At 37.4% G+C, this 144,179-nt stretch overlaps 1 protein-coding gene across 3 annotated transcripts; it reads right to left on the bottom strand.

The window, feature by feature from the left end:
* Positions 1-35,820: 35,820 nt before the first annotated feature.
* LOC129887434 (uncharacterized) lies at positions 35,821-96,431 on the bottom strand. Of its 3 annotated transcripts, none has more exons than XR_008766372.1 (11): positions 96,141-96,431; positions 93,714-93,927; positions 93,463-93,620; positions 93,211-93,356; positions 83,075-83,137; positions 82,890-82,982; positions 53,968-54,129; positions 50,125-50,216; positions 45,201-45,756; positions 45,022-45,122; positions 39,969-40,104 (listed from the first exon to the last, which is right to left on the bottom strand). XR_008766372.1 is itself a non-coding variant. In XM_055962535.1 (10 exons), the coding sequence occupies exons 1-10, from the start codon at positions 96,238-96,240 to the stop codon at positions 36,149-36,151; spliced, it is 1,500 nt and encodes a 499-aa protein (XP_055818510.1). In that variant the 5' UTR covers positions 96,241-96,419; the 3' UTR covers positions 35,821-36,148. The 3 variants fall into 3 exon arrangements, 1 of the variants encoding a protein (XP_055818510.1); XR_008766371.1 differs by having other exon boundaries at positions 45,022-45,080; XM_055962535.1 differs by lacking the exons at positions 45,022-45,122; positions 45,201-45,756 and adding an exon at positions 35,821-36,453 and having other exon boundaries at positions 39,938-40,104; positions 96,141-96,419.
* Positions 96,432-144,179: the final 47,748 nt, after the last annotated feature.

The raw sequence follows: 144,179 nt of genomic DNA, 5'->3' as shown, positions 1-144,179 counted from the left end.
CATGGGTATTGTTGATGTTGTAAATAGACAGAATTGAAGTTGTTCTAGTTGGATTAAAGTTTGATAAGTGTTCTCATTATTATGGTATTGTATTTGAAGGTAATTTGTGTATGTTGAAGGGATGGAAATGTAGTTATAGATGAGTATAAGTGTTGTTGTTCACATCCACGTTATGCTCCTTTCCGTGTGGTTGTGATTTTGTGAAGTAAAGATCAAAAATTATATTTTGATGTCGTGGTTTTGGGTGGGTTGTTTAGAACTTGTATTGAATAATATTAAAGTAGTTTTATTGTATGTGGATGGTGGTCATTGTTGATGGTGTTGCTGTGCTAATTGGAGATTAATTTAAAGTTTAGGTTAGGCGAGTTATATAGGAGAAATGTTGCCCGATTTCTATTAAATTCTTAACTAATTGAAAAGTGTGAACGAAGAAATGATTCCTATAAGTGATTGGTTTTAGATTTATAAGTTGGAAAGTCGAAGTTTATTGATAATAGTGTTACTTTCATATTAAATAGGTTAAAGGGGTAACGAATCAAGCTTGGATACGGTGGATCTGTAACAGGTATGTAAAGGTATTCATTCTTTTCTTTTGGCATGTCTTAGACATAAGTGATATTTGATATGAGCTTTGAGGGTAATTCCATTCATAAGCTCCGAGTGTGATTCATGACTCTTATTCACTTCTTGATGGTAAAACTCTTAAAGTAGTTGAGTTATTGCCCTTGAGCCTTCTATATGCTGATTAGTAATTGGATGTATAAGCTCCTATTCCTAAATACCCTACGATGACAAATGTCTCTAATTCCATATGTTGTTTCGCATTATCTTGATACATGTCTATGATTCTTGAGGCTCTATTTGATATGGTCCATAGTGACATTCACAGGGTATTTAATATGATTATCGCCTTTAATACTCAAGTGCGAGTTTATTCTACTTATTCTATTGAGTCTCAGATGATGATTTAATTTGTATATGGTTACTCACTACTCTACTCATGCATGTTGTTATTACTTCTTTCACTGAGTCTCGGGCCGGGTATGTTATCATGCACAGCTTTACTATATCTTCACTAAGTCCCTTACTAGAGGGTCGGGTATGGTATAATATATGTATATGATAATATGATGATGCAATGATATGGTTATGGCACCGAGTTCCATAATGGGCTGGGTACGATATAAGTGTACACTACTCTACTCACCGAGTCCCTTACTAGAGGAAAGGGTCGGTATATATATACATATGATGATATAATTATATAATTGTAACACCGAGTCCCAAAATAGGTCGGGTACGATATACGATGGTGATATGCATGACTTCATTTCATAAGATGCAGGTACAGTGATTTATTAATTATTATACTTGTCTCCTGACCCCTTCTTTTAGATGTGATCTCCTTTGTGGTATTTTATGCTTTATATACTCAGTACATATTCCGTGCTGACCCCCCTCTCTTCGGGGGGCTGCATTTCATGCCCACAGGTAAAGATACGCATTGGGGATCCACCAGCTTAGGATTTTCACTCGGCTATTTTGGAGTGCTCCATTGTACCGGAGCTTAGATTTTTGGTATTGATCTTTTTAACGTATATATTCATTTATTCAGGGATACGGTGGGGGCCCTGTCCCGCCATAAGATACTGTTGACACTCTTAGAGGTCTGTAGACACTTGTGTGTGGGTTTTGTGTAAGTTTATTTATTTGCATCTATACAAAGTATTGTGAATATTAATATGAAATGGTAGCCTTGTAAGCTTGTGTGTCCTTTCATGATATGATTAGTGGTGACTCCTCGGGAGACAAATGATAGGTATATATTTATATGAAGACATTATGACCCATTGAAGTTTTTATGTAAGTTATCATATTATTTGCAGTTCTGCTTGACTACATCTGATAGGTATGTATACGGGTGTCCAGGTCGGACCCCAGTCACAGACTACGGGGTTGGGTCGTGACAAAAGTGGTATTAGAGCAATTCATCCTCGGAGTGCCTACAGACCGTGTCTAGTAGAGTTTTATTTATCGGTGTGTTATGCACCACATCTATAAATAGGAGGCTATAGAACATTTAGGATGTTATCTTTCCATTTTATTTTAACTCGTGCAATAGAGCTGTATTATCAGGACAATTCCTTCCTAATGGATTATTATGTGTACAGCGATGCCTCCAAGGAAAGCAACAACTATCCTGAAGGGCAAGTTAATAGCGAGAGAAACTAATCAGACCCTGAGAGTTACTAGGGCCCGTACCCAGTCTATGCCGGGGATTGTGCTCTAGTTGGCAAGCTCTACTATGCCGCCACCTCCAGAGAAGCTTAGAGCAGTAGCAATTGTAGATCCTGAGGCTCTAGTACACGAGCCTCCAACCCCACAAACAGGGGTGAAGGATAGGGATATGAGAGATGCAGTTCAGTTGCTAACTAGATTAATGGCAGGGCAAGCTCGAAGGCATGGGCTAGAAGTAGATGATGCAAATAGACATAATAGTTTGAGGGTTCGTGACTTCTTGACTTGTAACCCCCTAGAGTTTTATGGGTCGAGACCTACTAATGACCACAGGAGTTTATTAGACTGATGCAACATACGTTGAGAATAATTAAGGCCTCTAAGATTGAGTCTATTTAGTTGGCTTCATATCGGCTGCGTGATGTAGCCGTTAATTAGTATGAGTCCTGGGAATTATCAAAGGGCAAGGATGCTCCTCTAGCAGTATAGGATTAGTTTGTGGAAGCCTTCCTTGTCTAGTTTCTACCTCCGGAGATGAGACGAGCCAGAGTTGATAGATTCTTACAATTAAGGTAGAATGGCAGGAGCATTAGAGATTATAGCCTTGAGTTTGACTAGTTGGCGAGACATGCGCCCACTATTGTAGTTGATATGGCTGATAGAGTACATCATTATGTGATGCGGTTGGATCGTTATATGGTTGATAACTGTATGGCCATGGCTTCTCAACCAGGTATAGATATTGCTTGGGTATATACATACGCATAAGGGGTAGAGGATCGACACAGAGGGCATCAACCCGATAAAAATTATGACAGAGGCCAGCATAAAAGAGCTAGGTTGACTGGTTATTTGGGGGAATTTTAAGGTGGGAGCCTCAGCAATATAGTAGATATCCTTCCCATCCAGCCCGGAGTGCACCCCCACAGTTCACAGGTAGGAGACTCGATAGTATAAGGTATCCAGGAGCCAGTCAAAGCTCCAGGGTTTCAAATTCACAGATGAATAAGGGTTCGCGTCAGTCGAGGCTACCTTTGCCTCAGTGTCCTCATTGTGGTAGGACTCATTTTATGGAATGCCATTTTTCTATCGGTGTTTGTTTTACTTGTGGCCATCAAGGCTATATCATGAGAGAATGTCCACTCAAGGGTAACCCAAGTGGTGCAACTCAGCCTGCTGGGTCATTTGCTGGTTTTTCTTCTTTGGTGGCTATGCCCCTTATGGGGCAGGGTATTCATACATCAACAGTCCGTGGTAGAGGCCCTAGTGGAACTTCTAGTTCTAGCGGTCCTTCGAACCGCATCTATGCCCTAGCTAGTAGACAGGATCAGGAGGCATCACCAAATGTGGTTACAAGTATATTATCAATTTTCTCCCAGATGTATATGCATTGATAGATCTAGGCTCCACTTTGTCATATATATCTCCCTTCACTACTAGTAGAATCGTAATAAATCCTGAATTAATAGAACCATTTGAGGTAGCTACAACGGTAGGAAACTCTACTATAGTAAAGCAAGTATATAGAAATTGCTTGATGGGTGTATGTAATCGTCATACCTTAGCTTATTTAATGGAGTTAGATATGACAGAGTTCGACGTTATTATAGGTATGGACTCGTTAGCTTCTTGTTATGCTAACGTTGATTGTAGAAATAAGATAGTTCGGTTTTAAGTCCCAAGTGAGCCAATTATCGATATCTGGGGAATATGGCATCACCGAGGGGCAAATTTATTTCATACCTCAAGGCAAGAAAGATGGTTAGAAAAGGTTATATTTACCATCTGGTTCGTGTGCATAACCTGGAAGCAGAGGTACTGACTCTTCAGTCAGTGCCAGTAGTCAATGAATATCCAGATGTATTCCCAAATAAACTCGCAGGTCTTCTCCCTGAATGGGAGATAGAGTTCACTATAGATGTGTTACCAGATACTCAACCCTTATCTATCCCTCCTTATAGAATGGCACCTGCAGAATTGAAGGAATTAAAAGAGCAGCTGAAAGACTTGTTAGAAAAGGGCTTCATTCGGCCTAGCATGTCACCTTGGGGAACACATGTACTATTTGTGAGTAAGAAAGATGGGTCATTGAGATTGTGTATTGATTACAGGTAGTTGAACAAGGTAACAGTAAAGAATAGATATCTCTTCCCCATGATTGATGATTTATTTGACCAGTTACAGAGTGTTAAGTGTTTCTCAAAGATAGACCTGTGGTCATGCTATTATCAGGTATGGGTAAAGGAAGTAGATATTCCAAAGACTGCTTTCAGAACCCCATACGGACATTATGAGTTTAGAGTAATGTCTTTTGGGCTGACTAATGCTCCAGCGGTGCTTCTAGATCTAATAAATTGAGTGTTTAAGCCATTCCTAGACTTGTTCATGATTGTATTTATTGATGATATTCTGCTCTATTCACGATCAGAAAAGGAACATACGGATCATTTGCGAATGGTACTTGACATGCTTTAGCACTAGAAGTTGTATGCTAAATTCTCTAAATGTGAATTCTGGTTAACTTCGGTAGCATTCTGGGAGAATATTATTAGAATGGATGGTATTTGAGTAGATACACAGAAAATTGAGGCCGTAAAGACTTGGCCGAGACCCACAACACCTACTAAGGTACGTAGTTTTCTTGGGATAGAAAGATATTATAGGAGATTCGTAGAGATCTTTGCTATGATTTCCGTACCTTTAACAAGGCTAACTCCAAAAGCGGCTAAGTTCCAATGGACCGATGCTTGTGAACGAAGTTTTCAGTTGCTGAAAGATAAGTTGACTACGACCCAGTTCTAACTCTTTTTGAAGGACCAGGTGGATATGTTATTTATTTTGATTCTTCCGGTGTTAGGCTAGGTTGTGTATTGATGCAACATGATAGAGTCATAGCCTATGCCTCCCGGCAGCTCAAGAAGCACGAAAGAAATTATCCAACTCATGATCTAGAGTTAGCAGCAGTAATTCATGCTTTGAAAACATGGAGGAACTATCTATATGGCATACATGTTGATATCTATATGGATCATAAAAGTCTCCAATACATTTTTAAGCAGAAAGAGCTGAATTTACGACAGTGAAGGTGGCTAGAGTTACTGAAAGATTATGAAGTTGATATTCTATACCACCCAGGAAAAGCAAATGTTGTAGCCGATTCACTCATCCGTAAGTCTATGGATAGCTTGGAAGATGTAAAACTAGAATGGAAAAAGATAGTCCGCGAGATTTTCCAGGTAGCTAACCTTGGAGTTCTTTTAGGTAATTCGGATGATGGTGGAGTTTCTGTTTGAGGAGTTGTTGAATCCTCTATCATGGAAGAGGTAAAGCAGTTCCAGTATGAGGACCCTATTCTAGCACAGTATAGGGATGCATCTCATCAAAAGGAAAAGACTCCATTCGAGATCACACCTGACAGAGTGCTAAGATATAGGGGCAGAATATGTGTACCTGAGATTGCAGGACTACGGCAACAGGTGATAAGAGAGGGACACTATGCCCAATATTCTATTCATCTAGGGTCAACAAAAATGTATCATGACCTCAGATGTTTATACTGGTGGGATGGCATGAAGAAGGACATAGCAGAGTTTGTAGCCCAGTGCCCATATTGCCAATAGGATAAGATTGAGCATCAGAAGCCTGACAGACTATTTTAGGAGATGGAAATCCTGACTTAAAAATGGAAAGCAATTAATATAGACTTCATTACAGGCTTACCTCACTCTACGGAAGTATGATTTCATATGGGTTATTGTAGATAGGCTAACAAAATCAGCCCATTTCCTTTTAGTTAGAACTACCTATTCAACCGAGGATTGTGCGAGGTTATATATTAAGGAAATATTAAGACTTCACAGTGTCACGACCCAACCCCGTAGGCCACAACTAGGGTCCGACCTGGACCCTCTTATGCGTATTTATCAACTACACTTAAGTTGAACCGTGTGTGATGTGATACTATATACAAAAACCCTAATAGTTTAAAACTTAAAACCTTTTTCATGTACATGTAGCCTCTTTCATTTGTATCATATCATGAAAGGGCACGCGAGCCGACAAGGCTGCTATAACAAAAACATTCACAACATATCGAATAGGCAACATCAAAACTAACTCACAAACAACCCACATATACATATGTCTACAGACCTCTAAGAATAGTAACAACAACATATGGTGGGACAAGGCCCCCGCCGTACCCCTGAATGTACAAATATATACATTAAGTGACCAGCATCAAAATTTAGGCTCCAGAACAGTGAAGCACTTCCGACACAGCTGAGAGGAACTCCTATGCTGATGGATCTCCAGAATAAACATCTGTACCTGAGGGCATGAAACGCAGCCCCCCGAGAAAAGGGGGGGTCAGTACGATATATGTACTGAGTATGTAAAGCATAACACATCGTAACTGAGATCATAACTGAAATAGGGATGCAGGGGATAAGTATAACTATTAACAAATTACTGTACCTGCACCTTAGGACACGTAATCCTATACACCATCATATATTGTGCCCGGCCCTCTAGTGAACTCGGTGTCATCATCATTACTTCATAATCACATATCATCATATCATAATGTATTTCATTTCATCATATCATCGTATACGGTATCACACCATCGTATACGGTGTCATCTTATTATGTATATCATCGTATTATACCCGGTTCACTACAGGGCTTAGAGTCACAATGTATTGCTTTAATCTCATATGCATGCCTATATAAAGTATCCGTCCCTTTAGTGAGGGACTCGGTGAATGGAGTGGTGTACGTCTATAGCGTACCATCATAATATACATATGTACCCGACCCTCTAAGGAGGGACTCGGTGTTCCTTCCTTATTTCACCACATATACTCTCATATTACTGCCGGCCCAGGACTCGGTGAATAATCGTATCGTCATAACATATAACATACATCACACCTCACGTACGGCATCGTCTCCTCGTGCGTGGAACTATACACATCCGGCCCGGGACGCGGTGAAAGAAGTAGTAACACTGTGCACGATAACATATCCCGGCCCATTGTGGGACTCGAGGAAGGATGGGTTACAGTATGTACGAGTAGATTAGTGAGAAACCATATGCAACTAAGTCATTATTTAAGACTCGATGAAACAGTCAAGTGAACCGTCACCTGAAGACTGGGGGAGTAATTATCCGAGGTATCCCTTTAGATGTCATTAGGGCTTACATCAGTTGGGGCCTCAAGAATCACAGACATGCATCCAGACAATGCCATATAGCTTATGCAATCAGAAACATGGTTTATGTAATCAAAGACACGATTATGCAATCAGAGACACAGTTATCTAGTCAAAGACTCAAATTATGCAATCAGACGCTTTTACCATTTCAGAGCCTTTAAATGGAGAGGAGCTGGTACTTCCACTTATTATTCATTATATAGCAGGCTCGAGAATAGTAGTTTGACTACTTTCAGACTCTTAATGTTCAAGAGTGACTACAAGTCACGAGTTACAATCAGAGCTCATAAATGGAATTACCTCTAGACCTATATCATATACCATTTCACTTAAAGTTAATCCATTCCAAAGGAAAGAAGAAATAGGCTTTACATATACTAATTTTCATCACATAGAAGACTAAAAGGCAATGACTCAGCTATTACAGAAGTTCTAATACCAAGAAGTAAACAAGAGTCTCGACTCATACTCAGTGATTTACGAATGGATTGAATCCCCAAATATCGTATATATATCATTCATAACTTATATCTAAGACATGCCCAAAGAAAAGAAGAATAGTTCTACATATCTATTCCAAAAACACGCCAAAGGAAAGCTTCACATACCTTGTATGGACTTCTCTTAATCACGTCCACATCGTTGTCCTCGAAACCTATTTAACATGGAAGTAATGTAAGTATTAACAACCTTGGACTTTTCAGCAACTTAGACTACCCACGAGTATTCATAACATTCATCCCTTCGCTCGCCTTCTCGACTAGTTCCTTAACTAGTTAGGATGTTAACGAAAATCGGGCAGCACCTCCCCTATAAGGTGCCCTATCCGAATTCCCAACCATGTCCTTAGCACCTGAAGACAACCAACAATGTAACCAGCAGCCCATACATATACATATTATGACCAAAATTACACAATATAAACCCCCAACAATTCACTCGAAACTAAGATACAAAAAGTAGAGTTTTTAATCTTTCTTTCGCGAATTCTTTAATTGCAAAGCGGAGGGTCATGTGGCTGCAACCAGCAGCTCCCACACCTCATTTAGAGAACTTTTAGACCCTGCAACACGCCACAACACAACCAGCAGCATCCCCTACGCGTACAACACCTTATTTCGACAACAACTTAACTATAGCGATTCTAAATTCGTTTATTTCGAACGCCGAACTTTTGAAACCTTTTTCCCAACTTCCAGCAGGTCCTAAGGTGTGTAATACACCATAATTTAACATTATAAATTTCAAATTAGAGGGTAAGAACTTACCTTTCCCGAAATTGGCTAGAACTCGCCAAAATCGCGCCTCGGAAATATTTTCAGCATGCTGTAACGTCGTGGCAGCTTGCTGTCCGTTTTGTTGCTGCACCAATTCCTAATTTTATACTACTAATACTTCCATATCATCGTAGTATACGCTATATAATTAATTTACGGAACGAAATCGGGACTTACCTTATTTTTCTCCCAAGCCGTCGCAATTTTCTCTCCTTAGCTTTAAGGTTTTGTTTGTTCACGTTGCTGCTGGAAATGTTGGTGAACAAGCTGAAGTTTCAGATATATATCATTTATATGGGTGGTCCCAAGGGGTGACACGTGTCAGCCCCTAAGGATGACACGTGTCAAGCCATGATTGGCCAACGTGTCATGCTGCCAATTAGGGGCTGCCACGTGGCAGCGGGGTCCACCTCCCCCAAGCAGCTGCATCACCTACTTGACCCTAAGTAGGTGCATCACCTGCTTGCTTGAGGTGCTGCCACATGTCGCTCCTCCATTGGCTGCCACGCGTCGTCTTTTTCTCTTCCTCGCGGGTTCGTAATCTCGTCTTACTTTAAGAGCTCATGCAATCCGCACTACGTAAGCTTGGTATATCCTTAAACAACTTAAGTGTATAAGACTCTTAACTTAGTGTCTTACGTAGGTAAATCGAGTCCTACGACTCATTTCTTAGCCTCCAACTCTTTTCGGATTCTTATGACTCTATCTCCAACCTTCCTTCTCACGAGGTATCACAATCTTCTTTCCTTAGAGTTGTTTGATAGTGTCGTAGCTTATCCGGCTCACTTGATAGGGTCTAAGGAACTTATGAAGACGTTCTGAGCTCAAGAGTGTGGGGTGTAACATCCTTCCCCCCTTTAGAACATTCGTCCCCGAATGTTGAATAAAACTTTCCTTAAGACTTTATACGAATCATAGAGATATGCCTTTCTACTGGAATGGCATACATTTTCGTCCAAGTAATTAATATACGAGTTCCAAGACTGGGTTATCTGTAGACATCGGGAATAGGTACGGACACTTGTGTTTCATGTCCTTTTCAACCTCCCAGTTTATGTCTTCACGATTCTTATTCCGCCACAGTATCTTGATTGAAGCTATGTCCTTAGTTCGCACCCCTTTTAATCTTCCGATCCAGGATGGCAATAAGTTGCCCCTCGTAGGATAACTCCCTATTACATAGACCTCCTCTCCGGGAAATATTCTCGGAGGGTCGTTTATATACTTGCAGAGTACTAATCTGTAAAACTGAATATATTGTTTCAAATCAGATGGTAGGTCCCACTCAAAGGCAGCTTTATCTATTCTAAAGATGCTCTGCGAAGGATCAATGGATCCCCTTCTTGCTGACTTTAGGCTGCTAATCGATATCTTGTTCCGGAATAAGCTTTACTTCATCAATAATTTAGTGGGTCACATCTGGGCCTGTCCCTTAATCGAAGGGCAAAATGTCATACTAAGATTCATCTGGGTTCTGAGATCCCTTTCGAAATAATTTCCAGCAGTTAGCTGTAAATTAAACTTTTCTATCTAAGATAATAGATGTGGGGACTCCGTGAAATCTTATTGTTTCCCTACTACGTCATTTCGTAGAACCCTCAGCTGAATATGCCTTTCTAACTGGAGGGGAATAGGTTGATTCTATCAGCCCATCTACCATAGCCCGTATGAACTCCCAGTTCCTTAGAATGCGAGGTCAGCTCGTACTATAATACATATTAACTGCTTTCCACCTCTGAGTCGGGGTTTCCATTCCCTGAGATAGTCTATCAGACTGTTGATGCTTCTTTTAACTTAAGCTATTGTACAACTCCTCTTAATCCAACTTGTAATACCTTAGGTATGCTATCTTTCTCTTTTACTCAGATCTTTTCTCCAGTTTTCTTACCATACATCATATTGTAATCCTTACATAAATGTGTGTACGGACATAGAGCAGTCTAGAAAATTCCTTAGCGTTGCTATACTAGTGGCTTACCTCCTTTAGTCGGGGTCAAGGCTCCACTATGGCTCTTGTCCTTAATACCGATTATATCTGAATAGTTCTGCCTCGAACCATCTTACACTTTTCCTGAATAGATTCTAAATATGGCAATCACATTGTTATTACTGACTTTCTTTTATCGAGTAATCATTTGACCTCGCTCTTAGTATGCCAATATTCATAAGCTGCACAACTATGCTTATGCCATTTTCACGAGGTGCATTGTATTTCAGTCATAATCTTTTCTGCTCTTGGCTTACTCTATTCTATATGTGTTATTGTACTAACACGCCTTTATAATCTCTTTTTGTCATACCTGTTTTGTTCTCTTTCTCACTTCCCAGGGGGTCACCCATCCCAGTGCTACTCTCATTCGAGCACGCTTAACTTCGGAGTTTTGACGGAATCCGGTGCATCAGTTTGGGTATGATCACGTCCATCTCTTACAGGGTCTCGTTTGACGTTTAAGCGTCCCTATTTACATGTGATAGCATCAATTGATTTTCTTTTACGCTTGTACTTCTTTTGTCCACTTCCCCCCTTTTAGGGTGTACCTATGTCATTCTCCGTATATCTTCAGCTATTTACACGCGAATGATTCTATTCCAACATATTTAACGGGCTGCACCATATCTACATGTTCTGTTAAATCTTCCATACATTAGGTTGCCTTTATAGGAAACCCTAGCATAACCGTAGGGTGCTTTAGTATTCACAATATATCGTATAAAATCTCATCTAACAATTGATACTCGAGTAATATCCGTAATGTAGCAGTACATTCAAAGCCATATTCCATTCATCCCAATCAGTAATTAGTGAGGGCTCATAATTGGTGCACATTCCCAACTCGAGTGTACTTATACTTTAATGACTCATGTTTCGAGCTTCGTCATTATACTAACTTTATTCCAGTGGATACCACTAATCATTAGAGTGGAGTCACGTGTACACCATACTTCTTTACGCCTCCTGAGCTTGCACCTTTGTCGTGTGCCTAAGGCTCATTTCTAATCCTGCTTAAAACCATATCAATTTCGTGGTAGTAGGGGCCTTATCTTATTACTCTTTCATCATACTATACCTTCAATTCTTAACTGTCTATTTCTCTTCTTTTTTTTGATACTTATACTTAATTAATCGCATCTATCTTGAGTGCCTCTATTAGAACTTCTGTATTATTCCTTCAACTCATTTCCATTTTTGGTTGGGCGTAAGGAATTCCATATTACCCTTTATTTCCTTGCACTAGCCATCCTTTTCGTCATCATATAACCTTTATTCGAAACTTTCCTTATGGAACTTGATAAATCTTCCTTATTTGTTCCATAGCTTGCTTTTCCGTTCCACACCTATCTTTACATTCCATTTACATGGACCACATCACACCTTCTAGTTAATTCCTTACTAAGTTTTGCTTATTCTAATAATGGTTTTTGTTATATTCACCTAGTACCTTGTTCGCATTCATACCCATAGTATAATACCGCTTGACTTTCTTCACGATTCTTACTATGGGTTACTTACCCTTCTTAGCTAGTCTTGTCCTTAATGTCTCACAAGCTATCTTATTAACACTTCATATCCGTCACAATTTTTTATCCCTCATACTCTTGTCTTAATCATACTGTTACTTCCCTTAATTATAACTTGTCATAGTTTATCCCTATGTATCAATCTAGGCAATGCCTTACTATCTCATTTTATCTCGATCTATCAGTCCTCTCTGAGTCATTTTCTTTGGCTTATAGTTCCTTTCTAACTTATTCTACTATTCCAGTATCGTCCTCCTAGTTTCTATTGCCATTAACTCAGCAATTAACTTATTTCTCGAGGTCAGCCATACTTGTTTAGTCAAATATCATCATTGTTGCGAGGACAACCTTTCAAGACATACTATAGCCCTGTATCTCATTCTCCTCTTATTTCCAGGAAAATTTGGGCAGAGTTTCCTCTGTATTTCTTACTATCTCAACACCTGCACGCAGAAAATACCAACAATGCCTCACAGGGCACACATATATACATTCATATTATATAACATCTCAGCCACACAGGGCACACATATATAGTCATATCATCTCATATCGCAGCCGCACAGGGCGCCCATAATTAACAGTATGGAAATGAACTTACCTGTTATGTCCACTCGAGCTGCACCTGTTATACTTTCCTATTTACCTTTCATTTCACTTTTCAATTGTATCTGTCAATCGCATTTCAATACCTTACCTGACATAGGGCTTTTGTGCCTTTGCTTACCTGTGTGCTTCGTAACATCCAATATTGTCAGTTACTTTCTTCTATCGGCGTTGTCTTCCTACTAAAATCGCAGGTTAGTATGAGGAATTTCATTTCCTATAGCTCGGCTCTATCGCACGATCTTAGATATGAAAGAAAATAACATCCTAAATGTCCTGTAGCCTCTTGTCTATAGATGTGGTGCACAACACACCGATAAACAAGACTCTACTAGACACGGTCTGTAGACACTCCAAGAACGAACTGCTCTGATACCACTTCTGTCACGACCCAACCCCGTAGGCCGCAACTAGGGTCCAACCTGGACCCTCTTATGCGTATTTATCAACTACACTTAAGTTGAACCGTGTGTGATGTGATACTATATACAAAAACCCCAATAGTTTAAAACTTAAAACCTTTTTCATGTACATGTAGCCTCTTTCATTTGTATCATATCATGAAAGGGCACGCGAGCCGACAAGGCTGCTATAACAAAAACATTCACAACATATCGAATAGGCAACATCAAAACTAACTCACAAACAACCCACATATACATATGTCTACAGACCTCTAAGAATAGTAACAACAACATATGGTGGGACAAGGCCCCCGCCGTACCCCTGAATGTACAAATATATACATTAAGTGACCAGCATCAAAATTTAGGCTCCAGAACAGTGAAGCACTTCCGACACAGCTGAGAGGAACTCCTATGCTGATGGATCTCCAGAATAAACATCTGTACCTACGGGCATGAAACGCAGCCCCCCGAGAAAAGGGGGGTCAGTACGATATATGTACTGAGTATGTAAAGCATAACACATCATAACTGAGATCATAACTGAAATAGGGATGCAGGGGATAAGTATAACTATTAACAAATTACTGTACCTGCACCTTAGGACACGTAATCCTATACACCATCATATACTGTGCCCGGCCCTCTAGTGAACTCGGTGTCATCATCATTACTTCATAATCACATATCATCATATCATAATGTATTTCATTTCATCATATCATCTTATACGGTATCACACCATCGTATACGGTATCATCTTATTATGTATATCATCGTATTATACCCGGTTCACTACGGGGCTCAGAGTCACAATGTATTGCTTTAATCTCATATGCATGCCTATATAAAGTATCCGGCCCTTTAGTGAGGGACTCGGTGAATGGAGTGGTGTACGTCTATAGCGTACCATCATAATATACATATGTACCCGACCCTCTAAGGAGGGACTCGGTGTTCCTTCCTTATTTCACCACATATACTCTCATATTACTGCCGGCCCAGGACTCGGTGAATAATCGTATCGTCATAACATATAACATATATCACACCTCACGTACGGCATCATCTCCTCGTGCGTGGAACTATACACATCCGGCCTGGGACGCGGTGAAAGAAGTAGTAACACTGTGCACGATAACATATCCCGGCCCATCGTGGGACTCGAGGAAGGATGGGTTACAGTATGTACGAGTAGAGTAGTGAGAAACCATATGCAACTAAGTCATTATTTAAGACTCGATGAAACAGTCAAGTGAACCGTCACCTGAAGACTGGGGGAGTAATTATCCGAGGTATCCCTTTAGATGTCATTAGGGCTTACATCAGTTGGGGCCTCAAGAATCACAGACATGCATCCAGACAATGCCATATAGCTTATGCAATCAGAAACATGGTTTATGTAATCAAAGACACGATTATGCAATCAGAGACACAGTTATCTAGTCAAAGACTCAAATTATGCAATCAGACGCTTTTACCATTTCAGAGCCTTTAAATGGAGAGGAGCTGGTACTTCCACTTATTATTCATTATATAGCAGGCTCGAGAATAGTAGTTTGACTACTTTCAGACTCTTAATGTTCAAGAGTGACTACAAGTCACGAGTTACAATCAGAGCTCATAAATGGAATTACCTCTAGACCTATATCATATACCATTTCACTTAAAGTTAATCCATTCCAAAGGAAAGAAGAAATAGGCTTTACATATACTAATTTTCATCACATAGAAGACTAAAAGGCAATGACTCAGCTATTACAGAAGTTCTAATACCAAGAAGTAAACAAGAGTCTCGACTCATACTCAGTGATTTACGAATGGATTGAATCCCCAAATATCGTATATATATCATTCATAACTTATATCTAAGACATGCCCAAAGAAAAGAAGAATAGTTCTACATATCTATTCCAAAAACACGCCAAAGGAAAGCTTCACATACCTTGTATGGACTTCTCTTAATCACGTCCACATCGTTGTCCTCGAAACCTATTTAACATGGAAGTAATGTAAGTATTAACAACCTTGGACTTTTCAGCAACTTAGACTACCCACGAGTATTCATAACATTCATCCCTTCGCTCGCCTTCTCGACTAGTTCCTTAACTAGTTAGGATGTTAACGAAAATCGGGCAGCACCTCCCCTATAAGGTGCCCTATCCGAATTCCCAACCATGTCCTTAGCACCTGCAGACAACCAACAATGTAACCAGCAGCCCATACATATACATATTATGACCAAAATTACACAATATAAACCCCCAACAATTCACTCGAAACTAAGATACAAAAAGTAGAGTTTTTAATCTTTCTTTCGCGAATTCTTTAATTGCAAAGCGGAGGGTCATGTGGCTGCAACCAGCAGCTCCCACACCTCATTTAGAGAACTTTTAGACCCTGCAACACGCCACAACACAACCAGCAGCATCCCCTACGCGTACAACACCTTATTTCGACAACAACTTAACTATAGCGATTCTAAATTCGTTTATTTCGAACGCCGAACTTTTGAAACCTTTTTCCCAACTTCCAGCAGGTCCTAAGGTGTGTAATACACCATAATTTAACATTATAAACTTCAAATTAGAGGGTAAGAACTTACCTTTCCCGAAATTGGCTAGAACTCGCCAAAATCGCGCCTCGGAAATATTTTCAGCATGCTGTAACGTCGTGGCAGCTTGCTGTCCGTTTTGTTGCTGCACCAATTCCTAATTTTATACTACTAATACTTCCATATCATCGTAGTATACGCTATATAATTAATTTACGGAACGAAATCGGGACTTACCTTATTTTTCTCCCAAGCCGTCGCAATTTTCTCTCCTTAGCTTTAAGGTTTTGTTTGTTCACGTTGCTGCTAGAAATGTTGGTGAACAAGCTGAAGTTTCAGATATATATCATTTATATGGGTGGTCCCAAGGGGTGACACGTGTCAGCCCCTAAGGATGACACGTGTCAAGCCATGATTGGCCAACGTGTCATGCTGCCAATTAGGGGCTGCCACGTGGCAGCGGGGTCCACCTCCCCCAAGCAGCTGCATCACCTACTTGACCCTAAGTAGGTGCATCACCTGCTTGCTTGAGGTGCTGCCACATGTCGCTCCTCCATTGGCTGCCACGCGTCGTCTTTTTCTCTTCCTCGCGGGTTCGTAATCTCGTCTTACTTTAAGAGCTCATGCAATCCGCACTACGTAAGCTTGGTATATCCTTAAACAACTTAAGTGTATAAGACTCTTAACTTAGTGTCTTACGTAGGTAAATCGAGTCCTACGACTCATTTCTTAGCCTCCAACTCTTTTCGGATTCTTATGACTCTATCTCCAACCTTCCTTCTCACGAGGTATCACAATCTTCTTTCCTTAGAGTTGTTTGATAGTGTCGTAGCTTATCCGGCTCACTTGATAGGGTCTAAGGAACTTATGAAGACGTTCTGAGCTCAAGAGTGCGGGGTGTAACACACAGGGTCCCCATATCTATTATTTCTTCTTCTAAAAGCCCTAATTTCATGAATTGCATTGGGTCTTCTTAACTATGATATACTTCATTGCTATTTAGCCTAATTATGCATAAATCACATAATGTTGCATATTTTCAAGATGAATTTCAATGATCCATGATATATGCTAGTTTTAATTATGTTTTCAATGAATTATGATCATGAATTTGAAGTGATTTCAATGGAAGCTTTATGAATGATAACCAAGGTTTATCAATGACTCATGAAAGGTTATGAATACTGTTTCAATGATGCTTTAAGAAAGAAGTTATAGTTCAATAAGGTCAATTCTTGCACAATCATGTTAAAGAAGTATAAAGGTTATGATGGAATTTCCTCACACACTCATGATGAAGATGATAGATGAGCTACTCTAATGTTAGTTTACAAAGTTGGATTGGTATCTATGATAACCTTTTCTAATGATCTTAATGATTATGTTTTCATGAAGTTTCATTGGAAAAATGACTAAGCACTGAGAGGACTCTAAGGTGGGGTTGAGTTTGGTAGCCTTTGTAGTTACCCAAGGAAATCCTAGTAGTAACGTTTAGTCCCTAACTATGTTGCCTATATAGTTTTATTATTTCAATATGGCATAGCTGGTGGATCCACATATAGCACAAAGTTAGAAAAAGTACCATCACGAAATCTACCTTGGCAAGTTAGCCTTCCCCTCTGGATGTGGGGCACATTGAATTCTATATTATAGCTCGCATGGTCTTATATGTTGGTTAAAGGTCCTATTCCACATCAAGGTAAAAGAATAGGTATAGGTTATTGTCACGAACCAAGCCTCTTAGCATTTTTTTTAGCCTTTCATAGGTAATGACAATAAATAAACAAGCAAAAATCATAAAAGTAAATCTTCAACTTACATATGTCCAATAATACCTCTAAATTTTAGATTTAATGGGGCTAAGACAAGTCCTTAGCTCACTCTCATTCATAATAGAAAGAAATACCATAGTAAGTGTCTAAAGATTTCAACATATCATAAGCTAGAAAGATAAAGGAGTATTATTCCCGGAACATGGGAACTCACCAAAAATAGTCTTCAAATGAAATTTCAACTAGCCATGTGGAGGAGAATGAGGAGGAGCACTGGTCCCTATATGGTGATATCATGTAGGCAAAAGAGTATGCGTTAGTACTTTGAATGTACTAAATATGTAAGCATGCATGAACATTAAGGAAATATTAAAATATTTATCTAATATGAAACAAAATGCAATGCATGCATAATCAATTATTTAGATATCCTTTAAAATATTTATTTTGTGGAAAAATGACCATAACTGACATTTAAGACCATGCGAGCTATTACATAGAATCTAACATAACCCCCTACGTTGGTCGATGAGACTACTTGCCGAGTAGAACTCCATCAACTTCATTTATTTCTTAAACTTAACTTTAAGGGCTTTCATAGATCCATTAGCCAAAGCCTACAAGGGCTCCTATGTTGGCATATAGTTAATGAGACAAAGGGTTGCTACCAGAATTTCCTTACCGAATCCTATCTAAATGACCCATTCGGTGCTAAGTTAATCCCACAGAATAGTTTAATATTTCAAAATAGTCATAGCATATAGTTTGAGAATTCAAAACATCATATTCGGTAGAATAGCTCCTTAAAACCTTTGGTAATTCAAATATGCAAATATTGTCCTTATTGCATAAAGAATCCATCATTCTTAGACTTCCTTTTGATCATAGATATTGCTTTCATAAACATTCATTTGGAGTCAAAGCTTTCAATTCAAACGTCATTGAAAACATAGTAAAACTAGGTGGGTTCAAATCACTTCAACTTTCAAACATGAATGTAAATAAAATTATACATAAATACTTTAAAATCTATCAATTAAAAATCATGTTTTAAACTGACCACCATGAATTTCAAGAATCTTTAAAGAGCTAAATAGAGAAAATACTTGCAAACCATCAATTCATACATATAAAATCATTTTGCATCAAAATAGACCAATAATCATTAATTTAACTATGATTCATGCTATTAAGTAGAAATAAGAATTACCCTTAAGAAAATCTTACTTGAAATCAAGAGATTTAGTTGAAAGAGTTATGAACTACATGGGTGGAAGGACCCATGGATAAACACCCACATAACTTAGAGTAAAGCTCAAAGAAAATAAACATAATTTATCATATAATCAAAATAATTTAGGCATGGGAGTAGACAGAATACTCTCATTGAAGCCTTACATACGCTAATATAAGATAGGTAATTAAACTTCAAATACTTAATAATATATGCATTTAGAACATGATATGAAAACCCATAAAGTTTCATACTTGAATTAAATAGAAGACTTTGATAATTCATTTGGGCTTTATGGATGAAAGGATCCATGAATCAATACCCACATACCTTAGAGTAAACTTTAAAGAAAATAAACATAATTTATCATATAATTAAAATACTTTAGACACGAGAGTGGAATAAATACTCTCATTGAAGCCTTACATACGCTAATATAAGATAGGTAATTAAACTTCAAATACTTAGTAATCTATGCATTTGGAATCATGATAGGAAAACCCATAAAGTTTCTTACTTGAATTAAATATAAGACTTTGATAATTCATTTGGGCTTCATGGATGAAAGGATCCATAAATCAATACCCACATACCTTAGAGTAAAATTTAAAGAAAATAAATATAATTTATCATATAATCAAAATACTTTAGGAATGAGAGTGGAAGGAATACTCTCATTAAAGTCTTACATACATGGAATCCGAAGTGTTACTCAGAATCGAAGGGCTTAATGAACACTCTTGAATCCTAGCTTTATTTCCTCACAGAAGCATTTTATGTACTACCCGAAGTATATGAATCACCGGAATAGTATTTATACACTACGAAGAACTAAAACTATATTTTGAGAATGAGTAAAGGAGTGTATAGAGAGAAGCGTTGCTTGAAAAAGCTTGATGAACAAAATGATGAAATAACATGGGTATTTATAGGTGTGAAGGAGGAACCTAACAATAATTAAAATAATTATAAAAAAATCTAAAAATTTAATAGAATATTGTGATTTCAAATGGAGGACTATTGATGTCATGGGTGATGTCAAATGGATCTAGATCATTCTACGGTTGGTGAGATGAACCATCTTTTAACAGAATCTGCGTTTGAATAAGATAACTTCCTCATTAGAATTTGATGTCTTAATATGAATTATTTTTTTAAAAGTCTACTTTCATTTCATTTAAGAATCAACCAATTTGGATTATCCTGCAGTGAGATATGAGTTTTCTTCTATAAATACTCTATTTCGTCACACCATCATATCTTGCAATAATTAATTTATTTGACCTACTTAGCCTCCAAAACATAAAATATGGTCACAAAAGTTGTAGGTAATGATATTGGAGTTATTCAAAAATTTGAACCACCTAATTTGGACCATCCTATGAAAATTTATGCCCAAAATACAAAAACTGTATCATTTTATTCGAGAATTAGAACACCATATACAATGTTTTTAGGGGGTGCTATAGTTATTATATTGATGTTTTGATGCATTGAACACATGATTATTATGTTTAAATATCTTCAAGGTTTTACTTATGGTTTTATGATATTGGTCATGCATCTCACGATTCATATTGATTATGTCCTATATTCGTTGTTTATGCATACTTCTCACATACTTGGTGCATTTTGTACTAACGCATAATTTTTCCTACATTGTATCATAATGTAGGGACTAAAGATCATCACACACCTCCTATTCGTGAGTAAAGTTGAGATTAGACTAGCATTTGTGGTGACTCTTCATGCTTCGATGATAAGATATTTTACTTTTATTGCATCGTACGACTATTCCATTCCTCTTATGTTGTCATGGGTGAGCTAGGATCTTGTCTTATGCCCCCATCTAGTTAGTAGAGGCATGTTGGATATTATGGAGTCTATGTCGTCTTTCATTTCGAGTTGAGACTTGTTCTCTTTTATTGAGACTTTCATGTTGAGACTTTATTTTTGTGTCTATGTCTTAATTTATTTATTTACTTACCTTATATATGGTTATGAATGTTATGCTAAGAGGCTTGGTTGGGGTCTCTCGGGATTTTAATCGCCGTGTCGCACCTAGGATCTAGCTTGGATCGTGACTATACCCAATGTCTTTTGCATAAGATTTCATTTCGATCAAAGAGAAGTGGTCCTTTTCTATGCTATATACAATATTTTCTAGTTTTGACACATATTGACCTTTATGGTGAAAAATAGTGAATATGAACCATATGACCAAAGCTGTGAAAAGGAGCAAATTTATAGTCATCGGGCAAATTTGACTTTTTATATAAAATTATCAAAAAATAAAATTTCAAAACGACAAACATAAACTTACCTTGACTAAATTAAGGAAGAAGAATAGGTAATCACCCAAGTATATGAAATTTCAGCACAAATCTTGAATAATTTTCCCTTTCATTCAAAGATAATGAGCGATAAATTTTAGGGACATAGGGTTAGGGTTCCTTTGAGCAAGGAAAGAGGAGAAACGCAGAGAAATTTCTAAGTGAATGTTTGTTACTTTCACCCTACACCCTATTGTATATTAATTTATTTTCATTTTTTAAAAATTCTAAAATCGGCATGTATTTGTTTTAATAGTTGGCATCTATTGAGTGGCTCACTAATCCACGTAAGAGCATGTGTATTTCACATATTTTGCCTACAATATTCGAGTTTTTTTGGTAAACATTTTAGATAGTTAAAGTACCTACTTGTTCACGGCAAAGTTTAAGATCATAATTGCAAGTTGAAGTCAAATAAGGGTCATGTTTATGTATTATGCCTATTTGAAACTATACCTAGATTGAATCTCAAGAGTAATTATTTATTAGTTAGTTTTAAGTTATCTTACTTGTGGTTATGTAATGTTCACTTACTTTAATTTACCTTTTCTTTTCAAATTTTATTTGTTAGTGTCTACAAGAGAACCAATTGCATCATGTGTGTTGTCACTTCAGCAATTAGTCTTATAATTCTTATTCTTTTACTGCTCTTATCTCTTTCTGTGGGTCTTCTTGTTTGTGCGATTTACCTTCAAGTTTCTTTAATTTCATGGATGGCTTAGTTCATCAGAATAACCTATAGAAATCCATCTCATTTCCTTTCCCACCAATAAATTAAAATGCTCTATAGGAATCCATTCCTATTCCTTTCACTTTTGGGCTAACCCATATAGTTTTTAGTTTCTATTTATCACTTTATATTTTAAGTACTTTTTTTCTTATTTTTTGATAAATAAAACGGAAAAGGGTTAGACACACCCCTGTACTATCTAAAATAGTTCAAATATAATCTTTGTTATACTTTCGATCCAAATATACCCCTTTCGTTATACTTTCAGGTCAAATATGCCCCCCCCCCCAAATTATACTTTGGCACAAATTCACCCTTAATCTTAACGAAAAGACATGACAAGCTTAAATCCAATGATCCACTCCCAAATTCTTTAGAAGACCACTTGTTTAACTCATCCCCAACCCGTTCCTTTGCTTTGAGTTCTTTTTTCTTTTCATTATTTTATAAATGCACTTTTTCAGCACAGAATGAAGAAGACCATTGTTCAAATTTATTTTTATAAAATTATGATTATTGTACTAGAATATTCTTACTACTACAAGGCAAATAATGAATGGAGGTAGCAATTGATTTTCTTGTGGCTCATCGAGTACTAAAAATATTTAAAAGAGATTGCTGACACTTTAAAAAAAGGTTAAGCATAATTAAAAATCTACATTTTTACTAAAGATCTCAATCCGGAAGAAAAGATCGCATTATCATTAGTTTCTTTTACGAAGAAGAAAATTAAAATAATTCAAAGCCGAGGGAGTGGGTTGAGAATGAAATTTGAAAAATAATTGAGTATTTAAAATTGGGGGTGTTTCATTTGATTCTGGGCTTACCACGTGTTTTCCCGTCAAGATTAAGGGCAAATTTATGCCAAGGTATAATAAGAGGGGAATATTTGAACGCAAAGTATAACGGAAGGAGTATATTTGAACTGAAAGTACAACGAGAGGTATATTAAACTATTTCCAATAGTACAACGATATATTTTGTCACACCCCAAAATAGAGGAGGTGCGACTAGCACTCAATACTGTAATTGATTGAGTTAGCCACAAAACAACTAGCTAACTAAACTAGGGCCCAAAAGATCAGGCAGCACAACATCTGAATTATTAATCCTGGACCATTAAGGTCATGATCTGAATAACAATAAATCATATAATCAAAGGTAGATGAGTCAAGATGATAAAGTACTAGCTAGCCGACGAGGCTGCAACTGAAGACATACATGCACACACATATATACATGTCAAGCCTATGGGCCGGAGACTGAAAGCTATAAAAAGGAAACCCAGAATATTGTATCCACAAGAGCCTCTAAGAGTGTCATAAGCACTATCGGGACAAGGCCCCGACTATACCCAAACTATACAACAAAATAAAATATCATATAGAAGCTCTAGGAAGAGATGGAGCTTACAAACTCACAGCTGAACCCCAAATCCTAGAGGAGGGGTCGATTAAAATCCCTACCTGGACCTGCATGCACGAAAAAAAATGTAGTGTCCCCAGACAATGGGACATCAGTACGAATAAAAATATATTGGTATGTAAGGTATAAAGTAGAATCATAAATAGTTAATGTAAAAAGAAGGATAATAGAGATACCACCTAAACCTAAAACTCTGATACCCTCTATGGCCGACATTTGACCTCACAATAAACAAATATGCATGGTATGCCTATATAATCGTATGTCATGAATACATATATATAAATACAAATGCATGGCATACCCAATTAAATACTAGCAATGGCAGTCTTTTTCGATAGCTAATCGGCATCGTATTTCCAACCTATGGTGTCACGACCCGACCTAGGACCTAGTCGTAACATGGCGATTGAAACCCCAAAGGTCTCCAACCAAGCCTATTGTACATACCATAAGCATACATAAGGTAAAGAAAAAGCAAAAACATCATAAGAGAGTCTAAATCATGAATAGCAAATGAAGAATGTCACATGACAACATAGACTCGAAACATTTGTCCAACTAGATGCCTCTACTCATGAACATTGGCGGGGGATAAGACATGTCCCCAGTTCACCCTCAATATGAAATATAACAAAAGGTCTTTGAAAACAGTAACCAACTCTATGACTAGTCCCTGATAAATGAGGACTCACCACAGCCACTGCCAGATAGGAAAGCTTAACTAACCACATGGACGAATATGATCTTCAACCTCAACCCCTACATTATGAGACAATGTAGGCAAAAAGTATGCATTAGTACATTGGAATGTACTAAGTATGAGAGCATGAAATGCAACGTAAATCATGGGATGCAATGATCGAGTAAAACACATGATAAGATGAGATAAGTAAAATCATGAGAAAATCATAATAACCAAAGCATTTGAAAAGCATAATTAAGATCATGAAAATACATATGATATCGTACATATGTGGGATATGAACCATAACAGACAATAAGACCATACGAGCTATAACATGGAATTCCGTTGTCTCCCAATATAATGAGGAAAAAGGGAAATCTACTTGTAGCACCCCCTTTGGAAGGATGCCACTTACGAAACAAAAGATAGTTTTACATTTTTTTAAATCACAAATAGTCAACACCGTTGCGGGTCTATAAAATACACAAACTCGAATCAGTAGTTATTATAAAACTATTATCCCCCTTTGTGCAAAATGACAAGCCAACATATAAATGCAGTACAGGCATGACTTGAGTTAAAAGCACACTCCAAAATAGCAAAACTAGTCACCATGTTCAAGTTATAAGCATACAGTTTTGTTTCCACAAGCCTTCAAAATATCATGCATAAGTGCTACATGTATCATGTACAAGTCCCCAAAATATTTATAAAACTAGATGCATATGCAGATGTGACCTTCACAAGGGCTCCAAAAAGTCTTCTCCAAATGGTCATCTTCATACCTCATCCTGCACATTACCTACAATAGAAAACAACTATCGCTAAGCATAAAGCTAGGTGGTGTAAAAACTTTGGGCTTGGAGCCATTAAATTCTTCAACTCCCTGGTTCATCGCAGGTGGCTCAATAAGGTAAAAGTATCGAATACAAACCTTGAAGAGTTTCAAAATCAATATCAATATTCGAAGGCTCAAGTATCAAGAAACTTATAATTCAATTTGAAAGAGTTGTCAAATAATCAATTTCGCCCAATAGGTACGTCATGCCTTCACACTAAGCACAATCAATATCAAAATGGACCGAAGCCCCAAAATCAAGACAGAAGCCCATATCAAGAAGGATCGTCACCCAATATCAAGAGAATCAAGAACCCTGTTGAAAGTGGCTTTCCACTCGTACTCGAGAATGGGCGAAACTCCATCGTCAAGACGAAATGTAAATCCAAAGTCAAGATGGGCAAGATCCATATCGAGAGGCATGCCAATATTGATGACAAGTCACCTTAACAAGAAGGACAAAGTCTCATCAAGAATGCAAAATGATCAAGCAATTCGTACAAGTGAGCGGTTTAGCAAAAGTTTTGCAATACTTGAGATAATAGTCATATGAAAATACAAAATAAGGAGCAAGGAAACAACCCATCAAAATACTTCAAATTTCAGAAAATAAAATATTTTAAGTTCAAGTTTATACACAAACCTTGGCGTTTTAGCATACAATAGGTTCTACCACAACTCGAGGAGCTCAATTCCTCTCTGCCATAGACCAACCAAAATCCACTTCGTCAAACAGTTCCTCTTAACTTGAATAAGAACATATACACCTTAAATACACAATTAAATATCTACTTAAGTTTAAGAGTCTCATCATATCGAAATAATATCATGAAATTAACAAAAATCATCCCAAACTATTCAAACCAAAATTCTGGACAACCTACTGTCTTGTATTGTTGCTCAGTTTTGAAGGGGTAAATGAGGGAAATAGGCTTTATGGCCTCAATTAAAGTTATAGAAATATGTCTTAGGGTCGAATACAATTTTGAATCACCCCTATAGTAATTTTGTACACAACGATATGCCCAAAATACCAACAGCAGTCCATGTAGAATTTCCAAAATAAAATCTGGGCAGCACCTCCCCAATACTTCATCACCCTTTTTCGAGCACAGAAAAGCAAAACAGGGTTTTAGATCCTAATGAAAGTTATAGACCTATGAAATAGATTTCCAAAACATCTTGAATCACTCAAAACGAAGCTTTACACAAGGAGTTATACTAATATTACTAACGGCAGTCATATCCAAAAATGAGTTTGCCACCAAGAACAAGAACCTCATCGCTGCCCCAACTATAATTTTTACGTTGTTAAACACCGTTACTTAACCAAAGAATACCTTAGACAATTAATTTACAGAATGAAATCGGGGGACTTACCTTGCTTCAAGCCAAATCTGTGGCTGCCTCTCTCTTTTCTCTAAGTTTCTCTCTTCTTTTCTCTCACTTTCTAATTGTAAAAGATGACTTATCAAGAATTAGTCATCACTTTACATGTATATATATGCACCCTTGAAGTGTGACACGTGGAAGCCCCTAGGGGTGATATGTGTCCAGCCCCTAGGGCACCACCTCATCCATGCACCCAATCCAAAGCTTCCACATGGCAGCGTGGGGTCCACTCCAAGTAGGTGTGTCACCTACTTGGTCCAAGTAGGTGCATCACCTACTTAGTCCAAGTAGATGCATCACCTACTTATTTCAAGTAGGTGCTACACCTCATTTTCCCTCTTACGTGGGTTCGTAATCTCGTCTCACTTTAAGAACCTATGTGATCCTTGCTACTTAAGTTCGACGTGTACTCAAGTAGCTTTTTTATGTAAGACATCTCAATCAATAGCTTATGTAAAACTTCATAGATAACGTGGATCACCTGGCAATCCTTTAGAAAAACCATAAAAAGAAAATTGGGGTGTTACAACTCTCCCTCCCCCTTAAGAAATTTCATCTCGAAATTTACCTTATACTGAAAACAAATGTAGATACTGAATTCGCATATCCTCTTCTCGCTCCCAGGTTGCTTCATTGTCAGACTGATTCCTCCAAAGGACTTTTACTAAAGGAACTTTCTTGTTTCTAAGCTCTTTTGTCTCACGGGCCAAGATTTGGATAGGTTCCTCATTATATATCAAGTCAGGACTTATCTCAATGTATTCGATAGGGAGAACATGAGATGGATCGGAGCGATATCTTCTAAGCATAGAAACATGGAAGACATTGTGGATTCTATCTAACTCCGGTGGAAGAGACAGTTTATATGCAACTGGACCAACTCTCTCAAGTACTTCATATGGTCCAATAAATCGAGGACTAAGTTTTCCTTTTTGGCCAAATCTCATAATCTTCTTCCCTGGAGAAACCTTTAAAAAGACCTTATCTCCTACTTGATACTCAATTTCACGCCTCTTAAGATCAGCATAAGACTTTTGTCTATCTGAAGCAATTTTTAGATGATACTTGATGACTTTTACCTTATCTTCAGTTTGTTGCACAATCTCAGGACCTACCAGTTTTCGTTCACCAACTTCACTCCAGCAAAAAGGAGTTCTACACTTTCTCCCATATAAGGCTTCGTAGGGAGGCATTCCTATACTTGATTGGTAGCTATTATTATAAGCAAATTCTATCAAGGCTAGGTGTCTGTCTCAACTACCTTCAAATTCCATAATGCAAGCTAGAAGCATATCTTCCAAGATTTGAATCACCCTCTCAGATTGATTGTTTGTCTGAGGATGGAAAGATGCCTAAAGTTCAACCTAGTGCCCAAAGCTTCTTGCAATCTAGTCCAGAATCTAGATATAAACCTTGGGTCTCGATCAGATACAATAGAAATAGGAACTCCATGTACCTTACAATCTCCTCAACATACAGTTCTACTAGACGTTCAAGTGGGTAGTCCACCTTGATGGCCAAGAAATTAGCACTTTTGGTTAGCCTATCAACTATAACCCAGATTGCATCATGATTTTTTTGAGTGCGTGGAAGCCCAAAAATAAAGTCCATAGTTATTATTTCCCATTTTCACTCAAGTTTAAGATGTGCATGAACAACTGTAGGAACGACTATTGCGGTTACTCTTTTAGAATCTCAGGATCGAAAAAGTTGTAACAAACCAGTCGAGACTTGATGCTCGGCCTTTATCTGTTGACAAACTAAGCATCTAGAAGTAAACTCCGTAATGTCCTTTTTCATACCATTCCACCAGTAGTGTTCTTTAATGGTTTGGTACATTTTAGTACCTCCAGGATGCATTGCATATGGTGAAGTATGTACTTCATTCAAAATTTCCTTTCTCAAATTGTCATCTTTAGAGACACATAACCAATTTTGATAAAGTAGAACACCATCCTCCCTTAATTTAAAATCAAACTTTTCTCAATTTGAGTTTCTTTAATCAATTTCACCAGCTTCTCGTCTAACTTCTGTGCTTCTTTCACCTATTCGAGTAGAACTGGTTTGACTTGCAAATCGGCAGCAATAGAGCCATCAAAGTTAAATGCAAGACAAGAATTCATGGCTCTTAATTTAAGAAACAAAGGCAAGTGGCTTAGCGATAAACTAGCAAGGGCTTTATGACTTAGCGCATCTGCTACCATATTGGCTTTACCCGGATGATAACCGATCGTGCAGTCATAATTTTTAATGAGTTAAAGCCATCTACGTTGCCTCAAATTCAACTCTTTCTGTGTACCCAAGTATTTCAAACTCTTGTGATCAGTAAATATGTGACACTTTTCGCCATATAAGTAATGCCTCCAAATTTTCAAGGCAAACACTATGGTAGCAAGCTCAAGGTCATGAGTAGGATAGTTCAGCTTGTGTGGTTTTATTTTGCGAGAAGCGTACGCAACCACTTTCCCCTCTTGCATCAAGACATAACCCAAACCACGATGAGAGGCATCACTATATATCACATATTCCTTCCCTTCAGTTGGTGGAGTAAGTATAGGAGCTTGTGTTAATAAGGATTTGAGCTTCTCAAAATTCTCCTGGCATTTGTCATCCCATACAAACTTGACATCCTTCCTCAAGAGTTTAGTTAAAGGGGAGGCTATAATGGAGAAGCCTTTGAAAAACCTTCTATAGTATCCTTCTAAACCCAAGAAACTCCTTACTTCAGTTGGACTTTTAGGTGGTTTCCATTCAATAATAGCGTGAATTTTACTAGGATCCACTTTCACACCTACCGCCGACATAATATGTCCCAGAAAGGCCACTTCACCGAGCCAAAATTCACATTTAGAAAGCTTGGCATAAAACTTCTTCTCTTGCAGAATTTGCAAAACAATTAGAAGCTCCTTTCTATGATCTTCATTATCCTTGGAATATATTAAAATATCATCTATATAACCACTACAAATTGATCAAGATAAGGTTTAAACACGCGATTCATCAGATCGATAAATGCCGTAGGAGCATTTGTCAACCCAAATGGCATCACCAAAAATTCATAATGGTCATATCGAGTCCTAAAAGCAGTTTTAGGGACATCATGTTCCCTTACCCTCAGTTGGTGATATCCAGACCTTAAGTCAATTTTTGAAAACACACTAGCACCTTTTAACTGGTCAAATAAATCGTCAATCCTAGGCAGTGGGTATTTATTCTTAATGGTTACCTTGTTCAGTTGCCGATAATCAACACAAAGCCTAAAAGTCCCATCTTTCTTTTTCACAAATAGCACAGGAGCTCCCCAGGGAGAAATACTCGGGCGAATAAAACCTTTCTCAAGGAGTTCTTGCAATTGATTTTTCAACTCTTTCAGTTCTGCTGAAGCCATTCGATAAGGCGTCATAGAGATAGGAGTGGTTCTAGGAACAACTTCTATGAGAAATTCAACCTCCCTTTTCGGGGGCAGTTCGGAAAGATTTCCAGGGAAGACATCAGGAAATTCACACACCACGGGTATATCCTCAAGGCTTGGAACTTCTAGGCGTGTATTAAATATATGAGCAAGATATGCTTCACAACCTTATCTAACCATCTTCCTTTCCACTACAGCGGAGATGATATTAGACGTCAATGATCTTTTACCTTGAACAATGATGTGTGAAAGTGGAGGAGCTCTAAAGGTCACATGCTTTATCCTACAATCAACTACCGTATAGTATCTATAAAGCCAATCCATACCGATAATGACATCATAGTCTTGGAAAGGCATTTCAATTAAATCAGCAGGGAAGACTAGATTTTGAATCACCAAGGGACAACCTCGATAGATTTGATTGCAAATAACTTGTTGCCCCAATGGACTTTGGACAAGCACCCCACAATCGAGTCTCACAGATTTCACATTTTTAGGAAAAGCCAATAATGAGCAAACATACGAATGTGTAGAACCAAGAACAAATAATGTAACAACATATAACTCGAATAAGTGAAATTTACCAACAACCACATCTGCTCCATCCTGGTCATCTCTCTGTCTCATCGCATAAGCTCGTGTTGTAGCTCTTGACCCACCAGCTGGATTGGCTGCACCTTCACCTGTTGCTTGTGTGTTTCTAAATCTTGCACCTTTATTCCCTTGAGAGGGAGTGGTAACAGGTTTTTGAATTGAGCCTTCCGTACGCGGAGAGGAAGTGGGGTTAGGATTAGAACAATCCCTCACCTTATGATCGAAGCTCCCACAATTAAAACAAGCACCAGAAGCTCTTCTACAAGTACCAAAGTGATTCCTTCCACATTGTGCACAAGGGTATACGAGTCTTGTCTCGGCCATAGCTTGGAGTGCTGGTGGTAAAGGAACTTGATCTATTCTGCTTACGTTGGGCTAACTTGTGAAAAGTATTAGCTTGGGAACTATCAAACCTCCCCCATTTTGATGGACCCCCCGAATATGCATAAGCTTTCCTGAACTTATGTTCATTTCTACCAGCTTGTTCCTTGTCGATCCTTTCCCAAGAGCAGCTGAAACTAATTTACAAAAGTTTTCATGTTGTAGGACCGCTACAGATTTTCTGATAGAATCATTCAAACCATCTTTGAATCGCCTGCACCTATCTTTTTCGTTATTAATAATACCCCTAGCATAGCGGGACAGCTTGAGAAACTTCTGGTGATATTCAACGATAGACATACTCCCTTACTCTAAATTTAAGAACTCATTTTTCTTTGCATCATGATAAGTAGGTGCGACATACTTCTTATAAAATTCTTTCCCAAAATCATTTCAAGTAAGAATAGGAGGTTTTTCCCTGGCATTTGGTACACTTACCCACCAATCATAGGCATCTTTTTGTAATAGTGAGACAGCATACTTAAATTTGACAGCGTCAGAACACTCTTTATATTGACGTCTGTTTTTTTAGTTGCAAACTAGACTTGTAGACTTTGATTTGGTAAGTTGTGTGTCCATAATTCTTTATATATTGGAAGAAATGATCTGAGACATTTGACCAAAAATTTAAAAATAATTATAAGAGAAACGATAACTTTTCCCGACCTTTATTTTGCAACTAGCTTGACTCCAAAACTTAACATATGACCATTGTGTTACTGTAATATCTCATAACACGTTATTCTTAGCATATTAGACATTCTTGGTCTTATCCCGATGGTACAAGTTATTTTAAACCTTCCAAACATGTGGGGTGCTACTTGAACTATTTCTTTAACCCTAAACCATTGTTTAAGGGATTTCTTTGACCTAAAAATTTAGTTTCTTGATATTACAACACATTTGTAGTATCATTCTCCTGATGTACTATACCAAGTCATCCTTATATAAAGTCACGACCCAATCCCGTGGGCCACGACTGGGGTTCGACCTGGACCCCCGTGTACCTATCTGTCGACTATAGTCAAATTAGACTATGTATAACGTGATACTGCTCACAAAAACCTCAATGGGTTAAAACTTTTTCATGTTCATATAGTCTCCTAGATATAGGAACCAAAACATGAACCTAGTGGCTGATAAAATATTCATACACGTGTAGCCTCTTTCATTTGCATCATGTCATGAAAGGGAAAGCCAGTCGACAAGGCTGCCACAACATAATAGCTTTTACAATATATCGCATAGGCATAACCGAAATAAACTCCTAAAAAACCCACACACATATGTCTACAGACCTCTAAGAATAGGAACAACAACATATGGCGGGACAGGGCCCCGCCGTACCCCTGCATAAACAAATATATACATCGCAGGACCAGTACCCAAAAGCTAGGCTTCGAAATAGTGGAGCACTTCCAATATAGCTAAGCGGAAATCCTAAGCTGGCGGATCTCCAAAATGAACATCTGTACCTGCGGGCATGAAATACAGCCCCCCAAAGAAAGACGGGTCAGTACGATACATATACTGAGTATGTAAGCATACAAAACTGAGATAACAACTGAAATGGGAATGCAGGAAAAGAAGTATAGCATTTAATAGTGTACTGTACCTGTATCTCATAAAATAAAGTCATGTATACCATTATCACGTACCATATTCAGCCCGCTCGGGGACTCGTTGTTACAAACACATCATCTATCATGATAGGCATATGCATATTATTAGCACTATAGGACGTACATCCCAATCCATGTATATAGCAAGCACATGCCGAGGAACGACGGCCCGATCCATCTATCATGTAATAATGCCGAGGAATGACGGTCGGATCCATATATCGCATGATAATACCGAGGTACGACGGTCTGATCCATATATCGCATAATAATGCCGAGGTACGACGTCCCGATCCATATATCACATGATAATGCCGAGGTACGACGGCCTGATCCATATATTACATGATGATGCCAAGGTACGATGGCCCGATCCATATAATGCATAATAATGCCGAGGTACGACGGTCCGATCCGTATAATGCATAACCTATCGTGGAACGTACGACCCAATCCTTACATAACAAAATATACCGAGGTACGTTTGGCCCGATCCATATATATATCATAATGCATATACGTGCACACAAAACTCTGTAACATATCAAACATCCCTTAGATATCATCATCAAGCATGTTGAAGAGCCCCTAGGTATAGGATCTTACACATCCCAACACTATTCAACCTATAGGAGGCTCAAGGGTCGTAGTTCAACTACTTCAAGACCCGTATCATTCAAAAGTGGGTACAAGTCATGAGTTACATCCAGAATCTATAAATGGGGCTATATCCAAATCCATGTCCTATAACACCTTCATCCAGTCTTTCTAGAAGTAGGAAAAGACAAGCTTTACACGTACCATTTCCTATCACATGGAAGACTTTGAAAAGTAATGACTCAACTTGTTACAGGAGTTCTAATCAGTAGGAAGTGAACAAGAGTCTTAACTCACCCTGAGAGGTTTAAGAGTGGAATAACTTCAAACTTCATATACACAATGCTTACATCTAAGTCATGCCAAAAGAGAGGAAGAATAACTTTACATACACTACTTTTCAGCATATTGAAGACTTGAGGAATGGAAGCTTAACTACTTTAAGAGTCTTAACATTCAATAGTGAACACGAATTATGAATCATGAATCATGTTCAGAACTCATGAATAGAGTTACCCCAAGCTTCATACACATATCACTTTTCACGTAGATCTAAGACATGCCCAAAAGAAAGAACAGATAGGCTTTACATACTTATACCAAAACATGCCAAAAGAAGGAATAGTTTTACATACTTATGCCAAAAACATGCCAAAAGAAAGCTTCACATACCTTTTACGGACTTCTTTTAATCACGTTCTCGTCGTCGTCCTCCAAACCTATTTAACATGGAATCAATACGAATATCAACCACCTTAGACTTTTTCAGCATCTTATATTACCTACGAGTATTCACAACATTCATTTCCTCACTCGGCTTCTCGACTAGTTCCTTAACTAGTTAAGGCGTTAACGGAAATCGGACAACACCTCCCCTATAATATGCCCTATCCAAATTTCCAATTACACTCCTAATAACTACAGCCAACCAACAACCTGCAGCACATGTATAAGCAGTTCACACCAACATAATACAACACAAACTGCAAATGACTCGCTCGAAACCACGATACCAAAATACGGTTTCTAGTTTTTATTTTGCAAAACCTTTAACTATACGGAACGGGGGGTCGGGTGGCTACAACCAGCAGCTCCCACACCCCTTTTTATATATTTTTAGGCCCTGCAACACAACACTACAACCTGTAGCACCACACCACAAGCACAACACCTTGCTTCGACTACAATTCAACTATAGCGACTCCAATTTAGTTTGTTTTTAGCGTCCAGCATTTATGGAATTTACCTATTTCCAGCCACTTACACAACGTCTAATACACTTCATAACCACACCACAATCTCCAAATTGGAAGGAAAACCCTTACCTTAACCTAAACTCGTCAAACTCGCCAAAATTATTAAAACGTGAATTCTGGACATCCTACTGTCTTGTATTGTCGGTTAGTTTCGAAGGGGTAATTGAGGGAAACAAGATTTGTGTCGTCAATGAAAGTTATATACATGTGTCTTAGGGTCGCATAAAATTTTGAATTACTCCTACAACAATTTTGTACAAAACGATATGCCCAAAATACCAACAGCAGTTCTTGTAGAATTTCTAAAACAAAATCTAGGCAGCAGCTCCCCCATGGTTCACCACCCTTTTTCGAGCAGAGAAAAGCAAAACTGGGTTTTAGAGGATAAATGAACATTATAGCCCTATGAAATAGCTTTCCAAAACATGAATCATGTGAAACAAAGCCTTACACAAGAAGTTATACTCGTTTTACTAACAACGGTATCATTCAAAAACGGATCTGTTAATAAGAACAAAAACCTCCTCTTTTCCCTAACGATACATTTTATGTTGTTAAAGACCGTCATATCACCGTAGGATACCTAAATAATTAATTCACGGAAATAAATCGGGGAACTTACCTTTATTTTTCTTGGCAAACCCATAGGTCTCTCTCTTGTTCTCTCAAGTTTTCCTTCAATTTTTCCAAGTGAAAGATGCTGAAAATGTGATGAATTAGTCATCACTTAACATATATATCCCCTTTTGGAAGGTGACATGTGTTATCCTCTAAGGGTGACACGTGTCACAACCTTCGGGAGCCATGTCACCTCATGCAACCAATCACATGCTGCCACATGGCGATGTGGGACCCACCTCAAGTAGGTGTGTCACCTACTTGGTCCAAGTAGGTGCATCACCTACTTAGTCAAAGTAGGTGCATCACCTGCTTGCTTCCGAGTAGGTGCTACGCCTCCTTCCGCCTCTCCCGTGGGTTCGTAATCTTGTCTTACTTTAGGAGCCTATGTAATCCTTGCTATGTAAGCTCAACATGTACCCCAGTGGCTTAGTTATGTAAGTCGTCCAAGTTGGTAGCTTACGTAGGTAAGTCGAGTCCAACGACTTGTTATTTTGGCCTCCAACTCGTTTCAAATCCTTATAGACCTATTTCCAACCTTCACTCTTATGGGTCATCACATCCTCCCTTCCTTAGAGTTATTTAGTCATGTTATAGATAATCTGGGTCACGAGACAACTTTCAAGAAGCTTAAGAAGATGTTCCGAAGCATAAACGTACGGGGTATAACATATAACCACGCCACGCTACGTATATTATGCGTGGAAAAAAACATGGGTTTCACATATTTGACACTTTTCCATAAATAAAATGGCTGACAAGGCCCCAATTATTTTGTTTTTTAATAAAAAAGGTTCCGTATTCCTTTCCTTCACCAATAGATCAGAATGCTCTATAAAATCCATCCATGTTCTTTTCCTCCACTAATAAAGGTTCATCGCAAATCAGGAGCAATCACTAGGCTTTTCTTTGCTCTCTTTTTTTTATTTTTTATTCTTTGGTCTTTTAAAGACGATTCTTTGCTCTCTTTTTTTTTTTTTTTTATTCTTTGGTCTTTTAAAGACGAGCATATTCCAGCCCCGTATGAGACGCGTATGGGAGCTGACCAGGCATGCTGGAAAGTTCTAATAACCGCAATGCTAATGTTTTAAAAGTACGAGTGAACAAAGATAGACCAACTAGAAACCCATGCTGATAATATATCTTGAAGATGAAACACTAAAAATACAAAAGAACATTGATGAACTTGAATAATAAATATGTACAGTTTTCATCGACGCACATTGAACTACCAGTATTGTTCTCAATGCTAGTTCCCAAATCTGTCATACAGCTCCAACAACTCTTACCAGCTAATGATACCTATCATTACTCTTGTTAGCAAAAGGCTTAGGATAAAATTGAATGGTAAAAGCTTGGAGCTAATTGGAAGAGAGTAGAACTCCCATCCAGGTTTAAAGGTGAAGCCTCCCATGATCAGCTTAAGGGGAAGTTGCTACTAGCGCTGCCGCCACTTAAACAAGCCAAGCACACTACAACTCTCCGCAGCATTATCATCTGTTGAGTCTGACCCGCTTCCAACTGATTCATCCGAACTATTCTCTTGTAGAAGCTGTATTCTATCAGCATGTTTGATGATCCAATCAGTGAATTCAGGAGACGAAGCTAATTCAGCTACAGCTTCCTTGGTAGACTCTTGCGTGAAATCTTCCCACTCCTTTGGTGAGAATCTCTTTCTGTTAGGTGTCTTGTGAAAAGTTGAATAGTATTCACCCACTTTTTTACCCTTGCCATCTGAAAATCCTGGAAGGACCCAAATAAGCATCGTAATTGGTGAGAATCTCTTTCTGTTAGGTGTCTTGTGAAAATTTGAATAGTATTCACCCACTTTTTCACAATGCTGGATATTTTGCAACAGAAAATGGCTAGAAGTAAGATAATTAATATGGTTTTGGAGGTATCAAAAATATGAACAGCCACAAAACATTGATAATTAAAGAGATGAATTACACCACCCCCCCACCCCCCAATTGATCTGGATCCTCTCCAGTGAATCATCACTCCATTTAAGGGGACCAGATTTATTTGCTTAACTGCAACTCTTAACCCAGGTTAATAATAATTATTCTCTCATGTTCATCGCGTTAATTATACCTTTGGTTCCAAAATCCATCTATGCTCAAGAAGAGTCTCAGTTTCAGCAATTATTTTTTTTACTATCACACATGGTAGATGTGTATATTCAGAATTTACTTTACATATAAAAATAACATTCTTAAAGCACAAAGCTTTTTACATGTACAAAGGAAGAATTTTGAAAAGAAGAAACTTCGGAAAACTGGAGTATGATTTCAAATAGAATCCGTCATCATGAACAGAACAAGTAAACCCAAAAAAAAGGATTTCACATGGAAACCCCAAACTCTTGGTCAAACTGCATCCACACACAAAACAAGTCCATCCAGCAAACTTGTCATTCCCAATTTCCACTCCGCTCACCAGTAAATTGCTTTTGGCTAATTAATGTTGGTGTGGATCTTTCAACTAGAATTTACAACCACGTTGCTAAATTTCACATCTCTCAAATTTATAATGTAATGAAATCCCAAGCCTTCAAAATATTGGAATTTGAAGAAAACATCAGAGCTTCATGCTTTAGATGATTTGGGAGCTGTGAGAGGATGACGACTCGTCTGGCAGCGGAGAGGAGAGAGGATGGATGCCGACGGGAGAGAGTGGAGAAGAAAGATGGATCCCAAGCCGCCTCCATTTATTTCCTTCCCATATTTCCTTCCAACGTGAAGTGCTTTCCAATATGGTGCTTCCCTTCTAGGTACTAGTACTTTCCAACTCTTCCTATTATCCTTTTTGCTTAATTTTTATTTTATATTATTATTGCCCAAGCAGATTTTAGTAAACTTTATAGTAATTTGTAGTCGGTGCTTTGATGATAGTGATCAACACAGTGACTTGCCATGCTATTATCATCTTCTTTTGGGAGTTCTTATTATTTCAAATCTTATCTCATATTGTTCATTGGTGGTATCTTTATCCCATAGGAGTTGAAAGATATAAAACTTGGTTCTCCAAAAAACATTTTTCGTATTTTGCTATTTTTGTTTTCCATTAGTGTAAATATTTTTTATAGAGAAGTACCGTCTAAATTCGTGTCTGCCTTTTTTCAGTATAAAACGTGTAACAAATTATGAAGTTTGTGTAACACATTTGTAACATTGAAACGTATTTACATTTTCATCCGATATTTAACTTCTGAAAATTAACTGTTAACTAAAATACAAAATAAAATCAATTATGTAATTACATTAGTGCACCTGTTGCCTCTACAGATTTGTCCTAGTCTTCATACCACATCTGTTTCTGATTTGAGCTCTTGACAAGTCAGAACCGGAGAAGATTGATGATTAGTGAACAGCTGTGAGAGAATAAAAAGATCAAACGAAAACTCCACATCTCACAGGTTTGGCATCTCTCTGATGCCACTGTTTTTCCTTTATTTCAGCTACGGAGATAAAACATGGAAGCTATCCTCAGTTCCGATGAGAAAAGGCTCAACGCCGCCATGGATAACCCAAGATTTTGCTCAAGGAACGCAGTTGATCTGCTAGCTAGGAAGAAGACGACAGAAAGGTCAAGAACTGCCTGGTCCTTCCCTGATCTGTCCTAAGTAACTAGTGGGATTTCTGGGTCCGGATTTCTATTATTGTGGGCTTTTTTCTTTGCTTTATGTTTTAGCCAGATGTTGGTCTATTTGTTTGTAAATAACTTTGAACTTTTATTATAATTTCCCCCATTTTTGGTGTTTTAATTTAAAAAATGAAAAACACTTGTGCAGTCAAATATGACATCGGGAATCATATTGTAATTACGTTATCACAAACAAAAATGTCTTTGTAATTACCAGATTGTATAATTATTACAGTGCATAATTAATAACATATGTAATTACTAGGTTAATTACACAACCGTTTCCAAACAAACTTGGGCCCCATTTATTGTATTATCATTAAGTATTTGGATCTGAATACATATCTGAATAATTAAGATACGTCGATTGAAGTTTATAACTTGAAGGTGTGAAGGAGTATTTGACGGTCATTAGGTTAAGACCATAAGTGTATAAAGGTACTTCATAGAGTTGAACAAGATTTGCGTGAAATATTGAAGTTTAAGTATGTGAGCAAACCCACGATGGGTTTCAAGATCGTATGTGGTCTTTTATGGTTCATAGGTTTGTGTAGAGTGCAAGGCTTAAGGCCTAAGTTTACAGCTAAGTTATCGACCATATAAGGTTGTTTATGACCATGGAATAAAGGTATGGTCCATACATCTTGACGCGTGTTGAAGCACCTTGCAAACAGTGAGATTTTTCCAAGGATATGGCCACCCACGAGAGGTTTTACGGCCATAACAGTCGTTCTACGACCATGGATTTGACCGTAGAAAAGATCAGAGAAGTTGAAGTTGCAGAATCTGAAATTTTCACAATCCACAGTGGGATCCACAGCAAGTTCCACGGCCAATTGCCCACCCGTGTATTTAAGCCGTCATAAAGTTTATGAAAGTTTAAAACGCGATCTAAAGATCATTTCTCATCATTTTCTTCACATAACTCATCCATAAGCTCTCCAAGGGGGGTTTCTAGCATATCCAAGGTCCAAGGTAAGGATCTTTCTTGGTTCGGGCCCGATTTTTGCCCGTTATTGACGTGGTTGCTATTAAGACTTTTTTCTTCACTTCTAGTTTGAAGGACCATACACCAGCAAACCTCTGGTTGCTACTTGCTAGTGTGATAAACAAGGATCATCATATTGCCTCAAATCCAGTGTATCATGAAAGACTAAACATATTGAGGCTAACTGCCATTTTATTTGTAAGATTCAGGAAAACTTGTTTTCCACCGACTATGTGAATAAAGGAAAGCAACTAGTTGAGTTTCTCACAAAGGTGGTGAGTGAGACTCGAGTTGATTACCCTTGTAACAAGTTAGGCATGATTAATATCTATGCTTCAACTTGAGGGGGAGTATTACAAAATGTATATAGACATCATTCTTAGTAATGTAGCCATAATTGAGTAGCAGATTTGTAGTAAGCCCTCCTTATTTTCTTTCCTAGTTAGCACCTAATGTATTGTATTTATATCTTGGTTATCTGTTGGATTTAGACATTTAACTTCCATTCGATCACACACATAAATCTTTAGCATCCATTGTAAGTTGGACAAGTATAAATGTGGTATCCTAATAAATACAAAGTAGAGGCAATACCTTTGACAGGAGAATCAGACCATGCAGATGAGCTCGGGCTACTGTATGGAACTCCAACCGAACCAAACTTTCTGGATTTCCTAAAGAACTCAGCACGTTTTCTATTCATGTTTATCTGCTTACTATTCTTTGCCCAAACATCTCCAATTCCAGAATATGACAAATTCCTGCATGCAAAGTAAAGAAGTGTGAACGAAGAGCACTACACCTTTAAACACCAAGAAACACTTCTAGCGTCATATTTTACGTGACATGAGAGAATAAAATCCAACTCCACCTCCCACCCCTCACCTCACCCACCCCAACAGGGAAGGTGGGGGGGGAGACAAAGAAAAGAAAAAGAAGACCCTTAAAATGGAAGTGGTTGGTGGTTAGGCGGAGAAAAGGATTCTATCTATAGCAATGACATTGGCTTAATATTCTCGCTTACCACATTTAAGAAAAGTTAAAAGAAACAGATTCAGACAAAGGCCAGTACACTAAATATCAAATGATAAGATAAAAACATGAGATATACAGGTGGAAGCATCTTTTGGCAAGCAAAACCAAGGAGTTCCAGGCTAGTAAGCAGCACAACAGCCTCCTCAGGAACCAAAAGTGACATCAGGAAAGATAAGACAATGAAAAGAAGCAAGTTGATAAGAATACATCATACAGGAAATACACAATGTGGAAGACTCACAAACAAAGGAAAGAAACATCACAAAAAAAGTGGACACTGTGGAGTTGGTGATCAATACAGAAGGGGTAAATGATCAAGTGGAAGCAAAAAAAGTGATAGATCAACCAGTAGAAAGCAAGGAGAAGGGAAATCAAGATAATAACAAGCAAACGGCCCATTCAGAGGAGTTGGTAGACAAAGGAGGGACAGAAAATAGTGCAACTCCAAAGGAAGATGACAAAACTGAGACTGAACAATTGACAGACAAGGTATCTGATTCGGTACAAAATGTTAAGGAGATGTTAGATGTATAACTCAAAGACACGGGGGCCACAAAGAACAGAAGGAGATTCTATGTAATCAGAAACTGTCCAACTTATTCCCAATTCTGAGTCCGTTCCCCTCTAGAGTTATAATTTTCACAAACAACAGAAAAGGTATCAAGCCATTCAGGTTCTTGAAATCTGGAAAAAACATGAGACCTTTAAGGTTTGATTAAAGAGAACTGGAATGCTGATTCTTGCGGCAGTTCCTCCATTGTTTTTCAACATAAATTGAAAAAGGTGAAAAGACCTCTAGTGAAGTGGAGTAAGGACACTTAATGAAAAAATATTTCAAGGGCAATTTGAAGAAGATCCAAGTCCTCCAAAAAGGAAAAGTTTATATAAAGTGCAAGCAAAACTCAGCAAGATATCTACGTTTGGAGGAAAAATACTGGAAACAGAGATGTTCAAGATGGTGAAAAGAACACTAAGGTTTCCATGCGTATGTGGATGGTAGAAGAAAGCAGTGTTTTAGATGGCGAAAGGCAACAAAAGGCGACAACGATCTGCCTCGCCACAACACGAGGCGAGCGGCGAAGCGCTCACCTTTTTGAAGTGCGGCACCAATTAATATCAAAAACTTAAAAATATGTAATTGCATATATAAATAATCAAAATCTCAATAGCAATAACATATTAGTAAATATTTTAATTCAAAAACTGAAAATAGATAGTACATACTAAAAGTGTAGAATTTGAATGAGAAAAAAACACAATGAAAGTCAAAACGGTGAGGGAAAAAAAAGAGGTAGAAGTAACTCTAAAGTCTGAAGAAGAAGAAGTAAAAAGAAACCAAGGAAGAAGAATAGAAGAAGAAAAGAAGATATACATATTGGTTGGACTTAGGAGTCGCCGGAAAAGTATGTCCGGTTGCCGGAGAAGTACAGTCGAGTCGATTGGTTGGAGTCGCGGTCGCAGTTAACTGTGCAAATTTGGAAAGAAAGCCCTAAAATTACCTTTTTAACTTTTAAAACCCTAAATTGATCGCCTTTTTTAAGAAAATACAAAAGGCGACGTCTTCCTTGCCTTCGTCGCCTCTCGCCTTTGTTGCAATGGCATCGTCTTTTGAAGATCTCTTCGCCACAAAGCTAATAGGCGATAAAGGGTCGCCTCACCTCTCGGCATTGGCGACAAGGCGATCGCCTTTAACAACACTGGAAGAAAGAAGCTAAGACTCATAGATATTTTAGATGCCGAAGAGGACAGACAGACATCAAGGAATTAGCAGATGAGGTATTAGTTTCTTTCAGAAACAATTTACTGAGGAGCATATGTCAGAAGATTTAACCTACTCAAACACATTTCTACTTTGATTAATGAAGAGAAGAACATACAATTAACTAAATTAACAACAAAAGAACAAATGGAAGTTTTTGAGCTGAGTGGAGTGAAGTGGTCCTGATGGCTTTACGGGGAAGTCCTATCGAACAAGTTGAGAAACTATAAAAGATGTCATCAATATGGTGAGGGCTTTCTTTGTGGGAAAGGATATTCCCAAGTTTATCACACGCACTATCCTGGTTTTATTACCTAAGAAGGAGCAAATAAATGCCTTTTAAGATGTAAGATCAATAAGCCTGAACAACTTTAGCAATAAGATCTTATTTGGAGTGTTGCATGTTAAGTTGCTCGGATACGGGTGCGGGGATTCGACTAAAAATATTCAATATTATAAAAATATAGTTATAAAGATAAAGATATTCTTCCCCTCAGAAAAGAAAAAGAAAGTCATTTAAGACCTTCCACCAACTCTCCTTATAGATCATTGTTATTGTCTACCATCAGTCAGATTACAACCACTTAAATATTTAGCATCTCTCTGTGACTTGAAACATGAAGCAACAAATATTGACCAAGAGGAAAAGTATCTTAGTTAAAGTATCTGATATGGGTTGACCGAATCTCACAAGTATCCCGCACCCACACACATCTTGGGTTGTCCATGGACTCTTGGTCAAAGTATCTGATATGGGTTGACCGAATCCCACACGTATCCTGCAGCCGCACCCGTACACGTCTCGTGTCGACACGGATGCGGCAGCAAAAATGAAGAGTCCGCGCAACTTAGGTTGCATGATGATTGGTGAATCTATTACCTGCTATTATATCACCAAATCAAGCAGGTTTTGTTAAAGGAAGAAGCATTGTAGAGAATACATACGAGATAGCAGGGGACATAAAAGAGAGGACCAAAACACCTAATGTAGTGTTGACATGGATGCGGCAGCAAAAATAAAGAGTCCACGCAACTTAGGTTGCATGATGATTGGTGAATCTATTACATGGTATTATATCACCAAATCCAGCAGGTTTTGTTAAAGGAAGAAGCATTGTAGAGAATACATACGAGATAGCAGGGAACATAAAAGTGAGGGCCAAAACACCTAATGTAGTGGATAAAGCTTGATAGGACAAAGGCATATGATAGATTATCTTGGTTGTTTATGGCCAAAGTGTTGAGGAAATTTGGATTCTCAGAGGTGATAGTTGATATGGTTTACAAAACCTTGTCACATAACTAGAATTCAATTTTACCAAATGGACAGTCTCATGGTCTCTTTAGATCATCTAGAGGAATAAAGCAGGGTGATCTCATGTCACCTACTTTGTTCATAATGACATCTGAAGCATTATCCAGGGACTTGAATGCCTTACATGATAATCCTAACTTTATAGGTTATGGAATGCTCAAATAGAGTCCAACTATAAACCATTTGTCATATGCAGATACCATACTGTTTGTTTCTGCTGAGAAAGTGTCTTTAAAGTGGATAATAAAGATATTAAAGGATTATGAATCGGCATTTGGGCAACTAGTAAATCTGGACAAAAATGCTTTCTATGTTCATGAGAAGACACTCAAAATATTTGTAAGAAGAATCAAGACAACAAAGGTGAGCCAAGGGACTTTTCCCTTCACCTATCTTGGTTGTCCAGTCTTTTATAGCAGAAACAGAGTAATAAACTATGATGCCATGCAATCATGACAAGGGAAGATACTGTCTTTTGGAGGTTGAGCAGTGCTAAACACCCATGTCCTACAAAGTATGCCACTATATCTTCTCTCTGCATTGAGTTCACCAATAAGAGTAGTGAGACAAATTCATAATCTATTGGCAAGGTTATTTTGGAGCACCAAAAATGAGAGCAGAAGTAAGCACGGGGTAAAATGGAATACCTTATGTTAGCTAAAGAAGAAGGAGAGACTTGGGTTTCAGATCCTTGTTTGACATGTCTAATGCCTTGTTTTGCAAATTATGGTGGAGGTTTAGTAGGCGTTTGGACAGGCGACATGGGATCATTGGGATCATGATTTCAAATCCCAAATTCTCTAAAGAGCAGGATTTGGGATACCAAATTGTCATTTCAAATTTTTTTAAATGTAAAACTTGACCCATAAGTTTATATTTTGTAAGAAAAAGAGCCATCATTTTAAATTTTGCAAAAAAAAAAAAAAGACCCATGTTGGGTGTGAAGAGATTGTCCATACCATGTGAAAGGATTATATCAAAGAACAACTAGTTACTACTATTGTTGACTAGTGGATCTTTATAAAATTTTGAGTATTTAAAATTTGTATTGCAAACATTTATTTATTAAAGGAACATGGAGATATGCGATTTATCAATGGGGCGCCTTAGTATATTTTAATATCTTGTTTATGAACTATGGTTTGCTCGTTTGGTAAGATTGTATAAGAATAGGGGAAATTATGAGAAAAAAATACAACTTAAGAAATTCAAATTGCATGTCCAAGAAAAACTTCAAATTAATTTGATTTCAAATGGGCCCTTAGAAGTAAACAATCTTTATATAGTGCTTTCCTGGGGACAAATATTGTAAAATAACACATCCAGACATAGCACATGGCAAGGGACAATCTATAATATGGAGGAAAATAGTATCAGTGAGGCAGCTTGTAGAACACCAAATTTGATGGTAAATCACGAGTGGTGATTCTAGCATCTTCTATGATAATTGGACATCACTGAGAGCTTTGTATTATGTTATACCCGAGACTAACAATGAGGAGGAAATAGAGGTCAAAGAGTTCAGAAATGCAAATAGATGGGATGGTGAAAAACTTAGACAGTGCATACCTGAGGAAATAGTACATCATGTCCCTCAGACTGTCCCTTGCCCTTCTGGAACAGACAACCTAGATAAATCATAGTGAATGTAGAGAAGAATGGCAAGTTCTCTGTCAATAGGGCAAGGTAATATATCATGCAGAAAGCTGAAAAGGAGGAAATAGATAAGAACATCTGAATTAGAATACCTTTCAAGATGAGTTCTTCCACTGGAGAGCCTGGAAATTTAGAATTCCAATTGATGATGTGGTTAGAAGGATGGCCATCAGTCTGGCCTCTAAATGTTGGTGTTGTAAGAATCCAAAAATGGAGACTATGTCAGACACTTTTCTAACTTCTCCAACGGACGGAAAGTTGTGGAGGCTAATTGCTACATGTGCAGGTATTCAAATAAATGGACTCCAACTCACTCAGAAGGTTATTGCCTGGTGGAATGTTTTGAAGCCTATCTATAATTCAGTACCTGCAATCATCCTATGGGAATTGTAGAAAAGGAAAAACAAGCTTAAGCATGGAGGAGGAATGACAGATCACAGATTAATATATCAGGTCACTGTTGGCATTTGGCAGCTGACCAAAGTGAGATATCCAAAACTGAAACTTGTCCCAAACAAACTGGCTGGCCAGATATGATAAAATACCTGGAAAACTATAAACCAACACTGCACTATAAAATGATACAACGGACTTTGCCAGAGGTCGGAAGCAACAAGTGCAACACAGATTGGGCCAGCAGGGCTTCTCCTGGTAGAAATTCAAACGTTTTTTGCTTAAGGAATCACCATGGAGACTTGTTATATGCTCAAGGAAAGGAACTACCGAAAATGACTAATATAGAAGCAAAAGCAACAGCAATAATGGAGTCTTTAGCACATTGTGTGCCAACAGGAGTATTTCAGATAAAACTTGAGACAGATTCACTTGTGATGAAGCATATTCTAGAAGGAAGCTGGGATGTACCGTGGCGTATCATCATAATTGTAGAAGACTTAAGCAGTTTATGAATCTTTGCCAGGTTAATCTGAAGCACATGTATTTAGAGGATAATGCATTAGCAGATTACTAGGCAAACCAAGCTCTTGAGGCAGCTGGAAGAACAGCATTTACCCAGTTTGCTGAACTACATGAAAATGGGTGGAAGCTATAAACAATAATGCCCAATCTTGAGCATCAGAACCAAGAAGATTAATGAAGACTAGGGGCACATACACAGGAGAGCAGGATCTGCAGATTAGGATATATTCTTTGCTTATCAAAATAGAGTACATTCAGTTTATATTTAGCCTTGTTATAGCAGTTGTAGGAATCAGGGGCATAGATTTTCTTATATTAGCTATCTTCTACTTTGAGCATGATGTAGATGTGCATATCAGACAAATATATTATTTCCTTTGTTGTTTTCCTTATAATAGAATGCACCATATGGCAATCTGCCAGATGGTATATTAGTTTTTTGAAAAATGGATTATTTTTGAAGCAAAATGTATTGATGAATTTACTCAGCATGTTGTGGTGATCTAATATTTGGCCACAAATCCTGATGGATAGCTAAGATTTCAGACATAAATGCTTTAAAAATTATGGCGATCTGTCAGGTTTTGACCAAAAATCCAAATCCTGACATGTGCTTTTACAGTGTATAAGTTGAAGTACAGTGTGAAGCTTCAATGCCTAAGCTTTAGGCCTAAATATTGCGCCATAAAAGGTGGTCTACAACCATAAAATAAATATACAGTCCGTACTTCTTGATGTACGTTAAAGCACCTTGCAAACAGTGAGATTTTTCTAAGGATATGGCAATCCACGAAAGGATTTATGGCCATAAAACAGGTTCTACGTCCATGGATTTGGCCGTAGAAAAGATCAAAGAAGTTGGAGTGGCAGAATCAGGATCACCACCATCCACGGTGGGATCCACAGTCGTGGATGGCAATCCACGGCATGGTTCAGAGTTGTAGAAGTTTCACGGCCAATTGTCGTTGTATGGATTTAAGTCGGCAGAAAGTTTATATATACCTAAAAGTCGATATAAAGCTCATGTTTCACTTATTTCTTCACATAAGAGACCAATAAGCTCTCCAAGGAGATTTCTAACATATCTAAGGTCCAAGGTAAGGATCTTTCATGGTTTAGGCTCGGTTTTTGCCTGCTATCGACATAGGTTCTAACTAAAGCTTCTTCTTAACTTCTAGTTTCGATCTGAGCTTTTGCAGCAGTGTTTAAGCAAAGAAAACAGTACGGGTTGTCTACTAAAGGTATGTTATCAACTCCCTCTTCATCTGCAAGGCTTGTGAGAGCGTTTTTACACTATTTTATAAAGAATTCATGGGACAATATTCGAAAGCCGTGAGTTCAAGTTTATATTTTGTTTTAGCCGAGAAAGGGGTAGTTATTGTAGAGTAAGGTTGGGAGAGTAAGTTTGACCTCATAAAAAGGTCATATGAGCATCTTGGAAGCGGGGGAAAGGAAGGGTGTAGGGATACACAAATCATTATCGCATCGTCGTGCTGCTTCTACTGCCGTATGTGATATGTGATATTGTGTAAAAGATAAAGTTGTCATTGAAGGACATCGACGCACGACATAAGAGATAAAGTCCAGAAGTAAGGTATGTGAAGCTAAAACCTCTTGCTGTTCACGCACAACCCGGAGTCATATGTTTATCCTATAAAGGTCGTGACAGCTTTATGATACATGAAAGCAAAGTCTTCTTCGATTACAGTTTCTCTCATGCTTGAGTTCTAGCTCTATAAGAGTCCATTATACTCTTTTCAAGTCAAGAAGTTATATGCTTCACATGACCGTATGCGTCGTCAGTCGAAACTCTTAGAAGCTATATAATATATTTTGTCACGTAGTTGAAAAAAAGTAATTGGCCACACCATAACTATACATATAGGGATCACTTAATTACATGTTTCTTAAGCTAAAAAGTAAGTACTTGATAAACTAGATTACATGGTATATAATTCATGAGTTATCAGAAAGTTTTTTACTTATTGATGTTAAAAATTCAGATGATGAGTTATTTATTACAGGCCTTTATAGACAAGATGAGATTACAGCCTACTCTACAACGAGGGGTGGATATTTATAAGGACACTTGCATATGCCACGACGTTATTCTGTGCACAGAATTCAGACATGCCACTTGTTGCACATATTATACACTCAGATACAGTATTTAGCTGGAATGTCATGCATTGGTTCCCCTAACTAAGCCAAAATATGGCACACAGGCCTACTAGTAGACCTTATAGGAGCCCCAGAAAGGTGTACCTTATAGATAGCCGCGATATACAAATTATGAGATTTCACAGGAGCATCCTCATCATAAGCATCACATGATCCCACGCACCAACAGGCAGAGGTACAGAGAGAGGGAGAGGCTCTCGTTTGGTAGTTGGCCCGAACCATAGTTATGAACTTAGCAGGTCGGCAGGATTCACAGGCATCCCAGATGTGGCCACAGGTACCTTATCCGCCTTCTCATATGATGTTTATGCATTGATAGAACTGGGGGCAACCTTGTCATACGGTACTCTGTTGGTTACTAGGAAGTTCGAAGAAGAGCCAGAGTTATTATGTGAACCATTTGTAGTTGACTCCAAATGGAGAGTCCATTATAGCTAGACAGATCTATTATGGGTGACTAGTAACAATATGTGGTCGTGATACATTGGCTAAATAGATGGAGCAATATATGGTCAACTTTGATGTCATCTCAGACATGGACTAGTTGTCCTCTTGTTATGCTACAGTTGATTGCCGAGTTAAGATTGCTCAATTCCAGTTCCCGGGCGAGCTAGTCTTGGAGTGGAAGGCCAATGATATGATGCCTAGAGGAAGATTTATTTCCTATTTAAGGCACAAAAGTTCATTACGACAGGGTGATTGCATCACCTGTTCCAAGTAAGAAACCTTGAAGCTGAGGACAGGTGTTGACTCTTCAGTCTGTACCCATTGTGAATGAATATTCAAATGTGTTCCCTAGAGAACTTCCTGGGTTAGAGAGATCGACTTTAGTAAAGATGCAGATCCCAGTACCCAACAAATACCGAGTTCACCTTACATCTAGTTCGGGTGTGGGGAGTGGGGTGTGAAGTGTCCCACACTGACCTTTTAAGGGATGGGTGATCTCTTTAATATGGCTTGGACAATCCTGACCTCTTGAGCTAGCTTTTGGGGTTAAGTTAGATCCAAGATCAATTTATTTATAGTGGCAAATGAGAAAGCGGAGAGGATGGAGTCTAGAAGTAAACAGATACGGAAGATACATTTAGGCTTCTCCATACCAGCCCCCCTCTATAATAGTGAATAATACAATTTTCTTCGCAACTAATTTTTTATGTTACATTTTATCTCTGATAATATATTTTAACCTATAAGAGCAACAATCATTATAATGGTACTCATTTTGAATTACCTCTAAAATAGGCATACTGAAATTTTTTATGTTCTAATGAGGAATTTGGACCATCAAAAGCTCTTGTGACATTGTAACAAGAGAAAGTAAAAGATGAAGTTCGTGACTTTTTTTGTATTCTACCATCTTCCCATGCATTCCACCTTACATTCCTTGGGCAAATTCTGCCTTTTTTCGTTATCATTTATGCCTTATGGGGGTACATACCTTTAAGTAAATATTTTTTTAACTTTTATAACATAAAAGATTGTTAAAAATAATTTTTGGTTAAGTTTGTCTATAACAACCAAATAAAATATAAATGCTAATGGTGTTATAGGCATATACAATAACATTCCAAATAAGATCTGGATAAACGAGGTTGTTATAGAGCGGCTTCCTGTAATTCCATTATACACACTTGTAAGGGGGAAGAACAAAAAGAATTTTCAAAGGATAGAAAAGAGACCAGCATGGGGAGCCAAAGGATATCTTTCAGACTTCAGTCATTTGTATTTTGGTGTAAACATAGTTGTACAGATTTTTGAAAGTTTAATGTTGTACAAGATATTGTCATTGATATGTCAAGTAAAGAAAGATTATATATTTATCAAAAAAAGGAAGAAAGAATTGAGGCCAATAAAACTGCATAACAAAGAATGACCATGAATAAACAATTCAAAAGAGAACTTAGGACAAGAAATTACCTTGACGCACGCCGCTGCATACAAGTAACAGCAAAGCAAATAAGCCACCAAGAACTGATCACCAAGATCGCTAAAGGAGAATCAAGTGTACTCTAGCAATGAAAACGACAAAATTAAGTGCACTAAATCCTTATGTTAATAACAGCGTCAAGCATGTGTCCGCATGTGTATTAGATTAATTTGACTACATCATAATGCGAAAATATAAATGGCACATCAGAATTGTCATAGAAACTTCATCCCTTCCTAGAAATTATTACGAAATGAATGCTTGTTGATGAAGTGGTTATGTATGTACTCTAAAGAAGAGTAAACACTGTGGAAAGAGGTCATACAAAGTAAATATGGGCAATCCAGTCCATGGATTACCAACCCTGTTGCTAATACCTATGGAGTTTCAGTTTGGAGATCAATAAGAGTACTTTGGGCTAGATTTTCAAAGTGTGTTGTTCAGAAGATAAGCAATGGTCAGAGGATTCTTTTTGGAAAGATGAGTGGAATGGCCAGATGGTCTTGATGATTTCCTACCCTGACTTGTTCTCTTTCTGCACTAACCCCTGAGGTAACAGTGGCTGAGAGCTGGTCTATTAAAGTTCGGAAATCTAATTCAAGAGACATTTAAATGATTGGGAGGTGGACAGAATGGCCCAGCTATTACAAGAAATAAGCAGATTCAAAAGGAACATCTTCAACTCCATAATCAATTAATAGGAAGCATGTTGTTCATGGGAAATTTACAATGAAAAGACTATATCAAAAAGAGATGAGGGAGCAACAAGGAGGGGGATCAGGTCCATGGAAACAGATTTGGAAAAGCTGGGCACCAACTGATAGACCAGTGCCACCCAAATCAACCAAAGCTACCTTCTTCACTATGTTTCAATTACAGTGACCTTGACCAATTGTAGGATTCCATCGGTAAAATAGTAGTAAAAACCAGGATAAAGGAAGAGAAGACAAGAAGCTATTAGGTAAACAAATTCTATGTTTAATGCCTTGGTAGTGTAATCATCCTAATTTCATGCTCTTCAATGAAAAGATAATGACTTCTTTTATATATATATATATATATATATATATATAAATCCGTGGTGTTCGGGCCTGCTTATGTGCACCTCAACTAATTCTACGAGATAATGCCAAGTAAGATTAATGATACTCTTTTCAGTTGGGAAGAAGCTGGATTTGGAGCTAGAAACAGGGACAGTTGGAGGATTATTCCTGCCTGCATTTGGTGAATATATGTAGAGAGGAATGACAGATGTTTTGAAAACAGGAGCAACCATGTGCAGGAGATTAAACTTAAATGTAATTTTTGGTTTTGCTTTTGGTGTACAAATGTTTACTCTAATGAGACTGAGGCCTCATTTGTTTTCATTAAGATTTAGACTTCTGAATCTGCATGCACATCTGAATGATTACGATGTTGTCTCTAGCTATGAACACTGAATGATTAAAACTGTTTGGTTTTCAACATCTAAATGTACATAATTATTTTATATGTATATAATAAATATACAATTCAAATAAAAAATAATTAAATATTAAAAAATCATTATTTGATTAAAAATAATAAAATACATATACTTGCTAGTGATGGTGAAGATAGTTTGTAATGGTGATGATGATGGTAATAGTTGTTGTTAGTGACTAGTAGTGATGGTGGTGATAGTTGTGACAATGGAGGTGGTTAGTGCGTGGTGACTACCATAATGGTGGCAATTGGTAATGGTGGTTGAAATGATGAAATTGGTTGATGTTAATAGTTGGCGGTGTTGATGGTGGTGCCTAAAGAATGTGTGTTGGTTGGTGATGTGTTTGTGGTAGTTGGCGTCAGTGCTAGTTATGATGATGGAAGTGGTTGGTAGTAGAAATTAACAACAATGGTGGTAGTGGTTGATAGTAGTAATAGTGAAGGTGACGGTGGTGATGGTGGTGGTGACTGAAGAATATATGGTGGTAATTGGCAGCGACACTAATTGTGATGGAGTTTGGTGGTAGTAGGAATTAGCTATAATGGTGATAGTGGTAGTGGAGGCGGTGACGCTATAGAGACGGCGGCAGTGGTGACAATGGATATAATCATAATGATGGAAGAGATAAATCTGGTAGCAGTTGATAGTAGTAGTTAGCAATGGTGGTGGTTGTGATGACATAGGTAGTTGGTTGTTGACGAAATGGAGGTTGACAATGGTTCTGTGGTGGTTGTGATGGCAGAGGTAGTTAGTGGTGGTGGCGGGTGATTATGGATAGAGTGATATTAAGACTCTGTTCTAGATCTTAATGATTAAGACCTATTCAGACCCATTAAGTTCTTAAATCTTAATGAAAACAAACGCACTCAACGGTCTAATATCTGAACCATTCATATTCAGACCTCCAGTGAGTTCAAACAAATGAGGCCAGAGTCAATAATAGATGTTTTAGGGTCCATCTAGAGTTAGGATCGTTTTTTTGGAAGTTTTTTCTTTACCTTCCTCTGTTGTAAATATGGTTCTTCCAGTACTACCTAAGTACTAATAGATGTTTTAGGGTCCATCTAAAGTTAGGGTCGTTTTTTGGATGTTTTTTCTTTACCTTCCTCTGTTGTAAATATGGTTCTTCCAGTACTACCTAAGTACTAATATCAATACAAAAGTTACCAGTTTCAAAATAACATCTGAGACTGTTAACCATCTATTATTACATTGCAAGTTCACCCAACATTTATGGAGAATGTTTCTAAGCCTCAAAGGCATTTCCTGGACCATGCCTAGGAAAGTAACTGAGACCTTAATGAGATGGGAGGAAGAAGGGGTACATGCTAAGAAGAGAGGTAGATGGAGAATTATCCCTAGTGCTATACAGTGGCCTATCTAGAAAAAGATGAATTGAAGATGTTTTGAGAGCATAGTGCACAATGTGCAGAAAGTTAAACTTAACTACATTCTACTTTTAGTCTATTGGTGTAATCAGTTATACTCAAATGACAATGTCTCTATCATTGATGTTCTAGACTCAAATTAGTCATACAGAAGTGAAATTAGGAGTACACTTGTATTAAGGTTTCAATACAACCCATGTACTGTTTTGTGATATGATACAAAGTTACCAAGTTCAAAAAAAGAAAGAAACTTTGACAAATGCACAAATGCAGACCTTTTGAAAGTGCAAAGAAACTCTGACAAATGCACAAATGCAGACCCCTTTGAAAGTGCTTTTGTCTAAACCTATTAGAGCTTGCTTAAGTGCTTTTGAGCCTAAGAACCAGGGTGACATTTAGGATGGAGTTTGCCTGAGCAAAATGTTTGAGGTTAACTTGAAATTTAAACACTAAACGTGCTACATAGTGCTTATATAAAATCCCAGTAGTACTTTTTGTTGTAGCACTATTGCCCAAAAAAAAAAATCGCCAACGGTTGACACACGCCCGAACAGTCCTTATATTGCCATTGAAAATACAGTTTGCCTGATTACTGTCTGATATTAACTCGTAATCTAAACACTAAATCTACTACGTGAAATACCAGTGCAAAATTCTCTTAAATGAATTGCCTCTAAAATGTCTACTTTTTATCATAGGCTCATAGCTATTGCAGAATTCTCATTAAAGGACACCACACTCCAAAATGGTCCTTAACATAACCATTGCAGAATAATTGTATTCTTGCACTTACTCTTTTATTCTATTCTATTCTATTCTTAATCAAAGTTTCACTATTATATTTCTAATCAACTGAAGACTGAAAAGATAATTGTGATTTCTGCTGGAACCCAACAACTGAGCATAGGAAGAACATATATTTGTACGTATAATGCCATCATATCAACGTTGAAGTAACTGAACAAAAGAAGTCTCAAAACCTGGAAGACGAAGGTAATGCCAATGATGCGTATGGCCCATTTAACAAATTGCGCGACACCAACATCCACATTACCATCATCTGATATAACAAATTTCCGCACCAACCAATATCCTAGACCAGCTCCAGCAAGGATGATTACGACAAGAATAAATACAGCAACCTGAAATCAAGATGAAATTCATTAAGATTATAATACATACACATCCAGGATGCCAGTCATATATAATTATATATACATTCAAATGTATAATGAAACATATCAAAAGACTCATAGGAAATTAGCATCAAACTGGTTTCTTTATGGAAGATACTCCCAGAGAAAAATCTTGCAGTACACATCAACTTGCAAGAGCCCAAGAAAGATTCTTGAGCAAGAATACAGTCAATTTCTTTTCCAAAATGAGTATGGTTTACAGGAAGAAAGTCAACATAAGAATCAGGGGAAGATTGAATAAGGAATTGACTTCTCTAAAAAGGAGAAAATACTATTTCATCAGTATCTGGCACTGCTTTACCTGGCTTATCTAGTAGACTGTTGTTAGCTTTTATGTGTCGGGAGGAATAAAACATTTTGCTTTAGCAAATACTAATACTCCTATGTTTTTGGTAGTTAGCGATTATATGATGTTCTTTTCGTTCTTGGAGTAAAAAAAATATGTCTGAAAGATGCCTAGCACTGAAGTCAAGAGATCCCAGGAAAGAGATTCTTTCCTGATCAAGAATAAGGAATAGCCAGCAAGGTCTACCATAATTAGACGTGTGTGCAAGAGATTTTGATTAGAATCAAGGTGCAAGGCAGAAGTCATAAATGAAATTGAACGCCCTGTCCCATTCTCTGTTCATTGATGATACATGAACTAGTTTTCGGATATGTAAGGACCAAGGAAAAAATTTCTAAGTTTGGATCAAATTCAAAGAGGAACTGCCAGCTGAGACTCGCCGAGTTGCTCGGCGACTCGCCAAGCGTCTTAGGCTACTCTCTAAAGTATCATTGAGCTCGCCCAATATTACTGAAAAATTAGCTCAGAAGAGAGAAGGATTCGGCGAGGAAGGGTTACGTTCGGCGACCTGCCGAACAAGTTTGATGGGAAGAGTTAACTCACCTAATTACACTAATATTTCAACTCGGGGGACAAGGACTTTTTGTGAGCATAGGGGGCCTTGGCGACACGCCAAATTGGTTTGGCGAACTAAGTCAAGCTCGCCAAGAGTTTCAGAGAAATTTCCCTCGGAGATAAAGAAGTTAGGCGAGGAGAGGGAGAGATTGACGACTCGCCTATTGGGTCGGCGAGCACGGCCAATCTCGCCAAAGGCTCCCCGATAGTGTTTTAATGAGGGCATTTTTGTCCATTACGACTCGTTTAATCCTTAAGCTTTGTCGTTTTGGACCTATTTCTAAATCTATAACTACTCGAACCCTTCAAATTCCCCTTATTCCCTCAACTACTCTCTTAACAAAAATCATCTCTCTAAAAGAATCCTCTCAAATTCATCTGCAAGGATCGAGCTAGGGCTCTCAAATTCAAGTTTTTCAATTCCATTGTTGTTAAAGTTTCACTTCCAGGTATGTTGGGAATTCATCCATGGATCATTTCCATCCATGGAGTCCCAAAGTTTTTCTCTCTTTTTCCTCAATTTCAATTCAATGATTATAGGGTTTTAACCAATTTGCATTGGGTCAATTCAATTATGATTTCTTTCAATGTTAATGATTCAAGTACGCATGATTCAAGTTTAATTGCATGTTTTCAATTGAGCTTCATGGACCCATGCATTATGCTATTTTCAAGTATGAAATTATGGAATTTGATCATAGATTTTATGAATAGTTTATGATGATGATGGATTATGATTAATGTTAGAATAGGAATAGGTGTACACAATTCTACTTAGAATAGGAATAGTTTATAGTATCCTACTTGGAAAAGAATTGTTTTATAGTGTCTATAAATAGGGTCTTTGTGTAATATTGTTCTTACACAATTCAATAATATTTTTATCTTATATTTCTCATATCGTATCAGAGCATTGGTGAGAAAATTAAAGGGTAGAAACAAGTCATTGTGTGTCAATTTCCTAGTGGCTGTTGGGACTGATTCGTGTCATTTTTTTAGGGCTGTTCTGGTCGATTTTTTGAGCAATTTTTGTTTTAGTTGTGGTCGTCTAGTCATTCCGACCAGATCCGTGCAATTTTTGACCAGATTCTATCGTTGAAATTAGGGTTCCGGAGAATTCCAGGCTATTTCTGGTGAGATCCAGATTTTCCGTCAACCAAATCTCTGTAATCCGGTGTTTCTTATTGTTTTCAAGATAATTTTCACACCATGTCTTTTGAGTGTGATGTTTTTGGTTCCTAAAATATGGGGATTGAAAATTCAACCCCTATAATCACTTCAGAACCATTAGTGGGATGTTCAAACTATTTAGCTTGGGCTTCTTCAATTGAGTTGTGGTGCAAGGGTCAAGGTGTTCAAGATCACTTAACAAATAATGCTTGTATGGTAGATGAAAAGGGCAAGGCTAGCGAGGAAGATGCAAAAGACAAAGCACAATGGGTGAAGGTTGATGCTCAATTATGTAGTCTCCTATGGCGATCTATCGATTCCAAGTTGATGCCCTTGTTTCGGCCATCCCAGACATGTTATCAGTTTGGAAAAAGGCTCATGCTTTATACACTAATGACATATCTCGATTCTATGATGTAATATCTCGAATGACCAACTTAAAGAAAGAAGAATATGATATGTCTACTTACTTGGGACAGGTACAAGCAGTCATGGAGGAATTTGAAACATTGATGCCAGTTACTACGAATGTGGAAACACAACAAGAGCATAGACAGATGTTGTTTCTAGTTCTTACACTTGCTGGACTTCCTACTGACCATGATTCAGTGCGTGATTGAATTTTAGCTAGTCCTGTAGTTCCTACAATTGATGAATTATTCTCTCGTCTACTTTGTCTTGTCGCGCCTCCCAGTCACAAAGTAGCCTCATCACCCACCATTGACTCCTCTGTTCTTGCATCTCAAACCATAGAAAAACGAACATATCAATCAATGGAGAATCGACGAGGAGGACGGCATTTTGGGAAACCTTGATCCAAGTGTAGTCATTGTCATAAACTTAGGCACACTCGTGACATATGTTATATGTCCACCACTCATTTATGATCCTATTGCTCTAAAGGAATATAATGAGTTCCTTCGAAATTGTGCAAGCAAGCCGACATCTCCACAAGTAGCATGTGTGGCTCATCCTAATCAATTATCCAATAATGCTCATATTGCTCACACAGAATATGAGTTCCTCCAGTATCGAGCAAGTAAGCAAACGTCACCACAAGTAGCTTCGGTTGCACAACTTGATGTTTCTGTTGCGGGTAATACTTTTCCTTGTGTTTCACAATCTAGTACTCGTAGATCATGGGTCATGGACTCAAGCGCTTCTGAACATATCTCTGGTAATAGATCACTTTTGTCTGATATTGTTTATTCACAATCCCTTCCAGCTATTACTTTAGCTAATAGGATCCAAACAAAACCAAAAGGGGGTGGAAAAGCCAAACCCTTATCTTCTGTCACTCTAGACTCTATTCTTTATGCCCCTAGCTCTCCTTTTAATATAACATTCATTAGTTGTTTGACGCATGCCTTACATTGTGGCATATTATATTTTGATGATTTTTTCTCATGCAGGACTGCAGCATGGGCCAGACGATTAGCACAGGACATAAATCACAAGGACTTTAATATCTTACCTCTTCAAATTCCTTCACAGCATGCTCTATTACACTCCAGTATTACTGCCACCACTACTGACTTATCATCGTCGTCCTAGTCCAGTTATAGTCCTAGATGATTCATGTCATGTGTCGGACCCTGCGTCTACTGCTGACTTGCCTCCTCCTAGCCAATCAATTGCACTTCAAAAAGGATACGATCCACTCGAAATGCTAACCCACATTATACTTTCTTGAGTTATCATTGTTTATCCTCACCACATTATGCCTTTGTATCATCTCTGTCCTCTATTTCCATTCCTAAGAACTACAGGTGAAGCACTTTCTCATTCTGGATGAAGGCAGGCTATGATTGATGAGATGTCTACTTTAAATACGAGTGGTACTTGGGAGCTTGTTCCCCTTCCTGCAGGTAAATCAACTGTTGGTTGTCGTTGGATTTATGCTATCAAAATTGGCCTAGGCAGTCAGGTGGATCGACTGAAGGCTCGCCTTGTTGCCAAAGGGTATACTTAGATATTTGGGCTAGATTATAGTGACATTTTCGCTCCAGTGGCTAAAATAGCATCAGTCGTCTTTTTCTATCTATGGCTGTCGTTCGTCATTGGCCTCTTCATCAGTTGGACATTAAGAATGCTTTTTTGCATGGTGATCTTGAGGAAGAAGTCTATATGGAGCAACCACCTAGTTTTGTTACTCAGGGGGAGTCTAGTACCCTTGTATGTCGATTGCGTAGGTCATTCTATGGTCTGAAACAGTCTCCTCAAGCCTGGTGTGGAAAGTTCAGCATAGTAATTCAGCAGTTTGGCATTAATCGTAGTGGAGCCGATCACTCTGTCTTCTATCGGCATTCTGCACCAAATCTATGTATTTATTTAGTTGTTTACGTTGATGATATCGTTATCAGTGGCAATGATCAAGATGGTATCACTAATTTGAAGCAATATCTCTTATAGCATTTCCAGACTAAAGACCTTGGCAGACTGAAGTATTTTCTAGGTATTGAAGGTTCTCAGTCTAGATTAGGTATTGTTATTTCTCAACGCAAGTATGCCTTAGACATTCTTGAGGAGACGGGAATTACGGGATGTAGACCAATTGACACTCCTATGGATCCGAATGTTAAACTCCTTCCAGGACAGGGGGAGCCACTCAGTAATCTAGAAAGGTATAGACGGTTGATTGAAAGTTGAATTATCTCACAATGAGTAGACCTGACATCTCTTTTCATGTGAGTGTTGTACGTCAGTTTATGACTTTTTCTTGTGATAGTTATTAGGATGCAGTTATTCGTATTCTATGATATATAAAGTCAGCTCCTAGTAAAGGACTACTCTTCGACGATCACAGGCATGAGTATATCATCGGATATACAGATGTTGATTGGGCAGCGTCACATTCTGATAGACGTTCTATATTCGGATATTGTGTTTTAGTAGGAGGTAATTTGGTGTCGGGGAAAAGTAAAAAACAGAGTGTGGTTGCTTGATCTAGTGTAGAAGCAGAATATCGAGCAATGGTTGAAAGTAAGAAACAGAGTGTGGTTGCTCGATCTAGTGCAAAAGCAGAATACCGAGCAATGATTGTAGCAACTTGAGAGTTAGTTTGGATCAAACAGTTGCTGAGAGAACTAAAATTTGGAGAAACCGGTGATATGGAACTTGTGTATGATAATTAAGCAGCCCAGATATAGTATCAAATCCAGTATTTCATGAGAGGACTAAGCGCATTGAGACTGATTGTCACTTTGTCAGAGAAAAGATACTATCAGGAGATATTGTTACAAAATTTGTGAAGTCAAATGATCAACTTGCAAATATCTTCGCCAAGCCCCTCACTGGTTCTCGTATTAATTATATTTGTAACAACCTAGGTACATATGATTTGTATGCACCAGCTTGAGGGGGAATGTTAGAATAGGAATAGGTGTACAAAATCCTACTTAGAATAGGAATAGAAATAGAAATAGTTTATAGTATCCTACTTGGAAAAGGATTGTTTTATAGTGTCTATAAATAGGGTCTTTGTGTAATATTATTCTTACATAATTCAATAATATTTTTCTCCTATATTTCTCACAATTCTAAGTATGTTTCAAGTAAGTATAATGGTTGTGAAAGGATTTCTCACACATTCATGAAAAAGGTGAAAGGTTTTCTCACCTACTCACGGATTCATAAAGATGAAAGGTTTAAACCTCATACTTGTATGAATCACTATGTTAATGTGCTACTCTTACAATTGTTTATGATATGGATTGGTACTTATTATTGTCTTTCCTAATGCTATTAATGACTATGGTTTATGAATTCAGTTGAGATATTGACTAAGCACATGGGAGCTCTACTAGCAACCTCTAGTCCAAAACTACGTAGCCCTGTAGGTTGCCTTAATTGGCCTAGCTAGTGGATCCACATATAGCTCACGATGTAAAATGATGTTCTCACGGAGATGGTGTGCCTAAATATCAAGGCCGATTGTGTGTTCCCGATGTCGATGGCTTGAGCTAAATGATATGTCCGAAGCTCATAGTTTGTGGAATTCCATTCGTCCGAGTTCCACAAAGATGTACCAAGATTTGAGGGAGGTATATTGAGGAATGGCATGAAGAAGGATATTCGGATTTTGTGGCCAAATGTCCTAATTGCCAGCAGGTGAAGGTTGAGCATCAAAAACTGAAAGGCTTAGCTCAAGATATTGAGATTCCTACTTGGAAGTGGGAAGACTTGAATATGGACTTTATTACGGGTTTGCCTCGTCCTCGTAAGCAACATAATTCAATTTGGGTTATTATTGACCAAATGACGAAGTCGGTGCATTTTCTTCCTGTTAAGATTTCCTATTCAGCCGAGGACAATGCTTGACTTTATATTTGTGAATTGGTCAAGCTTCATGGTCTCCCATTGTTTATCATTTCAGTCTGAGGTACTCAATTCACATCTCAGTTTTGGAGATCCTTCCAAAAGTGTCTTGTTACTCAAGTTAAGCTTAGTACGGCTTTTCACCCTCAAACCGATGGTCAAGCCGAGCGTACTTTTCAAACCTTGGAAGATATGTTGAAGGCTTGTGTAATTGACTTTAAGGATAATTGGGATGATCACTTGCCTTTGATCGAGTTTGCTTATAACAATAGCTATCATTCGAGTATCCAAATGGCTCAATTCGAGGCTTTATATGGTAAGAGGTGTCGGTCTCCTATTGGTTGGTTTGAAGTTGGTGAAATTGCTTTGATAGGGCCCGAGTTGGTGCATGAGGCGATGGAGAAGGTTAGACTTATTAGATAAAGGTTAAAGACTGCCCAAAGTCGGCAAAAGTCCTATTCGGATTTAAGGAGAAGGGAACTTGTGTTCGAGGTTAATGATTGGGTTTACTTGAAAATTTCACCCATGACGGGTGTGATGCGCTTTGGTAAGAAGGGGAAACATAGTCCCAGTACATAGGCCATACAAAATTTTGAGATGGCAAACAAGGTGGCATATGAGTTGAGTTTGCCTTCAGAGCTGGCATCGGTGCATCCGGTGTTTCATGTGTCTTTATTAAAGAAGTGTGTTAGAGATCCTAGCTCCATTGTGCCTTTGGATAGCGTGGATGTGAAGGAAAGTTTATCCTATGAGGAGATTCCGCTTGAAATTTTGGACCGGCAAGTTCGAAAGTTGAGAAACAAAGAAGTTGCGTCCATTAAGGTGTTATGGAGGAACCAAGAGGTTGAAGTTGCTACATGGGAGGCCGAAGCCAATATGATGTCATGATATCCTCATCTTTTTCCTTCTGTTCCGACTTGAGATACCTAGTTTCCTCGGGGTTCACCCTTACGAATTCCTAAGTTTCAGCTTTCCCATGTCTTTTCATATGCATGCAACAACATACCCAGTGAAATCCCACTAAGTAGGGTCTGGGGAGGGTAAAATGCACGCAGACCTTACCACTACCTCGAGGAGTTAGAGAGGTTGTTTCCGAAAAAAACCTCGGCTCAAGTGCCTCAAACCCAAGTAAAAAAGACGGAGAAACAATGAAGAAAGCATGGCAGTTAATAAGCAAATCAATTGTAAAGTCTACAAGGAAGAAACAATAACAACCATAAAATAGTGTGATAATAGAAACACGATACACAACATAACATGCTAAACCTTCACTAACCTTCACCCTACTAGCCTTCTACCCTAATACGTCTCCTCCACTCCTTTCTATTTAGGGTCATGTCCTCGGTAATATGCATGCATGTTCATGACATTGATTTTAAGTCACGTTGCAGCTTGGGAACGAATATTTCACGTTTTGTGCATTTTACTATGTTATTGCATTCATGTTGGGCTGCTATGTCTCTTTTCCTACTCCTTTCATGCTAGTTAGGTCCATTCGAGGATGAATGTTCCCAAGGAGGAGATATTGTAAGGCACAAGGAAAACAATATCTAAGTTTGATCGAATTCAAAGAGGAACTGCCAAGCAACTTAGGCAACTCACCAAAGTGCCATTGAGCTCGCCCAACATTACTGAAAAATTTGCTAAGTAGAGAGAGATTCAGTGAGAAAGGGTTACGTTCGGCGACCCGCCAAACATGTTTGGTGGGAAAAGTTAACTCGCTTGATTACCCTAAAATTTCAACTCACGGGACAAGGACTTTTGGCCAGCAAAAAGGGGCCTTGGCGACTCACCAAATTGGTTTGGCGATCTGAGGTCCTCACCAAAACTTTCAGAAAAGTTGGTAGGAAAAGGAGGAATTGGGTGAGGGGAAAAACAAGACGGCAACTCGTCAATTGGTTTGGCGAGCTAAGTCGAGCTCACCAAGAGTTTCAAAGAAATTTCCCGCGAAAATAAGGAAGTTAGGCGAGGAGAGGGAGAGATTGGCGACTCGCGGATTGGGTCAGTGAGCATGGCCAATCTCGCCAAAGGCTCCCCGACAGTCTTTTAATGAGGGCATTTTTGTCCATTCCGACTCGTTTAATCCCTAAGCTATGTCGTTTTGGACCTATTTCTAAACCTATAACTACCCAAACCCTTCAAATTCCCCTCATTCCCTCAACTACTCTCTTAACAAAAATCATCTCTAAAAGAATCCTCTCAAGTTCTTCTACAAGGATCGAGCTAGGGCTCTCAAATTCAAGTTCTTCAATTCCATTGTTGTTAAAGCTTCACTTCCACGTATGTTGGGAATTCATCCATGGAGTCCCAAAGGTTTTCTCTCTTTTTCCTCAATTTCAATTCAATGATTCTAGGGCTTTAACTAATTTGCATCAGTATTATCAAAAAGCGCTGAAGCGCGAAGCTAGGCGAGGTAAGTACCTGGCGCTTCGATGCCTTGAAGCGAAGCAAAATCGAAAAAGCATGCGCTTCTAGGCAGAAGCGAGAAGCGTGCTTCTTGTAAAAGCGAGAAAAAAGGTCACTTAATTGAAATAAAGTGCTACTAGGGTTTTTATAAAAACAAATTTGTAAAAATACTTACAGTTAATTGTTCTAATTATTTTCCCTCCTATCGACTGCTGCAAGTCCGCGACTCCTTCGACTGCAAGGTTAGTTCTTCTCCTCTTCTTCTTCTTCTCTTCATCTCTTCTCTTCTTCTCTTCTTCTTTTTATGTTTCTTTTCTGCAGTTCTGCGCAACTATTGCTGAAGGTAAAGGGTTTTTTTTTTCAATTATTTGTTTCTCTTCTGCGAGACTATGCTCTGTTTTGGCGACTCTATTCTTTTTTCATTTTTCTTTCTGATTTGGGGTTCTCAGTATGCTCGATTTGTAATGTTGTGTATGCTCTATTTTGGCGACTCTGTTTTTCTTTTCTGATTTGGGGTTCTCTATATGTTCTATTTGTAATGTTGTGTATGCTCTATTTATTTTTTTAATTTTGCTGTCAGCTGCTCTGTTCTGTCTCTATTCCTTTTTTGCTTTGTTATTTTGTTGTTCTGACTTGTGTGACTGAGTTAGTGTTCTATTTTTTCTTTGTAGTAAGTTGTATTTTCTTATTTAATGGCACAAAAAAGGGATCCAGCTTGGGCATATGAAATTACCATGGGCAGTAACACAAAAATCAAATGTGTTTTTTCTGATATGACATACAATGGCGGAATATTTCGTCACAAGAAGCATCCCATTGGTGATTATAAAGATGTGAAAGTGTGTCCAAAGGTCCCAAATAGTGTGAAGGAAGAAATAAAAGAGTATTTTACAAAACAAAATGAGTTTAAAACTCAAATGAATCATGAAGCATCATCCATGGCTAATCTTGTTGATGATAAAGTCGAAGTGAATATGCTAATGGGCCCTCCCTCAAAATGTCAAAAGAAACCTTCAACTAGTGGAAGTGGGTCATCCACCGCTAGCAATGTCAAAGGTCCTCTCAATCTCTATTTCTCGCAAAAACCAAATGGAAAGAGAAAGATGGACCTATTGATTTAGAGCTTCTAAGAAGATTTTACAAGATAGTGTTGTATTTACTTTTGCTAGGTGGATGTATGATGCAGGGTTGCCTTTCAATTGTGTTAATTACACCGAAAATTTTGGTGAATTCATTGAGGCAATAGGCCAATATGGCCCTAGAATAAAGGCCCCCACCTATCATGAGGTAAGAGTTCCTTGTCTAAAAAAAGAGGCGGAAAAGACAAACAAAATTGTAGAAGATCATAAGGTTCAATGGAAAACGTACGGTTGTTCCATTATGATGGAAAAATGGACAGCAAAAAAATGGGAAAATGATCATTAATGTTTCAGTGAATTCTCCAAAAGGGAGTGTGTTCCTTGAATCTTATGATGCTAGTGACTCTTCCACTGATTCTAATAAGATGTTTAACTTGTTTGAAAAGACTATCTTGAAAATAGGCAAGGAAAATCTGGTAAAGTTGTGACTGATAATGCAAGTGAGAACAAAAATACGGGTTGACATGTTGAAGGGAGTGTTCCCGCATATTTTCTGGACTCCTTGTGCTGCTCATTGTATCAATTTGATGTTTGGTAACATTTTCAAAGAAGCCCCATATTCTATAGGTGAACTTGAATCTTGACATTTAATGTTCTTTTTTAAACTGCAAGTTAGTTTTCTTTACTTATTAACTATTAATTATTATTTTTGAACAATTTTTGGTAAGGTTGTTAAGATACATTCTTCTATCAATCAAAGGGAACTGTTGTTGAATATGATGAGGAGATACACAAAACAAAGAAACTTGGTATAACCTGCCAACACAAGATTCGCAACAGTTTTTTTGACATTGCATAGTTTTTATATGCAAAAGAAGAATCTGAGAACCTTGTTTACGTCCACTGAATGGAATGAGAGTGTCTGTGCAAAGGAAACTCTTAGGAAAGAAGTTGTGAGACATATCATAGGTCCATATTTTTGGAATGACACTATTCAAGCACTTAGAGTTGGTGGTCCTTTAGTTAATGTACTTCGTATGGTGGATGGAGAGAAAAAACCACCAATGGGCTACATTTATGAAGCCATGGATAGGGCCAAAAAAGTATTGAAAAGGCGAATAATTATGATGACAGGAAATGATGAGTGTTTTCAAAATCATTGATGCAAGGTGAACGGATCAACTTCCTCAACCTTTGCATGCAACGGGACATATTTTGAACTCGAGGCTCTATTATAAAAATAATGAGACGAAGACTTTAACCGAAGAAGTGTGGCTGGGATATCATGCATGCGTTGAGAGGATGATCCCACATTAAACTTTGCAAGACAAAATAGGAGGAGCTTGATGTGAACATGAAAGTTGATGGGCTACTTGGAATTGAATCAGCCATTAGAGCCAGAACCTTAAGGTCGCCAGGTGAGCATTTCAACATTTAACTGTTAAAGCTTTAACTTTTAAGTTATTACGTATTAACTTTTCAAATAATTCTTCTACAGTTGAATGGTGGATGCAATATGGTCATAATGTCCCAAACTAGCAACAATTTGCTATTAAAGTGCAAAATTTAACTTGTAGCTCATCTGGTTGCGAGAGAAATTGGAGCGTGCATTAACATGTGAGAAACTATATTACATTATTACTAAATTACATGGTATCTTAATTGTCCAAAGTCCTCCCATTAATTACTTTCTACGAATTCTGTGCAGATTCATACTAAAAAGAGAAACAGGCTTGAGTTAAAACGCCTCAATGATCTAGTGTTCATCAAATATAATAGAACATTGGTGTGTCGCTACAATGCTCGCAATACCATTGATCCAATTTTGTTAGATAGTATTGATGATGCAAATGAATGGTTAACTGGAGCTCCCTAAAATCACGAAGATGAAGAAGTACATGAAGGGGAAGGCCTCACTTATGGTGATATTGCTACGGCAAGTGGTGTTGAGGAGAATATTTATGGATTTAGGGGGAGTACTTTAAGGGGCAAGGAAAGAGTGGCTACAGGTTCAAGTTCAAGTTCAAATAGAAGTAGAACTCTTGTTGATGAGCCCTCCGATGGGGAAGAAGATGAGGACCAAGTACAACCCTTGTTGATGGCACTTCAAGAGTTTAAGGATCTTGATGAAGAATAGGAGTTTTCTCTCTTTGTGATTTGGTAATACATTTGCTTTATATGATGTTACTTATGAGGATTATTGACTATCTATTTAATTTTTAATCTAAGAATTGAAAGATTTGCTTATATGTTACCTCTATTGACTTCTTGATTATTTATCTATGCATATATAGTATTTTTTTTATACTAAACAACGCTTTTTCTGAAAAAAGTGTGCACTTTGCTTCACACTTCTCGCTTCTGTGAAGTAAGCCCCGTCACTTTTTTCTGCTTCTCGCTTCTCAAAACACTGATTTGCATTGGGTCAATCCAATTATGATTTCCACATGATTCAAGTTTAATTGCATGTTTTCAATCAAGTTTCATGGACCCATGCATTATGTTATTTTCAAGTATTAAATTATGGAATTTAATCATGGATTTTATGAATGGTTTATGATGATGATGAATTATGATTCCAAGTATGTTTCAAGTAAGTATAATGGTTATGAAAGGATTTCTCACACATTCATGAAAAAGGTGAAAGGTTTTCTCACCTACTCACAGATTCATAAAGATGAAAGATTCTCTCATACTTGTATGAATCACTATGTTAATGAACTACTCTTATGACTGTTTATGATGTGGATTGGTACTTATTATTGTCTTTCCTAATGCTATTAATGAATATGGTTTATGAATTCCGTTAGGATATTGACTAAGCACCGAGAGGACTTTGAGGTGGGGCTCGGTCCAGAAGCTCAAGAAGCAACTCAAGGCTAGCTCTAGTAGCAACCTCTAGTCCCAAACTATGTGGCCCCATAGGTTTTCTTAATTGGCCTAGCTAGTGGATCGATATATAGCTCACGATGTTAAATGATGTTCTCACGAAGTCAACCTTGGCTAGTAGTTTCTCTTTTTTCGGTGTGGGAGTAACATCGGGATTCCATGTTATAGCTTGCATGGTCTTAAATGTCGATTAAAGCTTATATCCCACAAACAAAATATGTTTTCTTATGAGCCTTTATGATGATTTCAAATGATGCATTGTTCACATGTTATGACTTAGGATTTTGAATCTCATGTTTGTAAAGGATTATTGGACTTGCATCACATGTTTTATGCTCATCATGCTATTATGTGTACATTATGCATATTTCTAGCATATTTAGTACATTCCATGTGCTAATGCATACATTTTGCCTACATTGTATCATAATTTAGGGCTCAACGATCATCACGTTCATCCTCCCACTCGTGGCTAGAGCTGGTCTATTGCTATCATTACTTGATTGGTGAGTCCTCATGTTTCGAGGATGAAACCAACATGAGTTTACATTCTTTCATTATGACAATTTCTTTCATTTCTTTGGGTGAGCTAGGGCTTGTCGTATGCCCCATCTAGACTAGTAGAGGCATGTTTAGACTATCATGAGTATGAAGCTATGATTATTCAGACATATCGCTTTAAGCTATCTCCTTATTCGAGATTTTATTATGAGACTTATCTTCCGCACTATGATTTGATTGACGTCATTACTTACCTTACGTATGCGAGGTATGCTAAGAGGCTTGGTTGGAGTCCCCCGAGATTTCAATCGTCGTGTCATGCCAAGGGTCTAGCTTAGGTCGTGACAGGTAGGGGTGTGCAAAAATCGAACCGACTGATAAATCGAATCGATTCAAGTGTTATTGGTTTATTTTTATTGGGTTATTGGGTTAACGATTATTTAATGGTTTTACAAAAAAAATTATTGGGTTAACGGTTATTTAATGGTTTTACAAAAAAAATTATTGGGTTATCGGTTCGTTATTGGTTTTTCAATATTGGGTTATCGGTTTACCCGATAACCCATTAAGAATATAATCATTCTATTTTTATTTTTATTTTTTCATTCATACACAAATCACAAATTAAACAAAAAATATAAATATATAATATAATATAATTAGTCACTGTAAGTCTATATCATATTATTTACTAGTATTTAATATTTTACCATTTAGGTTTTCCCTCTTTAGACTTTAGGTTTAGTGTACTGTTCACTCTTCACTCTTCAGTGACCTATGCAAGCAAGGACGCCGGCAGCTCCAGTTTGCAGTTGCTACGACGACGGTCAACGGCAAGGGTTAGGCGGCAACAATCGACGGAAAGGGTTGTTCATCACTTCATTGTGAGTTTAATTTTTCTTCTTCTCCCTTTTTTGATTTCTCCTCTTCTCAGTTCTCTATACCCTCTCCTTTAAGAAATTTTGCTTGAAACTATTACATGATTTGTTGTCTTAATTATTGTTTAATTCATTTTTTACAAAGATATACATATGGCTGAAAATACTTCAACTGATGAGGTGGTGGCCCTGGGCAATGAAAGTATAAATTCAAATGCTATGCGTCAAACACAATCTGTTCAGTCAAAGATAAAGAAGGAAAGAAAAAAAAGGTCTCGAGCATGGGATCATTTTGGATCATTTGTTGATGAAGAAGGGAATAAGAAATCAAAGTGTAAGTACTGTGGTTCAGATTATTTTACTGATTCAGGTAAAAATGGTACGACGTCAATGCTTACCCATATGTTAACTTGTTCAAAGATGCCTCGAAGTGTTGATAAAAGCCAAACTCAAATAGGCTTTCAATCAGTTCAAGGGGGTGATACGGGTGATGTGGTTGTTGTTTCCTGGAAATTTGAACAAGAACAATGTAAGAGAGCTTTATGTCGCATGGTGATTGTGGATGAACTCCCTTTCAAGTTTGTCGAGAAGGAAGGTTTTAGAAACTTTATGAAAGTAGCACAACCTCATTTTAAGATTCCTTCTCGTACCACTGTGACACGTGACTGTTTTAAACTTTTTGATGAAGAGAAACAGAAGTTGAGGAGATCTATCAGAGAAGCACAACAAAGAGTTAGTCTTACCACTGATACTTGGACCTCTTTGCAGCGAATTAACTATATGTGTATCACTGCACATTGGATCGATAAAGAATGGATGATGCATAAGAGGATAATTAACGTATGCCCTATTTCTAGCCATAGAGGTGAAGACATGGCTAACGAGATAATTAAGTGTTTACGTGATTGGGGCTTAGATAAAAATTTTACCATCACAGTCAACAATGCTAGTTCGAATGATGTGACTGTGAAAGAGTTGTCCAAGATATTCACTAAACGGGGGACCAATTTCATGAATGGAGAACACCTTCAAGTTAGGTGTATGGTGCATATTCTAAATCGTGTTGTTCAAGATGGTTTAAAGGTGTCAGCTATTTCTATTGAACGGGTTAGAAGAGCAGTTAAATACATTAGGCTATCTCCTGCGAGGTGTAAGAGGTTCCAAGAATGTTGTGAAGATATTGATATTAATCGCAAAAAGTCTTTACGTTTGGATGTTTCTACGAGGTGGAACTCCACATACTTGATGTTGAAAGGGCTATTGAGTTTGAAAATGTGTTTTCTAGTTAAGTTGATAGTGATATTGGTTTGTCACACTATCTTCAATTTGTTGAGGATGAAGATGGAACCACTGCCGGTGCACTTTTGAGTGATGACTGGCACAATGTAAAGAAAAGTTTCTAATTTCCTTCAAATCTTCTATGATCTTACCAAAGAAGTATCTGGATCACAGTACGTCACATCAAATTTACACTTTCTTAAAATTTGTGAGGTTTCTTGTCATTTGAAACGATAGATATCGAGTGAAGATGACGATGATGATCTTTTGGGTAAAATTGCTTCAAATACGAGAGAAATTTGATAAGTATTGGAGTACTCCAAAAAAAAAGAATAAGATGATTTTTGTTTCTTGTGTTCTGGATCCTTGACACAAGTTTGTTTCGGTTGGCTTTGCACTTGAAATGATGTTTGGAAAAAGAAGAAGGACTAGTTCTAGAGAAGGAAGTTAGAGACTACATGAATTTAATGTTTGGTGAGTATGTAAAGTGTCTTTCAAAAGATAAAGATAGTCATCACTCTTCATCTTTATCCAGTTCTTCATTTGGAAAATTTAGTTCACTGCCTTCAAGCTCAGGTAGTATTGTCCAATCAATAGGATCTTTAGGGTCGTTCATGGATGATCTAATGAAACATAAAGCTGGAAATATAACAATTGTTAAAACAGAATTGCAAAAATATCTTGGTGAAGAAAATGAAATTGAAACCAAGAACTTTAACATCCTGTCTTGGTGGAAAATAAACTCACCTAGATTTCCTATTCTTGCTGAAATGGCTCAGAATGTGTTAGCTATTCCTATTTCTAGTGTGGCATCCGAGTGTGCGTTTAATACTGGTGGACGCATCTTGGATTCATTTAGGAGTTCATTAACTCCTACATTGGTGCAAACTCTGGTGTGTCTTCAAGATTGAATTTGAAGTGAATCACGGCCTGTTAGTGTTGAGGAAGATATAGATGCCCTCGAACAGCTTGAACAAGGTAAGAATATTCTTATTGTATTAGTTTTTTATTGGTATTATAAATAGTCATTAATAATTTTCTAACAGATTAACATAAATTCTTTATAGATTTGGCTAATACTAGCTGTGAGAAATATAGGAGAAAAATATTATTGAATTGTGTAAGAACAATTACACAAAGACCCTATCTATAGACACTATAAAACAATCATTATCCAAGTAGGATACTATAAACTATTCATATCTCTATTCTTATTCTAAGTAGGATTGTGTACACCTATTCATATTCTAACACTCCCCCTCAAGCTGGTGCATACAAATCATAGGTACCTAACTTGTTACAAATATAATTAATACGAGGACCGGTGAGGGACTTGGTGAAGATATCTGCAAGTTGATCACTTGACTTCACAAATTTTGTAACAATATCTCCTGATAGTATCTTTTCTCTGACAAAGTGAAAATCAATCTCAATGTGCTTAGTCCTCTCATGAAACACTGGATTTGATACGATATGAAGAGCTGCTTGATTATCACACACAGTATCCATATGACCGATTTCTCCAAATTTTACTTCTCTCAGCAACTGTTTGATCCAAACTAGCTCACAAGTTGCTACAACCATTGCTCGATATTCTGCTTCTACACTAGATCGAGCAACCACACTTCGTTTCTTACTTTTCCACGATACCAAATTACCTCCTACTAAAACACAATATCCGAATGTAGAACGTCTATCAGAAGGTGATCCTACCCAATCAACATCTGTATATCCGGTGATATGCCCATAGTCGTGATCCTCGAAGAGTAGTCCTTTACCAGAAGTTGACTTTATATATCGCAGAATATGAATAACTGCATCCCAATGACCATCACAAGGAGAAGTCATAAACTGACTTACAACACTCACACGAAAAGAGATGTCAGATCTAGTAACTGTGACACAATTCAACTTTCCAACAAGCCGGCTATACCTTTCAAGATTACTGAGTGGCTCCCCCTGTCCTGGAAAGAGTTTAACATTCGGATCCACAGGAGTGTCAATAGGTCTACATCCCATCATTCCTGTCTCCTCAAGAATGTCTAAGGCATACTTGCGTTGAGAAATAACAATACTTGATCTAGACTGAGCAACCTCAATACCTAGAAAATACTTCAGTTTGCCGAGGTCTTAGACTGGAAATGCTAAAAAAGATGTTGCTTCAAATTAGTGATACCATCTTGATCATTGCCGGTGATAATGATATAACCAACGTAAACAACTAAATAAATACACAAATTTGGTGCAAAATGCTAATAAAAGACAGAGTGATCAGCTCCACTACGAATCATGCCAAACTGCTGAATTATTGTGCTGAACATCCCAAACCAGGCTCGAGGAGACTGTTTCAACCATAGAGTAACCTATGCAATCGACATACAAGGGTACTAGACTCCCCATGAGCAACAAAACCAAGTGGTTGCTCCATATAGACTTCTTCCTCAAGATCACCATGCAAAAAAGCATTCTTAATGTCCAACTGATGAAGAGGCCAATGGCGGACAACAGCCATAGATAGAAAAAGACAGACAGATCCTATTTTAGCCACGGGAGCAAAAGTTTCACTATAATCTAGCCCAAATATCTGAGTATACCCTTTGGCAACAAGGAGAGCTTTCAGTCGATCCACCTGACCATCTGGACCAATTTTGACTGCATAAACCAAACGGCAACTAACAGTTGATTTACCTGCAGGAAGGGAAACAAGCTCCCAAGTACCACTCATATGTAAAGCAGACATCTCACCAATCATAGCCTGCCTCCCTCCAGAATGAGACAGTGCTTCACCTGTAGTCTTTGGAATGGAAATAGAGGACAAAGATGATACAAAGGCATAATGTGGTTAGGATAGACAGTGATAACTCAAGAAAGTATAATGTGGGTTAGCATTTTGAGTGGATCGTATACCTTTTTGAAGTGTAATCGGTTGGCCAGGAGGACGCAAGTCTGCAGTAGGAGTAGGGTCCGGCACATGACATGAATCATCTAGGACTACAACTGGACGCAGACGACGATGATAAGTCAAAAGTGGTGGCACTACAACTAGAGATGTAGGAGAAACCGTAGATTCCTCAAAAGTTGGTACAAGTAAGATTTGTGGTATGGGTAAGACCTCAGATACATCAGGATGATCAGAAGATGTATAGTAAGGTTGAGATTCAAAGAATGTGACATCGGCGTACATAAGGTATCAATGAAGTTCAGGTGAATAACAATGATTCCCATTTTGAACTCGAGAGTAACCAAGAAAGACACATTTAAGGGTACGAGGGGCTAATTTATCTTTCCCTGGGGCTAAGTTATACAAAGCATGTGCTCCCAAAGACACGAGGAGGGATAGAGTAAAGTCGTGGCTGAGGAAACAGAATGGAATGTGGAACCTGATTCTGAATAGAGGATGAGAGCATTCTATTAATTAAATAACAAGACGCACTGCATCTCCCCAAAAATGCAACGGAACATGAGATTCAATGAGAAGAGTGCGAGCGGTCTCAATGAGATGCCTATTCTTCCTTTATGCTACACCAATTTTGTTGAGGGGTGTACGAACAAGATGTTTGGTGAATAATTCCATGGTGAGTCATAAACTCCTGAAATTGGGAGGATAAGTATTTTAAGGCATTATCACTACGAAAAGTACGAATAGAAACACCAAATTGATTTTGTATTTCAGCAAAGAAACTTTTGAATATAGAAAACAACTCAGAACGATCTTTCATTAAGAAAACCCAAGTGCATCTTGAATAATCATCAATAAAACTAACAAAATAACAAAATCATAAGGGTGAACTAACTCTACTAGGACCCCAAATATCATAATGAACTAATGAAAAAAATACTCTGAATGACCCTCAGTACTACGTGAAAATGTAACACGAGTGTGTTTCCCAAGTTCACACGACTCACAATCTAAACTAAACAAACTAGGCACCATCTTTTGCAGCTTGGATAGACTCGAATGTCCCAAACGTTTGTGAATTAGGTTTGGAGGATTTGTAACGGAGCATGTTGTGAAGGAATTTGAAGAGGTAAGATAGTAAAGGCCTTGTGATTCATGTCCTGTGGCAATCGTTTGTCCCGTACAGCGGTCCTGCATGAGAAAAAAATCATCAAAATAGAATATGCCACAATGTAAAGCACGCATCAAACCACTAACGGATGACAGATTAAAAGGAGAGTCAGGGACATAAAGAATAGAGTCTAGAGTGACAGAATATAAGGGCTTGGCACCTTTTGGTTTTTTTGGGATCCCATTAGCTAGAGTAATAGCCGGAAGAGATTGTGAATAAACAATATCAGAAAAAAGTGATTTATTACCAGAGATATGATCAGAAGCGCCTGAGCCCATGACCTATGATCCAAGAGTACTAAATTGTGAAACACAGGCAAAAGAATTACCCGCAATAGAAACATCAGGTTTTGCAACCGAAGCTACTTGTGGTGACGTTTGCTTACTTGCTCGATACTGGAGGAACTCATCATATTCTATATGAGCAATATAAGCATTATTGGATAAGTGATTAGGCTGAGCCACAGATGCTACTTGTGGAGATGTCTGCTTACTTGCACAATTTTGAAGGAACTCACTATATTCCTTTAGTGCAATAGGATCATAACTGGGTGGTGGACCATGCAAAATATAACATATGTCACGAGCCCAAATTTATAACAATGACTACACTCGGACCGAGGTTTTCCAAAACGCCCTCTTCCTCTCCGATTCTCCATAGATTCATATGTTCATTTTTCTATGGTTTGAGATGCAAGAACACAAGACTCAATGGTGGATAATGAGGCTACTTTGTGACTGGGAGGCATGGCACGACGAAGTAAACGAGAGAATAATTCATCAATTGTAGGAACTACAAGACTAGCTAAAATCTTATCACACACTGAATCATGGTCAGTAGGAAGTCCAACAAGGGTAAGGACTAGAAACAACATATGTCTGTGCTTTTGTTGTTTTTTCACATTTGTAGTAACTAGCATCAACGTTTCAAATTCCCCCATGACTGCTTGTACTTGTCCCAAGTAAGTAGACATATCAGATTCTCCTTTCTTTAAGTTGGTCATTCGAGATATCACATCATAGAATCGAGATATGTCATTAGTGTATAAAGCACGAGCCTTTTCCCAAACTGAATAACATGTCTGGGATGGGCGAAACAAGGGCATCGACTTGGAATCAATAGATCGCCATAAGAGACTACATAATTGAGCATCAACCTTCACCAATTGTGCTTTGGCTTTTGCATCTTCCTCACTAGACTTTGCCTTTTCATCTACCACACAAACATTATTGGTTAAGTGATCTTAGACGCCTTGACCCTTAGAACACAGCTCAACCGAGGACGCCCAAGATAAATAGTTTGAGCTTCCCATTAATGGTTCCGAAGTAATCATAGGGTTTGAACCTCCTATATTTTTGGAGCTAAAAATATCAATCCCGAAAGACATATTATGAAAACAAAAAGGAAATATATAGGAATCTGGAATTTGGAAGATTTGGAGAAGGTTCAGTCGCCGGAAACTGGAAAAGTCAGATCTGTCCGAAAACTGGAAAAGGACAGATTTGACTGTCGGAAAAAAGGTTCAGTCGCCAAAAACTGAAAAAGACAGATCTGACTGCCGAAAACTGGTCGGAATCAAAATATAAATATATGGTCAGCCTCGGGATGCAGAGGCGACCTCACTGGATAAAAAACAAAAAAAATTGAAAATAGGCCGGAAATTGCCACATGCGCCGGAAATTGACTGGGTTTTCTTTCTTGTAAGTTTCTCACAAATGCTCTGATACCATGTGAGAAATATAGAAGAAAAATATTATTGAATTGTGTAAGAACAATTACACAAAGACCCTATCTATAGACACTATAAAACAATCATTTTCCAAGTAGGATACTATAAACTATTCCTATTTCTATTCCTATTCTAAGTAGGATTGTGTACACCTATTCCTATTCTAACACTAGCATTCTTGATGATTAATGTGGAGTTGAAAGTTGAAACTCTTCTTTTTTGCACTTGAATCTGGACATTTGGTAAGTTATTCTTAATTCTAGATACAAGTTGTTTTAAGTCATGTAACTGCTTGATTTAAGTCATGATGATCTGTACATCTGGTACTTTTATTTTTATGTTGATTCAAATTGTAGATGGTATCAGTTTGTGTTTTGGTTGCCCATGTCCGTGTTATGGCTTGTGCTACAATTAGTCCTTGTTCGTATTTCAGAATTCTGAGGCATTTTATTTTCCCGAAAAAATTGCATTTTACTTAATGACTGCTCTAAATTCTAATTGATATTGTTAGAAGAACTACATGATTACTAGGTAACATAAATAATGGAAGATTGGACAATATGTATTGGGTATTGGTTGTAGGATATGAATATATTGTTAGATCAGTAGGCGTTAACTCTTCCGGAAGGACGTTGGTTGCTCATCTTTAGCTCATCACAAGTTCCTCTGTTTTTGGAACTAACATTCAAAATCTTTTGGTTGGTTTATCTATCCCATGGATCTGCTCATTGAGAAAGCCCTGCAACCAATTTAAGGATCCACATATACCTTACTGCTTGGTTTGCAATTTCAATATATATGAAATATGGACAACTGATTGAGAAGTTGGATGAGAGGGTCTCATTTCTCTATATAAGTAAAATAACTTATGTTCAAGAATATATCCCAACTTCTATTTTTATTCTTCAACAATATGGCTAACTGTATTGCCTTGAGCTTCTGGTTCCTTGCTACTATCTTTTTATCACTTTCCATGTCTAACTCAGAAACTTATATCATCCATATGGATTTGTCAGCCATGCCAAAAGCTTTTTCTATCCATCATAGTTCGTACTTCTCCACTCTTGCTTCTATATCAGATAGATCAAAACTTGGTTCTGTTAGTAACATAAATGGATTGTTATAATTATTTGTTATGAAAATAACTTGAACTTTTTCTTTCAGGTTTTGTAATTGTCTTGATTAGGAACTTGGTGAAGATTTTTCTGATTATCTCATGGGTGAATGATAAACTGCCGAATTAATCTTTATGGAAATGCGGCATTCAGATTGAAGTTGGATCACAACTGGACTTCTTGATTTTAGTTTTAGTTTGTAATTGACTAATTGTAGCTTTTGCACTATGGTAATTTCAATTTGTAAATGTATGCAGACTGCAATTTGATTAACATCAGGACTCGTATATTTATTTGAAAAGTATTTTCTTATCGGTTAAACCGATAACCGAACCGTTAAAGATCAAAAACCGATAAACCGATAAACCGAAAACCGATAACAAAGATCTTATTGGTTTAGTTATCGATTTAGCATATTTAGAAACCGAAAACCGATAAACCGAACCAATAATACTTAAAACCGAACCGACCGATAAACACCCCTAGCGACAGGATATCTATCAGATATGAGTGAATGGAAGTATCCAATACTAGTTTATTTTTGAAAAATAACTGCAAAGTAACACGCCGTTTTTTTAATTATCACTTATCCAATATGGGTACGGCGACCACACCCAGTTTCCAAGGCATCATTTGGAAAGACTTATCAATCTCAATCGGCAAACTGAATATACTACCTCCGTCCCATAATATAAGACACAATTTGACTTCAACGATTAGTTTGACCAATTTTGACCTTGAAACAAGCAATAGCATAACTACTATCTGTAAGTTTTGGTACCAAAATTGTACATTTTATTGATTTATAGAACTACAAATACATAGTACAGAGAAATAAACAACAAAGAATCAAATCCCTTGATTATAGTTGATTTGAGAATCAAGGGATGATCTTATTTGATCTAATTACCTAAACTATCTAATATCATATCATATCTGATTTTATCAGATCAACTAAGATCCTACAAAATCAAATCTGATTATAGTTAGATATCCTCAAATCAACACTCCCCCTCAAGTTGGTATGTAAATATCTGACATGCCTAACTTGCTTACAAGAATTTCAAATTTTGGTTTGGACAAGCCTTTTGAGAAAATATCCGCAATTTCCTAATTCGTTGGGACGAAAGGCATGCATACACTTCCTTCTTCAATCTTCTCTTTTATGAAGTGCCTATCCACTTCAACATGCTTTGTTTTATCATGTTGAACTGGATTGTGAGTAATACTTATGGCGGCTTTGTTGTCACAATACAATTCACTGGTAAACCAAATGGTTTTTTCAATTCTTCCATCATCTTCTTGAGCCAAATCATTTCACAGATCCCATGGGACATAGATCAGTATTCAGCTTCAACACTGCTACGGGCTACGACATTCCATTTTTTACTTCTCCAAGTCACGAGATTTCCCCAGATAAATGTACAATATCTGGACGTTGACCTCCTGTCAGTAGTAGAACTTCCACACTCTGCATCTGTAAAGCTTTCAATGCCCCTATGTTGACAATTTTTGAAAAATGGTCCTTTCCTCGGTGAACTTTTCAGATATCTTAGGATCCTGTAGACCGCTTCTTGGTGCTCTTCCTTTGGAGAGTGCATAAATTGACTGACCAAGCTTACAGCAAAAGCTATATCAGGTCGAGTATGTGACAAGTAGATCAACTTCCCCACCAGTCTCTGATATTGACTTTGGTCAACTGAATTTCCTTCTTCGTTTCCAAATTTTATATTCGGATTAATAGGTGTTTCATCTACGACAACCACTCATCCCTGTCTATTTTAGAAGATCTAGTATATACTTCCTTTGTGACACCATAATGCCATCTTTTGATCTTGCTACTTCCATGCCAAGAAAATATTTCAACTCGCCCAAATATTTGATCTCAAACTCAGAAGCCAACTGTATTTTTAAATTCTTCATTTCGGACAAGTCATCTCCTCTAAGTATGATATCATCGACATACACTATCAGGATAGTTGTCTTTCCCTCAAGAGAATGTCGAATGAACATGGTATGATCTACTTGTCCTTGAGTGTACCCTTGTTTTTTCCATAAACTAAGTAAACCTCTCAAACCAAGCTCTAGGAGATTGTTTGAGCCCGTAGAGAGATTTCTTTAGCTTGCACACTCTAGTTCCATACCTTTCATCAAACCTGGAGGTGGATCCATGCAGACTTCTTCATCGAGTTTTCCGTTCAAGAATGCATTCTTCACGTCTAGTTGTTGGAGGGACAATCAAGGTTGGCAGCAATGGTCAGAAGCACCCTTATTGAATTCAACTTGGCGACTAGAGCAAATGTCTCAAGATAGTCAATCCCGTAGGTTTGAGCGAACCTTTTTGCTACCAAACGTGCCTTATACCTCTCTAGGGACCCATCTGATTTAAATTTGATGAACACCCACTTGCGGCCCACTGTTTTCTTTCCACGTGATAGTTCCACCATTCTCTCAAGAGCATTCATCTCCTCTAGAATTGCCTCCTTCCACTCGGAACGTTTAAATCATCCTCCACAGTTCTCTGTATCTCCATTCCAGATAATTGAGAAAGAAAAGTTGTATACAAAAGGGATAAGTTTCTATATGATACAAAATTTGACATGGAATGGTTGGTGACTTTTCTTACCCCTTTACGTTTGGCAATTGGAAGATCAAGGTCTAAACTAACAAGGGTAAATCAAAATTAGGTTATGGAGAATTACCTTTTATATCATTGACATCTTGCGGAGCGAACATTTGGTTCTGATGAGAGTTCTTGATCTCTTTTTCTTGGTTCCGGTTTCTTCTCATGTAAACCTATAATTCCTTTGTTTGTTCCTGTTCTTGTCATAAATTGTATCATGAAAAAGCTCTATTGTCTCATTTTCCTTATTTTCATTATTTAAATTGGGATCTCTTACCTTATCTAGGTTGTTATTACCAAAAGTAATATTTCTTGTATCTATCATGAAACCTGAATCCTTTTTTTTCTCAGATGTGAGGTCAAGAAGATCCTTATTATCCCTCGAATCTTCACTATGTTTCCCCCCCCGAAGATGAGTTCCAAAACACAATTGAGATTCAAAAAAAGTGACATCCATTGTGATAATAACCTTTATAGTATTTGGATCAAAACACTTGTATCCCTTTTGATTAGGGGTATAGCCAACAAAAACACATTCTTAGCCTGTGAGTTTACTTCTATTATGATCATGGACATGAACAAATACACTACACCCAAAGACTCAAAGATAGATCAGCGGTCAATCTAGAAGTAGGGAAGTATGTCTTGAAAATATTGAAAGTGGTTTTAAACCTAGAACACGGGAAGGCATCCTATTAATAAGATAGGTGGATGTCAAAAGAGCTTCTCCCCAAAGAAATTTAGGGACTCCACTTGTGAATATTAAGGCTTTAGTTACTTCCATAAGATGCCTATTTTTTCTCTCTGCTACTCCATTTTTTGGGGGTGTATTAGGACATGAACTTTAGAGCACTATTCCCTTGGAAGTGAAAATTGCCTAGCTGATCATTGAAAAACTCTCTCCCATTCTCACTTTGAAATAATTGAATCTTCTCATGAAATTGTGTCTCAACCGTAACATAAAAAGCCCCAAACATATGTTTTACTTCCCCTTTGTCTTTCAATAGGTACACCCAAGTTAGTCTAGCGTGATCATCTATGAAACTCACAAACCACCTTTTCCCATTTACAGTTGCTACCATAGAAGGTACCCAAACATCACTATGGATTAACTTAAAGGGTTTCGTGGCATGGTATTTTTGGGAAGAAAAAGATGAACGCTTGTGTTTAGCCATTTCACAAAATTCACACTAAAAAGAGGATGTACTTTTATTCCTGAACAACTGAGGTAACAAGAGTTTCAAATAATGAAAACTAGGATGACCAAGTCTATAGTGCCATAACATGACTTTATTATCAACTAGAACAGAGTTCATACAAGCTGAACTAAAATTTACTGAATTGTCACCATCTTCAAGAAAACAGAGACCTTCAAACTCTCTAGCATTGACAATCATCCTCCCCGAGACCTTGTCCTGAAATACACATGAGATAGAGTCAAAGATAGCACCACAATTAAGTTTTTGAGTCAATTTTCTGATGGACAAAAGATTATGAGACAATTTTGGAACATGAAGGACATCAAAAAGAGTCAAAAAAGGGGTTAGTTTGACTGTCCTTTTTCCAGCAATTGCTGAGAAGGAACCATCTGCAACTTTGACCTTTTTATTTCCTGGTGAAGGAGTATAAGTCGAGAAAAAATGGGAATTCCATGTCATGTGATCACTAAACCCTGAATCTATGATCCAAGAGCTTATACCTATTGAATCTGTACTTAAAAAAAACAGATGGCACATTACCTGTTTGGGAAAAAGAACAAGTGGGAGTCGAAGGACCAGGTTTACTAGATTGGAGTTGAGATTGGAGAAGTTTGTGCCGTAGCTCTAACTGTTTTGGTGAATGGTAGCATTTCTAGAGAAGATTTCAACCCCGGTTCTCCACTGGTACACTGAAAGGCCTGGCTGCCATGGTTGTCTGCCCTTCTTTTGTTCCAGTTAGGCGGTTTCCCATGGATTTTCCAATAAGTGTCACGAGTGTGCCAGTATTTTTTGCAAAAATCACACCATGGCTTCTTTTTCTTGTCATTTTCATTTTTCGCAACAACTAAAGCTGAGGAATCTATATTTTTTTCTTCCAGATTGGAATCTATTTTTAGCATAACATTCCTCCTTGTTTCTTCTCGCCTAATCTCAGAAAACATTTCTCTCAAAGTGGGCAGTGGATTTTTTCCAAAAAGTCGAGAACGAAGTTCATCGAAATCTTGGTTCAACCCTGCTAGAAACAGATATACTCTCTCATTTTGTTCCTTTTTCATTGCTTTTACGGTATCCTTAGGACAGTCTCATTCATCATTATAGCACTGATCTAATTCTTGCCATAGGAAACCATCTCATTATAGTAAATAGTAACACCTCTCTCTCCCTGCCTAGCTTTCCACAGTTTAATTTTCAGTTCAAAAATCTCAGAGGCATTTTCTACATCGGAATAAGTCTCTCTAACAGCCTCCCAGACATCCCTAGCAACGGGAAGAAATAAATATGGTTTACCTATGGCAGGTTCCATGGAGTTTAGTAGCCAAGCGATTACCATCGAGTTTTCTGATCTCCAGGCATTCATTTTAGGGTCTCCTGGTTCAGGCTTTCTTGTTTCTCCAGTCAAGTGCCCAAGTTTTCCTCGACCATCAATTGCGAAATGGACAGTTTGCGCCCATTCCAAATAATTCTTGCCATAAACGTGGGACTCATATTCGTGAGCTGAAAGGAAAAATGAGAAGAATCGTTGCCTTGGGTCATTATTGTCTCGGTCGGAAATTTGTTAACAGAACTCTCGGCTTCTGTTGATGCAGCTGGGTCAAGCAGCCCAGTAAATGTTGTTTTTGTCATAAGCAATGCAAGAATAAAGGTGCTCTGATACCATGTAAGTTTTGGTACCAAAATTGTACATTTTATTCATCTATAGAACTACAAATATATAGTACAGAGAAATAAACAACAAATAATTAAATCCCTTGATTCTCAAGAATCAAGGGATGATCTTATTTGATCTAATTACCTAAACCATCTAATATCATATCATATATGATTTTATCAGATCAACTAAGATCCTACAAAATCAAATCTGATTATAGTTAGATATCCTCAAATCAACACTATCCAAAAATAAAAATATACTTTCTTCAACTACGTCCATTGTGCCCTTTCCTCATAACAGTTTCAACTTCAAATATCAGAATTACCAACAAAAAAATTGCACTCAAAATTTTACTAAGCTTGACTTCCTAACGATAATTATTATACTGTAAATATTGGGCCAGGGGTCCTCAACCTTCCCTCCACAAAAAACAATTTAATTTAGCCAAATTGCCCTAAGAAAGCTTAATAGATCAATTTACTTTATAAACCATTTGAGGTTTTACAACTTTATGAACAAAGAGGCCAAGCAGTCTTTAGCAATATGTATAGAAATATGCCTTTAGACAGACTATGTTATTCCTAGCTGTCTTCACATGATACTTGTATATTAGAGTTAATTCAAGTGTCCATTAAGATGTTCAACGATTAATACAAAGCATAAACCTATAGGTGTTCATGTGCAAATGAACTGCAGTGAGACATAATAGTAGCTAAACGTAAATTGCCATGAACTTTAGAGGCTTAGAATCAGAAAAACACTAAAGCAAAGCTAAAACGATTCAGCCACAATGACGATAAGCCACATAGTAACAAGACGAGATAAGAAAGGAAACAGATGAGGATTAGCACATCAATCAACTGTTAAATGAACATATTATATTGCAAAGAGAGAACATACAGAATTGTGGAACTCTTCACCTAGCCCAAAGTTTGAGACGATGAAATTTATCAGCATAGAGAATTGATGCACCAAAACTGATCCTGCTCCAAGCTGAAATAAGATTCAGATTGAAGATCATTAAAGAACCATCAGAACAAATTCATCACTGCTGAAAAATGAATTGTTTGGACTAAATATCTAACCACTGATCCATAGATAGTCAAGTAGAATATATTTTTCCTTCCAGTTGGCAGCAATTTCATCCCCTGTAAAATGAAGCAAATGTAACAGACCAGATGTTATTAGGGAACTCTAAGAGAAACTCAGTCAGAAAGGCTTGTTTTTTATTGGCGAAACTTGTATAAGCTAGTTAATTTTCTTTCCAATGTCAATCTGATAAATCCAGGTGATACAAACATACAGCTCTTTGCAAGATCTTGTAGCTCAATGTTGTAGCTTTCTCTCTAAAAATGCCCCCCCCCCCTCCTCCCCAACCCCAAATTTACATATTGAAGTCTAATCCTAGATAAATGGTATCATATTCCATGCAATCTTTTTGTTTATATCACCCTAGTTCTTGTCAGGTGTTATTCCTAATTAGTGATTATGCCTATGTCTGTATCCTCTTGCATTCCTTTTCGTGTCTAACTTATCAACAATCGTATGGGGCCACATCAAACAAAAATGGACGTCAATTGTCATCTGATATGGCTCTCATTTGCTGGTTATGTGTTTGTGGCGGAGGGGGGAGGGGGATGTTTACAATTGGAAAATTCGACGACATCTTCTTTTTAAGGTAACTGATGTTACATCTTTTTTATAGATGAGCACATCCAGTCTAATATAGCAAAGACATCACATTGGAGCTGTGTTTTCCACCAATTTCACTAGTGATTGCTGGAAAACTCTAGTTGAAGGTACTTAGTATGGAGAACAGAACGTATTCCATTTCGGGCGCAAATCATATGATCTAACTGACTGTTAGCACTGATTCAGAGATACGGTTTGAGTGGGCTGAGCGTAGCAAGAACTTGATACCAAGGACGACAATCAGCAGGAAGATTCTCCTTTGGATATGCCAGTCAATGTGAACTGTGTCATAGAACCAAGGTAATGTCCTCAAAAGAGAGAAACAGGGACCACACCTTGCAAGTTTTTTTGCTCTCTGAAGTTCAATAACTATGGCCGTTATTTGAGTGTGGTTGCATTACAGTGACAAAGAAGGTCAGTTATTATTATGCCAGAGAATACATTAAATGCAGGTTGGAAGGATGTAGCAACAAAAAGGGAAGGCATCACTACTAAAAGAACATTTATTACATGTGAGAGAATCCTATTAGAAGTGAAAAGCAGAGTGCTGAAGGAACTTATATTGAGGTGCTGGCTAGAAAAATGGAAGATCAATGACTTACAGATGATGCAGTCAACTGGGAACTCCATCAGAGTCAAAGGAGCTACCTATCCTTCAAAATCAGATCTCCTGAGTAGATGCATAGTTGGAAGATTCAACGGCGACTATGAAACTCCAACTCATAATGAAGTGCCTAGAGATGGATTTGCAGCACACGGAAAGATGATAATGCTTTTCAGGTGTATGACATAGATGGTTTCAAATTTCTATTCGAGTTTATGATGAAGAAGATGGCGGAACATATTTGGTTGGTGAATGGAGATGGAAGCAAAGCACCTTGGAATTATATTGGTGGAAACCAACGTCTGGATGAATTCTGACCAACAAAATTTGTTAGCCAGAATTTTGGGGCTACCATTTCATTTATGAAACCAGAAAATCATGAAAGACATAGATGAGAAATGCGGTGGCTGACTGGAAACAGAGGAAGAGACCATCTGTGATGGGCTCGAATTGATAAGTTGGTAGTTAATGATAAGTTGGTAGTTGGTAGTTGGTAGTTAATGGGCTCAAAAGGTTCAACTCAATTGATAAGTAGGTAGTTTATGGGAAGCAAGATTTACTAAAGACTATGGAGAGGGTTGTGGGTTGTGTGTGGAGACTTCAACGTAACCAGTTTCTCAACCGAAAGAGCAAGTGAGGGAAGAATCTCTGAATCCATGTCTGATTTCTTATAGATTATAAATGACTTAGAGCCTACTTTATTTTGGGGGATCTTTTACATGGATGAGCAGAAATAATCGACTCAGTTCCTCAAGAATTGTTGACAGGTTTCTTTATTCTACTAAATGGAATGTAGAATTCAAATGCATCAAACAAGCCATTCTTCCTAGGAATAGGATGGCATCTGATCACAGTCCAATTCTACTCTTGTGTGGGGATTGGGAATGCCCCTAGTCTTATTTCAAATTTGAGAACTGGTGGCTAAAAGTAGAAGGGTTCTCAAATTTAAAGTAGGGTCGATGATCAACCTTATTGGTTTCAGGTAGACCATATTATATCTTGACCACTTAACTGAAATTGTTAAAGATGAAATTGAAGGAATGGAACATGGCAAATTATGAAAATCTAGGGGTTAGGAAGACAAATCCTTAATTAGATAGCAGAGTTTGATGATGTTGTAATGACACTCTAGGTCATATTCTCTATTTTGAGGTATTTTCGGTGTTTAGAGCTTTCCTATAGCGGCCTCAAGTCATTTATGACTTGCTGGGACTGATAATTTGGTCACTGGGTTGTTCGCTTGGTTTTAATGCAAATTTTCTTGTTTTGGAGCTTTTGAAGTTTGAACGGTTGACTTTGGTCAAAACTTCAGGTAAACAACCTTGGAATACAATTTTGAAGGTTTCGTTAGCTCCGAAATGTCGATTATTGTCTAGGACACTTGGTTTGGATCTCGAGGCTTCCAGACTCATTTCGATCAACCACGTGGCTTATGCTAAAACGGAGCTTTGGGTGTGGGACCCACTTTTCGTCGAGATGAATTCCGTTGGAAGTTTTGAATCACCATTGAATACGGAATGTCGAATTTTGTGGGGTAGCACGACTCTTTTGCGTGAGCGGGGTTCTGAACGAATCCCGATCCCCCATCGAGGCAGTTTGCCAACTTTAAGTTGAGTTGGTGCACCCAGCATTGTTCTTCGCGTCCGCGCGCTTGGAGTCGCGTTCGCGAAGGCCAATGAAATTGGTCTTCGCAATCGCTAGCTTAGTGCCGCGTTCGCGAAGATCAGTTTCTTGGTCTTCGCGTTCACAAGCCTTGACCCTCGCGACCATGATAAAGTGTTAGTGGTCCCAGTCAAGCTTGACCAGTGTTGTCAAAGGCGAGCTTTAAGCGCGCTTAAGCCCTGAAGCGAGGCTCAAAACGTGCTTAGTGCTTCGCCTTGCTTTATGTGCACTTTAGTGCGGTCATCAAGGTTCTAAGGCAAAGTCTTCCTTTCCAATGAGCCTCTTTTGAAGAAGTGACACTAAACAATTGATATTTCACTTTATCATTCTTTTTTTTTCAATTTCTTTGGTTATATATTTGTCATTCATGTTTATAATTATTGGTCTTAGACAAAACATATATATTTGTATCTTTTTATCCCTCAGCGCCCTTTTTCATTAAAGCCCACACTTTATTTGCGCTCTGCGCTTAAAGCCCCAATGGACCTTAGAGCTTTTTTGCGCTTTTTGCCTTTGATAACATTGAGCTTAACAATCGTGACCTTAGAGCTTTTTTGCGCTTTTCGCCTTTGATAACTTCATTGTTGCAATATGGGTGTCAAAATGATCGTATTGACATCAGGATCACTATTTTATTAGCGTGGCATCGTTTGGAGGCTGCTCGAAAGGGGAAAGCCCCAGTTTAAAGGTTTGGAGCACGCATGTTCGATTTCGAGGTAGGCTACGGCTTACTATTCTTAGACCTAGCTTGTTGGTTGTTCTAGCATGATGATTTGCTAAGTGTTGGGCTGGTATTTAGCATGATTCCTTGTTTAAATAATTATTGGATTACCTTAGCCTTATTTTGGTTATTTCGAGTATTGTTTAGGTTGATCATTGGTTAGATGGATGTACGTTTGTTCCCGTGACTAGTGAATAGGCTAGAATGGCCTTAGTAGTGATGTTATTAAGCCTTAGCCTAGGTTTGGCTAGTATTTGCCTTAGATGATAGCTTTTTGAGGCCTATGGGACGTGTTTTGGGAATGAAATTGGGTTAAATACAATACTCTGGGCTAGGTTGTGACCTTCGGGTAGCCCTGTCAGTATGTGTGACCGGCTGGTTGTAGCGAGATAACTACCTAGACTTGTTTAGGACCCTACTCCTTTTAGAGAAATAGCTGACCCAAGGTGAGATTCCGGGAGGGGGCTAGATAGTGGCGGTGCTATTCAATCTAAGATTCTAGGATATGCTAGGGTTCTGTACAGTTGATCCGATGTAAGGTTCTAGGAGCTACTATATTTCTGTGTAGTCATTCCAATGTAAGATTCTGAGATTGACTTGAAATCTAAGGCTTTCCAATGTAAAATTCCACGAAGGACTAGGCATTTCGATGTAAGATTTAGGGTGTGCTAGGTTCCAATTAGGCTTTCCGATGTAAGATTCCGGAAAGGACTAGTTATCCCGAGGTAAGATTTCGGGAGATGCTAGGTTACATGGTGTTATCTCGATGTCAGATTTCGGGAATGAGTTTGTGGTTAGTTTTGAGTTGTACCTTGTAGTGTAGCTCTTGTGTGTACCCGCCGGTCTTATGGGGGGTCGGCCAGGTTATTGATTGTATGATTGTTTGATTATTATTGCTTTGCCTGTGCATGTACCTTCTGGACTTATGGGGGTCCAGTTAGGTTCTGGATAACTTTATTGCTTCAGTTGTTTGCCTTAGTATCTTTACTATGTTCATGTTTAGTTATGCCGTTACTATTGCCTTTTTACCCTGTTATTTACTCACTCATTATTATGTTATTGCAATCGCGAACTCAATCGGCCTATGATGACTATTGAGTACCCCATTTTTTTGGTACTCATACTGCACTTAGCATTATTTTGCCTAATGCAGATCTGAGTTCTTGTCGACCACGTTGATCCTCGTGCTATTGTAGCTGGTATTTCGGAGATTGAAGGTGAGCTTATTGGCGTTCGTGGTTGACTCATCTCCCTCTGTATATTTATGGCTAATCTTTTGTATTCCGAGATAGTTTGTATTTCCTACATATGTCTAGTCTTGTACTGGGTCTTTTGTACTAGCTTTGTACTAGCATCCACTAGGTTTTGGGATGGATCTTTGTATTTTTGACCTCGTTCGGAGGTTGTATATATATTATGCTCTTCCGTTGTTTCCCCTTTAAATTGCTCTATATTGCTCTTGTCAATTTCTTCCGCTCCCTAGGCCCATTATCGTTGGTTCCGAGCTAAGGGTTGGCTTACCTATTGGTGGGATTTAGTGGGTGCCATCATGACCCGATTTTTTGGGTCGTGACACAAGTGTTGGAGCAGAGGGGACTTACTAACAATAAACTAAGGCAAACTTAGAAATGGAATTTGAGTAAGTTACAAAGTACGAGAAGACTGCACGGAGGTAAGGATCCAAAATTTTGTGGATAAAACAAGGAGACAAGAATACATATTCTTTCATAGGATGGAAACCGGTCACAAAAGGTTTAACTCAACTGATAAGTTGGTAGTTAATGTAACACCCCATAAGCTTGTAACTTCTAAAATAACAAATTTACACTTGACGAACCAATTTATCGCTTTTCACGTCAACCGTCATTGAGATGTCGGAAGAATAATGGTAAATGGGTGATTATATCAAAGAAGAATTATATTAAGTTACTTGAAATTCTTAGATGGAAGTTAACTAGTTAGAGGCCAAAGGGAGCCTTGAAACAAAAATCTTAATTGATGGATTTATTACAAAAAATTGTTAATGTTAATATAATCTTGTTTATGAGCTGGATTCAGACGAGTATATCTCCCAATATATAAAGGGTTAGAGGGCCTGTTACATATCAAATTAAAGGTCTTTTTGAATCTAGTTCCAAGAACATCAAACCGTTCGTTATATGACATCAAAGTAAAAAGTTAAGACTGTCTTACCACAGACTGTCCAGGCAAAGTGGGTCTTGAATCCAGGTCGGATTTTGGCCGCCTTTAAAAGGGCGTTTTGGACTTCAAAACATTTCATTTTCATCTTTTCTGAAGATAAAAACGTCCAACATCCACGTGGAGGGTTCCAAGACATTTTAGATGAGAAAAAACTTTTTCCTAGCTTGATTCTTCCTTGACCAATTACAGAATAATATTCTCGTTGCAATCTTCATTTTAAGCCATTTCTTATTGTTTTTCATTGTGGTTAAAGGATTTTCGTTTGGAATCTTTTGCTAAATTGGGTAAATGTTTGGGCTACTCTGAGGTAAGGTTCTACACCTACTTTGCTTAAAATCTCATGGCTTAAAGCTGAAAATCGATTCCTACGACATAAGCTTCGTTTTGGTGCATTTTCTTATAATTGTGGCATCGGGATGATGCTGAACCTCTGAGACATTTTGTTGTGATTGATAAATAGAATATTTTGGTTAAAATATGTTTCTTCCAATCATCTGCCTCTTATTTTTAAGTTTTTATGTCGGTTTTGTCGGGATTTGAAGACAAGAATATCTCTACACAGACTTGAGATGAACAGTGTAATGTCTTTTTATTTCTGATGTAAAGAGAACCTTGTAGAGGACGCTGAATCTCTATTAGATATTATGGAATCTCTAGTAGATTTTTTGATTAGGGAAATTGTAAATACAGTTTCAAACATTTCCTTAATGCTGCTGAATATACCGTTACCCTTTGCCATCAAAAAAAAAAAGATGACACCTGATATCCCCCAATGGTACAATAAAATCTCTATAAATGCATATGCTTGGGACCGGAAAAAAATATTCATTTATCGAGATATTAGTTTATCGATAAATGCATAAAATATTTATTTATCGATAAATAAATATTTATTATTTTAGAGAGTATTTTGCAGTATGTGCCATAAGAAAGAAAAAAAATATTTGAATTAAGAATTTCAAAAGTTTAAATCTAGGAAACTAAAAAGTGTAGTCTTTGCATATTTATTATTTAAATCTAGGAAAGCTAAACGAATTTAGTGAAGTTTAATGTTTCTAATTGTATTCATGTATATAGAATATGAAGAGATTTTATGTTAACTATAAAAGGAAAAAGCTAGATGTTTAAAAATCATAATCCAAGTATAATGTCTTCTCATCATTTGAAAGGCGTACAAAAATCATCTTTAACCAATAAAATAAGAAACGCAATATGTGAGCATAAAAAAGAGAATCCAACTATTAGCCAAAAAGATTTGTAAGCATGGGTGAAATAAAGTTTGATTTGACTATTAATCAATCAACAATATCGCACACTCTCAAAAGGTTGGCAGAGTATTTGTCAAATGAGAAGAAAAATAGCGATGCCAAGAGGCATAAACCTGCAAAATATCATGATTTAGAGAAAGTTTTGTACGAGTAATTTCTTCAAATGCAAGAGAAAGTGAACATGTCAGAGGAAATTATCCAAGGAAAAGCAAAAGATCTTTTCCTGAAAATGTATGGTGAAACTAATCCAGAATTCAACTTCTCTTCTAGTTTGTTAGAACGTTTCAAGTCAAGATACGGAATCAAGTCTTACAGACGTTTTGGTGAAAGTGGTTCAGTTATCATGGAGAACATTGAAAACGAATTGCCTAGCATACGGTCAAAACTAGATCAGTTTGAATTGAAGGATATTTATAATATAGATGACACTGGACTATTTTACCGATTGTAACTGATCATTCACTTGCTACCAAGCAACTTGAAGGTCGCAAAAAAGACAAAGAGAGAATTACTCTTGCTCTCTGTTGCAATGGTGATGGATCTGACAAAGTACCATTGTGGATTATTGGTAAGTTTGCAAATCCTAGATGCTTTAAAAATGTGAACATGAACAATCTTGATTGCATGTATAGATCTAACAAAAAAGCTTGGATGACTGGCTTGCTTTTCCAAAAATATGTTGGCTGGTTTGATAAGAGAATGAATGGCATGAAGGTTTTGTTAAAAGTAGACAATTGTCCAACTCATCCAAAGATAGTTGAAGGCCTAAGAAATGTAGAGTTGTTTTTCTTACCTCCTAACACAACGTCTAAGATTCAACCATGTGATGCTGGGATTATTCGAGCATTCAAAGCTCATTATCGTCGTCGTCTTTATTTCAGCATCCTACAAGGCCTTGAGGTTGAAGCACCAAATACTGAAAAAATTAATATTTTGAATGCTACTAATTTAGCTAACTTGGCTTGGAATTTTGATGTGAAAGAAATAACAATTGCAAATTGTTTTCGGCATTGCAAGATCCGGTCCGAAGAAAACAATGTTCCCGAACCACAAGTTGGTGAATTAGATGAAGGTATCCAAGAAGTTGGTGAATTAGATGAAGGTATCCAAGAATTAAATGAGGTCATCTCTAATTTAGCCTACAGAAATATGATGGATGTTGAACATCTTTTGAACTACCCTAACGGGAATGATACAGTTATGGAATCACCTATAGAGGAAGAGATTATTCAATCTATAATGAATAATGATGATGAGAATGATCCTGAACAAGATGATAGTAGCATTGTCCCACATGTATCGTCAAAGGAGGCATTTCAAGCAATGACTATATTCTCAAACTATTTGATACAACACGAACAAAATATTCCAAAAATTGTGTTCGCTCTTCAAAAAGTTAAGGATGAGATTAATTTTGGTTTTGGTGGAAAGAAAAAACAATCAACTATAGAATCATATTTTTGAAAAGAAATATAGTTATTGGTCTAGTATTATTGACTGATTAAATATATATAAATTCTTGATGTATTCTAGTAATTATTACTTTATATTTTTTCTGGGCCTTTAATACTTTATTTTTAATTATTATCTAATGCATTTAGCGAGAATATTACTTTAATATAACTGGCTCAAGTCGGGACCGGAGAAAAATATTCATTTAGTGAGATTATTACTTTATTGAATATTAATTTATCGAGGTTTTACTATATATTCTTAAAAGAAGAATAAAAATAGGCAAATACCACAAAGCTCATCAATCTCCCTAACGACGACAAGACAGTACAGGGGCAATCCGTATGTATCACAAGGTTAAGGAAAATTCTAGTAGGCCTATGCCTACAAAGATATATGTCGTGAAGGACCTGAACCAATACATGAAGAATATGAACTAGCAGCAAAAAAGGAAGAACAAAAACTAGATTTTAGATTTCACCGACTTATGACTGAATAAAGGTCGTTAACTTACCAAAGCGACCAATGCTGCAAATTTGACCCACTTAAGGTCTCTTTTTGGCAGATCCTAAGGTTGACATTTCTACAATAACTATCCTCTACTAATAATTTATTTATTTTTGAGAAAAGTAACAGCTCTCCTCTACTAACATTTTTTTTCCACCTATGAAAAGGAAGTTTATGTTAGTTCTGCAAAAAGTAAAGCCAAGGCTTCTCCTTTTGTGTAAAGCTTGAAACCTTTAAGAGAGCCCAGTGAGTTTGTTTTTGTTTTTTGGATCAAATAAGAGCCAGTGAGTTTTCATTACAAGACTTTTCCAATAGACCCTTCTGCAGAATTTCCTTGTTATTTGAGATCACAGTAGATTTCACAAAAATAAAGATCTTGGACAGATTAGCAGCTTTCTATCTACATCATTTTCAATCTTCCATCCACAAATGTTTTTTTTTTTTTGAGAATGATAACAGTTAATCTATATATCCACAAGTATACTACATCAAAATATGTAGTCCCTCTTCAAAAGTATTACAACTTAGAGCTTCAACATCTATCTGTTGTTCCTATGAATAGTCTAAAACATTAAAAATACTTCTGTTTGAGCTATTAATTTTTGTTTACACCAAAAATAAAACAGAGCTAAACAATAAATGTTATTTGAGGCTTCAATTGGAATAGAAGTATTTAACTTTATGAAAGAATGTAAAGAAGAGAAAGATGAGAGATAGAACCACATCAGTTGAACATCACATAAAATTGAACACGGTTTTCTGAAAAATTGGATAATGTTGGTTAGCCACTTATACCAATTAAGGATCACATTTCTCATGCTTTGGCATGAGCTGTAGGTCCAGTAAGTCTTTTAGGCTTGACAAAGGCACCGTATTAACCGGGCAGCTACGAGCTAAAGGGCCATAAGGGCCAACATACACCCAGAAACAGCCAGCTCTAGACCTTACAGGAACGGGCAAAAGTAATAAATTGAAGCAACTATGACGGTTATCCCACACAAGCTTCAACTTACACATAATATAAATAGGAAAAAGACCTAAACTATTTTGATACATGCATAAAAGTGATGACAACAGAAAAACCATTCCACAGCTAAAGATGAATAACTTTACCTGGAATAGAAGGACGATGAGGACAAGACAAACTCCAATAGCCATTGAACTGCTGTAGTAAAATGGAACCCAACTATTTACAATAGGTGCCATGAGCATCAGCATTATACCACAAGCAAGAAACAGCAGACGCCATCTTTGTAAATCTGCACATCGTAAAAAGGAGGTAACTAAGCAGTAGACTAGAAACAGAAGGAAACAGAATTCCACGGATCACAGAAAGTCCCAAGCATAACAATGCATCTGCCCAACCTTCTTCAACAGTTACAGTAACAGAACCAGAAGGACCACCAACAAGCTTCACATCAAGAATTCTATCCTCGTAAGGAGACATGACTGAGTTCCATGACCTTTTCTGAAAATTCTTCCACGCATCATGTTCACACTGGCACAAGCCAAGAGAAGAATTCCTGCAAGATAGAAATCCCTGAGAATCAAAATCTCCAATGGAAAAGTCTAAATCATGTCAGAGAAACTTGAGAATAGATGTATTCTCTACTTACTTGTGAAAGCATATCTGTAATTTTCCCAGTAATCTATCTGGGATTACAGCTGATGGGACCAAACTAACTCGATATGCACTAGAATAACTGCTAAGTCTCCATCGTGATAGACCAGTGATTAGTATGCGTTCACATAATACATCGTCTTTTGACAAAGGGTCTCTCACATAATTAATTGGAGTCACATCTAGTATCTGATTTTTCAATTTGACACCTGTCATTTCAAACACGCTAAGTTGAGAAATACAAGATAGAGTGCTAAACTCAAGATAGTAATCTTTGCCAACTTATGTGAGTCGGCCTCTGACATTGTCACTATCAAGGATATCAATACCAAGAAAAAGCTATTTGACACAGACCTACAGAAATTAAAATTATTCAAGTTTGCAGCTTTTTATTTGCCCCCAGAAAATTGAGTATCTTTAATCCTTTAGAAAGCTATCTTCTAGTGTGTTCTTGTGCCAGGTTAAAGATGCAAACATCGGTCTTTGTAACATCTTAATTGACTTGACTAGTCCTTTATGGAGTAAATCATATATATAGTTTATAGAGGTCATTGCAATGCTTTTCCGATAATTGGAATTGTAACAGTTGAAAAGTTTGTGACAATTGTTCATTTTTTAAATTGTATGTTGTCCAAAGAATCCACAATTAATTCCTTGACTTCTAGCTTTTCTTTTTCTCCATATTTTTTATGACAGTGTATCCCTTATTATTATTTTCTTTGCTTAGTCACTACTGCTCACCCTACTTCTTTTTCATCTCTCCTTGAGCCGAGGGTCAATCGGAGACAACCTTCCTACCATCACAAGATAGGGGTAAGGTGTGCGCATACACACTACCACCACACATGTGAGATTTTACTGGGTTTGTTGTTGTTTTAGTCACTACTGCTCACCAAAAAGCCCAGGATTCACCTCCATCTTTTACTAAATTGTGTCTCCAATCTATATATTAATGGAGTCTCTATTTGACCTGGGTATAGCTGTGTTGAATGGATATAAGTACTTGGTGTATCTTAAGCAGAATGCATTAAAAAAAAGGCAAAATTGAGCACAACCGGGCAATTTAACAGGCACTCGTCCCAAGATCCTTCCAAGCAATATTTTGCTCTACATTTTTTTTTTTGGTGAAGAATTTTTGCTCTACAATTTATTTATTTTTGATAATGGTAACATTCTGTATATTAACAGGCATACTATATCAACTATATAGTCCCCAGTAAACAATTACAAAAAAGGAGCTTCCTATCTATTTTCCTTTTACAAATTGTCTAACACAACAAAATATCTTTTGTTTCTACTAAGCATTCCTAACTACACCAAAAGTAAAAACACACTAAGCAATTCACTTCAACTTTGGGATAATCCAGTGCGTATCCTCAAAATCCTCATACAGTCTACCAAATACATGTTGGGACAATCCTCCATCTCTCCTTCGTCTTGGACAAAAGAACTTCTCTTCCACAACTCTCTGATACCTCCTTTGCGCTTGCTAGCATCACCCACCAGATACCCCTCAAGTTAATCAAAATTTTCCAGATCTGATCTATCCATTTGCAATGTAAAAAAAGATAGTTGTTTATCTCTGTCTTTTCCCCACACAAAAGCTCTGGAGCATAACTGAAATCCCTACTTTTCAGTTCTGCCTGTGTTAATACAGCCTCTTTTGCCCCAAGCCAAGTGAAGCAAGTTACTATATATGGAATCTTCACATTCCAGATCATTTTGAATGAACAAAGTGTATAGTTTGACTTCATGTGAGGTTAACAGGTTAGGCACCTCTAGTTATCTTCTCAACAGGTTAGTTGCTACTACAAAGGTATTAAACTTATTAAAATACATAGTAATTCAAATTTCATTGATAATTATACAATATAAGTGCACATAACAGCCAGTCCTTTCAATACTTTTCAGGTAATCAAGTGAAGATCAAAGTCCAAATTGTCTACTCTTCAGAGATACTTGTAGGAGATAACTCTTAAGAATGTGAAAAGACCACAAAAGAATACAATCTGGGAGACAAGTTCACAAATATATCTCATGAACTCTTTCATTATACCCTAAACTAAATATGGAGAAGGTTTCTAGTCTCTACACTCTAAGCAAAGATCATGAGAATAGGAAAAAAAAAACTGTTGGCCAGTTCCGCTTCTCAATAAAACAACCTGTGACTATTATTTTCAATCGCTACTTTGAACCTACTGAATTGATGAAGTATTTCTGAGTATCTAAATTTGTCAAAGGACCCTCCAATAAATAAAACTGAGGAGTAAAATTAGGATGCCCAAATTCAAATATAGACTATAGAAGAAGAATATGTAAAGGAGAAAGTAACAAAATAGGTTAAAAGGGATATATATATATAAAGAGATTAAAAGAGATATATATGTTTTAAAAAAAAAGAGAATTGTGGAAATTGAGTAACCTTGGAGAGCAGCAACGTGAGTAGTTGAAAGAAACAGAGAGAGGCAAAAGAGTACAGGAAGAAGAAAAGCACTTTTGCCGGAGAATAAGAGGAAACCCATTAATGGATCCACTTCCGAAACGCCGCTTTGTTTTTCCTCGTCCTCTGCCTCTTCCTCTCTTCCTCTTCCTCACAGTTTAAAACAAGAATTCAAAGGCCTCAAGGAGAGACGCAACCAATAGTACTTTGTGTATGACTTTGGAGTGACAAGTTTTATTTGATTGTAGGGACAATTATGTAATTAAGAATTAAAGAATTTTGAGATATATGTTTGTTGTTCTCAAGTTCTAAGTTGTTTCTTTCATCTACTTTTATAATACCCTAATTAACTAAAAATGCAGAGGAAAACAAAAGAAGGGGACGGGGGGTGCTTCTTATGCTGTTTTTCTTCTTTTTCTTGTTCTCTTTTCTCTTTTTGATGATTTATTTAGCTAATTATTAGATCAGATTGATTTTGTAATATATCACTAGAGTTACTTTATAAAGTGATTTGGTAAGTAAAATTATAGTTCTTTGATTCAATTTTTCATCTGGATATATTTGCATATTTTCAATAATTTACAGTCACGTTTTCAATAATTTAATTTTATGTTGCAATATGTTAGTAATTTGTTGCAACAGATATTAATTTTATTGCAATAGATGACTAATATGTTGGAAGTCATATATTAAATACAACACGTAAGTTATATGCTGCAGTTGGCTAGCAATTTGTTGCAATAAATGTCCTATTTGTTGCGACAGATGACTTACTGTTGGAATGTTTAATTTGTTGCAATAGATGACTTGGCTGTTGGATATACATTGCAGCAGCTGATAAAGCTGGGATAGAACCGGAAGTTGTGTCCAACATAACAGTCATATGTTACAACACATAAGACAATTGTTGCAATAGATGATTTAGTTGTTGGATATATGTTACAGCAACCGATAAAATTGCGATAGAACAAGAAGTTGTGTCCAACAGAATAGTCATTTATTGCAACAGATAAGACATTTGTTGCAACATATGACTTAGCTTTTGGATACGTGTTACAGCAGCTGATAAAGCTAGGATAGAAGCAGAAGTTGTGTCCACCAGAATAGTCATATGTTGCAATAGATAAAACATATATTGCAACATACGACTAACTTGCTGGTTACAACTTATTGCAACATAGATGTTGAAGTTGTATATGACCACATAATTTACTATACTATCATTATTTTTTAAAAAAATCTTTAGGTAACATTTATGAAGGAATCAATAACAACAAGGGTTGACTATCATAGAGAATGTATTGAGAAGAACAATCAGTTTATTTGGCGTTGAAAGGATGGTGACATGTTAGAGACGATAGCGATAAATGTCCAAAGAGATGTTTTGTATGATGATTTTGTGAATTTAAACATTAGCTATTGTGGACTAAATTGTCAATTGAAAGATCTTATCATCAGTTACATGCACAACACTTTTGAAAATCAGAAGGTCCTACCTTTCAAGATAAGTTATCAGCTTCGTTTGCATGCTATTTGAGTGAGGCAGCTAAGCCCATTTTAAGAGTATATGTGGTTGAAAAATCGATAAAGAATCAAAAGGTAGAATAAGACCAACAAGATATGTTAAATGATAAATTGGATGGGTGGACATGAATATTTCACATGATGAAAGTGGAGATGAAGTGAATGTGCCAAATTTTAGGAAGGACCAAACTCCTCTTACACCTACACCTATTATTTGGAACAATAATGTGAGTAGTTCTCAATCATCACAATCGAGCAATGTTCAAGATGATGAAAAGGGTTTTCAGAAGGGAGTGACATTCAAGAATAAAGAAGAACTAGTAACATCATTGAAATTTGCTTGTTTGAAAAAAAAATTTAGACTCACAAAGGTGATTAATTATCGTACTATATACTATTTAAATGTGCACATCCAGAGTACAAGTGGTGATTGAGGGCTGTGAAATTTATAAGTTCAGATAAATTTTATATTAGAACCTATGAAAAAAATCATACGTGTGGTTCAGAACATATTACGAGCCATAATCTGCATGCTACGATAAAAATAAATATTTTCAAAATAATTTTTTCTGGTAAAGTCCTATCTATAAGAGGTATGAAAAATCAACTACGCATATATTTGAATTGTAAGGTAAGTTATTGAAAGATTTATAAGGACATCGAGATTGCTAAGTCTTTGGTTAGGGGAACACATGACCACATATATGCAATGCTTAATGTGTACCGTTATATGCTTGAGCATACAAATTCAGAAAGGAAGACGACATTGGAGGTTGATGAAAATAGGAGGTTCAAGTACTTTTTTTGTACCATAGGCTTGAATTCAAGGTTTTCAACAAATGAAAAAAGTCATATCTATTGATGGGACATTCTTGAAGAGTAAGTATGGAAGAGTTTTGCTATCAGCGATGGCGCAGGATGCTGAGAATTGTATTTTTCAGTGATTTTTTATCCGGTGGACAAAGAATGTGATACCTCATACTAATTTATTTTTGAACAAATGAGAAGATATGTAAATGATATGAATTAGTTGAGTATAATTTTTAATAGGCATTCAGTTATTCAGGAGATGTTTTCAACTATCTACCCTATAACTCATTATGGTTATTGCATGGGACACCTTGGGGAAAATATTCGAACTAACTTTCACAATTCAAAAATAGTATCCCATTTTTATGAAGTATCAATAACGTACGAGAGAGGTGAGTTCAGTGATATTTCAATCTAAGAGATATGGTACCTAAGGCAGCTCATTCTCTTGTACGTATCAAAGTTCATACATGGAGCAGGGAAAAAAGGTACAATATTATAAGTTGTGTGTCTTGTTTGAGTTTATTGTCATTTTATATTTTACTGAGTGATTTGTTTTTTTATAGATATAATATTATAAAATTAGATATTGTCGAGTCTGTGAATTCAATGTTCGAGGTTGAAAGAAATTTTTTTAATTTTGCTCTATTTGATGAAATAAACAGGGGATTTGCAAGTTTATTTCACCAGAGGTATATGGAGTTGGTGAACTCACCAAACAGATTTATTCCTGTATTGAAAAAAAAAATCAAAGTACATCAATTTGGAGAACAAGTTATTGGCCCATCAAATTGTTAACTACAAGTTCACTGTCACTAGTCATGGTGATATTGCTACGGTCGATCTACTAAGAAGAACTTGTACATATAGAGTTTTTGACTTGACAAAATACCTTGTCCACATGCTATGATAGCGCTTCGAACCCACTATGGTGCATTATTTGAAAATCAAATTTATGAGTACTCATTTAATATTATGCAGTGAAAAATACATAATTGCATATTGTGAGAAAATTTATCCAATATCTCCCGAGATTGTTGTATTGTACCTTTGAATATTTTATAGAAAGAAATACCTTCTTCATATGTTGATGCAAGAAAATCGGGAAAAAGATGATATAAGCAGAGGCGTGAAGTTGGTGAATCATTTCCAACAAAAAAAAATAAGTGCTCCATATGTAAGAATGTTGGCCACAAAAGAACTACATGTCCAAATCGAAATGCTCTATAATTATTGTTGAATTTTAATGAGCTTATTTTAGTTGAGGATGTATTTTAATAAACTTATTTTTTTCTAGTTGAATTTTAATGAACTTATTTATTTTAGTTGAGGATGTATTTTAATGAACATATTTTTTCTAGTTGAGGATGTTTTTTTTAATGAACTTATTTATTACTTAGTTGAAGAAGGTATTTCTGTTAGAAGGGATATAAATGTGTTGCCATATTTTGTCACTCATCAGAAAATTACATATATTGTCTCCCAAATATATTGGTCTTGGTTTTTTACCCCCATAAGAGAAGTCTTACAAAAATGTTCTTCCTTCCATTTTAAGTTTAGTCAAAGTACATTTTTGCTCCCTACTTCTATTTTTTTTAATCTTTTTACATTAATTCTAAGACAAAAGTTACTGTGTTCCTCATAAATTTGACTTAGTGAAAATGATGGAAATTGTTGCTCATTAGGCGCGACTTGTTATTTGAAAGTCCTTTAGCTAAGTCTTGCCTATAAGACAAGAGTTATAGAATATTTCTGTAAGACCCCGAAAGTTGGAAAGTCATAAATCGAGGTTCACAGGAAGTTCTCAGAAAACTTTAGTTTTTGGCACCAGGTGGCCCTTCACGAGACACTACACAGCCCGTAGTGCTCTCCACGAGCCATGGAGAGTGTCCGTGAAGATCATCAGTTGAAGGGAATATTTGGAGGATGGATTATGGATGGCTTTACGGTCTGTGATGTCAATCAAGAGCCGTGGTGTGGTCCATGAAGCCCAACTCCTCAAGCTCTTTTTCGGGGTTCCTACCACGACTCGTTGTGGCCACCATGTGCCGTGGTGACTTCTGTGAAGGTCACCCCTTAGAACCCCAACTTTTCAGAGTTTAAGTCCATCACCATGCCCTATAACACTCCGTGTTATTCTAGCCTAGACGGAGCCCGAGAACCATGAGAAATTTGATAAAATGGACTGACCTAGTGGACTATGAGTGTCCTCTATGATTCGTAGAGAGTCCTACAGTCGTAGGGATGACTCATAGACCCTTTCAACACTTGGTAAAATTTTCCGTCTGAGAAGCCTCGCTATGAATTGACCTTATGACTCATAAGGATGTTGACGACTCATAGAAATGTGTCATAGAGTCGTTGCCTAATTTCTGAAAAACACAAGCCTCAGTACTTTAGGTGCGATTCAACAGGATGAATCATAGAAAGGATTACGAGTCGTAGAAATGACTCGTAGACCCCTTGACTTTAGCCAAAATCCATAACTTGAAGTCACTCTTACGAGTGGAGTGGAAGAGTCGTCAAATAGACCACGAGTCGTAGAAATGACTCATAGAAGAGATTTAAAGACTCATTTTTCTCAGAGTTTCAATGACCTGCAGGACGAGTTGTGTTTATGACTCGTTGAGTAGTTTACGACTCGTAGACCTGAGTCGTAGACCACAAGCTTTTCCAGCCCAGTTTAATGAATGGACTTGATGATCCATCAAAGTTCCTACGAGTCGTAATTATGCCCCGTAGACTACCAGTTTCAGTCTATAAAGAAGGGTAAGTTGGTCTTTTCCCACTATTCCCAAAGCAAAACCTTGACATTTGCGACTATTTTGAGTCCCTTGTCAGTATCCTAAATGCCAAAATCTCTCATTAACACTTAGATTATTTGAGAGCAAGAATTGGAGAAGAGAAAGGGGCTACGATTCAAGGTTCTTCAAGTAAGGTCTTCAAATTCTCGATTGTTCTTCGAGCTTAGGTATGTAAGGCTGAACTAAAACATGAACTTTGTTCCTCTATGTGCCCATGATTGTGATAGATTTATTGTGAATGGATTGAGTCCCCGTGATTGTATTTCTTGAGAATTTCTTTCTTAAATTTAACATGTTTTACTGATTATTGAAAAATTGATGTTTTCTACGAATTAGTTTCTTGAACAAATGAGTTGAACTACTTGTTTCAAAAAATTCTAATAGTATATTGATGGATATTTAATGTGTATGCTTGAGAATTGAGTCTAAAACCCTGAATGCATGATTGTGATTGGGATGTGAGCATGATGATAGTGTTGATGAACTTGCTAATCCTTTATAGTTTCGTAATTGAACCTAAGTGAATGGGCTCAACTAAATGTTGTCATAATTGATTGTCCAAACTTCTCTTAAATAAATGATTGGAAAATTGATAGGTTGAAAGGATTGATTTGATAGGACTGATGAATTGATAATAGTCCAATAGAGACTTACTGATTTGTGTGATGAGCTTCGAGTCTTGGGAAAAGTATCAAGCACCGAATTAGGTAAGAGTAAATTATAACTCGAACCCAATAATTACGTTGCCAAACGTAGGAGAGGATTGAACTGTTAAGATGGATGTTTCCTAAATTATTGTCTTGACATGATAGAACTCGATTGGTTTTAGATCCATGATTGATTGATTCATTTTTATCCTCACAAGGTATTGAACGAACGTGGCAACAAAGTCAGCTTGTTGTACTATCACTAGCTCATAAGTGATGGTTGTCAGATAAGAGAAACTCCCATATGGGTCTTAATAGTACTCTAATTGGATTGGATTGTATATGAATGTTCTCTGTCTAAATGTTATTCTTGTTTGGACTTAGGATATCTTGATTGAGTTGTTCACCTTCTTGATTTGAGATCTCTCAACTGATTTGATTCTACAATGATGTATGTTTTATTCTACTATATTACATACTCGTACATTCCACGTACTGAAGTCCATTTGGACCTGCATCATTTAATGATGCCGAGACAAGTTCTAGAGATCATCAACAGGCGTACCATTGAGGATATGTTCATATTCAACTGATTGGTGAGTCCTCCCTTGCATTCGGAGGATACTCCTCATGTCATTCTTGCTTTAAGTTTAGTCTTTTTATTTTTATTTGAGGTACCCATGAACCTTTCATTGGCACCATTTAGATAGTTGTGATAGAGGCTTTAAAGACATATGGATGATAGTGTCGAGTAGATATTTTGGTTTTCAAAACTATCCTTATGATATGAAGTTGATTTGAGATTTGTTTTAAATACATTATTCTTCTTGGAATGTTGATTTGGTTAGCCCACTTGAATGTCTTTTAAATTCATGTTGAGTCTTTCTCTAAGTGATTGAATGTGTGATCGGACCAAATGGTTCGCTTGGGGACCAACAATGGTCTTTGAGTGCCAGTCACGCCCAAGGTACCCTCTCGGGGCATGATAAATTTGATTTTAGAGCATAGAGTTCAAGAGTCCTAGGGAGCCTATGAAGCCATGTCTAGTAGAGTCTTGCTTATGGATATATTGTGCACCACACTTATAATCCGGAGGCTATAGGACATCAGGAAATTATTTCACTTCTTCACACTTTGAGTTCGTGCTAAAGAGTTTAACTCTAAAAGTTCCTTTCTAATTCATGCATTACACATTTGTAGATAATGCCTCCTAAACATATCGCTAGGCAGAGAAATGCAGACATCACCGAGGTTCCACAGACTGAGATACCCCCACTATCTTGAGTGAGAACTTGGGGTCGACCTGCAAGGTATACTAAGGCACGCCAAGTGCCTACTGCTCAGCCTACACCGAATTTAGAGGCCGATTTCTGAGGAGCAATTGCTATGCTCACTTAGTTGGTAGCTGCCCAAAATATTAGCTAGAGTTCACCGGCTCCCAGCTCTAGCTCACAAAAACTGTCAGCTTTGGTGAGAATTCGAGACTTCTTGAGGATGAAACCATTAGTCTTCATGGGTTTTGTAAGACCCCGGTAATGTGAAAGGTCCTAAACCAAGAAACCAAGGATGAATTCTCAGAAAGTTGCAGAAAACTAGCACAAGAAGTTGACCATGGAAGCCTTCATGAACTGTGGTAAGCACCACAGATCGTGATGTGCCGTCGTGGTAGAGATTTAGAGACTTGGGTAAGGTACCTCTGGGTACTTTATTTGCCGTATTACATCTAGGCCCCCGATTTGGGTCATGACATATTTTAACGCTGATGAGGACACTCTAGAATTTTATTGATAAGATGTGGAAGATGTTGAAGGAAATGCATTCTACTGAAGTTGAGGGGGTTGAGTTGGTTTTCTATCAACTCAAAAATATGGAGAACGTATGGTATAACCATTGGGAAAAAGGTAGAGGGGATGTAGAGCCAGTTATTTAGGATGAGTTGTGGGAAGCAAAAGTAAAGGAATTCATGAATTTGAAGCAAGAGGATTTGACAATGAAGGAGTACAATCTTAAGTTTATCCTGCTGTCTAGATATGCTCTAGAGATGGTCCCAGATAAGCGGTCTAAGATGAAGAAGTTTGTCTCCGGATTGGGAAGACATTTGAAGAAGGAGTGCAGAGCATCATTGCTGATTTCTGAAATGGATATTTCCAAGCTGATGGTGTATGTTCAACAGGTAGAGGATGATCAGAGGAAAGATAAGGAAGACCACTTGAGCAAGAAGGAAAAATTAGCTGGGCATGAGAATTAGTAGATGCAGAGTAAGGGCAGCAAGTCCTTTTTTTTAGAAGAGGTCTTCTAACTATGATCTAGTAGCGGCAAGTGCACCTGCACTGCATAACAAGTATGATCAGCAGGTACAAAGTCACCAGAATTCCAAAGCCCAAGGTTCTCAATCCTAGGCTAGTGTGGCTCAAGGTTCGAAGGGAAAGCCAACTTGTGGCAAGTGCGGCAAGCTCCATCTTGGAGAGTGTAGAGAGGGAAGGAATGAATGTTATAAATGTGGTCAATTGGACCATTTTCAGAGAGTGTCTGACCTAGGAAAATAGAGCCCAGTCTTCTACCATGGCACCACCAGCTAGAAGTAATCAGAGAGGTACCACTTTTGGTACGGGCGGAGGTACAAACTATCTATATGCCATGGGTAGCCACCAAGATCAGAAGAACTCCCCAGACGTTGTGATGGGTATGATTTAAGTCTTTACTCTTAATTGTTATGTTTTAATGGATTGAGGTTTCACGTTATCATTTATATCTCCTTGTATGGCTAGTAGATTTGATAAAATTCCTAATTGTCTTCTTTAGCCTTTCAGTGTATCTTCTCTTGTTGGTGAGTCTATCTTAGCTAAGTGGGTCTATAAAGATTGTAATATGTCTATCTATCATAAGGATACCATGACTGACTTAGTTGAGTTGGACATAGTTAATTTTGATATGATTCTTAGCATGGACTAGCTATATGCTTGTTATGCCTCTATTTATCATAGGACTTGGATTTTTAAGTTCAGTTTCCCGAATGAGCCTATCTTAGAATGGAAGGGTATTCTTGTTGTGTCTAAGGGTAAATTTATCTCCTACCTTAGGGCCAGAAACTTGATCTCTTAAGGGTGTATTGATCACATTGTTAGAGTCAAGGATGGTAGTGTTAAGTCCTATACTCTTGAGTCAGTCCCGATTGTAAATGAGTTTCCTGAAGTATTTCTTGAGGATCTGCCCTGAGTCCCTCCTGATAGGGAGATTGACTTTGGGATTTATGCCCTTCCATATAGAATAACTCTTGTTAAGTTGAAAGAATTGAAAGATTAGTTGAAGGATTTTCAAGATAAGGGCTTCATTAGGCCTAGTGTCTCACCTTGGGGTGCTCATGTCCTATTCGTACAGAAGAAAGATGGGTCGTTGAGAATGTGCATTGATTACCCCCAATTGAATAAGGTCATCATAAAGAACAAGTATCCCCTTCCAGAATAAATGATCTATTTGACCAGCTTAAGGGTGTCACTTGCTTCTCAAAGATAGACCTCAAATCAGGCTACCACCTATTGAAAGTCAGGGAATGTGACATCCCAAAACTGTTTTTCGAATCCAGTATGGTCGCTTTGAATTTCTGGTTATGTCCTTTGGTTTGACCAACACTCCCAAAGAATTTATGGACTTGATGAACAGAGTGTTCAAACAATATTTGGATATATTTTTGATTGTATTTATAGATGATATACTGATCTATTCGAGGAGTGAGGAGGAGAATGCTAATCATCTAGAATTATCCTACAGACTCTCAAGGATTAGGAGTTGTATGCTAAGTTTTTAAAGTGTAAATTTTGGCTTGCTTCTGTGGCATTTATAAGCCATGTTGTATCCAAAGAGGGTATAAAAGTTTATTCAAAGAAGATTGAAATGGTTAAGAACTGGACAAGGCCTACATCCCCGACTGACATAAGATGTTTCTTGGGTTTGGCCGGCTACTACCGTAGATTTTTGAAGGGTTCTCATCCATATCTTCACCATTGACTAAGCTAACTCAAAATAAGTCTAAGTATCAATGGTTAGATGCTTCTGAGAAGAGTTTTCAAGAGTTAAAAACAAGGTTGACTACTGCTCCGGTGTTATTCCTACCCGAGGGGATAGATGGGTTTATTATCTATTGTGATGCGTCTAGAGTTGGATTGGATTGTGTGTTGATGCATAAGGGTAAGGTTATTGCATATATTTCTTGACGGCTCAAGATTCATAAAAGAAACTACCCGACTCACAACCTTGAGTTGGCAGTCGTAGTATTCACTCTCAAGATTTGGTGTCACTATCTTTATGTCATGCATGTTGACGTGTTAACAGATTACAAGAGCCTACAATATGTGTTTACTCAGAAGAAGATGAACCTGAGGTAGAGGAGATGACTTCAGTTGCTCAAAGATTATGATATGAGCATTCTCTACCACCTAGGTAAAGTTAATATTGTTGTTGATGCTCTTAGCAGGTTATCTATGGGGAGCACTGCTCATGTAGAATAGGGAAAAAGAGAATTGGCTAAAGAAGTGCATAGGCATGCATGTTTGGGAGTTCAACTTATTTACTCGAGTGAGGGTGGTACTATTGTTTGAAATGGGGTACGATCATCTCTAGTTGCAGAGGTGAAAGAAAAGTAATATCAAGATCCCATTCTCCTCCAACTGAAAGATGATGTTCACAAGCAGAAGGTAATGGTTTTGGCAAAAGGGAGATGTAATGTTAAGGTATAAAGGGAGATTGTGTGTTCCAAGCGTTGATGGTATTCGAGAGAGGATCTTGGAAGACGCCCATAACTCCATGTATTCTATCCATCTAGGTTCTACAAAGATGTACCATGTTTTGAAAGAAGTATATTAGTGGAGTGGAATGAAGAAGAATATAGAAGAGTTTGTGTCTAAGTGCCCGAACTGTCAAAAAGTTAAAGTTGAGCACCAAAGGCATTGTGGAATGGCTCAGAATATAGAAATTCTAGAGTAGAAGTGGGAGATGATCAACTGGACTTCATAATAAGTTTACCGCGATTCCGCAGACATCATGACTTTATTTGGGTGATTGTGGATAGGATGACCAAATCAGCCCATTTCTTGCCGGTTAAGACTATGGACACTGTATAGGATTATGCCAGATTGTATCTTCGAGAGATTGTTATTCTACATGGGGTTCCTTTGTCTATCATCTCAGATAGGGGAGCTCAGTTCACTACCCACTTTTGGAAGTTGTTCTAGAGAGGTTTGGGTTCAAGAGTAAACCTTAGCACTAATTTCCATCCGTAGATAGACGACCAGGTAGAACGTATTATATAGACTTTAGAGGATATATTAAGAGCCCGTGTCATAGATTTCAAAGGTAATTGGGATGATCATTAACCTCTTATCGAGTTTGCATACAATAATAGCTTCTATTTGAGCATTAAAATGGCTCCTTATGAAGCTCTGTATGGGAGGAGATGTAGATCGCCAATTGGTTGGTTTGAAGTTGGTGAAACTAAGTTGATTGGGCCACACTTGGTTCACCAATCCATAGAGAAGGTATAGATCATCCAAGAGAGGTTGAGAACTACTCAGAGTCGCCACAAATCCTACAATGATGTTAGGAGGAGAGATTTAGAGTTTGAAGAACATGATTGGGTACACTTAAAAGTTTCACCCATGAAGGGTGTAATGACATTTGGGAAGAAAGGAAAGATCAGTCCCCGCTACATTGGTCCTTATCTGATTGTGAATAGGGTTGATAACGTAGCCTATAAATTAGAGTTGCCTCTAGAGTTAGTAGCTATTTATTCAGTATTTCACATCTTTATGCTTAAGAAGTTTTGGGAGATCCTTCTCTTGTTGTTTTGACTGAAAGCATTGGGGTGAAAAAGAGTTTGTCCTATGAGGAGATTCTGGTCTAGATTCTTGGTTGGTAGGTTCGAAAATTGAGAACCAAGGAAGTAGCATCTGTCAAGGTTATATGGCGGAATCAGTTTGTTGAAGAGGCTACATGGGAGGCAGAAGAGGATGTGAAAAATAGATACCCGCATCTATTCATGCCTCCAAATGGTGATATTGAGGGTATTGTTTCTTTCTCTTATCTTTGAGTTGGATCATTCTGAGTTTGAGTATTTGATATGTATTCTTAAGTTTGAGTAGTTAATTGTTCGAATGTTTGACTATTGAGTTCTTGATTGTATTCATGCCTTGAGTAAGCCCTTAGATTTGTCTTCATTCGAGGACAAATGATCCCAAGGGGTGAGATATTGTAACACCCCGTGTTATTCTAGCCTAGACAGAGCCCGAGAACCATGAAAAAAGTTGATGAGATGGACTGGCCCAGTGGACCACGAGTGTCCTCTACAATTCGTAGAGAGTCCTATGAGTCGTAGGGATGACTCGTAGACCCTTTTAGTACTTCATGAAATTTTAGGTCTGGGAAGCCTCTCTACGAATTTACCTTACGACTCTTAAGGATGTTGAGAACTCGTAGAAATGAGTCATAGATTCGTTGCCTGATTTTTGAAAAATAGAAGACTCACTACTTTAGGTACGATTTAACAAGACAAATTGTAAAAAAGATTATGAGTCGTAGAAATGACTCGTAGACCCCTTTGATACTTAGCCAAAATCCAGAACTTGAAGTCACTCTTATGAGTAGAGAGTCGTCCACGCGTTGTACAAAGGACTCGTAGAAGAGTTTCAGAGCCTCAATTTTCTCAGAGTTTTAATGACCTGCAGGACGAGTTGTGTCTATGATTCCTCGAGTGGTTTATGACTCGTAGACCTGAGTCGTAGACTACAAGCTTTTCCAGCCCAGTTCCACGAATGGATTTGATGATTCGTCAAAGTTCCTACGAGTCGTAATTACGACGAGTAGACGACTAGTTTAGTCTTTAATGAAGGGTAAGTTGGTCTTTTCACACTTTTTCGAAAGCAAAACCTTGATGTTTTGGGACTATTTTGAGTCCCTTATTAGTATCCTAAATACCAAAAGCTCTCATTAACACTTAGATTATTTGAGAGCAAGAATTGGAGAAGAGAAAGAGGGCTACGATTCAAGTTCTTCAAGTAAGGTCTTCAAATTCTTGATTGTTCTTTGAGTCCAGGTATGTAAGGCTGAACTAAAACATGGACTTTTTTCATAATAGATTGATTGTGAATGGATTGAGTCCCCATGATTGTGTTTCTTGAGAATTTCTTTCTCAAATTTAACATGTATTACTGATTATTGAGAAATTGATGTTTTTCTATGAATTAGTTTCTTGAACAAATAATTTGAACTACTTGTTTCAAAAACCCTAATAGTATATTGATGGATACTGAATGTATATGCTTAAGGATTGAGTCTAGATTCCTGAATTTGTGAATGCATGATTGTGATTAGGTTGTGAGCATGATGATAGTGTTGATGAACTTGCCAGTCCTTTATAGTTTCATAATTGAACCTAAGTGAATGGTCTCAACTGAATGTTGTCATAATTGATTGTCCAAACTTCTCTTAAATAAATGATTGGGAATGATTGGAAAATTGATCGATTGAAAGGATTAATTTTAGAGGACTGATGAACTGATAACAGTCTAATTGAGACTTACTGATTTGGTTTAATTTGGATTGATTGTCTTATAAGCTTCGAGTTGTGGGAGGATTATCGACCACCAAATTGGTTAAGAGTAAGTAATAACTCAAACCCAATAACTACGTTGCCAAATATAGGAGAGGATTGAACCGTTAAGTCAAATGTTTCCTAAATTATTTTTCCTGACATGATAGGACTCGATTGGTTTTGGATCCATGATTGGTTGATTCTTTCTTACCCTAGCAAGGTATTGAACAGACATGGAAATAACGTTAGCTTGCTGTACTATTACTGGCTCATAAGTGATGGTTGTCGAATAAGAGAAACTCCTATATAGGTCTTGATAGTACATTGATTTGATTGGATTGTATATGATTAGTATCTGTCTAAATCTTATTCTTGATTAGACTTAGGATATCTTGATTGAGTTGTTCACCTTCTCGATTTGAGATCTCTGAACTAATTTGATTCTACCATGATGTATGTTTCATTCTGCTATATTACATACTCGTACATTCAATATATTGACATCCATTTGGACTTTCATCATTTAATGATGCAGAGATAAGCTCTAAAGATCATCAACCGGCTCATTTTTGAGGATCTATTCATATTCAGCTGATTGGTGAGTCCTCCCCTGTATTCGAAGGACACCACTTATGTCATTCTTTCTTTCAGTGTAATCTTTTCATTTTAATTTGAGGTAGCTATGAACCTATCATTGACACCATTTAGACAACAGTGATAGAGGCTTCATAGACAAATGAATGATAGTGTCGAGTAGCTGTTTTGGTTTTCAACACTATCCTTATGATATGGAGTTGATTTGAGATTTGTTTTGAATACATTATTCTTCTCGGAATGTTGATTTGGTTAGCCCACTTATATGTCTTTTAAATTCATGGTGAGTCTTTTACTTAGTGATTGAATGTGTTATTAGACCAAATAGTTCGTTTGGGGACCAACAATGGTCTTGAAGTGCTAGACACGCCTAGGGCACCCTCTCAGGGCATGATACGCCCACCACCACGAGTAGTAGTGAGGTTCACGAACCGTGGGGGGGTCCGTCCCGGTTCCCAGATCCATGTTAAGTTGGGAGTATTTTTGTCATTCCCTATGATTTTGTTAATGAATGTGAACAGTTTTTGGGAGTTTATTTTAACCTATTAACTAACCTAAGACTTCCTAACCCTCTCATTCTTACCCTAACACTCTGAATCAAAATATTCTCTATAAAAGTGTGTTCTCCAAGTCTCCTTCTTCCTCAAGCAAGTTATAAGAATTTCTTTAAGGCCAAGCTTCAGTTCTCTGCAATCTGGGTCTTCTAAAGGTAAAGGTATGTGGTAATTCATCCTTGGGTCCTTTCACACACGGAATCCCAAAGTGTCTCTCAAACTCTCTAATGATTTCTTCTTCTATAAGGCCTAATTCTATGATGTTGCATTGGATCTTCTTATTCATGATATATTATATGATCATTGACTAGATTATGCATAATTCACATCATATTATATGATTTCAAGATGAATTTCAAAGACCTATGCTATATGCTAGTTTCAAGCATGTTTTATGAGTTATGATCATGATTTTCAAGTTACTTCAATGAAAGCTTTATGAATGATTTCCAATGTTTATAGATTACTCATGAAAGAGTATGAATGATGTTATGTGATGCTTTAAGCAAAAGTTATGGTGAGATAAGTACAATTCTTACACAATCATGTTAAAAGAGTTGATAAGGACAGTTGTCATAAACTCATGAATTCTTATGAATCAATCAAGTTAATGAGATACTCTTATGATTTTACTATGATGAAGTAGAGTATCTATTCTTATGTTATCTTTACAAATATGGATTGATATCTATTATTTTCTTTTCTAATGATGTTAATGAATATATTTTCATAAAATTTCTGTTGGAATAATGACTTAGCATCGAGAGGATTTTAAGGTGGGGTTCGGTTCGATAGTGTAAGGGCCTAGATGTTTGAAAGTTAGAACAAAGGAGAGATCTCAACAAAATGGAACCAATCCCAAGTCTACAAATTGTAGTCATTTCTATGACTTGTAGGAACAAGTCGTAGAAGTGGGTCCTTGATCCAGGGCAGGACAAGTCTCAACACAGACCTTACGACTCACTTGGATGAGTCGTAGGCCTGTCGATGAGTCATCAAATGGAGTCATAACAAAACTTCAGAGACTCAAATTTGTGAAGGTTTTTAGAGCCTGCCGGATGAATGGGTCTACGACCCGTAACAACTTTGACGTGTTGTAAACACGACTCGTAGAGGAAGATCAGAGACCCCAAATCTTGGGGTCTTCTTAGACCTGCAGCACCTCTCAAGTCTACGATTCGTATACTTGAGGATGAATCGTAGAACCCTACTCAATTTTAATAAATAGTAGTATTGTCTTTTTCTAAAGTTTGGTTCAATGTACATAGACACTATTATGGACAAGTTCAAGCCTATAACTACCTAGCCATAAAATTCCCCCTATTCTAATTCATTCTTCCAAAAATCTTTAAGGCAAGATCAATTAAATTCCTTCAAGGTTCTCTCAAGCTCTCATACAAATTACAAGCTAGGGTTTCTAGTTCATCAAGGTTCTTCTTTAATTTTAAGTTGATTTTACCCAGGTATGTGAGGATTGATCCATGGGTTCCTTTCACCCATGGAGTCCCAATATTTTCCTCCAAAATCTTCTTAAATTTCATTGGTTTCTAACCCTAGTTTTGATGAATTGCATTAGGCTATTTTAATTTCATTTTTAATTATTATTAACGATAATTCTAAGAATGTTTTTATATTAATTGCTTGATTTAAAGTTGAATTATGAATGCCCATGCATAAAATCTATTTTCAATCATGATTATGAAGTTCTAGGATGAGATGCATGAATTTTGACTATGAGTTTTATGATTTTCAAAGAAAAGCTTTTATGAATGGAGTTGAGATTTATGATTGAATAATAAAATTTATGATGATAATTCAAGAAAGTTATTATGGTGTGATAAGTACAATTCTCACACAATCATATTTAGATGGTAATACGGACAATTCTCACCAAACTTATGGATTCTTATGAATCACTAAAGTTAATGAGCTATTCTAATAATTATTTTCATGATGAAGTTAATGATGGTGTTTTCATGTTTCAAATGAATTTCGTTGGGATATTGACTAAACACCGAGAGGACTTCTAGGTAGGGTTCAGCCTAGTATCTTAGTTAGTTACCCAAGAGAATCCTAGCAGCAATCTAAAGTTCCAAACTACGTTGCCCCTGTAGGTTGCCTTTATGGTCTAGCTAGTGGATCCATATATAGCTCTTGAATTTAAAGTTGTTCTCAAGGAGTCTACCTTGGCAAGTAGCCTCTCTCTTCTTGATGTGGGAGTTACATTAGATTCCATGTTATAGCTCGCATGGTCTTAGATGTCGATTAAAGGTCTTATCTTACACAACTTATATGAAATGATGTAAGTTTTTTTATGAAGTTTTGTTATGAATTGACCATAAGTTTTCATGATATTTCAAATACTTTTAAGTTGTTTCATACTAATTATGATTGGTCCTGCATCCTATGTCATATTTATCATGTTCTATGTCTTGTTTGTGCATATCTCACATACTTAGTACCTTCTATGTAGTAATACATATTTTGCTTACATTGTCTCATAATGTAGGGACCGACGATCACGTTCATCCTACTCGTGGCTAGAGTTAACTTTGCACTCTCAAGTTATCGTTGGTGAGTCCTCATTTATCGAAGACATGACTTTCTTTTATGTTGATTACCTTGAATTTCTTCTATGGTTTGGGTGAGCTAGCAACTTGTATCCCCCCATCAAGTATAGACTTAGAGACATGTTTAGACGATTAAAGGGATGTAGTCCATTTTGGACATTGAGTTAAGTTTACTTTCTCTTTTGAAATCTATGTTGAGTTGTTTCTTTCGCATATTTCATATGTTTAATTATCTTATGTATGCAATGTATGCTAAGATGGCTTGGTAGGGATCCTTCGGATTTATGATCGCCATGTAATGTCGAGTCCCTAGGCTCAGGTCGTGACAAAGTTTGTATTAAAGCACAAGGTTTAGAAGCGTTCTTGGGAGTCTAACATGCCGCATCAAGTAGAGTTTTGTTCATCGGTTTAAATTGCACCACATCTATGAATAGGAGGCTATGAGGTGTCTTAGGAAAATCTCACTTCTTTCTTGATCTATGTCATGCGTTAGAGTGCTGCTCTAAGGGTTTCCCTTCTAACGATTTTTCTTTGTAATTTTTAAAAAATGCCTCTATGAAGATACCCCATCCGAAGAAAGGTCGTTGAAGAGGGGAAACAAGCTCCAAATGATCCCTTGAATGACCAAGTCTCTAATGCCAAGTTTCGAGCGGCCTTCCAAGTGCTTTCTCAAGCTATAACGACCCAAATGAATTATGAGGTGGAAGCTCCCATGAACCCAATGTGGGTACCGCGACAACAAGGGTTCGTGACTTTATGAGCATAAATCCACCAGAATTTTGGGGTTCCCAAGTGTATGAGGATCCACAAGAGTTAGTTGAGAGCATTCACAAGATTGTGGAAATTATGGGGATTAGCTCGGTTGAGAGGGTGGAGTTGGCTACTTATTAATTCAAAGGTGTTGCTAGATTTAGTTTAATCAATGGCAGAGTGAGAGGTCTAGAGAGGAGGATCCAATGACTTAGGAAGAATTCAAAGGACTGTTTCTTGATCATTTTTTCCCATTGGAGTTGAGAGAGGCCAAGATACAAGAGTTCATCAACCTTAAGGGGGAGATATTGTAAGACCCCGAAAATTTAAAAAGTCCCAAACTAAGGATCAAAGGAAGAAATCTCAGAAAGTTGTAGAAATTGGCAACAAACGTTGACCACGATAGCCAGCACGGGTTGTGGTAGGCACCACAAACCATGGTAGAGATTTAGAGGCTCAGACCTGCAGAAAAGGGACCAAGACGAAGGACCACTAACCGTGGTGAGCACCACAGGCCATTAAACCCTCCATGGTGACCCCTCCCCAAAACCCTCAGAAAGCATTCCTAGGCAAGGACCATGGGTGACCACTACGGGCCGTAGAACCTTTCATGGACTGTAGTCTGATCTGTGGTGGCCACTTCTACAAGCCTCATGCGGGACCTGCCCCACAGCTATATTTCACAAGTTGTGATGCTCTTCATAGACTGTGAAGGGTCTCCATGAAGCTTTTCACGGACCATGAGGATGGTCTATTCAGGGGTCCTTTCGTTTTATCGTAGGGATTTTAAAGTCAATTCTTTAGTATAGGAATAGATTTGGAGATATTTTAAGGTCAAAAGAATCCTTTAGCATAAAGTTAAGTTGAAAGCTTCCTTACTGATTGAGTTTCGATGTATGATTTTATATAGGTCAACTTTAAGCAATCATATCTCCTTGAATATATAGAATCAGGTGTCCCATCACCTAAATCTAAGGCCTCTGAATCCTCTTTCCAACTCCATCGAGTTTTCCTCATTTCAAGTTCGGAGTAAAACATTATATGCGTTTTAGTAAAGCCCTGTTAAGCAGTCGCCTATTCATGACCCTCACCACGGACCGTGGTGTGTTTCACAGCCCGTGGTGAGCATCCATCCAGATACACTTTTCCATCTCCCTTTCTCGAACCCTTGTACGGTCCATGGTGCTTTAGACGTACCGTATAGGATCCAGTACAAGGATTTTCTTCAGAAACTCATGAGGGTTCACTTTGGTGTTTCCCTAATCTATTTATTAAGGTATGTGGACGTTTTTGGGACTAGGTTCTCAAGTATTGACTACCCTATGTATTCCTAAACATCTCATTCATTTATTAACACTCCAAAATTCATAAGTCTTCTCTCTCAAGACCCCTCTCAAGAGTCTTCTTCATCATCAAAAAAGTTGGTAGGGCTTCTTCAAGAACAAGTTTCCCTTTTCAATTATAAGGTCAAATTCAATCAATTTATGTGGAGATTGATCAATGGTTCCCTTTCATCCATGGAGTCCCAAGGTTTCTACTCAAAATATCATAAATTTCAATTGGGTTTTTAACTCTAGTTTTATGAATTGCATTGAGCTATTTATATTATGTTATCAATTATTATGAATGATTATTATAAGTATGTTCCTACATGAATTATATTATTTCAAATTTAATTATGGAATCTCATGCATGACGCTATTTTGTATGGTGAATTTTATGAATCATGATCATGGAGTCACATGTTTTAAGGTATTCCTATGGTTTCTAATCAAATTGATTATGCATATGAGTTTTACTCTAAATTCAAGTATTAATTATGCACATGAATTATAAGTATGTTTCAAATTATGATTTTTATGCAAATTATAGAAAAGGTTTCTTAGGGCCCAATGTAGTGCCTTAAGGAATGATATGAATTATGTATGAACTATGAATTTGTAGGTATGTTATGTAATGTGGAAGGATAATGCCCGCATTTCACTTATGTTAGGAAATGAGCTACTTTATGATTTCAAACCTATGATCGTGACTATGATATATGTTAGTTATGATTTTTATGCTATGTATGTATTCCGTGGGATTTGACTTAGCACTGAGTGGACTAGAGGAGAGGTCCCTACCAAAAGCCTTAGTAGAAGCCTTATGTCTCTTAAAATACATGCCACCATAGGATGCCTTTATGGTTTAGCTAGTGGATCCACATATAGCGTACGTCTAACTCATATGCCACTTTGCCAATACGCTTCAATATTATATAAGGTACTACATATCTAGGACTTAATTTCCCCTTCTTACCAAAATACATTACACCCTTCATAGGTAAAACCTTCAACTACACCCAATCATTCAGATAAAATTCAAGGTCTCTCTTTCTAATGTCTGAATAGGACTTTTGACGACTTTGAACCATATTTAATCTTTCTCTGATGAGCTTTACTTTCTCCATTGCATCAACTATCAAATTGGGACAAATTAATGCCATCTGACCCAATTCAAACCATCCCACCAGGGATCTACATCTTCTTCCATATAAGGCTTCAAAAGGAACAATTTGGATGCTAGAGTGATAACTATTATTGTAGGCAAACTCAATCAATGGAAAATACTTATCCCAACTTCCTTTAAGATCAATCACACACACTCTCAACATATCCTCCAAAGTTTGGATTGTTCTTTTAGCTTGTCCATCGAATTGCAGATGAAAAATGGTACTTGGCTTAACCTTTGTACCAAGATCCTTTTGAAATGACTTCCAAAATTTTAAAGTGAATTGAGTACCTCTACCCGATATAATCTCAAAGAAATAATATCAAGTTTCACAAGTTCACTAATGTACAACTTAGCATAGTCTTCGATATCATAAGAAGTCCTAACCGGTAGAAAATGTGCCCATTTAGTCATTTAGTCCACAACGACCCAAATAGAATCATGTTGTGTTCTAGTAAAAGGCAAGCCCATTACAAAGTCCATATTCACATCTTCCCACTTCCAAGTAGGAATATCAATGTCTTGAGCTAAACCTCCAGATTTTTGATACTTCACTTTAACTTGTTGACAATTAGGAAACTTATCTACAAACTCCTCTATGTCCATTTTCATGCCATTCCACCAATACACTTCCCTCAAATTGCGACACATCTTGGTGGATCCCGGATGAATTGAAATACCAAGAAATATGGGCCTTATTTATTATCAATTCCCTTAGTCCATCTATATTAGGATCACACAAATGACCTTGGTAACATAGTACCCCATCTCCCCCTTGGGAGAAAGCCTCAATGGCCTTTTCGGCACTCGACTTCTTCAATTCAATTAAAAATGGATCATGGTCTTGTTTGGCATTTAACATCCACCACAAGAGACGATTCTGAGCCATTATGTACAAGAACACCTCCATCATTGGATTTAACCAAACGCACAACTAAACGTGCTAATATATGGACATATTTAACCAACTCCCTCTTACCTTCCTCAACATATGCAACACTATCCATGAACAACTGACTAAGAGCATCAGCCACAACATTTTCCTTACCCAAATGGTATAATACACTAATGTCATAATCCTTTAGAAGTTCAAGCTATCTCCTCTGCCTAATGTTCAAGTCATTGCAAGATTTTGTGGTTGGTAAACACATCAACATACACTCTATAAAGATAATGATGCCATATTTTCAAAGTAAACACAAATGCCGCAAGTTCAAGATCGTGGGTTGGATAGTTCCTTTCATGCACTTTAAGTTACCTAGAAGCATAGTCTATAACCTTACCATGTCGCATCAAAACACAACCCAAACCAATACATGAGGCATCACAATAAACAACAAATCCATTTGAACCTTCGAGCAATGTCAAAATAGGAGCCGACGTAAGACGATCCTTTAATATTTGAAAGCTTTTCTCACATTCCTTCGACCATTGAAATTTCATTTTCTTTTGGGCCCACTTAGTCAAAGTCGAAGCAATAGATAAAAACCCTTCAACAAACCTTCTATAATATCTGGCCAAGTCTAAAAAGCTTATAATGTCCAAAGGAGATAATGGTCTAGTCCAATTCCTTACTGCCTCCATTTTCTTTGGATCAATCTTAATACTATCACCGGACACTACTTGGCCAAGAAATGCAACTTCCCTTAGCCAAAATTTACACTTAATAAACTTGGCAAATAGTTTTTTATCTCTCAACGTTTGTAACACGATCCTCAAGTGACCCATATGGTTTTCCTCATTTCGAGAGTAAATCAAAATGTCATCAGTAAAGACAACCACAAACTTGTCCAAGTATGGATTGAAAATACGATTCATCAAATCCATGAAAATAACAGGCATATTAGTCAACCCAAATGACATGACTACAAATTCAAAATGACCTTATTATGTTCGAAACACTGTCTTAGGAATATCACACTCCTTTACCCTTAGTTGATGATAACCAAAATAGAGATCAATCTTTGAGAAGTAATCGCACCTTGTAATTGACAAATAAATAATCTATCCTCGGAATTGGATAGTTGTTCTTTATGGTGGCCTTATTCAATTTTTTGGTAGTCCATACACATTCAGAGCGATCCATCCTTGTTCCTAACAAACAACACCAGAGCACCCCATAGTGATATACTTGGCCTTATGAAACCCTTATCCAACAAGTCCTTCAATTATTCTTTCAACTCCTTAAGTTCCGTCGGAGCCATACAGTAAGGAGGAATATAAATAGGTTGGGCATTGGGAAGAAGATCTACGTCAAAGTCATTTTCCCTTTTGGGAGAAACACCAAGAAAATCATGGAGAAATATATCGGGAAACTCATTAACTATAGGGACCGACTCAAGAGTAGGAGTTTCAGAATCAACATCCCTAACACACACAATATGATAAATGAACCCTTGGGAAGTCATTTTCCAAGCCTTAAGATATGAGATGAACCAACCCTTAACCATGAATCATTACCCTTCCATTCAAGAATAGGCTCATTTAGAAATTGAAATTTTACTCAACGAGTTCTACAATCAAAATTGGTCATCTCTAGTTCAACAAGATCACATGGAATAACTTTGTGCAAGACCGATATGAGATAATTTCTATAAACTATCTTGGCTAACACAGACTGACAAATAGAAGTATATGTCAAAAAAGGTTCTAATAACATTTCGGGGCACAAATCAAATCTGATAACAAGGTAAGGAGTAAAAAAGACAAGTTCGCACTTGGTTCAAGCAATGCATAAACATCAAAGTTAAAGACCTATAACATCCCCGTAACCATATTGGGAGTCTCATCGATATCTTGCCTAGCATGAAAACATAGAATCGGTTGTTGCTGTTATATCCCGTACTTTTGTACATTGGAATGTTTTTAAGGTCTCCTAAAGTTGCCATGTGATCCATGTTATCCATGACATTATCAAATGATCCTAAGGGAGAGAGGATGTAACTCTATATCTTGTATAGACTAGTTCTATGTGAGTAGTGATGGTTTGAAATAGTTTTAGAAGGATTTAAAAGGGGTTCGAGGCTAAATAATTTATCACAATAATCGGCCTACTTGCTTAAGCTACTAGTTTGGATGTCTTACATAATTAACCTACTTGAGCACACGTCTAGCTTAAGTAGCAAGGATTACATAACTTCTTAAGGTACCTACTAAAAAGAACAAGTAGGTGATGCACCTACTTAGAATATGTGGACGATATTTTAAATGAAAAGGGCAAGTAGGTGATGTAACTACTTATGAACTTGTGGCAGGAATTAAGGAGGTGATGCACCTTCTTTCTTAAAGTTGTGGATAGGATTATTCTGGGATTCGAGATAGAGACTTTTATTCCCAATTTTAATCAATATATAACTTGGTTATAAATCTTATTTGGTCTATATTATTAGATATGATTAATTAACTTAATTAGACCACTAAGTAGGCCCCACCAAGACACATGGTAGCAGCTGATTGGTGTGTGGATTAAAGTAGGCCATATGTCATAAGGGTGGACATGTGTCCAGCCCCTAAGGTCCTATATATAAGCTTGGTGATGACTAATTAAGTAGTCATTCACTTTACTTCTTCTTCAACAAAATAGAATTAGAGAAAGAGAGTTCAGCCATGGCTCAAGCACGACCAACTCCAATATGGTGGAAGAAAGGGAATTTTAATTCCATAAAAGTGTTCTAAATGTTCCTAGGGGCAGAAACATTAGGATTTAAATTGAGGAAGAAGAAGTGGTGCAATTGGTGCAAGTAATTGTAGGATTTGCCCTAACTTGTTTGAGGTAGGATTTCTTCTTCTCGTTGTATAATTGAAGTTAATGATGTTGTAATGGAGAGATTAATTTGTATTAAGTGGAATTGGAAGTAAGAAAATTACATGGTTATTATTGGCGTTGCAAATAGATAAAATTAAAGTTATTCTAATAAGATTAAAGTTTGATTAATGTTGTCATTACTATGGTATTGTATTTGAAGGTAATTTGTGTATGTTGAAGGGCTGAAAATATAGTTATAGATGAGTATAGGTGCTTTTGTTCACAACAACGTTATGCTCCTTTCCGTGTGGTTGTGATTTTGCAAAGTAAAGATCGAAAATCATATTTTGATGTCATAGTTTTGGGTGGGCTGTTGTCACGACCCCACCCCATAGGCCGTGATGGGTGTCCAAGCTGGACACTCGCGTATACCCCTATTAACTATAAGTAAATCTATCGCATGATCATGTACTGGCACAACCTATCTCTTGAGGGGTCACAACTTATTATTTAGGCAACATAACGCATAAGCCAATGAGGCTATCATAGCATGTGGGGTCGTCCCATTATATACATACACGCAAGTTGACAAGGCTGCCACGATAAAGGGAACGTCCCAAAACATGTCATATAGATACAACTGAACACATATATATACATAACCTACGCACATGTTTACAGACCTCTAAGAGTAATAACGGTAATATATAGCAGGACAAGGCCCCCACTGTACCCCTAAATAAACCAAATATATGCATCACAGGATCAATACCAAAAAGCTAGGCTCCGACACAGTGGAGCACTTCAAAACCCACTGACCGGAAATCCTAAGCTGGTGGATCTCCGACACGCGTATTTATATCTGGGGGCATGAAACGTAGCCCCCTAAAGAAAAGGGGGGTCAGTATGATATGTGTACTTAGTATATAAAGCACAACATGGCATAAATGAGATTATAGCTGAGATAGGGATGTGAGGGACAAGTATAACCTTTAATAAATCATTGTACCTACATCTCATAAAATAAAGTCATGTATACCCTCATCACACACCGTACCCGGCCCGCTAGGAGACTCGGTGTTACAAATACATCATTCTATCATCATACGCATATAGATACTATTAGCATCGTGGAACATACAACCTGATCCATGTACATGCAATGAGTTAGCATCGAGGAACGTTCGGCCTAATACCTATATAATATAACATGTTAGCGCCGAGGAACATTCGGCCGATCCCTATACATACAACATGTTAGCGCCGAGGGACGTTCGGCCCGATCCCTATATAATATAATATGTTAGCACCGAGGAACGTTTGGCCCAATTCTTATACATACAACATGTTAGCATCGAGGGACGTTCGACCAAATCCCTATATAATATAATAATGCATATACATGCACGTAAACCTTGGTAATATATCAGACATCTCCCAAATATCATCATCAGATATGTTAAAGAGCCTCTAGGTATAGGAGATTACATATCCAATCACTATTCAGCATATAGAAGGCTCGAGGAATAGGAGTTTAACCACTTTAAGAATCCTAACCTCAAGAAGTGAATACGAGTCATGAGTTATACTCAGAACTTATGAAAGGAATTTTCCTCCAAGCGCATATTACATTCCACTTAAATCTAAGACATGCCGAAAGAAAAAAAGGGATAGCCTTACATACTCATCACTTTCTAACGTATGGAAAGCTTGAGAAGCCCTAGTTCAATTATTGTAAAAGTGCTTTCATCAAGAAGTAAATAAGGACCGTGAATTATTCTTGGCATTTATGAGTAGATTTACCCTCAAGCTCATATCATTCATTACTTAACTTGAAGACATGCCAAAAGAAAGGAGAGATAGGCTTTACATACCTGTTATGGATTAATCGCATCTAAGCTTGCTTCGTTACTCCTTTAACCTATTTAACACGAAAGCAATACTATTATGAGTACACTTTCGACCTTCTGGCTTACAAAGCTATAACCAAGTGGCTATAGGAATACACTTCTCGGCTAGTATCTTGACTAGTTAAGAAGTTAATGGAAATCAGGCAGCACCTCCCCTGTACCTTGCCCTATTTGAACTTCCAATTACACCTTCGATTGGTACAGCCATATCAACACAATGATCAGAAGCCATACACAATTATACCATCTCAATACTACGCAATACAAGCTTCAAACAACTCGCTCAAAACCACAACACCAAAATAGGGTTCTTAATCTTTATTTCGCAAAATCTTAACCACACGAACACGGGGTATTATGCAGCTGCAACCAGAAGCATATAAAACCATTTTTAAATGTGTTCCATCCCTGCAACATAGATAAATCACTTCCAAACACAATATCATGCTAACAACAACACTAGCCAAACTTTAACTCGTTAGAATAGCATCAAAACAGTCCCTACACAACCTTCAACATCCTTCAGCCATAACGTACCTATTTCTATGTTTCAAACTCATATTTATACACCTATAACATGCTTAAACACTTGCCTAAACATGGGAGAAGGGAATCAAGCCAAACCTTAACAAACAAGCTTACGAAACTTGCCGAAAGTTGTAGATTTACATTGAACCTCCTTGCTGCCCCAACTATGAAATTTTACGTGGTTAAACACCTTTATTTATTTGGGGAGTACCTTAGATAATTAATTCAAGGATCGAAAATGGAGGGCTTACCTTAAATTGGCTAAATCCGTAGCTGCCTCCCTCTTAGTGTCTAGGTTTCTCCTCTTTATTTTTGTTCAAAGTGCTAAAAAATGAGATATGTTCAGCATGTAACACATATATACACCTCCTTAGGAGGTGACACATGTCAGCCCCTAAGGATGACATATGTCCAGCCCCATAGTATAATACTTCTTAACCTTTTTCACAACTCTTATTATTGGTTACTTACCCTTCTTAGTCAGTGTTATTATTAATATCTCACAAGCTATCTTATTAATACTTCATATCCGTCACAATTCTTTTTCCCTTGTACCCTTGTCTCAATCATACTGTTACTTCCTTTAACTATAGCTCGTCCTCGTTTATCTCTGTGTATCAATTCAGTCGATGCCTTAATATATCATTTTATCCCGATCTACCAGTCTTCTCTAAATCATCTTCTTAGGATCACAAGTCTTTTCCAACTTCGTTTTACCATACCAGTATCAACCTCCTAGTTTCTATTGCCATCAATTCAACAATAAACTTATTTCTCGAGGTCAGCTATACCCGTGGTTTAGCTAAATCTCATCATTATTATGGGCACGACCTTTCAAGACATACTATAGCTTCTAGGAAAATTTGGGCAGAGTTTTCTCTGTATGTCTTACTATCTCCAACTTGCACGCAGAAAATACCAACAGTGCCTCACAGGGCCAACATATATACCGATATATATATGTACCATACCATATCATATCGCAGCCACACAGGGCGCCCACAATCAATAGTATGAAAATAGACTTACCTAATATGTCCAACTCGAACTGCACCTGTCTACTTTTCCTTTTCATTTTTAACTTTACTTTTCATTCGTACTTCAATGCCTTACCTAATATATATCTTTTGTGCCTTTACTTATCTGCAAGCTGTGTAACTCCCAATATCGTCGGTCACTTTCTTTTATCGATGTTGTCCTTCTACTGAAATCATAGGTTAGTATGAGGAATTTTATTCCCTATGACTCGGCTCTATCGCATGATCTTAGATATAAAGGAAAGGTAACATCCTAAATATCCCGTGGCCTCCTATTTATAGATGTGGTGCACAACACACTGATAAACAAGCCTCTACTAGACACGATCTGTAGAAACTCTAATGATGAACTGCTCTGATACCACTTCTGTCATGACCCAACCCCATAGGCCGTGACTGTATCCGACCTAGACCCTAGTATACATATCTATTAGCTGTGGTCAAGTCAAACTATGAATAATGTGATACCTTACATAAGAACCCCAATAGGTCATACATTTTCATATACATATAGCCTCTTTCATTTGTCTCCTGAGGAGTTACATTAATCATATCATGAAAGGACATGCAAACCGACAAGGCTGCCATAACATATTAACATTTACAATCCATCATATGGACACAATTGCACAAAGCTTATATATAACCCCCCCCACACATGTCTACAAATATCTAAGAGTATCAACGATATCATATGATCGGACAGAGCCCCCGCCGTACCCCTAAATCAATAAACATATACATCAACATGACAATACCAACAGTTTAGGCTCCGATACAATGGAGTACTTCCGAAATCGTTGAGTCAAAATCCTATGCTGGTGGATCCCCAAACTACGTGTCTGTACCTGCAGGCATGAAATGCAGCCCTCCAAAGAAAGAAGGGTCAGTACGACATATGTACTGAGTATATAAAGCAGAACATATCATAAATGAGATCACATCTGAAATAACGGTTCAGGAAATAAGTATGATGCTAAAAAAATCACTATACCAGTACTTTATGAAGTAAAATCATGCATGCTCATATTATATATCATATCCAATCCATTATGGACTCGGTGAATCTATCATATACCTGGCCCACTCGACTTGGGGCTCGGCCCCATCACCACACCACCATATCATCATATCATATCGTCATATACATATATGTCGAGAAACGTATGGCTCGATTCCTATATACATATAATAATGACGAGGAACGTATGACCTGATCCTTATATAGCCAAACAATGCCGAGGAACTTATGACCCAATCCATATAGTAAAATAATGTCGAGGAACATACGACCCAATCCTTATATAGCAAAATAATATCGAGGTACGTACGACTCGATCCATATATATCTATATCATGCCTGGCCCATTATGGAACTCGGTGAACAATGCAGTAAAACTGAGCACGATAATATATCCGGCCTGGGACTCAGTGAAAGATGTGTTACAATATACACGAGCAGAGTAGTGAGTAACCACACATAATTTAAATTATTATCTGAGACTCAATGAAGTAACCAAGTGAACCATCACTTGAAGGTCAGGGTAGAAATCATTTGAAGTACCCTCTAGATGTCACTAAGGACTCTATAAAATGGAGCCTCAGAAATCATAGACATGTACCAAGATACTGCTAAACAACTTATGGGGTCAAAGACATCTGGCATCGTAGAGTCCTTAGGGATAGGAGCTTATACATCCCATTATTATTCAACATATATAGGGCTCGAGGGTAGTAGCTTAACCACTTTAAGAGTTTTAACTTCAAGCAGCGAATAAGGATCATGAGTTTTGCTCGAAGCTTTTGAATAGAATTACCCCATATTTCAAATACATATCATTCATAACTTATATCTAAGACATGCCAAAGAAAAGAAGAGATAAAATTTACATAATTACTACCTTCTATCATATAGAAGACTTGAGAGGCAATAACTCAATTATTGTAAGAGTCCTAACATCAAGAAGTGGATAAGAACTATGAATCATACTTGGAGTTTTATGAATGGAATTATCCCCACATTTCATATACAAACCACTTATGGCTAAGACATGCCAAGAGAAATGAAAGATAGCTTTACATACTTTTGGTAGACCAATCACAACCAAGCCTGCTTCGTTATTCCTTTAATCTAGTTCAACAAAGATAACATTATCATTAAGAACCTTCGGCTTTCCAGCTTCTAAATTTGCAACCAATTATCCTCAGGAATCTTCCTTGTTCATGCTTCTCGACTAGTATGTCGACTAGTTGAGAAGTTATCGGAAATCGGGTAGCATGTCCCTTATATAACTTACCCAATCCGAACTTCCATTTAACCTCCAATCAATGCAGCCATACCAACAACAACAACCAGCAGCAATATATAATTAAAGTACTTCAATACTACTCAAATACAAGATCCAAACAGTCCGCTCAAAGCTATGGCATTAAAATACGGTTTTCAATCTTTATTTCATAAAATCACAATTTTACAGAAAGGAGCATAACATGGCTGTAACCAGCAGCACTTATACCCCTATTTCAATACATTTCCAGTCCTTCAACATATACAAATCATCCTCAAATACAACACCATAATAACAACGACACTAGTTAAACTTTAAGCCAACTAGAATATGTCAAAATAGCCCCTACACGACCTGCAACATCCTTCAGTCATAACGTGCATAGTTTTACATTTCCAACCCATATTTACACATCCATAACATGCTTAAACACTTACCCAAATGTGTGACAAGAGAATCGAGCCATACCTTAACAACTTAGCTTCCGAAACTTACCAAAAAGTGTAGGTTCGTGTTGACCTCCTTGCTTCCCCAAGAATTTATTTACGTTGTTAAAATCCTCCACTTAGTTGAGGAATACCTTAGATAATTAATTCACGGAGAAAAACTTGAAGCCCCACCTTGGAAGCCATGACCGTAGCTCTTTCTCCTCTTCCTCTTAGTTTTTCTCTCAAATTTCTCAAGTGTAGAAGATGAAATAAGACTCTTAGTCATATATTAGGTATATATACCCCTTTTAGAGAGTGACACATGTCATCCCCTAAAGGTGACACATGTCCAGCCTTTATTGGGCCACAATATCCATGCAGCCACTCCAAGGCTGCCACATGGTAGGGTAGGGTCCACCCATGGCTGCTGCATCACCTACTTGACCCACGTGCTGCCACGTGTCCAAATAGGTGCATCACCTACTTACTCCTTTTTCATGGGTTCATAATCCCGTCTCACTTTAAGAACCTATGTAATCCTTGCTACGTAGGTTCGTTATGTACTCAAGTATCTTAAGTATGTAAGATATCCAAGTCGGTAGCCTACGCAAGTAAGTTGAGTCCTACGACTCATTACTTGACCTTCAATTCTTTTTAAATCCTTCCACACCTATTTCTAACCATAACTATTCACGTAGGGCTAGCTTATGCAAAATTTGGGATGACCTCATCCTCCCTTCCTTAGACTTATTTGATAACATCATGGGTAACACAGATCACATAGTAGCTTTAGAGAAGCTAAATAGACGTTCCTATGTATCAAAAGTACGGGGCATAACAACTATTTAGAACTTGTATTGAAAAGATATTGAAGTAGTTTTATTGGAATTGGATGGGGGTCATTGTTTTTGGTGTTGCTGTGCTAATTGGAGATTAATTGGAAGTTCGGATTAGGCGAGTTATATAGGAGAAATGCTTCCCGATTTTCATTTAATTCTTAACTAATCAAAATACTAATCGAGAAGTGTAAATGAAGAAATGATTACTATAAGTGATTGGTTGTAGATTTATAAGCTGGAAAGTTGAAGTTTATTTATAATAGTGTTACTTTCATATTAAATAGGCTGAAGGGGTAACAAAGCAAACTTGGGTACAAACACCTATAACAAGTATGTAAAACTATTCCTTCTTTCTTTTGGCATGTCTTAGCTATAAGTGATATATGATATGAGCTTTGGGGTAATTCTGTTCATAAGTTCCGAGTATGATTCATGACTCTTATTCACTTCTTGACGTTAAAACTCTTAAAGTAGTTGAGCTACTGCCCTCGAGCCTTCTATATATTGAATAGTAGTTGGATGTATAAGCTTTTATTCTTACAGACTCTACGATGACAAATGTCTCTGAATCCATAAGCTGTTTTGCATTATCTTGATATATGTCTATAATTCCTGAGGCTCTATTTGATATGGTCCATAGTGACATTCGAAGGGTATTTAATATGATTATCGCCTTTAATACTCAAGCGCGAGTTTATTCTACATATTCTATTGAGTCTCAGATGATGATTTAATTTGCATATTGTTACTCACTTCTCTGCTCATGCATATTGTTATTATTTTTTTCACCGAGTCCCGAGTCGGATATATTATCATGCATAGTTTTACTATATTATTCACCGAGTTCCTTACTAGAGGGACGGATATAGTATAAGATGATACAATGTTATAATGATATGGTTATGACACTGAGTCCCATAATGGGTCGGGTATGGTATAAGTGTACACTACTCTATTCACCAAGTCCCTTGCTAGAGGGTCGGGTACGGTATATATATACATATGACAATATAATGATATAATTATGACACTGAGTCCCAAAATAGGTTGGGTACGGTATCTAATAATGATATGCATGACTTCATTTCATAAGATGCAGGTACAATGATTTATTGATTATTATACTTGTCTCCTGAATCCTTATTTCAGATGTGATCTCCTTTATGGTATTTTATGTTTTATATACTCAATACGTATTTCGTGCTGACCCCCTCTCTTCGGGGGGCTGCATTTCATGCTCATAGGTACATATACTCATTTTGGGAATCCGCCAGCTTAGGATTTCCACTCAGTTATTTTGGAGTGCTCCATTGTATCGAAGCCTCAATTTTTGGTACTGATTTTTTTGATGTATATATTTATTTAATCAGGGGTTCGGCGGGGGTCTTGTCCCACCATATGATACTGTTGATACTCTTAGAGGTTTGTAGATATATGTGTGGGTTGTGTTTAAGTTTTGTTTAGTTGTGTCTATACGATATGTTGTGGATATTAATATATAATGACAGCCTTATTGGCTTGCGTGTCCTTTCATGATATGATTAGTGGTGACTCCTCAGGATATAAATAATAGGGATGTATTTATATAAAGACGTTATGAACCATTAGAGTTCTTATGTAAGTTATCATATTGTTTGTAGTTCAGCTTGACTACATCTGAGAGGTATGTATACGAGTGTCTAGGTCTGACCCCACTCATAGCCTATGGGGTTGGGTCATGACAGTTACGTTGACCATCCTTAGGTTGAACTTGGGTGCCTTGTTGCACTTGGCCTCCTTGAGGATGACCTTCTCCACCATTGTTGGAAAAATAAGGGCAATCAAATTGCTTATGGCCCATGTTTCTACATCCATAACAAGCAGCCATTCCCATCAAGCATTTCCCTTGATGATTCTTTCCATACTTTGCATATTTAGGGAAAAAAGGGCTACTAGAATTCACACTTCCTCCTCCTTGAATCTTAGGGTATGGCTCTCTATTCTTAGAAAACTTCCTCCCCAAAACTTGGCCTTGTTGAGAGTGGCCACTACTACCACCACCGGTCCTAGAATTGGAAAATCCGCCTTCATACCAGGCCCCCTTTGTAAGACCCTATAAGTTGAGAGTCGAAACAAAGGAATAATTCTGGAAAATGGAATGAAGTCAGGTTCTACGACTCACTATACAAGTCATAGAAGAACCTATGAGTCATAGGAATGACTCGTAGGACTCACTATGATGCTTGAAAATTTGACCTAGGGAAAAAGGGGTTTACGAGTCCACTTGACGACTCATAAAAGTTTAGACGAGTAGTAGAAATGACTCATCGAGAAACTTCAAAGACTTGGATTTGCAAGTTTTTCTAACCTTGCAGGACAACTTGATTCTACGACTCATCGTCAAGTCAATGAAATGAGTCATAGAGGGATTTAGAGGCCCATTTCTCAGGTTTCATTCAATCCTGCAGGATGAGGCACTTCAACAATTCGTAGGATGTATTACGACTCATAGAAATGAGTTATATAGGTCCTTCAGAGGCTTGGTTTCTCATTTCTACACGACGAGTCCTTTTTACTACTTGTCAAATATTCTACGACCCATAGAGTAGACTGATAGGGTCAGATTCCATCCAGTTTTAATGAGGGCATTTTAGTGTTTTCCCCCATTTTAACACCAAAGTATGGTCATTTTGAGGACTAAATTGACTCTATCTAAGGATTCTAAGCTATTCCATCCCTCATTCTAAAACTTAGACTCAAATATTCAAGTCCCTCCCTCTCAAAGTTCTCCCAGGGATTTTAAGATAAGTCTAGGGTTTTATTCAAGGTTCTTCAAGTATCCATTCTCAAGCTTGCATTAGGGATTCATTCTCCAAGGTATGTGGGTCTCATTCATGGGTTCTTCCACCCATGACACCTAAGTATTTTATAAACCTAGCAACTCAATTCCAAATAATGAATTTCTTTGGGTTTTCACATTATGATTTCTAATGAAAAGATTATTGATTACTTAAAGTTTATTTATCTATTTTAAGTCTATATTAACTCTAAATTTGATGAAGTGGTTGTTTATCAAGGGTTCTTATATGAAAACATGAAAGAAGTTTTAAACTGTATTGATGGATTATTTTAAAGTTGTTTTAATTGATGCATTCCATTACTCTCATTTATACTACACATCATGAGGAGGGAGTGACACATGTAGAGTTTCGAAACATTATCACTTTGATGGCTCAAGTTGTAGATAGCCAAAATAACCAAGGCATTGTTCCTTCCCCTCTTCAAGTGCCAAATCCGACTTCTAGAATTTGGGATTTTAAGAGGATGAATCCGCCCAAGTTTGATTTTTCTAAAGTAGATAAGGAACCTATAGAGTTCATTGAGGAGGTGTATCTAATTGTGGCTAACATGGGTGTGCCTCCGAATGAAAAGGCTGAGCTAGTGGCCTATCAACTCAAAGGCATGGCAAGGGTTTGGTATGAGCGATGGGTTGTTTAGAGGTTTGAAGATATGGGACCCATAAAATGGGAAGAGTTTAAAGGTGTCTTCCAAGACCGCTTTTTTCCATTGGTGCTAAGGAAGGTAAATATCCAAGAGTTCATTAAGTTTCACCTAGGGAGCATGAGTGTGAGGTAGTATACCCTTAAGTTTACCAAATTGTCTAAGTATGATTCTTTCATTGTCTCTGACCCAAGGACAAGGATGACCAAGTTTATCTTTGGTATTTCTAGTTTGGTGTCCAAGAAGTGCAAGATGGCCATGCTGGTCAAAGGGATGGACATCTCTCGACTCATGATATATGCAGAGCAAATTGAGGAAGAAAAGTTAAGGGAGAGGTCAAGAGGGTTCAAGAAGGTTAGGGTTGATGGTGGAGGGTTCAATCCTCAAAGGTCCGATTATGGTAGTAGTGGAAAAGGTCAAGGTCGACAATGAGTTGTGGGATAAGGTTCCACCAATACTCCTCCTCCAAGGTTCAACAAAGACAAGGGTGCAAATATGATGGTCCCAAGAGAGAATGTTGGTGCTAAAGCTTTCCCCGCTGGAAAGAAGTATGAGAGAACTCATGGAGGGGAATGCTTAGCCAACTCCAATGCATGCTTAAAGTGTGGTCAGCCGGACCACCATGCTAGAGATTTTAGAGGTGCTGGTGGTAGGCCTCAAGGCCAAATTGCTCATGGTCAACAAGCTCAAGGAGGTGACTAATGCACCAACCGCTTCTATGCCTTGCATGAGAGATAAGAAGTTGAGAAAGCACCAAATGTTGTTACCGGTATGTTTAAGGTATTTGCTTTTGATGTGTATGCATTATTATATCTGAGTGGGTTTGATGTATTACCCAAAGTGTTAGTAGAGCCTTATTTGGTGTCTACTTCCGTTGGTGAGTCAGTTGTTGCTAGTAAAGTCTATAAAGGTTGTCCCGTGTCTATCTTGCAGAAAGTTTTTCCTTGTGATCTCATTGAACTTGACATGGTAGATTTTGATATTATTCTTGGGATGGATTGGTTGCATGCATCTTATGCTTCTATAGATTGTAGAAATTGTAGAGTCAAGTTTTAATTACCAAATGAGTCTATTCTTGAATGGAAGGTCATGATTTAGTAGTGAAGGGCAAGTTCATTTCTTATCTTACGGTCCAAAAGTTGATTGCTAATGGTTGTATTTACCATATTGTATGAGTTAGGGATATCGAGTCTACAAGTCCTTCCATTGAGTCGGTGCCCGTGGTTACTGGGTTTCTCGATGTCTTTCCTGATGACCTTCCCGGTATCCCTCCCGAAGCTGAAGTTTATTTTGGTATCTATCTTTTCTCCGATGCCTAACCCATCTCTATTCCTCTCTACCGAATGGCCTAGGCAAAATTAAAGGAGTTGAAGGAATAATTAAAGAACATGTTATAAAAAGGGTTAATAAGGCCAAGCATTTCACCATGGGGTGCTCTCGTATTGCTTGTAAGAAAGAAGGACGGGTCACTTCAGATGTGCATAGACTACCGTCAATTGAACAAGGTGACCATTAAGAACATGTACCCGATTCCTAGAATAGATGATCTATTTGACCAATTGCAAGGGGAAAGTCATTTCTCTAAGATTGATCTCTAATTCGGCTATCATCAATTGAGGGTAAGGGAGTATGACATTCCCAAGATGACATTTTGAACAAGGTATGGTCACTTTGAGTTTGTAATGATGACCTTTGGATTGACGAATGTGCCGGCGGTGTTTATGGATCTAATCAATAGGGTTTTCAAATCCTACCTTGATACTTTTATGGTGGTCTTTATTGATGACTTTTTGATATACTCTCGGGGTGAGAAAGAACATAAGAATCATTTGAGGGTTGTGCTTCAAACTTAGAGGGATATGCAATTGTTTGCAAAATTTAGTAAGTGTGAATTTTGGTTGAAAGAGGTGGGTGTTTTTGGTCACATAGTATCCAGTGATAGGATCAATGTTGATCCTAAGAAAACAGAGGCGGTGAGGAATTGGCCTAGACCATTGTCTCCTTTGAACATTAGCAACTTTTTGGGTCTAGCCAGATACTATAGAAGGTTCGTTGAAGGGTTCTCTTTCATCTCATCTCCTATGATGAAATTCACCCAAAAAGGCAAAGTTTATATGGACAGATGAATGTTAGAGGAGTTTTCAAACTTTGAAAGATTGACTTACCTCCGCTCCTATCTTAACTTTACCGGAAGGATTAGAAGAGTTTGTGGTTCTGATGATTGCGGTGTATTTATTCATAATGGGTACAAATCATCTTTGATGGTGGATGTTAAGTCAAAAAAGGACCTTGACCTGACATTTATAGAGTTAAAGAAGTTGGTGAAAGAAAAGAAAGTAGAGGTGTTTTCACAAGGGGGAGATGGGGTACTTCACTACCAAGGTAGGTTATGTGTTCCAGATGTAGATCACCTAAGAAGTTTAATTTTAAAGGAGGCTCATAATTCTTCATACTCTATTCATCCCGGTTCAACAAAAATGTACGAAGACTTGAAGGATCTTTATTAGTGGGGTGGCATGAAAAAAGACATAGCAAGGTTCGTGGCCGAATGTCCGAATTGCCAACAAGTTAAAGCTGAACATCAATGGCCAGGTGGCCTAGCATAGGACATTAAAATCCCCACTTGGAAGTGGGAAAATGGGAACATGGACTTTGTAGTGGGTTTGCATTATACTCGAGAACGTCATGATTCAATTTAGGTGATTATTTATAGGATGACTAAGTCAGCTCACTTCTTACCTGTCAAGACATCTTATAGTGTCAAAGATTATGCTAAGTATTATATTCGGGAATTGGTGAGGTTGCATGGTGTACCGTTGTCCATTATGTCGGATCATGGTACCTAATTCACTTCTCTTTTTTGGAAATCATTTCAAAAAGGTCTCGGTACCAAGGTGAAGCTAAGCACCGCCTTCCATCCTCAAAGTGATGGGCAAGCCAAATAAACAATTCAAACACTAGAAGATATGTTAAGGACTTATGTGTTGGAGTTCAAAGGGAGTTGGGATGATCATCTACTTCTTATTGGGTTTGCTTACAACAATAGCTACCACTCAAGTATTGAGATGACACTGTTTGATGCTTTGTATGGGAGATGATGTAGGTCTCCGGTCGGTTGGTTCAAAGTGGGTGAGATAACCTTGTTAGTTCCTAATTTGGTGCTTGATGATTTAGAGAAGGTGAGAGTCATAGAGAAAGGTCGAAGGCGGCTCAAAATCGTCAAAAGTGCTATTTTGATACTAGGAGAATAGATCTTGAGTTCAATATGGATGATTGGGTATACTTGAAGGTTTAGCCCATGAAAGGTGTAGTTCGATTTGATAAGAAAGGGAATTTGAGCCCTAGGTATGTAAGGCCATATAGGATCTTGAGACGTGTTGGCAAGGTTGCCTATGAGTATGAATACCCTTTGGAAATGGTCATGGTTCATCCGGTGTTCCATGTGTCTATGTTGAGGAAATGTGTGGGCGATTCTAGTTCCATTGTGCCATTGGAAGTGGTGAATGTTGAAGAAAATTTGACCTATGAAGAGGTCCCGATTGAAATTTTAGACTGGCAAGTTAAGAGATTATGGAACAAGGAAGTTTCATCCGTCCAAGTACTTAGGAGGAATCAGCAAGTTGAAAGCGCTACATAGGAAACATATATGATAAAGCGATACCCTTATCTCTTTCACTCTACTAAAGCCTAAGGTACTAAGTTATTCATACTCAAATATTTAGACTCATGCATTTCAATTTTTATCCAATGTCTTCATATGCATGCAAATTGATGAAGTAAACTTTTAAAGTCATATTTTTATGCTAAGTTTAAAGATCTCATGTTCCATGCATTTCAAGTATTATCGTATTCATGTTAGGTTGCTAGTCCTCGTACCATGTCCTTTTCTATACTTATGATTCTCATTCGAGGATGATTGTTCCCAAGGGGGAGATATTGTAAGACCTCATAAGTTCAAGATTCAAAACAAAGGAACAATTCTGGAAAATGGTTCATCAGGTTTTACGACTCATTATACGAATAGTAGAAGAACCTACGAGTCATAGGACTGACTCGTAGGACTCACATGAGGCCTAAACATTTGACCAAGGGAAGAAGGGGTATACGAGTCTACTTGACGACTCATAAAAGTTTAGACGAGTCATATAAATGACTCATCAAGAAATTTTAGAGACTTGGACTTGCAAGTTTTCCTAACCCTGCAGGATGACTTGAGTCTACAACTTACCTTCAAGTCTACGACTCATAGAAGGAGTTTAGAGGCCTAGTCTTCAATATTCCTTCAAACCTGCAAGATGAGGCACTTCAATGATTCGTAGGATGTATTAAAACTCGTAGAAATAAGCCGTACATTAACTTCAGAGGCTTGATTTCTCAGAGCCTGCACGATGAGTCATTTCTATGAGTTGTCGAATATTCTATGACCCCTAGAGTAAACTTGTAGGGTCAGATTCTAGCCAATTTTAATGAGGGAATTTTAGTCTTTTCCCATGTTTTAACACCAAAGTGTTATCATTTTGATGAGTAAATTAACTCTATCTAAGGACGCTAAGCTATTCTAATCCGTCATTCTAACACTCAGACTCAAATACTCAAGTCCTTTCCTCTCAAAGTTCTGCCAAGGTTTTCATGCCAAGTGTAGGGTTTCATTCAAGGTTCTTCAAGTCTCCATTCTCAAGATGGCATTAGGGATTCATTCTCCAAGGTATGTGGGTCTCATTCATGGGCTCTTCCACCCATGAATTCCAAGAATTTTCTAAACCTAGAAACTCAATTTCAAATGATAAATTTCTATAGGTTTTCACATTATGATTACAAATGCAAAGATTATTGATTGCTAGAAGTTTATTTATCTATTTTAAGTCTATATTGACTTTAAATTTGATGAAGTGGTTGATTATCATGGGTTCTTATGTGAAAACATGAAATAAGTTTTAAAGTGTATTAGTGGGTTGTTTTAAAGATGTTTTAATTCATGCATTCCATTACTCTCATGTATGTTGGCTGATGTTAATGAATTGAAGTTTTAAATTGCATAGAACCCACCTAATTTTATTATGTTTGAAGGAAGTTGAATTGAAAGCTTTGACTCCAAAATGAATGTTTATGAAAGCAAATATCTATGATTAAAGGAAGTCTTATGAAATGAAAGAATGATTGAATGATGATGAAAGGGCTTTGTAGTCAATGGATTCTATGTGATAAGGACAAGTCTCACATTTGAATCATCAAGTTTTAATGAGCTATTATACCTAATGATGCTTGAAAATTTAAAGCTATGTAAATTATTGTGTTCTTATGCTATTAAACTATTTTGTGGGATTTGACTTAGCACCAAATGGGGCATTAAGGTAGGATTCGGCAAGGGAATATTAGTAGCAATCCCTTGTTCCATTAACTATGCGCCAACATAGGAGCCCTTGTATGCTTATGTTAGTGGATTCACAAAAGCCTTTAAAGTTAAAGTTAAAGTTAAAGAATGAATGTAAAGTTTGATGGAGCTCTACCCATCAAGTAGTCTCCTCGTGCCAACGTAGGGGTTTGTGTTGGATTCCATGTAATAGCTCGCATGATTTTAAATGTCGGTTAGGGTCATATTCCCACAAAATGAACATTTTAAAGTTATTTATATTGATGTCTCATGCATGCATCTACTAATGTATCTTATCTTACAATGCCTTAACATTTTCATTGAATTACATGCCTACATACTTAGTACATTCAAATTACTAATACATACTCCTTTGCCTACGTGATGTCACTATGTAGGGACCAGCGTTCCCCCTCATTCTCCTCCATGTGTCTAGTAGAGATCGTTGAAGGCTACTTTTTGGGGTGAGTTCCCATGTTTTGGGAGCAATAGTCCTTTGTCTTTCTATCTTGTTAAATGTTGAGACTTTTAGACATTTTATTTTGACTTTCATTTTATAATGATAGAAGGTGAGCTAGGGACATGTCTCAGCCCCCGCCAACTCTATGATGTAGAAGGTATTGTTGGACATAGATGTATGAAGTTTTTAAATCGATAATGACTTCTATTCTATGATGTTTTCCCTTAGTCCCATCACCCCTTTGTTTCTACTTATTATTGAATTTCATTACCTATGAAATGCTAAATGAATGCTAAGAGGATTAGTTGAGGTACCTCCGAGTGTCTCATTCGCCGTGTCGTGTCTAGGCCCTAGGCTTGGATCGTGACACTCTTATTGTCACTCCTTGAGCTTTTCTCCATCGATTTATTTGGTAAAAGTCATGAGTTGAGATATGTCCATCTCCTTAACAAGCGTGGTACGACATTCTTTAGTAACCAAGTTGGACACCCCCGATATGAATTATCTCATTCGGGTACATGGATCGGAAACTAATGAAGGAGAATACTTGGATAGCTTAGTGAACTTGAGGGCATAGTACCTCATTCCCATGTTGCCTTGTCAAAGATTAATGAACTCCAACACTTTGGCTTCCCTTAGTTCAAGAGGGAAAAAACGGTCAAGGAAACCAAGTTTGATGGCTTCCCATTCAATAGGACCTTTGACTACTCTCTCCAACTACTATTGAGTGTAACAAACTTGAGAAACACCCTTGAGTTGGTAAGCCGCCAACTCCATTTTCTCCTCAAAAGTCACCCCATGATACTCACTATTTTATAGACTTCATCAATGAACTCTTAGGGGGTCCTTATCGACCTTCGAACCATGGAACTCAGGAGGGTTCATTCTCTAAAAATCCCTCACTCTTGAGGCCAGAGTAGGAAGATTAGGAGGAGCTGCAACCCCTTGGTTGTCCACTACTTGGCTAGCATGGTAAAAGAGGTTCGAAACTCTGCATTAGTCACTTCATCGGGCAAAGGACTAGCCTTGAGGAGCCGGATGAGCTTGGGCTTCATTAGCATTGATCCCTATTAGCAAAGGTGGCCTTTTTGGAGGCATTTTCCGAAAATCACAAAGGACAAATGTTAGGGAAGGGAAGTTTTAGAACATACTCTATCGCACGACATAGATCATGAAAGAAGTGAGGATTTCTAAAATGACTTATAGCCTCCTATCCATAGATGTGGCGCTCTTCACATTCATGAATAAGACTCTATGTGACGTGGCATGTTGGACACCCTAGGACATCTTAAACCTTGTGTTCTAATACCAAATTTGTGACGACCCGACCCAAGGCCTAGTTGTAACACATCGATCTAATCCCCGAAGGGATCCAATAAGCCTCTTGACATATCATAACACATACATAAGGTAAAATAAAGTGGAACATAGGATAAGAAAGAATCTAACATAAACTGCAAAGGGAATATAATTCGACTACATAGACTCTATATGTTTTCTCCAACATATGTCTTTACTATTGAAAAATGGGCAGGGGATAAGACATGTCTCTATCTCACCCTCAAATATAAACATAATGAAGTCTTTTAGAATAGAACAAAGTCATAACTTGTCCTCGATAAGATGAGGACTCGCCAACACTTTGCTGATTGGAAACTCTACTAGCCACGTGAATAAGTGTGATCTTCAATCCCAAAATTATGAGACAATGTAGGCAAAAAATATGCGTTAATACGTTTGAATATACTAAGTATGTGGGAATGATATGCAATGTAAATTAGAGGATGCAATGATCAAAAAAACGTACATAATATAGAGTACAAGTTAAGCCATGAGAAAACCATAATGAGCAAAATATTTAAAGGATTTAGTTGATAATCATAAAATATCATGATGAGCATATACATATATGGGATAGAAACCATAACCAATAATAAGACCATGCGAGCTATAACATGGAATTTTGATGTCTCCCCATACAACGAAAGAAAAGGAAATCTACTTGCCAAGATAGACTTTACCCTGCTAGGTGGGTCATGTACATATGCTATATATGGATCAACTAGCGAAGCCATGAAGGTGAACCTACGATGGAATGTAGTTTATGAAACTTGAGGCTGCTACTAAGGCATTTGGTAGGACCCCCACCTTAAGTCCGCTCGGTGCTAAGTCAAATCCCATAGAGTACATACATAGAATAAAAATCATAATGAACATATATCATAGCCATGATCATATGTTTGAAATTTATAGATTAAATCATTTCATAACATAATTGCAATGTGAGTATTGAACTTCCACATTATAAATCATACTTGCATAATTCATATCATGAGATTTCTAGGTCACCACATAGAGCCCTAAGTCACATTTTCCATATCTTGCATGAAATTCATAATTTTATCATAATTGAAATCCGTAATCATAATTCATATTGAATTTAGAGTTACAAATCAATTTGATTGAAAACCATAGAATACTTTGAAATTATTGAACTTCATACTCATACTTTATGTAATTCATCCTATAAAATAGCTTCATGCATGGACATTCATAATTCAACTTGAAATTATGCTATTAATGTAAAAACATACTTATATGTAAGATCCCGTAAGATGAAAAGTCGAATAAAAGGAAAATCTCAAGAAAAGTCTACTGACCCCAAGTTTATGAGTTGGTCCACGACTTGTAGGGACTTTTATGGGCCATAGAAACAAGTCATAAACACGAGTTTATGGATGAAAATTTACTAAGGCGAAAGTGGGGTTGACGAGTCGCTTGACGACTTGTAGAAATAAAGAGGACTCGTAGGAACGAGTCGTGGTAAAAATTCAGAGACCTGCAACTTGTAGGTTTCTTAGGCCTGCAAGATGAGTCTAATAAATGACTCATAGAAGTGAAAGCAAGTCTTAGAAGTGACTAGTAGTAGAAAGTTTAGAGACCCCAAAATTTGCAGGTTTCCAGCCTGCAAGACGAGTCAGTTTGACGACTAGTAACTATAACAACGAGTCGTAAACATGACTCGTAGAAGCAACTTCAGAGACTTGTTTTCAGGTCTTTCTCAGGACCTTCAGGACGAGTTGTTTCTAGACTCGTCACTGCTTCTTCAAATCATAGAACCTAGTCATAGAGTTGGTCGATCCAAACTTTAATGAGAGTTAGTTTGGTATTTTTCCTACATTCTAATAATGTATGTTGACGTTTTTAAGGACTATATTCATCACGAATTGTATCCTAAATACTCCTAAAACTCTTTTATTCCCTCATTATTTCCCCAAACAAATTCTAGACTTTTCTCTCAAGGTTCCTCAAGATCAAGCTTTGGTTAGGGTTTCTTCAAGATCAAGTCTCCTTTCTCAAATTCAAGTCTAATATCAATCAAATTACGTGTGGATTGATTCATGGGCCTCTTCCACCCATGGAGTCCAAGGTTTATTTATAAAATCTCATTACTTTTAAACTTTAAATTTTATCAATTATGTTGGGATGTTTCAATTTCTTTTTTAATCATTGCTAATGATAATTATAAGTATATTTCTACGTAAATTACCCGATTTTAAGTTGAATTATAAATGTCCATGCATGAAGCTATTTTCTATGGTTAATTATATGATTATGATTTTGGAGTTCAATGTTTTTAAGATATTTTCATGATTTTCAATCAAATTGATTATGTATATGAGTTTTACTCTAAATTCAAGTATGAATTATGATCATGAATTATAAGTATATTTAAGACATGAATTTCATGCAAAGTTATAAAGAAAGGTGACTTAGGGCCCTATGTGGTGACTTAGGGCCCTATGTGGTGACCTAGGACCTTATTATATGAATTATGCAAGTATGATTTGTAATGATGAAAGGCCAACTCTCACATTACAATTATGTTATGAAATGATCTATTCTGTGAATTATAAAGTTTATGAATAAGTTATGATATATGCGAAGTGTTTACTATTTTATGTATTTCGTGGGATTTGACTTAGTGCCAAGTGGACATGAGGTGGGGGCCCTACAAAAGACTTAGTAGCAGCCTTATGACTCTTAAACTATGTGCCACCATAGGTTTTCTTATGGCTTAGCTAGTGGATCAATATATAGCGTATGTACATGACCTGATTAGCGGGGTAGAGTCTACCTTGGCAAGTAGATTCCCCTTTTATTTGTTGTATGGGGAGACAACAGGATTCCATGTTATAGCTGGCATGGTCTTGTTGTCGGTTATGGTTTCTATCCTACATATGTTTATTATTATTATGTTATCTTGTGATCTTCAACTACGTCTCTTAAATGCTTTGATCATTATGACTTTTCTCATGGTTTTACTTATCCTTTTTATCATGCATATTTTTGATCATTGCATCTTATAAATTATATTTCATGTCATGCCCACATACTTAGTGCATCCAAACATATCAAATTATTGCCTACATTATCTCATAATGTATGGGTTGAGGTTGAGGAAATCATACCCACACACATGGCTAGTTGAGTTCCTATGGTGAATTATTTGGTGAGTCCTCATCCATCGAGGGCGGTTTATGAGTAGTCGCTTCTTTCAAAAACTTATCATTATATTTCATTATGAGGATGAGATCGGGACTGTCTTAGCCACCGCTTGTTCATAAGTAGAGGCATTAGTTGAACAATTTTTTGAGTCTATGTTATCAAGTCATATTTTTCTATATGAATCATCGTTTAGACTCTCTTATGATATTTCTGCATTTATTTTACCTTATATATACTTTATGATATGTAAAGAGGCTTGGTTGGAGCCCTTCGGAGTTTCGATTTCTGTGTTATGATTAGGCCCTAGGGCAGGCCGTGACATTATAATTATCATTAGTAATGGTTCAAAACGTAATTTAAATAGCCTAACACAATTCATCAAAATAGAAGTTTTAAAGTAATGAGATTTCATGAAATTTTTTAAGTAAACCTTGGACTCCATGGGTGGAAAAGGGCCATGGATTCATTCATACCTTGATTAAAATTGGACTTGAATTTGAGAAAGAAGGCTTGATCTTAAACAAACCCTAACCAAAGCTTGATAAACTCTTGAGGAGCCTTGGGAGAGAAGTCTAGAATTTGTTTAGGAAATAATGAAAGAATAAAAAGAGTTTAGGAGTATTTAGGACATAATGCTTAATGAATCCAGTCCTTAAAAACATCCACATACATTATTAGAATGTAGGAAAAACACCAAACTACCCCTCATTAAACTCGGATTTCAACCCTACGAACTAACTCCTACGGGTGGTAGGATTTGTGAAGAGTCATCATTACGACTCATCCTGTAGTTATTAGAAAATCATGAAAATCAACCCTCTGAAGTTACTTCTATGGGTCGTGATTATGAATCATCATTGGTGTTATGAGTCATCAATTGAAACCTGCAAGTTTAGAGGGTCTCTGAAGTTTCTATAAGACTCATTTCTACAATTCCTAATCTGCTCTATGACTCATCCTGTTGTGTAGTAGATGAAGTCATGAGGATTAGTAGTTGCAGGTGTTCAAACCCTGTACTACAAATTATGTCTATGAGTTGTAGACTTCCTTAATAATCATTGAATGACTCGTAGACCCACACACTTCCTTTATTAAATTTTCAATCTCAAATTCAGTTCCCATGAGTCATCTTTACGACTCATAAGCACCTTTATGAGTCATAAACTCGTTCGTATACTTTAATTCTCTTGTATTCAAGTTTTCAATTTTTAGGGCCTTACAGTTTCATTAGACCAAGTAAATCCCCATGGGGTGCTCTTGTTTTGTTTGTAAGAAATAAAGATGGTTCGCTTCGTATGTGCATTGACTACCAGCAATTGAATAAAGTGACCACCAAGAACAAGGGGCAAACTACTTCTCTAAGATTTATCTCCAATTCGGTTATCATCAATTAAGAGTGAGGGAGTGTGATATTCCTAAGATGTTATTTTGAACAAGGTATGGTCAGTATGAAGTCTTAGTTATGTCTTTCAGATTGACCAATGACCCCATGACATTTATGGATTTCGTGAATAGGGTGTTAAAGAAATATTTGGACATGTTTGTAATTATATTTATTAATGACATTTTGGTTTACTATAGGAATGAGGAGAAATATTCCAATCATTTGAGGATTGTCTTTCAAACTTTGAGGGATAAGAAATTATTTTCCAAGTTCAATAAGTGCAAATTTTGTCTAAGGGAGGTTGCGCTCCTCGGTCATGTATTGTCCGGTGATGGAATTAAAATTGATCCAGAGAAAATGAAGGTGGTAAAGAATTGGCCTAGACCATTGTCTCCTTCGGATATTAGAAGTTTTTTGGGCCTACCCGGATACTATAGAAGGTTTGTGGAAGGATTTTCATTGATTTCTTCACCTTTGACTAAGTTGACTCAAAAGAAGGTAAAGTTCCAATGGTTGGAAGCTTATTAGAAGAGTTTCCAAGAGTTGAAAGATCATCTTACTATCGCTCCTACTTTGACTCTACTGGACCCAATGGTTTTGTTGTTTATTATGATGCTTCAAGATCAGGACTTGGTTGTGTCTTGATGCAACATGCTAAGGTGATAGCTTATACTTCTAGGCAAATTAAGGTACATGAAAGTAACTATCCAACCTATGACTTAGAACTAGCAGCGGTTGTATTTTCTTTGAAGATTTGGAGACACTATCTTTATGGTGTTCATGTAGATGTGTTCACCGATCACAAGAGCTTACAATATGTGTTCAAGCAAAAAGACTTAAAACTTCGACAAAGGAGGTGGCTTGAATTGTTGAAAGACTACGATATAAGTGTATTGTACCATCCGGATAAGGCTATATAGTTGCCGATGCACTTAGTAGATTGTCTAAGAATAATGTTGATCATATTGAAGAGGGTAACAAGGAGTTGGTCAAGGACGTGCATAGATTGGCCTGTTTAGGTGTCCATTTGGTCGATTCCAATGAGGATGGTATTTTTGTTCAAAATGGTTCAGAATCGTCTCTTGTGGCGGATGTTAAGGCTAAGCAATATATTGATCTGGTGTTGGTTGAGTTGAAGAAGGTTGTTGGAAAAATAGCCATTGAGGATTTCTCCCAAGGGGGAGATGGGGGTACTTTGTTACCAAAGGCACTTGTGTATGCCTAATGTGGATGGTTTAAGAGAGTTGATATTGGATGATGCCCATAGTTCTCGATATTTGATTCATCCAGGATCTCCCAAGATGTATCATGATTTGAAGGAAATGTATTGGTGGAATGATATGAAGAAGGACATAGCGGATTATGTGGCAAGGTGTACTAATTGTCAACAAGTGAAGGTTGAGCATAAAAAACTGGGAGGTTTGGCTCAAGACGTAGAGATTCCTAGTTGGAAGTGGAAGATGTGAAATGGACTTTGTGATGAGCTTACCTCATACTAAGAAACGACATGAATCTATTTGGGTTGTTGTGGATTGAATGACTAAGTTGACACATTTTCTACCAGTTAAGACCTCTTATAGTGCCGAAGACTATGCTAAGTTGTATATTAGTGAGATGGTAAGACTTCATGGTGTCCCTACGTCTATTATATCGGACCGAGGTACTTAATTCACTTCACATTTTTGGAAGTCATTTCAAAAGGTTCTTGGTATGAAAG

This window comes from Solanum dulcamara, chromosome 4 (genome assembly GCF_947179165.1).
Source record: "Solanum dulcamara chromosome 4, daSolDulc1.2, whole genome shotgun sequence".
Lineage (NCBI taxonomy): Eukaryota > Viridiplantae > Streptophyta > Magnoliopsida > Solanales > Solanaceae > Solanum > Solanum dulcamara.
This window is presented reverse-complemented; position numbering and strand designations above follow the sequence as displayed.

Coding starts and splice junctions, on each gene's coding strand:
- LOC129887434 (XM_055962535.1), bottom strand. CDS start 96,240: ATGGGTTTCCTCTTATTCTCCGGCAAAAGTGCTTTTCTTCTTCCTGTA. Junction 83,138..93,210: donor TCATCGTCCTTCTATTCCAG/GTAAAGTTATTC, acceptor TTCATTTTACAG/GGGATGAAATTGCTGCCAAC. Junction 50,217..53,967: donor GCATTACCTTCGTCTTCCAG/GTTTTGAGACTT, acceptor TTTCATTGCTAG/AGTACACTTGATTCTCCTTT.